The sequence below is a fragment of the Tauraco erythrolophus genome, chromosome 4, assembly GCF_009769465.1.
Source record: "Tauraco erythrolophus isolate bTauEry1 chromosome 4, bTauEry1.pri, whole genome shotgun sequence".
NCBI lineage: Eukaryota > Metazoa > Chordata > Aves > Musophagiformes > Musophagidae > Tauraco > Tauraco erythrolophus.
Genome location: NC_141468.1, coordinates 33661743 through 33805921, shown reverse-complemented (window position 1 = coordinate 33805921; position 144179 = coordinate 33661743). Strand labels below are relative to the sequence as shown.

The 144179-nt window shown below is 38.9% G+C and overlaps 1 protein-coding gene across 35 annotated transcripts; it reads right to left on the bottom strand.

The window, feature by feature from the left end:
- Window positions 1-53627: 53627 nt before the first annotated feature.
- NRCAM (neuronal cell adhesion molecule) lies at window positions 53628-132415 on the bottom strand. 35 transcript variants are annotated; one of them, XM_086609785.1, is made up of 31 exons: window positions 132316-132406; window positions 129968-129985; window positions 128331-128436; window positions 124870-125066; window positions 123837-123959; window positions 123288-123458; window positions 122779-122835; window positions 120573-120684; window positions 118439-118623; window positions 116341-116472; window positions 107219-107362; window positions 106099-106210; window positions 105601-105767; window positions 105370-105517; window positions 103963-104087; window positions 103048-103077; window positions 101596-101697; window positions 98431-98628; window positions 98246-98316; window positions 97172-97397; window positions 96799-96914; window positions 83430-83634; window positions 83107-83229; window positions 82091-82267; window positions 80954-80989; window positions 72837-72902; window positions 72244-72369; window positions 71049-71201; window positions 66638-66769; window positions 63647-63725; window positions 53628-53865 (listed from the first exon to the last, which is right to left on the bottom strand). In XM_086609785.1, exons 1-31 carry the CDS (start codon window positions 132404-132406, stop codon window positions 53628-53630), a joined length of 3966 nt encoding a protein of 1321 aa, XP_086465911.1. The 35 variants fall into 35 exon arrangements, with proteins under 35 accessions (XP_086465911.1, XP_086465913.1, XP_086465914.1 ...); XM_086609784.1 differs by lacking the exon at window positions 53628-53865 and adding an exon at window positions 60010-61852 and having other exon boundaries at window positions 132316-132415; XM_086609787.1 differs by lacking the exon at window positions 72837-72902 and having other exon boundaries at window positions 82082-82267; window positions 132316-132415.
- Window positions 132416-144179: the final 11764 nt, after the last annotated feature.

The following is a 144179-nucleotide window of genomic DNA, read 5'->3' as shown; positions in this document are numbered from 1 at the left end:
ACAGCACCACTGTTAACTCCACTGTTGCTCCATTTAAAAAACAAAACAAAACCCCAAATGTAACTCATATTACATAAGCCTCATTGCTTAATCATCTGTGAAGTCTGAACTGGCAACACTGCCAAAAAAGTATTGTATTGACAAATGCAATTGTTATGTAATTAATAGGCTTCAACTGATATTAAAGTACAACTGTATATTACATAGCCAGCTATTTAAAATATAAACAAAATAAGGTGCATAATTGGTGCATTAACGTTGTATTGCTAAAAGTTAGGGACTTTTTCCTTCTTTCTGATGAGTAAGACCGTGATTTTCTGACCCAAAGTAACAAGAGTAATATAGGCTTAAGAGGAGGGAAGAAATTATTGACACTACAGTTAGAACACAAGACAGATGTCAAGTCAGAGGGCATTACAAAGAGAATTTAGCATTTGCTGATACCACTTTCAAGACAAATTCTTTACAGTCAGCAACACGCGTAATTACAGTGTTCTAAACAAAAAGTAAAGACAGAAGTTGTATTTTATTAGAAATTCCTAAATGGTTTCAAATATAAATATTATACAAAGAACAGTTATTCATCTGTCCTAAGAATCATATATTTCTTGAAAGAAAATTCCTTGTACCATGAATTTAAAGGAGGAGCTGCTGTGTTCAATGAGGAGAGGTGGTTGAGTCCCCATCCCTGGATGTGTTTAAGAATAGGGTGGATGAGCTACTTGAGGATATGGTTTAATGGGGATTTAGGGATGGTTGGACTCGATGATCTCTAAGGTCTTTTCCAACCTAGAAATCTATGAATCTATGAATCTATGAAGACGAGATACTCCTATGCTTTCCACACATGCCTTAATGCTTTTAACTGTATCATTTTGACTTCCCAGTCTTTCATCAGGTTTCTATACCTATTTAATGGACCTTATTATTGCTATTCATACAAAGGGTGTTTGTAGAGCAGCCTGATTCTGAGTGACACACAGAAGTGCTGCTTCAATGCAAATTAATTTACAAGCATATTCCTAACGAATCATCTCAATGATAGAAATAACTTGCCATAGAATCTCAGAATAATATTTTCTCCTCTAATTTGCAGAAAGGGAACTCTTCTTCCCTATGTTCCAGTAAGCGGGAAGAAAAAAGAAGGCACAGAGAATCATATTTTCAGATGCACAGTATGGAAACATTATTTTTAATGGAGGGGAAAAAAAGAGGCATTCTCTGTATAACTGCAAACTGAAAACTTATTTTTCTCCTTGTACCGGACTATCTTGTGCTACTCATTTCACACAGGTATCCCTAAAGTTTTTCCCAACTGTCATTCATTTAACTTTCAAATATTCTTAGACTGGTTTTCAAAAATACTGGTGAGACTGAGCTGTCAACTTTTAGTTGGTTCAGCAAAACGCAAGCCATTCTGAGGACAAGTACTTCTTCCTCATGCTGCCTACATGTATGCATTCTTTCTTTGAGAGAACTGAATAATGGCTGATTTTCTCTGGAAAAGGAAAAGAACTTGTCTTAAAAAGACTATATTGTAGCATAAGAGAAGGAGGCAATTTCCTTACCCAATTTCTGTGCCAATTACCAAGCTGTGCAGCTTACAACTCTCACTTATTGGAAGCTAGCACCTGCCAACTGTCACCAGACCAACAGAGAAAAAAGAGATACAGTTTACGTTTATGTACACTTCTGCAGTCGGAATTAACAAAAAAAAAAAAGAAAACACACACCACTATTTGCAACTGTCTGTAAAACCGTAAGAGAATATTTCTAAAAGTCTGCAACAAATATTTCTGCTTTTATATCACATTGAACTGAGAAAACATTTAAACCCAAAACTCTGGATGAGTAATGAAAGAAACCGATCTGTAAAGGATTCCTTCATGGCTTTCAGCTGTCTTCTAAGCCAGCCTGCTAGGTTTGACTAACTGAAAAACAAGAATGCAGAAGTTTCTACTTATCTACATGCAATAATGCAAAACTTTGCAACTAAAAAGCTCATTCTTATAAATGCCCCTATCTTCCTACAAATTAACTGAAATATCACTTAATTTGCAGACTACGATTCCTCCCCAAAGTGGTCCAATTATACAGTAAGCCAAACTCATCCAAAAATGTGTGTAGTATGCCAAATAAGAAAGATTATCTTCATTTGGAAACATTTATAATGTAGAAGTATAGGAACTAAAATAAAATTGTTTAAAATAATAGCAGCAGCAACTGAACTACGAATACTAAGAACACAGGGCATTTTGTGCATGCAGAAGCGAAAGGATTTAACAAAAACCATAGTCCATAGCTTGAGTATATTCAATCATCGGGCAGCTTCTTGAATTGCTTGGCTTGATTTAAAGTCTCAGATTTTTTTTCTATTAAATCTTCACATAATGATTAAAAGTAATAATCCTGCTATATTAATTTGCATCTTTGATTTGATTATATGCTCCTGTACTTAATACAGGAAAATCTGTCATTATCTGGTATCACAGTCGTCATCATCTTTCTTTCTTTATTTTTTTAGATATTCTGAGAGACGGCAGGCTTACAATTTGAATGATGAATTAGATATTAGGCTATCATAATATGTCCTGGGATCAGCTGAAGCTGATACTCTTGGCTTGGGAAGCCTTCTGAGATGCTGCTGTTCTGAAGTTCCCATTCCATTAGTCAGTGAACATGTTCACCGACTAAGTCAGGACCTCCAATTCTTGGGTGCCTTTCATGAGAGCAAAGTCTGAAAGACAACTGCCTCAGCAGACAGGTAATTTCACAGGAATTATGTTCCAAATTGGAAGAATCTTGAAGGGCCTAACATGACGACTGCAGGAACATACAAATTGGCTGCACTCCTACTACTTGTTGAAATCTGTCTGATGACTCTGTTTTTCAGACACAGTCAGTAATTTATGAGTGGTCCTAATCCAGACTAGGGCAAAATCAAACTATCTTATTTTAAATCATTAATGGGAATCTAAGCTCATGCAGACAATTTTAGACTGAAAAACAGAACACGCTAAGCAAATTAAGAAATGTGTATTAGCACTCATTATCTATTACCTCATCTGACCCAACTCCTCATCACTTCTTATCCCTAGAAGGGAGACCAAGTTTACCCAAGGGGTTCTCCCCGGGCCACCAAGAAAACTTCCAGGGAAGATGAGAGAACCACCCAGGATGAAAGCCAGGTTTACAAGTTTTAATTGGCCATGAATTCAGCGACAAGCATGTGCACAAACAATACTAATATATCCAGCAACAGAAAATTTTGCTATTTTCTATGAAGACTAAATAACATTTTTAAATATTACCCAAACGCACACATTGGCATTTTTTTCACGTGTACTAAACATAGTCTGAGGAAAAGATCCCATAGAAAGGGAATTATGAAGTCAGAATAAAATAAGAAAAAAAGTACATTAACAGACATAAATACACAAACATAAATATGCTTTTTATGTAAGTGTTTATCAACATCCCAAAGGATTTTTTAGAAGAAGCACAAGTGTCTATATGTTCTGCAAAGTTACCCCAAACACCTAAATATTGTTATTCTATACTATGGTAAACTCCTTCAGCCTAAGAGTGCTCAGTCCAGCCCAAAATTTGAGCCTGGATGATAAAAGTTAAAGGCCTAATGTCAACAGCTAATAAAAAGTCCTCTTGTTTAAATCTGCCTATATTTAACTCTGAAAAGCCCTTACTGAATTTTGTGTTCTGACAAAACTTCCAGATGAATAAGACAAAGTGACAAGCAAAAATTACTGGGAATGTGTACTTAATAACTGATTCACCTGGAGCAGGCAAGAATTAGCCCCTGGACTTTCTGGAATGATGACTTCTGTTTTATGAAGCTGAACTGGAATTACCTTGCCAGTAAACCAAAATTTCCAAAGCACAGTTTGATAGCTATACACATAACAAAATAATTCAAAGGGAAATATGGTTATCTTAGATTACAATTTCTCCAAGTCAAACCACCAAATAACTGCTCTTTGGCTGCTTGCACACCCCATTAAATAACACAGTAGCTAGCTAGTACCCACATAATAAATATTTTCCCCTTTTATACAAAGAGATTTGGTATATATAAAAAATATTAATATCTCATTAACCATGAAAATTCTTGCAAAACAGGCCAAGAATATAATAAATGTTTGGAGTGTTTTAGTTTAGACAGTCACAAATATCAAAATGGTTCTACCTAGAAGTGTTCTGACCTGAGCAATGGGCTGCCTAGAGGCAGGTGCCAACATGCTGAAACAAAAATTACTTTTCAAGGTGCTCCATATCCTTTCACTGTACTTACATTAATCCACCAGTTTTTCTTCAAGCTGGCCTGCAAAGAATGCCTGAAAGCTGAGCAGTTGTGTAACATACAATACTGTAGGTGCTTCAATAGCATTAAATAATAACAAAACAGTAAACTGTGACCTGTTCTCATTGGTGTATGTGGTATAGTAGAATTTTTTTGATGGTGGCCAAAAAGGCAAATACATTCCTTCCACACTTTTTCTTCTTGTCTTGTCACACCAGTACCAGTAAACGTGAGCATAGATGCGGAAAAAGTGTTTAATGTTTAAAACCAAAACAAAACAAAACAACAATAAAACACCAAAAACCCCCACACGTAGGAAACCTTGGTGACTACAAGCTTCATCTAATCACTGCCAGTTTAAATATTGTCAGTTAGCAACACTGCCAACGATAAGATCAGCTAAAAAATATTCAGTAGGCCACAAAAGCTTGCTACATAAATGCAAATAAAACCGAGGTAATACACTAAAGTATAGTTCTTTCAGAGTTGTCCTAGCTAAAAAAAAACCAAAAAAACAACAAAAAAAAAAAAACACAAAAAAAAACCCCAAAAAAACCCCACACAACCAAACAAAAAAACCCACATCCTAAACCTCCACACTTCCTTCCAGTATATGCACAGGGAAGGTCTGAACTATATGAAGATTGGAGTGGAGTTCATCACTCTGAAGAAAAAAAAAAAAAAGTCTTTGTATCTTCCGAACGCTTCAAATAAGATCTCACAGAAGTGAGACAAAACAGGTTTTATGGTTCAGCCACATTTAAGACTGGGTCAGCTGGTCTGTGGAGAACCCACAGAATGTATTACAATAAAAGAATGTGAGCGGAAATGGGATCAGCTGTGCTTTATTACAAACCTGCGGCTGTTTTAACTACAAAACTTTCTTTATTCCTTTAAGTTTCTGTAGGACTATCTGTCATTCTGAGCAGCAGATTTAAAACTCCCATTTCCACAAGAACAAAATACTTGGTTTAGTCAGATTTATCTTTTTCTGTATCTCACCTGTACAACTAAGTGCAAATTAATCTTTCTTCTCAGACATACCATTTTCCTCCGCACCCTAAAATTACATTTTGTAATCACACAGCCTAATAATAAATTAACTGATAAATTGCTGGTAATGAAAACGCAATCAATTCTTTTTCATTCAAAACCCTTTAGCCATCTCAAGTATTCTTAGCTAATAAAATGCAGATCACATCACATTAAAAACAAAAAGCTATTTAATATTTTTAAAACAATTATCCACTCCACTATCCCAGAGGGACAGTTTACACTGGTTTTCCTCCTGATTCATATTCAATATAATTTTTCCAAGAAGACACAGAGAGAAATACTTCAGTTCAAGAATATCCCTCGAGTAATGACTCATTTTTGCACATATTGGCAGAAGGTCTCCAGAAGAATAAAAAGCATCCATTACCAAGTCAGTATGCTTCTCTGTTTTGTTTTGTTAGTTTCATTGATACAATGCAAGTACCTTAAAGTACTGTTTACACTGATATTTTAAGAATGCAATTAGTAACTTCTAAACACATTTCTTAAAAATCATCCTACTTGAGATTATCTGCTTCTCCTTCCTTTTGTTATTTTTGGGGCATTTATTAGAGATAATTTTTTCATCAGTCCACTATCTTCAGACAAATAGAAGTGCATTAGGGACGAGGCTGGGGAGAAGACCATGTATATAAAAGTGTTTGTGTATGTATACAAATGTTAATGGAGTGGTGACTGGATGAGGCCAGACCAGTGTGTCAGATGAGACAGTTATATACTTTTTACATTATGCAATTTTTTTATAATTTTAGTTAGGTTTTGTCTATGCTTTCCAGATTCTTATTTTCTAAATACCAGCTAGTTAGAGGGAAATTAACTCTTCCTTTAAGCTGCTAATACTACGCTTACGCAAATAAACTGTTTATAAAAAGACAAGAATTTTTAGATAAATTGGTTGTGATAGGAATTATTCACAATATACTGTAACCTTTCAGTTAATGCATCAAGAAATTTTACAAAAATCTACCTTTTAAGGGGCAGACCAAGATCAAGAAGAGGCAATGAACTACAATGATGAACCACAGAACAAGGGATCTTATTCAGCATTCCCTTCATAACACAGAGGATAAGACTTTTTTCCCCATTCTGACTTAAAAAAAAACCCTAAAAAACAACCCAACCAAAGTATCCATCTGACAAGACCTAAAGCAAAACTGAAATGGAAGATGTTTCAACAACAAAATGTAACGGAGCTATCACCCCAGTTGTTTAGAATAGAAGTCAGCATTGGCACTATTCCACTAGTTATTCTTTAGTGGTTTTTTTTTTCACAAAAGCTGGCACAGTTCTCGTGTTATATAAAGAGTCAAGAAAGAAATGAAAGCAATCAAGAAGAAATCCATACATAATTTTTAAAGCTGAGACAATGCTGAACTTTCACATTAATCAGTCTTTAGTTTGTGACTTCCAAAGACAACCTATTATAGTCAAGTTGTAGACTAATTCTGCCATTGTGATGGCCTGATTATGCCTTTTCCTGGATATCATCGCTGCATCTAGTGTAAGTGGCAGAACTGGATAGTTTTTCAAAACATTAATATGTTAAAAATTTTGAAAAACTACAAGACCAGGAAAAGTCAGAGAGAAAAGGTACAATAAAAATCAAGAGCAAAGAGAACTCAGGAAGCCAAAAGAAGAAGGGGAAAAGGAGCATTTCAGAATGTCTGACTTCCAAAGATCTATTTCAACAGCAGCTGGTGTCCCTTGGAGCTCCTTTATAATGAAAATCTGAATGGAAACGGTTCAATATTCCAAAGTTCATTTTTATAAAAGAACTAAACTGTAGACAGCTGATGAAAGGGGAGCTGGGCTCCTGGCAATAGTACAAAACAGTGATGGCCTTATTCTTCACAAGAATACAGAAAACAAAAATATGTATATTTCTAGCTGCTCTTTCTCATTTATCTTAATCCTTATTATGTTATTTTTGCTTTGCTCAAAAATGTTCACAGTGAAAAAATGCAATACTTGAGCTAAAAGCACTACTAGCAACAGCAGTGAGTCTTCTAACTTCTAGAAACAGTAAGCCTTATCAACAGATAAGTTATCCTAGGCACTTTTAGAAGTTCACTAATAATGGTTCGTAAAGGAAAACACAGGTTTAATTAAATGGAGACATTTAATTTTCTTTCAACCTTATTTTAGGTCTTACCAGTGAGTAGTTGGCAAGACAACTGACTGCCTTTATCAAAACAAAGTCAGCTCTATTTCAAGTTTCAAAGAAAGTACACTGTCAGAAATCTGGTTATCTAGAAGGAAGTCTTCATTAAGAAATATTTAGGGTATAAGGCTGCTTCTCTTTTCTCACACAAGAAATAAAATAAAATATTTTATTTCTCCTAAACTGTGATTAGGCTTGAACATGAAAAACCTGAAGAACAGACATAGTGAAAACCAAAGCTATACGTGAAAGGTGAATTTATGATATTTATAAAATCAAAATACCTTTTAAAAAATGATGTATTCATCACATATTATTTGAATCATAAGCAGGCACTTCAAAAAATGATTGGGTTTACAGAAAACAGAAGTTTAAAATGACATGGATTTCCTTCCCAGTTGTGGTAAATCCAAAATTCTCTATCTCACTAGAGCTGATGTGTTACAACCAGTCACTCTTCTGTTGTCCCATCCTTCTGCTTGAGACAGGGCACCAAGTTATCTCCCTCATTCAGCAAGCCCTGACCATTCCCAGAAAGGTTAGCACCTTAACTAGGTACAACATTGAGACAACATTAACAGTCTGTTCCACTTACCAACATCCAGTGTTTGTTTTATTATCCAGTGTTTGTTTTATATATTTACATTCAGATTAAGCATGTGAGATTTTGTTTGAAAAATATAAGTTTTGTAATATAAACCAGCTGTATTAATAAAAGGGATTCTTTCTTCCAGTTAAACTGAAGAAGTATCATTGCTTAAGTACTACTAGTCATTACAGCAAATAATGTTAACTGACCAAGCTACTGAATCTACTTCTTATCTCCCATAAAACAGACCTATAATAGAGCATCAAGCCTAATGCAAAAAGCAAATCTAGCAGTGCATTTAAGTACAATTACCAATGAAAACTAAAAAGGGGATTCAGTCTGTAACATTAAGTATCTCATTCAGACATTCAACACTTTGCCTGTTGGCACAGCTACTCCTCCCCTTTTAGAAAGTATGGGTTCGGACTGTGTGATTGATGTTTTCCCTTTATAGAGAATAACAGGAAAATGTCTTGGGATAACTCCTGTCGCAAAGAACATCAGAAGGTTTCTAGCACAACCTCCTGACGAAAGCAGGATCAGCTAAGACATCAGATCCGACTGCTGGGGGCTTTATCCACCCAAATTTTGAAAACTTCAAAGGAGGGAAACTGTACAACTTCTCTGAGTAATCTGTTCCAATGCTTGACTGAATATATTAAGAACCTTTTTTGCAAACAAAGGAAATTTGCAAACAAAGCAGTTACTAAGCTCTAGTGCATTACTTGAATGTTATGGATAAGAAAAACAATTTCATGTAGAAACTAACACAGTAGTAAATTCAAGCACCTGCCTAATTGAGTACCGGCCTGACCAGGAATCAACAGCAACTTACAGTTATGCTTGTGTTCAAATATTTTGCTAAACTGGAGAAAATTGAATTGTCTATGGTAAAGAAGGATGTTTCCAATAAAGCTATAAAAAGAACACTCATCTCATGACTAAATCACGATCTCTTCACTACAAGCTAACTCCATTGCATGGGAATAACACATAATCTTGCCACTGTGTCAATTACAAAAGCATTACATAAATACAGGCAAAGAACTTGTTAAATATCTGTATTTCTTAATTTCAACACTGCACTGCTCTATGAGCTTGTAAGAACATTCCACAGATATGAAAATGTTTTTACATATTGTCTCACATTGATTATAATATTCAGTCTGTGACGCAAACCATAACTCATCCGTGCCCCCTATTTCAGACTCGAGAGCTACTGAGTTATTGCAAATAGTATTTTTGTCACATTAAAAGGACTACCTTACGCAAACCAAATACTATGGTGCAGTGGTAACTCCACCAGTCACAGTTTTATTCAGATCTCAATGCAGTCAGAGGCTTACATCTTCTTTTGTAAATATTTCTCTAAAGTAGCAGTTACAAAATGTTAACATAAAATGAAAAAAAACAAGTATATACACAAACCAAGCCCCAATTATCAGTTATTTTCCTTCCCAGCCCAGAAACCTCTAAAACTTAGTAGGGTTAAGCAAAAATACAGCATATGCTTCAGTGAGAATTGCTGATGTCTTTTCATAATTAGGACTATTCAAGATTTTCAGCATTTCTAATGTTTACTACTACTTACAACTTGGGCAAAATAAGTGTTCTGTCTGTCTTTGCTTTCTGTCAATAAACACATAATCTCATACCTCATCGAAAAATTTGTTCAGGAGTCCCATTTTTAAAAGGAACAATGGAGGGAAAACACATCATCAATTTTTTTCTTCTTTCTTTCAGCAAGAGTGTCTTTTGCTTCAAAGAAAGTTAGTGACTACATTTTGAAGCCATCAACATAGCAAGCTTCAAGTTAATGCTACGCTCTTTCCTGTACCTCTAAAAACATACCAAAAATTAACCAACTTCTCAAAAGCTATCCCTGGAGGTGTTCAAGGCCAGGTTGGAGGAGTCTTTAAGCAACCTGGTCTAGTGGAACATGTCCCTGCCTGTGGCAGGGGGGTTGGAACTAGACGATTTTTAAGGTCCCTTCCAACCCAAACCATTCTATGATTCTGTAAGAAAGTACTGTGTTGTTTCAGTGCAGAAGAACAAAAGTCACCTTATGGTCTATGAAGAGGAGTAAAAATTGCGACCAATGTCTGGTACAATCACAGAAAAAGTGACTGGAGACTGAGAAGAGAAGGAGACTAGACTGGACTGATGTAGCAAATCAAGAAGAAGAAGCTTGGGGAATAAAGTAAACTGAAGGAATGCTGACAGACAAAAAGCAAGAAGAGACAGGACTGGCTGAGAAAAGAAACTGAAGACAGATTTGCCACAGTCAAGACCAGCAATACCTAAAAAATGAAGACTGAAACTGACTACAGAAGGATAAGGAGACTGTCATTAGGAGACACGTATAAAGGATGAAGTGAAAAGGGCTGTGCTTGCAGAGGACTGGCCCAAGAGCCCGCATGCACTATGATACGTTCTCTCTAAAGCCTAGAATAGAAAGGATGCCAGTCTTACACCGCTTTTCCACTATTAGAAATACCTGTGCAGATGTACGACAAACTATGCCATTCTGCTTTATCACTGGTGTGTACGAAAGGACCTCCTTTCTCATAGTGCTATCAATGACAATGCCAAAAGTCCAAGAGCTTTTTGCAAAGGATTCAACTTTTCCAATCCTGTCAACAACCATTGTGGGTCCAATAAAGTAACACAAGAGGAAACCTACTTTGAGAGTTGAAAATTTTCTGCATTTTCTTGGTTTGGCTTTGACATTTTTAACTCCCTTAAGTTTAACTTTCTAGGTTTTAAGAAAGTATACGGGACACGTATGCACATTTTACCCCACAGTAACATGAAGGAGTATTATTAAGGCTACTAAATCAACCACACAGAAGTTATAAAATGACAAACACTGTTGTCTGCGCAACCATAATTCACTTCCCTTGAGTGTGTATGTTTTATACAATATTTAAATAAACCTTTACTGCTTCTTCAAAGTTACTTTGCTTCATTCAGTGCACAGGATGAACATGCACAGAAGATGATACAGAACCTAATGCAGGTAGGACTCTTGTCTGACCTACTGAAGAAAAGGAATGCATGTAGTGAACAAGGCAGGGCTTGAAGAAAGAAAAAGGGATAGGGGCTCTGTAATATGCCACGAAGGCTTTAATCATTAAAGTGCTCCCTTTTATAGTTTCCTCCATTCCTCTTACTGCCATGTGCAGCATCTAACCCAAAATTACCAAGTTTGTAATTAACTGTGAATTCCTCTTTTTCCCATCCACTCTGCAGATACATTCACAGATGTGTGGAGCTCTCACGACTGCTACTAGGAAGCAGTGGCAGTTGTAACCTGAGCAAACATATTTTCAGGAATGCTAGAAACTTCAAGTTGGACACCAAAAATTATTGAATACTTTTCATCTAAACCTCTTTGTGCCACTGTTCCCCATTGGTAAAAGTCTTGTCTCATCTTAGGTAGTGTCTGATAACAAGTAATTATTTGTGAGGCATTCTGATCGTGCAACGATAGGCACTTTAGCAAAGCCCACACAGATGTTATCAGTTCTGTCTTCAAAGCAGAGTTGAGTAACACGGAGTAAATAAATCATGGGCTCACATAGTTCTCATAGTGATCAATGAGAACGATAAACAAAAGTAAAATATTGAATTGTGTTAAGTGAGCTCCATCCATCCTGTGCACTGAATGAGTCAGGGTTCCTGTAGAAAAAAAATAGTATGTGATCATGTAGTTAAGACTGTATCAGAAAGACATGCTCAAAAAGGCACTTACAAGCTCTATGTTCCCTAACCTAAATAATATGGGATTTCTTCTACAGATGTTTAAGATACTTGACTTAAGATTCTACAAAATCAAGTAAGCTCTTGCATTATCATGCAGCTGTGTTGAGGTTGCACTACTTTTTGGTGTCTGTCAGAAGTAAAACCGGAAGTCTCTTGGTTTAAACCAGCATTATAGATAATACAAACACGGACAAGGAGAGAAGTGTTTTGCTTAGCTTCTTGTTTTTACTTTTTGTAAAATTTAGGGATGGACAAGGTATATTTTGAAGCAATGCCAACTATAATTATACACAAATACAAAAAACAAGCAACGGATCCTGATAATACACATTCAAATGTAAACAAACAAAGAAAAGCTCTGTACTACCAACAGGCTCCTGACATTAAGGAAAGTTCTTACTAAAGAAATTTTGGTCTATTATTATTATTATTTATACAGTATAGGCCACAGGTCGTCCTTTCACAGGGATTTGTAGAGTATTTGCACTGCAAGAAAGACATTTAAAAGTTACTAATGGTAGAAGAGAAAAATAGGAGAAGGTTTATAACTCCAGGTTATTTCAGAAAGCTCTCCCCTGCTGTTATGCAATTTCAAATCCTGTGTTCATCATCTTTACTAGTTTACAAGTAATTTTATACAGAAGACTGATAGTAAGTAATATGTCTTTGTTAACACTCCCTTTGATACAGTCGCTTCTGCATAGGTGGCTGTATTTTTAGCCAATTCTTCGCCCAAGTTGTACACACCAGTAATTACATAATGGTTTATTTTTAAAACCTTAAAGAATCCTTTAAATATTTTTAATGGGCCTTAATATAACAACCATTGAAAACATTCTTAGCTCACAGGTCATAGTTTACTTTCATTACTAAATGGAGCATAGTTGATTAACCGCATAGATAATCTCCAGTAGGTTTTATAAGCAGAATTAGATAGCGCTTCATAAAGCAGATGTAATTCCTAAAGAGCCCCTCACTCGGTCTGCAGCTCAGGCACTGCATCACGGGCTCGCTCGGCCCCTTCAGGTGACTTTTAGCAGAGCTCAGGAATGGCAATGTCCGCAAGCGGTATTTCTGTTCTCACCAGCAGGTGTTACTACAGCCAGCCTGAATTACTGCCATTTACGGAAAAGTGACACAGAAAAGAAGCACAATTAGCATTTTACAAGGGGAAAATAAAGTGAAACGCTATTATTTTTGCTGCAAGAAGGTGCAATGAAAAATAAAAAATCCCTTTTTAGCTGATCGCCATAAAATATACCCGAAGCGTAGTCAAGTAAACGAGACGGCGCAAGGCTGCCTCTGGGCGTGCAGACCGCTCCGAGCGAGAGACAACCCGCGCAGCAACGGCGCTGCTGGAATGCTGCGCTATACGAGCACAGCAGAGATGCGTTTTTCCACAGGCTGCCAAAATCCATACGTGCGCCAGTAAGAACCGGCGAAGACGAAGCCGAGAATTAGGCTTTCCCTGCGGCAGCCTCCGGCGAGCCGTGCGGCAGAGGCGGCACGGATGCACGGCAGCTCGCGGCTCTCCGCCAAGCCCGCGGTCGCCAGGGGACAGCGTTCGCCAGAGGATTACCCAGGGACGGCGTCCCACTTTCGGCAGCCCGGGGGTCCGGGTAATCCCGTCCCCAGCGTCCCAGCGCCCTGGGAGCGGGCGGCTCCCCCGCCCCCGCCGCTTCCCGCGCCGTGTAACAGCCGCCGCCCCCGGCCGCCTCACGGCAGCGGGCCCCGCCGCTCAGGCCCGGGCTCCAGCGCCGTCCGCGGGGGTGCTCGGGGCTCTGCCGCCGCCCAGCCGCCCGCCACCTCACACCTGCCCCGGCCCCGCCAGCCGCACCGGGAAAGTTGACTCCCCGCCGCGGCAAAGCCTCCGCCCGCGCGAACCCACCCGCGGCGGCGCCTCCTCCCCGGGACCACCCGCTGCCGGGGGCTGCCCTCTCCGCCCGCAGGAGGCAGCGCCGCGGCGGCTCTTGCTCGCGCCTCTAAAGCGGTACCCCGCTGCGCAAAGCGGGCGGGGTGCGCACCGCCGCCGCAGCAGCAGCAGCAGCTCCGAAGCGAGCCGTGCCCTACCTGTGCAGCGCTGCCGCGCAGCCGGGCTGTCACCCCGCGGCGTCCCGCCCCAGCTGCGCACACCGGGCACGGCGCGGCACGGCCCGTCGCCCGCCTGACAGCCGCCCGCGCGCGCCCCCCCCCCTCCAGCCACCGCGCGCGGGGCCGCCGGGGCCGAGCGGAGCGCGGGGAGCGGCGGCGGCTGATTGGACGGGGGTGATGTCACTCGTGCGCGCGCGCGAGCGGGAGCGAGCGCAGCGGTGAGGGGAGAGCGGGGAGCGGTGCAGGAGAGAGGTGAGGGAGGGCAGGGACCGAGAGCAGCGAGAGGCGAGGGAGGGCGAGGAGTGGGAGTGTGAGTGTGAGTGTGTGAGGGCAGAGTGCTGCGGGGAGAGTGAGGAGAGCCGTGGGGAGTGGGAGAGGAGAGGAGGGGAGGGGAGGAGTGTGGTGAGAGCCGAGCGAGGAGAGCTGCGGAGAGGAAGGCGAGCCCGGGGAGGTGAGGGGGCGAAGGCGCGTAGCAGCGGGCAGGCCTGGCTGCGGCGGGGCAGCGGGCTGAGAGGCAGCGGGAGGGTCGCCCCGTCGGACCGGGAGGGGCGAGGGCGAGCAGTGCCGGGGAGGCGAAGGGTTTTCAGCATCCCTCCGTCCACGGCCGTCCCGCTCGCCGTGACACGCGGCTGCAGGTGGATCAGCTCCATGTGCAGCACCCACTGCCTCACACACACACGGTCACGCACTCGCAGGCGCGGCGATGCACTCTGCACATGCCTGAAGGCAGGGTGAAACCCAAATGAAGCTGCTGCCTGCACCCGGGCCGTGCCCCTCCCCTGTGCCTGCCTCCGCTGACAGCGGAAAAAGTGTCGGGAGACGAGGAACTCAAGGGTGCAGTTAGGCAAGGGGCATGATGCTCAGGATCCTCGAGAGATGTGCCCAGTTATCACCAGCCTCAAACTTTCAATTAATAGCCTCCTCCCAAGTTAGGAGAGTAATTTTGAAATGATAGGATTTTTCTTAAGCCTCGATTTATTTTCTGGACTCTGTATCTTCTGTGCAGGATCATATTTCTTAATTTTTCTTCATTACCACAAAGGGTCGACAGTTATTTTTAAAGCCTCTGCCTCTCCCTTCAGCCCAAGTCTTGTGGTATTTTCCACTTTGTAAATTGCTGCAGAAATCAAAACTCCCAGAGGAGAAAAAAAAAAAAAAAGCTGAAAGGGCTGTGTGAATGCACAGGCAGGAAAGTGCCCTGTCCCAAAATAAGCAGGGGCCTTGCTGCATACCTGCTTGGAGGAAAGCAAGCAGGGTCAGAGTGGAGAAGCGATCCACTGAGGAGTCATGAGCTTCCAAATTTTTGATGGCTGCTGCAGGAAGGACTCGTGAGGGTCAAAACATGGAACCTGCAAAACTATGAGACATGAGTTCTCACTGTCTATGAAACGTAGCTTTTGAGGGGAGCAGGGGCTGCAACCATGACACTTTGTATTTACAGATAGTGACAGATAACACACAGTCGCTAGCTGGCAGAGCACAAATAACACTTGACTAGGTTATGCCACCTGTGCAGCAATGAGGACCAGAGAGTGAAAAACTTCAGCTAGTCCAAGGCCCCCAGCCTGACAGCCTGAGGCCTCTTGTTGCTCCATGATCAATCCTTTCTGTTGGGAGTAACAACAAAGCGCATAAATTTCTCCTTATGAGAAATCAGGTCTCTGCAGTAGAGAGGCATCTGGAATAGTTTTTTTTCAGCAACTTGAAGTAAGGAGAGGTAGGAGGAAATAAGTCATGACTCCTTCAGTTGAAGCTGTTGTTTTGAGTGGTTCTTGCATGTCTGAAAGGATTTGAACTTGCTCCTCCAAAACACAAAATACCACTGACCTTACGGCTTTACAGTCTGCAGATTGCAGCAAATACCGTTATGTCAAGTACAGTAGATCATTCTCTCACAACCATATGGGTCAGAAGCTTGTTGTTCAAGGATAAAAAAAGATAGTTCATAAAAAAAACCTAATAGATTCTCATTTAATCATTCCAGAGTTGGAGATTTAGGCTTGGGTCTTTAATTCCTGTGTCTTAATCCAATACTGAGCATTGTATGCTTACACAAACATGCTGAAGAGGAGAAGAGCTGTCACTGTGAGTGTGCTCTCAAGGCAACAGGGACAGAGGCTGGATGCCAGGGAGAAAACTAGGTACCAAAGGTACAGAAAAAGTAGGAAATAATATCCTGAATAGCAGAGGATATTGGGATAAACAGGTTAGATCATGCATATTGGCAAACGGTATATAGTAATGGAACAAAAAAAAACATTTAAAATATTAGTGAGTTTTGACAGTGGCACAGACTTGATCTGAGCTGCAGTTTTTAGATACCTTAACTGCTTTCTTACAGTGATGACCATAAAACCATTTCAGCCTCTGAAATGGTCTTAGAGGACTGGTCTGAATGGCGTTCAGTTCCAAAACTGCCTCAGGCTGCATCTTGCAGCTAGAAGCACTAATGTGCAAAAGTCAACTTTAGGATGATTTGCTGAAGGGAGTGTCAGGCTGGCTGGCACGTCCCCTCAGATGTACAGCACAGGCGGCTATAGACTGACAAAGTGTATTTAACATTTGGGATACTCTCTGAAGGATGTTGTTATCTAATATTCAGCAATTTAATTTTCCGATTTCATTGCCAGAAATTAAGATGGCTGTCATACACATTTTGAGGCAGAGTAATTTTTTGCTTAAATATACCAGTGGGTGTCTCTGCACTGCACAGAACATCCCTGTCTCTCTCTTTGCTTGATTCAAACATCCTTTGCTAGAGCCAGGGAGTCAGCAAAGCAAAACAAGAACAGAAAATGTGCAAAAAGCAGAAACAGAGTGCATTCAGCACCCTGTGCATTTGTAATCATCAGCTGCCCTTTATTCCATAACACACTCTTCCTACAATCAGTTTATATCTGTATATCTCATACACGTACCTATGTCCCTTGATTGCTGCAAGGAATTTGCTCCCTGGAAAGAGGCACAAGTCATTTAGGATCCAACCAGAAGGATGAAAGAGGCAGAGCTGCAGCCTGTAGCACTTGTGGAGGAACAGCAACCACTGACTTCACTTAGTATTTCCTACAACAAACACTCACAGCATCCACCATGGAAGGAAGCAGGGGGTAGGGGAATACAAAGCGGGGACAACAGCTTTCTGTTATTATAATAAAATGGAGACACAGGCCAGCATGAGCTTTATATACCCCTGCCCTGTCTCAGCAATCTTTTAGAGGATTAATAAGATTAGAAGCCCCTATTGTTTTGCTAATGGCTGTTTATTTGAAAAATGGCTTTTCTTGTAAACATACAGAAATGACCATATGTTACTCCATACTCCACTGCTGCCTTGGAATACTACTAGAAGCAAAGGGTGAAAATCATGTTCCAAGTGCAAATTTTACAAAAAAAAACCCAATTAATTTGCCCTTCAACTCTGCTGCTGTGGAGTCTTACCTGGTTGAGGGTAATACATTAAAATAATTTAAGAGTACTCTTTCTTTGAAAAATCTTGCTGCAGCTCATGCTGCTGTAGGAAGGCTAACAGAGCTAACAATCCATTTAAAAATCCATGGTTATTTGAATTCCAGATGTATATTTGCAGAGATAACTTGAACTCTGACTATATCCAAGCCTGTCATCTGTAAAGTTGACTCACACAAGTTCCTTTTCATTGCGCCCAAATGATGCAAAGTATTTCCCATTATATTAAAAATTTTCAAATGAAAGTAAGTTTTAGAGTCAGATGCCACTGAGCTGAACACTACTCTTGTTGAATTCCAAGCTCTCCAAAGTGAATGAAATGTGTCAGAGAGATAATTTTAATTACAGAGCTTAAAATAGAGCATACAGCAAAACTCAAGGTGAAATTAGCTTCTGTATTTTACAAGTCTATTTTCAATAGCTTGTAGTTTAATCACTGAGGCTATTATTTCCTATGCTCAATCTCTTTCATGACTCAAATGTTTCTGAAAAATGATTCAGACATTTTTCAGGATGCAAAAGGACAAAATGAGGTACTTTTAATGGCAAACAACTAACCGTTTTTTAATGAGAATACTGTCCCTATATCCCTCCACAGAAGGGGGTAGGAACTTGAGATCTTGCAAAAAAGGTAGCTTGGAGCTCAGACAGATTTTTCTGTACAAACAAGAATATTCACATCTGACAAAGAACTGGAGTAGGAGAGAAAGTAAGAGAATGGCATGAGAGTATGTTCACACTCTGCTGATCACTGACTGGTACTGTGGGCTGTAGGTACCAGTCCAGAGCTTCTAATATTGGACATTCGGTTACTCTTAAATTAAGCTGGGGTTTGTTTAGGAAGCAGTCACATCAGATCATGGGATGGGATGTTCCTCTCAGTAAGCAGATCTCAACTTTCCCATGGATCTAGTCGCACAAATTAAAATGCTTAACTTTCCCATGAAATTGTTGTCTCTGTAAACTATTACCATGATCAGGTTTGTACCAGAAGACAGATGACTCGAGTGTCGCTTCGGAGAAGCAGAAGTTGCCCAGGTTCTCTCCTGAGTCAAAAATACAATCTCTCAGCAGTCCAGTCCATATCCCGTGTGTGCATATAGCCAGATGCATATGGCTGCTTAAACTCACGTAGCCACAGCCTTCCCATAGCAAAACAAGGGAGAAAATCAACATAAGTACCATTTTCAGAAAGGGAATTGTGTGGTTCTTTATTGGCCATTTCTCCCACATGATAATACTTACTGATGCACACAGGTACTCATTGGGCCCACGTGAGGGACGATCGTGTTGCGAACACAAAATTCCTCAGTTTACTGACAGTTCTGTACATTGGGAAGATGTTTCATTTTTCTTTAAGTATATATGAAAATCTGCATAAACACTGTGCAAAAAGGATACTGGTACTTACTTCAGTTGCAAGTCTTTAAATTTAAGAATTATTGTGTTCTTAGTTTTGTCACCCTACTCTTACGCATTACGTGCGAACGCTTTATAGGAGCTCAGTGTTTTTTTTTCTATGAATTCCTGTCTCATTCAGTATAAAATGTGAATTTATATGATACAGCATGTCTGCAATATTTCTTTATATTCTTAACAATCAGTCAATTCAGGTGTAATTTACAGGTAAATGGTGCTAAATAAAAACTCATGTTTTTTTTTTCATTGTACTGATGAGTGCAGTTCCCGAGGGTTCTCCAAGGTTCCTGGCTTTGAATATTTTCTTCCGAAAACACAGGTAGGAAAAGATTACAGTCTTTTCACTTCAGTGTATTCAATTGAGATGCAAAAAGGCATATCGAAATTCCTAAATAAATTGCAAATATCTCAGCAACTAGATGTCCAACTTGAAATATTAATAACCTATTATTTCGGAAATGTTTAACATTTTCCATATCCTTTACAGGGAAGTGTGAAGATAGAAAAGATGCCCCAAAATCAGGCCTGAGGCTGGTGCTTCAGGCTGATTGAATGGATAAAACAGAACGCTTGTCTTCTGTCTGTGAAAAAAAAAGTGACTGAAGTGACTTGCACAGTAACACATAGATTGTGAAAGATACGGAGCTTAGTTCTTCAATCTTTCTAAATTGTTTTAAGCACTTTCTGCTTAATACTAAAACTATTAAGTTTTAAGCACTTACATGCAGTGTAAGGCTTTCACAAGAAAATGCACAGATTTCAAAGAAAATCACTTTATTCAGACCTTGGTAGTAAGACGCACATAATCTTTGGCCTTTGGCTTTTGCTGTTCTTCAGCACCATTTTTGGAGGGAAACATATAATGCATATTTGTATCTTAGTTTTTATTCGCTTTTTAAAATAAAATATCAATCATATAAAAAAAGAATTTACTTCAAAGGAGAAGAATTGCTGTGCAACAGGGTCCGGAGTATGTGTAGAGGCTACAGTATGCTTCAGATTTCTGAAGGTTATTGAACTATTCTTTGACGATATTTTCAGAAGCTTTTTTAGAAGCAGCGCCTCTGATGGAAGACTCAGTCACAGTAGGTATTAGGTACTTAGCATTAGGTAGTGGATACTTTCCACTAAGGTGCGACAGGTGCCTTAGACTTATTTTTATACTCACTGTCATGAGTATACATGACAGCCTGCTAGTCATCATGTATTAGCAATGTGGGATTTAACCTCTGTTGTTTCCTAAATCTTACCTGAAATCAGCCTGACAGAACAAGGTACAGAAACTGATACAGCCCGTCTCTAATTGTGGGCGGGAATGGGAGAAAGAGATTAGTGCTAAAAATCCTGTGGCTACTGTTATCTATGCTGTTAGTTGCCATCAAGGTCAGTATTGGGTGGTTTCCTTGTTACTGCTGTTGCCTTCAGCTGGGGAATATTGACATGTCCTTGTCGAGGCTGGAATGCTGCAGTGCTTACAAAGTCCCTGTAGAAGACCTCACCATTCACACTTCTTAAACAAAACAACCACAATACCAGCTTAGTGGTAAAGGGGAGGCCAAGTTTACTGCTTACCAGCACAATCCTAAAACATTTGGCTGATGATTATCAGTACAGGAGATAATCAGTACAGGTGTATCAAAGTGACAGGTGTATCAAAGTGACAGGTGTATCAAAGTGACGCACTGATGGTAAGGAATTTGGAACAGCATCAAAATGCATCCCCAAAGACTACCATCATTGTCACTTAGTTTTAATTCTTATTTCATGAGCGGAACTGCTCTGCTTAATCATCACATTCTCTCTGTATCTTTGTTTTCTTAATATCTTGTCTTAGTTGGCCTAACCCCAGCTTTATCAGGTTCATCAGTTGTACTACATCTAGCGCAGTTTTTCTTTCCTTCTGTCCTGATGAGATTGTTCATTGTGTCAATGCTGTGGCAAGCTTTTATGCGAGCAATGTACACTCTCCAAAGTGTGCTCGAGTCCTGCAGCCACAACATCAGTGTCACGGGAATTTGTCACACACGTACTAGTGATAATGACAAGGTTAAAACCCTGAAACCTCCACGTCTGAAATCTGTTTGTTTACCTTGCCTTGACTGCATGTGCATATAGATAGATGTAGATATAGATAGAAATAGATATAGATATAGATGCATACATGTGTGCATACCCCTATGTACAAGTGAATTTCAAATAGCTTTTATCAGGAAGAAAATCATGAAAAGGACTATGTCCTAATTTGAATCTAATACGGTCTTTGCTTTTAGAGCTCTAAAAAGTCTTTAATCTTCTCAGCAATGTATGTCTAAACTTAATGTAAAGAATTCTCATGGGACTGACACAAATTGGTTGCTCAGCAGTCAAGATCATCTAATAAAAGGCTAATCTTTAAACTACAAAGACCAGGAACTTCCACTTCAAAAGATTATACTTTTTTCACTCATACTTTTTCAAGCAAGGTGTTTACCTTCCAAAAGGAAACAAAAGTAAAGAAATGAAGAAAGGGAGATGTAAAAAAATGTAATATTTTAATATGTTTTATAATTAATTTCATCAAATTTGTTTTAATGAATGTTAGCTATGGATTAGAAGAGATTACCAATAAGAAAGATGCTGAAAAAAAAAGTTCTTAAATCTTTGATTATGTGAAAGTTTAATATAAAACATTCATAAAGTTCTTTGCAAAACTACAGTCATAATTACTGTGGTATATTTTACATAATGAGTTCCAAATTTTCAAGTTTCAGATGTTTTAATGTTAGGAAATGTGTTAAAATATTTTCCCATTTCCAGTGGTAGAAGATGGAGCTGTCAGGATTTCCACTAGGAAACCTGACACAGCTGTCAGCAGTCAGCAGCACATCCTTGCAGCAAAGAGTGCCAACAGCATCCAGAGTGCATTAGGAAGAGCATTGCCAGCAAGTTGAGGGAGGTGAGTGATCCTTCCTCTCTCCTTAGCACTGGTACGGTACCTCTGGAGTGCTGGACCCAGTGTGGGGCTCTCCAGTACAAGAGAGACTTGGATATATGGGAGCAAGTCTGGTGAAGGACTGTAAAGATGATTAAGGGACTGAAGTGTCTGACCTAAGAGAGGGCTCACTCTAGCTCCGAGGCCTGGGATGTTTTAGCCTGGAGAAGAGAACGCTCAGGTTAGTCTTATAAATATGTATAAGTATCTGATGGAAGCTGAGTAGCAAAGACAGACCCAGACTCTCTTCAGTGGTGCCCAGTGACAGGATGAGAAGCAATGGGCACACATTAAAATACAAGTAATTCCATTTACACATTTAAAAACCTTTTTTACTGTAGAGGTGGTCAAACACTGGGACAGGTTGTCCAGAAAGGCTGTGGAGGCTCCATCCTTGGAGATACTTAAAAACTACCAGGACATGTCCCTCAGCAACCTTCCCTAGCTGACCATGCTTGAGCATGGCAGTTGGACCAGATGATTTCCAGAAATACTTTCCAACCTTATGGGTTCTGTGATTCTGTGAACAAGATGGTGTCTTGTATGTGTTTTTTGTGCAGAAAAATCCAACTTTTAAAATATAATGAATACAATTTTTCAGTCTTTACGTACTCAGGACATGAGACTTTTCCATATAATTTCAAGACATAGTTCATACAGTACATTCAATGTAGATATACTTAAGTGTTTTTTTTTTTTTAACACAGTGACGTTAGAAAATAACTACATGCTTGTGTACACATCTGTTTATGTATAATATAGTGAAACATCAAAGACAGCCCTTATTTTTCAAAAGGAACAAATATTTGATACAGGTTAAATACATCCATAAGTATTTGCAGAACTGAGGATTTTAATTTCTGTTTAGGTATTATAATGCATTCATTAGAGATACTGTAATATTTCTACAGATTGCATTACTTAATCCTTCTTTGAAATATACCCTCTTTTCTGAGTGGAATGTCATGACAAGCAACTCTAAGCTATAAAAACTGCATAATTAGTTTCAGAAACAAGTAGAAAAATAATATATTTATGCATACAACCACACACACTATTTCAAGTGCCTAGGCATTAGTCATGTTCTTGGTCTTCCCCTTTCTTTTTGCAGAGTACATGATGCTTGAATCTCTCCATCGTTCACTGAATCTATATATTAGGAAGTGTAGACATGAACTTTCTAGTTTTCTACCATTCAGAAGGAATGGAGCTGATCCATTTGCTCTCTTACAGACTCATCTTCCTTCTAGAAGCCTTTACTTTGTGTTAACATGGTATTTGCTAAATGTAAAAACTATCTGAGTGTCATCGTCTGAATAGAAGATCATTAACATGGTTTAAGGATCTCATAAAGTTAGGTAGATTTTCAATGTAGTGGTTTCTTACCTCCACTCTTTAAGATTCAGAGTAAAAGTCAATATTTATCATTTTAAACTGGCAGGATTTCTTTCCTTAAGGTAAATCCTTCCAGGGGTGGTAGGAATGACAATGTCAGCCTTGTTTATCTACCTCTCAGCTTGTTAATAGTTTTTGGTAGAATTGATGTTTTATACTTACACTGTACGTGTTTCCATCACACTGTCCATGTGACCATTTGAAGAGCTCTGAACCTGTTGGCCAAATCTGAAATACTGAAGTGTCAGAGCTAAATTCTTACACTTTTAGAAAAGATAAGGCAGAATAGAAATACTTTGTAAATGGCTTGATTTAAGGAAAAGCTGCATTCTAATGAAGATCATAAAATCTGCATGAGACAGAGCGTCCCTATAGAAGTCCCAAATTCAACATAAACTGCCCCGAGGACAACTGGTAAACTTATCCGCAAGAAGAATCTGTCTCCAGTGCTGTAAGACTAGTGCAGTACTAATTCAAACCTGAGATTTTTCATAGAGTAAAACACAGGGAAACAGCCCAGTTTTAGACAGTGCAGTCTGCTTGGTGCATAAACCATGCTGAATTAGTGCCCAAGATTTCCTCCACCACTACCTGTTTTTGTGCTTACACCTTGGTGCTCGCATGCTTTTCTTCTTGATTAACAGTTAACTGTGACAGACAAAAAGCCAATAAACACAACACAAGTAAAAATTCTAAGATGAATGCAGTATTATCCATATAACATTTCATTTAATGTCAACAAGGCTATAAAAATAAGTGAAATCAAAAATTACAGCCCCAGTGAGGTTAGTATTTGTTTCATGGTGGTTTGTTGCTTTTTGTATTTAGCAGATGCTGCACCTCAGGGGGACAAAAAAAAACAACAAACAATTACAATTTACAATTAATGCCTCTGTAGTTCCTAACATTTTAGTGACTAATCACAACAAGCTGCATCATTAGACTGCAGTACACACAATTCCCCTGTTCAAATGTAGCTTAGAAAGAGAAATTTAAGTTCAGCCTAATATCCATCTGTTTTTTTCATCCAGTGACATTCTAATGGAAAATACAGAAACAGTTCTTAACAGCAACCAGAACTTGAAGGTCTGTGTCCTGGGTGAATGACATAATTGCGTCTTCTTCCTATCTCTCCCATTAAATCTTCATTTTTATTTTCCACACAGCTTCCGTTAGAGACTCTTAATCCTACTGGGATTTAAAAACTAAATGTTACTGGAGTGCAGACTGCATTTGGGAAAATACACACTTCCTAGAAGAAACGTAAAAGCCAGGGAATTTAGATTATTAGAAGCTGTAAGTTTTGAGGATATGGGTCTTAGATACCTGGAATGACAGTTAGGTGTCAAGACCAATTGAATCAGACCAGTCTAACCTCATACAACAGCCTAACCAATCTTGTGGACAGATGAAAAGCAGTAGATGTCAAATACTAGGAATTTTTTAAGGTTTCTCATAGTTGGGGGGAAGATGGTTGAGATAAAAATGCTATTGCCTGGCTACAAAACCAGTTGGAAAAGCGTATTCAGGGTAATTAGCACTAACTCAGAGTCAAAATGGAGAGGTGTACTGAGAGATGTTTGTCAAGGGCCTGTCCTGGCATGGTCTTGCTTAATATTTGCATTGTTGAGAGGAATGACAGAAGGGACTACATGGCTTACTAAATTCAAAGATGGTCTAGACGGAAGGAGCTAGCTTGGAAGAGGACAGGTTTGAGTTCAAAGTGGAGTCTTGACAAGTGGAGATTCAATCTGAAAAATGTAGTGCACTGTAGGAAAGGATCTGTGGATCATCTGAGATGATTCCCCAGCACAGGTGAACATCATATTGCTGCAATAAAATCAAACATCAGACTGGGACTTATAAACAGAAACGAAAAGCTGCAGAACATGTGAATCGGTCCTTCCACCTTACACAGGTCTGGCAAGGCCTTATTACAGTACCATGTTGGGTTTTGGATGCGGCAGCAAATGGATGTAGAGCAGTTAGATAGAACTGAGACATGCTGAGAAGAGTCGCCGTGCTGTATGGAAAAATTGGAAAAAACGAGTTTGTTCAGCCTAGAGAACAGGGGACCAGGTGATGATATGACAGCAGTCTATTAAGTAGAAGGTGGAAGAGAAGAAGGTTTCACCTGTTGTTCATGCCCATAGTAGAGAAGACAAGTAATGACTGTAAATTACAACAAGAAAGCATCAGCTTAGACACTAGTGGTTTGAAGTCTCCAACTTCAGAGCTTTGTTTTTACAAAGCTTTTGCAAGAATAATCTCACTAAAGATGATCTTGCCTCGTGAATTTGGCTGCACTAGGTGATCTCTTTAAAGCTCCTTCAGCCCTGTAATTGATTGTTTTATTGATGTCTAAATCTCAACTGGAATTGATGTCTAAATCTCAACCAGACTTTTCCTGTAGCAAAAGCTTCAAGCAATAGTAAAACTGAGCCCTGCATATCTTCAATACCTTTTTGTAGGTTATCCAGACCTTAGCAATATTGTATTCTGAAGCTGTAAAAGATTATTTTGCCCGTATTACTCTGCATTAACTGAATGATAATGGGAACACCTGCTGCTTTTCATAAGAAGATATTGCAACACAGGCAGTGGCTACTTCATTTATTGCCCTGCCTGAGACCTGCTCAGCCGTAGCATAACCTGTCGATTACAAAACAGAGAGAACTGCTGAAAAGGCCAAGGCAGTGGCTAGATTCAGCTCACCTATCTTCCTGTGTCTACAGTATAAACATCTACAGCTGCATCAGTCATGCTAATCTCCATTCATGGTGAACAGAGAAAACTAGGCAATTTTAGGATGCAATTAATTTGACTTATTTTAGATGTATATATTAGGGTGAGATGAACAGAACTGCTTATTTTTCTCCGTTCACTAGATGCAGACTAGATGAATAGCTCAGATGGGGAAATCTGCATGGCAAATATCCTCATTTTCTAAGATAAATTCTATCTGGTGTGTCAATTTCAGAGTCCAACAGTATCCACGTAACAATATTAGATACGCAACAGTGCTGACTGGCAGCTGTTTCAAAGAGAACATAATAGAGAGAAGACCTCATTCCACCTCTCGGTTAGCTTCTACAGCTGTTAACAGCAGATAAAGCCAGGAGGTAGAGTTTATAAATAAAGTTGAAATGATTGACCCCATAAGAAAAAGAGTATGATCATGCAAATTATGTTAAAACCAGAGAATTAATATGTAAAATCAGGGCCAATATCTTTCAGCTGAAGAGTCTATTGATTAAAACTGCTGTGTACATAACTGCAGTGCACTGGTATTTCTCTCAATTTAAAACTACTGCTTATATTGAAATGCATAGAATGTCTTCCTTTGGGCACTCCAGCTGAAGTGTTAAGATCAGGTTCATGCTGTCTGGAGTTATGTATTTATTATCAGATAATTATATTTTCAATTATTAAAAAAAATATTTTAAAGGGAGGAGCACTTCACCTCAATTCTAGCCCTGAGTTTTGCTGGAAAATGTCAGCCTTTCCTATTTCAATATTTTCAGTAAAACATTATTTTATAATTGAGAAAAGAGCAGAATGCACTCTTTAGCCTGTCTTTGGGTCTTTAATCCTGCTTTCCTCTAGAAGATCAGATAGTTTTGTTTTCCTCTGGACTCAACAACTGTGTTAAATAAAATTGAAATCTTACCAAATATACATGTTGTTACCAGTGCCTCCTTTGAATGGTCAGGCATCCTGACTGGTTCCATAATCCTTGGCTCTTCCACCTCGCCCTTCTCCCCTCTTCTCACTTCTTCCCTCTTCAGTGTTTGCCCCCTGTATATTTATCTCTCTTTGTATTTATCGTAGTGTTCTGCTCTGGGATTGTCTAGGACAGTCAGACCCCATGCTAATGGCCACAGTGTATGCACCCAATTAGCAGAAGCATTTCATTGTCAGGTTCCATTCTGAATGTTGCCTTGCACAATGCTGGAGTCACTCTCAGATAGTCACTTGCAGGAGAAAAATAGAAAAAAAACTCTTAGCTCTGTGACTACTAGAGACAACATTGTCTCAAGTGCATAGAGGATTAATTGTTGTGTGGTTGCTTGAGGATCCAGAATACAGAAACAGATCAAGACGGACAAAGACCATCCTCTAGACATGTTCCCCATGAACCCCTGAAAATATACACAGCATCAGACTGTATTTCTTTAAGCCTCCTAAAAAAAAAAATCTATCAAGTTTTACAGGAAAGATTTTGCATATAAAGCAGAATAAGGACCCTGATGAAGTTACTACGGATTGCAAGAAGATTACTGAGAATTCACTGTATATTAGTCAGAGACATTGGAGCCCTGAAAAAATCAAGCTGTAGAACCTGCCTCCAAACAACAGGGAGTTATGTAGAAGTCCCTAGAGCTTCATTATGAACATGCTTTTTAGATAGCCCCTTGGGACTGGCACTGAGATGGAAAAAGACTATGTGGAGAAAGAATTAGTAGTTAATTCCACTCCTTTGTAACAGCTACAAAACTTTCCTGCTCTTGACCATGAAATTTTGAAGACTCTTAACAAAAGTTTCTGTGGATCTTCCAAGGTGCAACCCCATAATCTCACTTAAGGGGAAAAAAAATCGACCTAGTATGCCTCTTGTATAAAAAAAACCCAAACATTTTTACGCTGTGGAGTGTTTGTAAATATAGCATGCAACACTGTTGCATTTTGACTCAACTCATATGCCTGTGTTCACTAAACATCAACAGCTTATTTTAAACAGCAATACATTGAATGTGGCTTTGCTGAAACGCATCACAAATAAAACTGTTGTTTCCCTAACATAACATTGCTAAGGACTGAAATCCAGACATTCCTAGAGAACTTTATGAATTTCTAAATCATTTTCATGTCACTGTCATACACAAAGATTGAAAAAAACCCTCACACACCAAGGCTGTCATCGCTGATGAGGTCAATGAAACTACCCACACGATGAAGTTAGCTGGATCAAGCTCTTAATTTCCTGCTTAGCATTTTAAATAGGGTAGGAAAAATGATTCATCAATATTTTATGTGCATATTTACTTATTTTGCAGTGACCTCCAGATAACTGGTATGTTCCAGACTGCAGTCACTGAAATTGCATTATAAATAAACAATATAGACAGGAAAAGCCAAATGCACAGGTGGGTAAATAAGCAGATTCCAGAATGCCACACGGTTATTGCTCTCTGGAGTTAACACTGAGAATGAAGCTGCATCCTCTTACTATGATTTAAATTGTCTTCTAAAAAGAAGCAGGTGCTCCAAGCTGGAGAACCCAAATACCTGTGTGATACTCCGTAATGCAGCAGAGATAAAAACCAAGCAAATGAAAGATCAGAGAACAGACTGAGCGCAAATCAGAAAGGAATGGAAAAGGCACTGCTTATCTGCCCAGTGTCTGGTTTAGGTTAGGGAAACCTTCAAATTGTTCATGTATGGGGAAGCAAGCATAGCATGTATGCTATGAAGCAGATGCTGAAGATCTTTTCTCTCTGTGGACCCACTGCTCCTGGTCTCACTTTTAGCAGCAATATGGGTGGTGCATGGAGAGCTCTATGGCACCGTGCAACTGGCCCTAAAGTAACCCTAGATCAGCACCACAGCTGACGAGTAACATCACATGATTTTTCCATCCAGTTTCTGTTCTCAAGCAGAATCTGAAAATCGTGGGTCCAGTAAAGTCCAGCTGCATTAAGAGCTTTTAGAAGCATGAGGGTGGGTTTCAGATGTCAGCGGTGACACCATCATGCCATTGAGTGATACTTCCCGACAGACCCAGTAATCTCGGCAGCTGTACGCCAAAAAGGCTCTTTCCGTGTGCAAACCTGACATCACTAAAGCATAAAAGATAGAATTGCCAGTAATGACTGCATAGCAAATCAGAATTTTAATACCAAATATAAAGAAAGCAAAAAGCCAAGACCAGAAAAAGCCACCATTAGATAATAAAATTTTTTTTTTTTTTTTTAAATCCAACAAGCTAGCAGGCTGGCAGCAGTCTTTCTTGAGCTCTGTACTGATTTTCAGCTCACAGATGCTAAACCCCAGCTGCGCACACCTTATGTGGCAGCCCACATGCTATTCCTGCAGCTTTCCAAAGGCCACACTTGGTAAGCTGGCCTTCAGGAGAGATAATGGGGAAGGGATGCAATGTTTCCTGCTTGAAAAAGAGGAAGGTAAAACTGCTGAAAATTGTTTAAGGCTTTAATGTATCTCAAATAGAAATTACTAGCCAGCAGCCTGCTGGGGAGAACAGGCAGTCTGACCACACCACGGGTTGAGCATCGCTGAAGCTGACGAGCTCTCTACGGCTCTGCTCGTGGAACCCAGAACAGTAAATCTGACCTCTGCAGCTTACACAAAGGAGCTTTTTACAGGTGCTGCTAATGGAGTGACTTTATTACTTACTTATTTATTAGCAGTGTCACCTTATACTTTGCATTAGGAAATTTTATTCAACTTGCATATAGTTTGTCCAAACTAGTTTTCTTCCAGGCGTATGGCTTGACATTTTTCATGTCCAAATACACAGAATATAGCCTTTAATGAATTCCTAAGATGCTGATGTTTCTTTTTAGGAAACCCTAGGACTTTATCCTTTGGACAAGGACTTGTCATTAGACAGAGAAGTAGTTTTGTACTGTTACTTCTGTAATTTTGGCTCAAACTCAGGGAAACTGACTGCCCAAGTGAGTAAAAACTGCTGCTGTTTTACAGGTTAAAGGTGAAATGAGTCAGGATGCACAAAGTATGACTGACACTGTCAGAGTATATTCAGGTGAAAAAAATTAAATGTTCCTGATCTCTGGTACAGAGACCAGCTGACCTGGCATTGCCCGTGGCATCATTATATTCCTGATCTCTGGTACAGAGACCAGCTGACCTGGCATTCCCTGTGGCATCATTATATTCCTGATCTCTGGTACAGAGACCAGCTGACCTGGCATTGCCCGTGGCATCATTATATTCTCTTTCTCCTTACAGCAGGGGGGCCTCATTGCCACAGCCTGCTGGGAAAGGTCCCTGGCTGCGCTGATTTCCGAATGGTGCCGGTGAATTGTTTGTCGACATGCTTGTTGGCCCAGGTCAAAACTGTGCCATCACCTAAGAGTACAGACAGCTGAGTGTCAGTGCCCTGAGACTATTTAGTGTACTAGTACAGCTTTGACCTCAGAGCTCCCGCTCCCGTGTGTCATCCTCGCATGCAAACATGCTTCATACTCCTGCTGGTCCTAAACAAGCTTAAGTTGGCATGAGCAATATGCAGAGCACATATGTGGGCCCAGACTTACAGGTGGCAAACCAAACCTTCCTTGAAACAGCTTCTTCTGCCCAACCTTAGGAAATCCTTCTCCTCACTTTGGGGTCCTGGCATTGTGCTAGAAGGAGCCTGACTCAATACCCACTGGGTATGGTGTGCTGAGCAAGGGGTACTGGACCAGACAGGGCAAAGGAAGACATTGGAGATCTACAACTTAGAGCTGCTGGAGAGGTTGGGTGTGCCTGGGCAAGGGAAACAGCATCAGGTGGACAGTGGGCAGCATTCCTGATTAAATGGTGCCAACCCATACCCGAAGGGGCTCCATGCTGCTACTCTGCGTGCTACTCAGCATATGCTCACTGAGACACCGTCTTGTTGGAGACAATAACCTGTGGTCATATCAAAGATTATTATAATCCTTGCATAAAAAGGGAAAATTAAGCTTGCACAGAGGTTTTTTTTTTATTATTTTTTATTTTACCGCCTTGTAGCTTTCTAGTGCTTGTCTTTCCAACATTAATAATGTACTTTTAAAACAGATTTTCTGACTTATTTTTCATTTAAGATAAAATGCATGAATATATGTGTATCCTTTCTCTGTACAGGGATGCTGTGAGCATCCTGGGTGCTATGGCTAAGCCAAAACACTCTAGGAAATGGAATTTAGAAATCAAAAATTTAGCTAACAATATTTGCAGTTAAGTAGTTCAAGCGTTTTTGCTTGTTTCAGTTAAAATTCCCATAGACCATCCTTCAAGCAGAAGTCTGGGAGGATGGCACAGTCCTGTTACATCACTTTGATTGTACCTGCAAATGTTACCAACTTGTAGCTGTAGTAATGAGCTGCTGAACAGCATATTGCGTTAATGGTGGAAAAATGAGTTTAGAACAAAGACAGGCTGTAGTTAATTACAAACATACTCGGTGCTCACATCAGAGAGCTCTCCAGCAGGAATCAGAGCAGATATTCTATATTTGGTACCAGACATAGTAGAGGAATTTGACAAACTGTCTGATGGTAAAATTAAGGGCTCATTGGTATTATGGGATGCTTAGAGTTGTAATGAATTGCCTTCAGTTAGGTTACTTGAACTCTTGCGTTGGCTTATGTATCAGCATCTGTGCAAATTCAAACCTGAGAAAGTCAGTGTTGATTTTATCCACAAAGGAATATCCACAAATCCACAGCTTTTCTTGCTTTTTTATAGGGAAGCTGTGTTAAGTTAGTTCAAAACTTGACAAAGTTTTAGATATGGAAATACAAGTGATGACCTCTACTGTTTTCACAAAATACAAATGAGATTTGGACCTCTTTTAACTATTAATTAAATCAGATGCACTATAAACTAATTAATATAATCTAGTCATTGCTGTGCAGTAGGCACATAGGACGTAGTCACAGATAATAGGTCAGACGAGGGGACTTAAAAGGAGACAACCTTTTAATACAGAGCTTACATTAAATTTTATTTATTCATCAGATCCCTTATTGCAGTTATGAGTTTGGAGGCACAATATGTACCCATTCTGTCACCATGGTAAAAACCCCCTTATTGTTTGGCATCAATTGTAAGTGTATATTAAATGTAAAGCTAACACAAGATTAAAACGGGGTCAAAATCAGGATGATTACATTTTTTTGTCACATCTGGCATTTAGTAATTATTTCAATGTCTTAAAATGCAACCAGCCAATTCCATAAGAAATGGATTATCCATGCACATATCATGAGGCAAATCCAGACGCTTCCCTCATAATAGAAAACGTTCCCTTATCTCCCAATAACACACTGTAGATTCCCCGCCACTCCACACGCTCCTCGGTGCCTTTTAGAGACAGAAGCAGTGATGAAATCACAGCGCCACTGTGAGGACACTGGTTTGCATCACTAGCAGACGCGACCACCCTCTCCTGACCGTTATTTTCCTTGAACCTTTTGGACATGTTGCAATCAGTTGGTCAGTATGCAATCATGTTGGTCAGTATGCAATCGAAATAGCCAGCAGGCTGAGGTGGGTTTGGCCGGCAGTCGAAGGGCATGTGATGCTTGGATTTCTTACACGGCACGTACTGGGCTTGGGGAAGTATGCTTGATTCAAGGATGGAAAAAAATGGCCACAATTAAGATTAAAATTCAAAATGAACTGTGACCATGTGCTCATTAAGGAAGCAGTTAGACAAACTGTGTGGTTTGCATGGCTGCTTATTTGTGAAAAATGCTCCAGGTAAATATCAAAAGATGAGTAGTAAACTGATAACCATTCAAACAAATTATAGCTACATTAAAAAGATTTTTTTTTTCCCAAAGTGTCTGCCCCACATTAAAAGCAGAGATTTATTTTTTTTTCTCTGAAATGTCTGTCCTTTTTTCAGGAGGTAATTAATTTTTCAACTCCACAAGGCCCTTATCCAGGTGCTGCTCACCACCTTTCTGGCCCAACTCTCCATGTCCTTTTCGCTGTGGCCTGGGCCATACGTAGCTGTTTGTGTGCATTGCTCAGCACTTCAGTGCCTCTTAAAATGTGGGTCCTGACTCTTATGTATCTATTCTTTTTATCAAAATGAATGTGGGAAGTCTCTGCAGGTACAGATTGATGGGAGGTCAGCGGATTAATGTGCATTGCATGTTCTGGGTTCTATGAGGGTGGGGAGACACTGCAGCTCTCATTTCAAGTTGCCTACAAGGACAAGCTGAGTGCGCATGGGAGCATCTTGGAGACGTTCCAGACTCCAGGCTCTCTTGGGTCCAGATTGCTCAGCTAAACATAGACAGGAAGATGGGGTCACAGTGAAGTCACAGCTTTTATGACAGGGAACAGATATTCTCAGCAACAGGCCCTGTCTCTCACTATCTGCACCATTGTACAGTATTGCAATGCTTTTAAGTCCAGAAAAGAGAATAATTTTTGGCTCTAGGGTTTTTTTTTTGTTTCCACACAAAGATACAACAAAGAAATACCTGGAAATAGAGTGGTTCTAAACATTCTCCTTGGTTGCTTCTGAAGCTGTGAAGGAAGGTAAATAGCCATCAAGTATTCATGAACAGCTCTGCAGGTCAGTAAAGGGGAGACAAAACTGTCTCAAAGACAGGTCAAGAAAGGTGTCTGCACATAGAACCGAATCCCATGTATTTGGGGATCTGATGAATGTTTTGTCAGCTTTTCTTACAAGAGAAGCCTTCTATTACAGTAGCATTTTGTCCAGCACAACACATTCCCTTTATCTAGGGAGTTGGCAGGGGGAGAGTACAGAAGCTTTTCAGGCTGTGGAAGTTGAATTTAATAGGATTCACAGAAGAGATTTAAGGAGCTAATCATCCTTATAGCTGCTCAAGTCCAATTTTTATCCCCTGAAGCTACTAAATTTTTTAAGCATGTATTTTTGGCAGCGCTTTCCAGCAAATATCTCCCCTTGGAGCTCTTTGAATTGTGTATGCTGTGTTACATAAATGAGTTTCTTTGTCATCTCTGTAACCCCTAAATGCCAGTGAGACATATAACCAGGTATTCCCTTAGCTCACCAGGCTGACCTAGTCTTAGCCTTCCACTTAATAAAGCCAGAAGAGGACAGACATTCAACACAGGACTTGGGACATGGGGGCATGCAGCACTGCAGTGCTTAAATGCCAGGATCCAGAGTCAGAACGGACTGTATTGGGTGCCCAGAAAATCTTATCCAAATATGAGGAAGGCTCAGGTGGCTACGCCAGGATTAAAAGCAATTGGCTTTTTCACCCTCTGTCAGCCAAAGGAAATAGTGTAGGTGGCAGTATGTTTGATATTCCATACGTGTATCTACATACATATATATTTCCATATAGAAGACAAAGGGTGGGGAAACACAAACCAACCAGCGATTCATTGGTATATGTTTATCGCTCCCTGGGTTGCCCGTATCATGGGTTCAGAGTCATTTAAATGAGTGGAGTAGAAGGAATATTGGCCATGATTTGGAAGGAGATATTTAGGCACTGCTTGAGCGCCCCTTATGTCCCATAGACCCCTCAGTGTCTTTGGCACAATGCATGTCCAGGGGGCTACCAAGTGCTTTTAACATGCAGTAAGCAGGTAGGAAAGTGAAATAACTGAGTTTTGAGGCTTTTATCAGCTCACTTTAGATGGGAGAGATACGCAGCTCTGCTTTCCTCAAGCTCCCCAAATTCCTCTCTTTAAAGAAACACCCATCTCATACAAGTCTACTATGTCCATATTGCATCTTCCTTAAAACATGAGGGCATTATCTTAGCTTGCTGAATGCGAGGACACCTGGTTCAATTACTGTCCTTTCTGAGAAACTGAATGTCTCACTTCATAGCAGTTACCTTCAAAAGAAACGCATCTCTTGCGCCTATATGGCAGAAGAGGTTCGTTCATCAGGGGCTGGGCTCACAGCCCTGCACTGGGAGACAGCCAAGACTCGGCTGAACCCCACAGCCCGGCCGTTCGAGGAAGGCAGGCTCGCCGAGATTTTCTCATCATTTGGTGTTTACTGCAGCGCACTGGAAAAAGAGTAGGGCTGAAATCAGGCAGATCTGGAAGGGCTGAGCTGCCACCACCGTTTTCACCAAGACCAACAAAGCTGAGAGCAGCCCACATGCAGACGTTAGATTCCTTCCATCTGCTCTGCTTCCATCTCCAGGTTTCCCAGAGGTAAAACTCCTTAGTGGTTCCTGGGCACAAGAGGGCACAACACACTCTGAAAACACTCAAGAGACAAGTAAGTCCTTCTACTAACCTCAAGTTCTAGTCTTAGACAGCTGCATGAAAAAGTAAATATCGGGGATTTGTCTACTTCAGTTTTCAGAGTTGGCGCACAACCCATGCAACGAGCCTCCCGAAGAAGTGTCATGTTCCTCAAGCCTTCCTATGGGTCCTTACAGTTTTCCAGCCACCAAGTGCTTGACAACAGTTTGTCAAACATTCTCTATATTCCCTGGCTGGAATCAGTTTGAGTCTTGTAGGGTCAGTACTGGGTCAAGGCTGATAAGGACCATGAAGACACAGTGAAAAAGACCTGGAAGGTATTGAGATGTAATACAAGAATTTGAGGGATTATGGAAAAGTCAACATTAAAGAGACATCTGGAAGAAGAGTTAATGAAGATGAGGAACCACAACTATGTGGGTCTTCCACCTACCCAATACCCTGTATATAGCAACTGTGGCTGTGCTGAGTGAGGCAGCGAGAGCCAGAAATCTCATCAGATGAATAAAGATTGTGAATTGAATACCACAGAGAGTACCTGGATCTTTTCAGATGTACTTTAATCATCTAATTAGTCCCAACACTGAAAAGCACGCAACTGCACTTCAATTATCATCTCTTTTCTGTCTAGGTAGAGCAGTCATCCCTTCACCTTTAGAAAAGCAGGTCAGTGCCACTGTATATCACTCACCCTATCTGAAAATAAGAAATATATTGAATATATTGTTTCTGGGATCTCTCATCCTGAAATCCTTGTCCTTACACTTGAAGAGAAAGACATGTAAATTGAGATCGTCAAGTCCATAGATGGTCTATGGACTTGGATGATAAATTTGCACTCGTTCCTGTAGAATGTAGGAAATGGGATATTTCGTAGCAATTTTGAATGAGATTATTTTAAACGGTTTTGATTTATTTTCTTTGTGGTGCCATGTTGATAACGTGCAAGATATGCAATATCACATACAATAACAACAGAAAAAATAATTACACTGGTGGAGTGCAAAAGGCTTATTTGATCATGTTTTTATAACATTGACATGCTCGATTAGAATATTTGGTTGTGTTTATCAGATGAATGCTAAAACCCAGTAAACACACAGTCACTGAGAGCTACTTCTGCACTCCCACAGAAGCTGCATTCATCTACTTTTGAACTCGTGGCTATAAGCCAGTGTAAATGGGCAGCCTAAAATTATAAAACAAGAAACTGCTTCTTCAGTCGTGAGACTCTCTCTGGCTGTAGACCTTCGGTAGCTCCTTAAATCGAAAGCCTGATCCAGTTCCTAGTTTTGTGAGGGAACTTGCACAGACTGGTTTCATTTCTTCCTTGACCAAGGTTGAGCTTTCAAACCTGGACAACTTCTACAATATTTGTAAACTGCTGGTGGCGCAGAACTGTACCCTTAAACACTGTTCTGTGTTCTGGTGAGAAAATAAATTAGCATAAGCATACTTCTGTAATTGCAGTAAAAAGCATTGCTTTCTCATCACGCTAAAACGTCTTTTTAATTGGATTCACAAACTGAATTCATTTGATATAATCACCTCGGATTCTGTAGTTCAGCTGTTAAAAATCATTACCCCGGCTGGCCCCTAGCAGTCTCTCCCCACATCTGACCAACCAGTCCTGAATACAGACACGCGTGAAAGGCTGCCTCGTGCTCCAGGGGATGATGGAAATACGGGAAGCTATCAATAGGCAGCTCAGGCTAATGAAAGCACATCTCTGCAGGGGCTGAGCAAGCTGATGATTGGTTGTTAATTATATGGGGCAAGTTCAATTGCATTTCCCTGCAATAGGCTATGTCTGGTTGACCATGATATCCACTCAGTGTATGTGCCCATTTAATTACATTGCAACCTTCATATTGGCAAAATGCAGAAACTCTTATTTAGTGAATAATTCAGAAATATATCGGTTATCTTATTTTTGAGTGGTTTTTGCCAGTCTTATCATATAAACTCATAAACAATTTTCGTTGTGTATGTATGCAATAGAAATATCAAGATATAAATACCATTCTGCTATCTAATTTCTCTGTTCCAAAAGGGCAGTTCTCAGCCTGTTCCGTGTATCTCCCCTTTTTATCCTTACCTTTATGTTTACACCAAATGAGCTGTCTTTGCCTCCTGCATAGAGCTCCTCTGCTCAGCTCTGCCCTTGCTTCCATTTGGATTGATTCAGCCTCCCTTTTGAAAGTTCTCTGCACAGAGCTTTTACAACATTTTTGGAGGAAGAAATGTTGTGTCATCCAACTCAATGTCTCTTCTGCTTTCAGCAAAGCAGCCAACATATTTTTACCTGATATCCCATCCTATGTGAGTTTTTGTCTGATCCCTCTTCAAGATCTTCTCCTTTGTGACTCATCTGCCTTTCTCCTGCACTTCAACTCTGTTTTCTTCTTGTGCCTACTTAGTTTATCTAGATAGTTGGAGTCACTCTGAACTTTCAGCCTGACACCTTCCAAATCTAACCCATTGCTTTTTGCCTCTTTCTTTTCAGACTTGTGCCTCAGCCTGTCTCTCTCCCTTCTTTGGGACAGAGTTCCAGCTACAGACCTTCTAGCATCTCTATCATCTTTCCAAACTCCCCCCATACTCTCATTTCCTTGGCACAATTCAAAACTTTACTGTGCTCTCCCTGTCTTTTCCGTTGTTTGGCAGTCATATTTGATTTTCCTCCGTATTTTTCTCTCTGTCCAAATATTAGTAGTTCTTTTGACAAATCTATCTGTCTCTCTCTCTCTGCCTCTTGGGAAAGAAAAGTTACCTTTGTTACAGTAACCAGAGTTCTTTTGAGGTGTTTTGCCCATATATTTTCCACATTTGGTAATGTAGAGCCCATGAAACTGGAAAGGGACTATTTTGGACCAATAAGGGCATTAAGGGTTCCTTTGCCTTGCAGAGTCCAGATTTGTTTAGTTTCCAAAACAGAGGAAAAGAGTGCCAGTCATGGAGTAAAGGATGTCTATGCTAATATGTGTGCTTTGAAGTTAGAGCTACGGGAAGCACTTTTGCCCATGAGACATGATCCGAACACAGCCAGTCCATAAACAGTGATAAATGGTTCAGCTGCAGGTCAGTCTTCCTAGAAATCATTTTATATATTGCTGTGAAAACATTGCAGTTAAGCAGTCAGTCATGTTATCACAGCACCAAGCTCTGACCCTTGGAGTTTTGTAGGATCTGCTCAGAACTAGAGTCTCAATAATGGTTTTTTTTCCTACTCTTCTCAGACCTTTATACAGCTTTCAAATCTGAATCACAGTAGCTGTATTCAGTGCCTGGAAAAACAGTTCCTATTCATTGTCATCCTTCTTCGGTCTCTCCAGTACTCCTTAAGTTGCCAAATTACCATCAGTGCTTTTACTCTTTGTATTTATCTTGGTGTCCCACTGGCTCAGTTTCTTTTTGTGTTCAGTGTTCTTTTAGGAATGACAACTTAAAAATGTATCATGCATTTGTTTGAAATGATATCTTTTCTAAGTGGCATGTCCATCTCCAGGCTAGGGCCATTATTTGCTCATATTCTACAGCCGTTCATCAAAGTGAACATTATGAAATCATATGACTAATAGCTATGGATCCAGTGCGAGAGAGGGCTATGGGACCTCCCCTCTCAGGGGCGTCAATGCACAGCACAACTGGGCTCTGAGGGAGCCAAGGGGTCAGGATTCAGCTTTTTGTTCCACAGTTGTGTGGGCATAACTAGAAGTTTTAGGAAATGTTGTTTTTTGTCCACAATTCATTGATTTTGGATGGGATCTAGAGATTCACACTTGACAACTAAAATACTAGGTGATGGAATATCACTATCAATACAATCTTTAAAATTTTTGTATTATACCCAGGTGTGTTTGTACCCATTTTATCTTCTTGGGCATACTGTCAGGCTATTTTTCAGGTACATATAATGATTTATGCCCTTTCTTTTAGCATGAAACTTATTTCACTGGAGTAATCACAGTTTCCAGTCTATCTTTTATCAATGACATCAACTCACTCACCAGTCTAATGCTCCATTATCCCAGGAACATCACGTTGTTGTGGTATTACCTTTCCCTGGAGGAGGCTGAATTGCTTTTATTACTTCCTGCTTGAACAACCACTAATCTCTTTTCTGGAGTTCTGCCAACAGGATGACTATACTTCTGACAGGACTGATTCAAATTGCCCTTGCCTGGATTTAACAGACCAAAATATCTGTCTCACTTTCTTCAAGGACAGAGATTTGATTTCCTGTAGAATCTGTGATTTAAAAACAGGTGTCGTGTTTTGTGCAGTTTTTCATTTACCCTCCTGTTTTCATGAACTTGCCCCCATTCTGAGTTTCCTGATGCCAAATTGCTAATTATTGGCACCTACAGCCAGACTCTATGAGGGTTTACAACCTGTAAATTGCATTGATTTCTATTCCTATTCAAAATCTAAACTACTCAGAATTTGTTGTTAAATTCCTGTTTTCCTGCATTTCTGCATTGATCGCTAACTTGAGCTGCTAAATCATCTGCTTACTTTTAAATCTATTGTTCAGTATAGAATAAGTTTTGTTAAACCAGTTCCTGACCTTTATTGATGTACAAAGAAATCCTAGATCCTAGATCTTCTAGGGCCAACAGCTTAACAGCAGTCACAGGACAAATACATATTGTCCAGAGCCTTCAGCAAGGTAACATTGTGGCTGTACACTCAAAATATACTGAAGGGACAATTCCATTCCTAAAATAACAAATTAAATTCCCCTGAGATTAAGCAGTAGAATTGCAGCAATGAACTAATACTCAAGAATTATTCAGCTTTACCATTGAATACAATGCCTATGACAGGGCTTGGGACTTCCTGGGCTTGGGAAAGGAGAAGTCTGAGGATGATGGCAAAAGAAGAAAATGAGAACCTTTTCCATGACCGCCAAAAGCCTCCCATGATTTCCCTTCTCCACCACCCTGCTACAGCCCCACAGACAGGTCCTGCGGTGGTAGCTATATTGCTGTGTCAGCTTGTTTGGGGGTCTAGAAACTGTAACTGAAGCAAGTTGTGTGCCTTAACTTCTGATTTTAGCTGGAGGTGAGTATTTTTTATATAGAAGTCTGTCCCTTGAGCAACACCCTTTCAGTTCTTGGGGAAGTATAGGAAAAAAGTAAAGCTGGTTCCTCCTGCTGACAGGGGCTGATCAGAATAAACATCTCAAACAAGTAAGTGAATAGTTGCAAGACATGCAGGTCCTGCTGTCTCTCAGTTTCCTCTCCCTGTCTGTAATGTGCCTTTTTACTCTTGGCAGAAGGATTTAAGAGATGGGCCTGAGCCTAATGGTTGGCTGCCACTCAAGAGAATTGACAAAAGTAAGGGGAAGAGTGTCTCTTGTGAGAGGATAAAGATGAACTTAAAGACAACACCTAAATTGTTTTTTTAAGCAACTCAACTTAGATGAGATGGGCCCTACCTCATTTTTAGTATCGCTTAGCACGTTAGGAGCTCCAAAAGCCTCATTGTGCTGTTACAACATAAATAACGACAACCACAACAACTGATTCCTTCTGGTGATGGATCTCCTCTCACAAAAGAAAATCACAAATGTAAAAGAACAGGAAAAAGAGACCTGTTTGTTTATGTTGAGATCTCTTTTCCAAGTTGCCTGGATTCTGGCAGCCCAGGTTTCTCATTTTAACAGTGTTTAGACCTGTCTATTTCAAACCAGTTTAGTCCTATTCAGCTCAGTGGGAGCAGGTTGATATGGACTAGTAGAAGATCAAGTCTGTTCTCTTTCACTACTGGAAGGGTAGAGGCACCACAATAGAAAGCTGAATCCACTAGAAAAAAGAAGTAGCAAAGTATATGGTAAGAACAGTGAAAATCTGATCCGGTTTCCATTAACTTCTCTGCCACATAAATTTCAACGTACTGCTAAGATTATTAACCACAGGAAGTGACTCATTTTGAAGCAGATTCCATATATGCCTGTAGGCTACCACCCGCGGTTTGACTATCCAAAACATCAACAAAATTTTCGCAAAATTTTCTCGGCTTCTTTGGTGCTCGGGGCTGGTTTCAGAGTGGTGCAGGTCCCCAAAGGGATCATGCTCTTAACTGCGCCCGTGCCTGGATTCAGTGACAAAGCCGTGTGTTCCGATATTAGGTCCATTAGCAACAACCGCGTTTTTAAATGGAGAGCGTGACTTATTTGATTACCCATTTAGCAGAACATGGTTGCCGAATACCCTTTAGAATAAAGTGTTTAAATCAACCCAATTCTCCCCGGATGTCTTATTAACTACTATTCAATAAAAGAGTGGCAATTACTTGGCTCTGAAATTGTTTTTTTCCCTCCAACAAAAACATTTTAAGACATCACACAAGTGTACAGGCGGAATGGGCAGGAAGTCTCCTTTTAGGTTTGGGCAATCAGCCATTCATCTCTGGTTTTTGTTCCATCAAGGTTAATCCTTCTTTCATCATGTTCTAGTGGTAAAAAAGTTTTTGTAGACCAATTTATTCTTGCCTATTCATAGAAACCCAATGAGAAGATCTTACAGATTCATTTCTTTCAAAGATTTAGAAGTAAATATATCTATGGTAGAAAAGTCTTGTCTTGGTCACTTACACTTCCCTTATCTCTGCCTTTTTCCTCTGGCCTGTTGCTTATCTATTTACTAATTGTCCTCCTGTGCCCTCTTCTTTGACACTTACTCCTGAATTCTGCTGAGGCGTTAGTGCTGGAATGAATGTGTATATGAAAGGTACCTCACATCTGCTACACCTACATCATATATACCCGTCACCCTATATGCATATGATACCTTCATGTCCTCTGACTGATGCACTTTTTCCTGTTCATTGCTGCCATTAGCTCATGTCTTTAAAAATTAATATATTTTTTTTTTACCTGGAATATCCATTATCAGCATCATTGCACAGGAGTTCATGATCTCTCTGAAAAACACACTTTAAATATACATACTTAATAGTGGCGATTTCTTGTGCCTCAAGCAAGTAAAGGAATTTAATTGCATATTGTCTTAAGAAATAGATGATGCCACACAAGAGAGAGAGGAGAAGTAAGCAGTCTCTGACAAGCTAACGTGGGGTAAAACTCATTTGTGATCACAAACAGAGCAACAGCTGAGCACAGCAGTAGGACACATCAGCCACTTGAGATCAGTTAATGCCATTCGGACCTCCCTGTATCCTGTCTTTAGCTGGGGAGAAGTTCTACCTCAGAGGAAAGTGGAATATTCTCCCTGGTCACCACTTCTGATTTTATCTCACACTGGAGTGAACTCTGTGAGGTCTCCCATCTCATGTTCTGGTGGGCATGGTCGCCACTTTGCTTGCAGTAAGAAACATGCAGAGATGGGTTTTCTAACCTAACTGTTTTCTCAATGTGACCAGAAAATATGATCGGGTCACTTTGGGCTATTTTATTTTATTTTGTTTATTTATTTATTTATTTATTTATTTATTTATTTATTTTATTGTTTGAGGGGTCCCCGGTCTCTCTTCCACCCTCTTTTTTCAAGGTGGCACAGTTGTCATAGGTGGTCCATGAACAGGACCATGGGAGTGCTGCTGCCTGCACGCCTTCATATAAAAGAGGACGTAGGATGAGTTGTGGCTCCAAGGTCAAGGAGCACAGACCTGTTTGTGACCCACCGAGGCTCAGCCCGACCCTTCTCCCTCCCCAGGTCTAAAGCTGCAGTAGTGGTACGGTAGCCCGCTCTTCCTATGGCGTGGATGTGCTGTGTCTTGGCCATTTACCATATGGAGCGTGCTGAGACGGTGCTGAAGGGAGCCAGAGCTCACACAGTTCTGCCCCTGTGGCCTCTCAGGAGCTCTACAGAGCCCTCACAGAGCCCTTCACAACAGCCTGGTAATGAGCTAACAGGGATGCTGTGGGGCTGGTCGGGGAAATTTCTGGGTCTACGTATATTATAGCAGAAATACATACACACTCCGGATGTGGTTTGAGCACACCTGTTGAACAGGCAGGGGTGCAACTGGTAATTACAATATCACATTACTAACACTTGGTCACATGCAGCCAGGCTATGGTGCCATTTATTTTAATCAGTTTATATTCAGTTTTATCTGTGGTTTTATTCCAGAACACAGCTCCTCAAATATGATTTGGGCTATCACTTCAAGGTTAGGCATGTGTGTGGCTTATTAGGATGTTAGAAGGTGAAAAAATCAGTAGTACATAGATTAATGAAGTTGACAATCCCTCCTGCAAGTATGATGCATGGACCCATACCAAAACTGCGGCAGAATGCCTGAGGCTGTTCAATCTGGACAATAACCTTTCAGTGAATGTATTTATGCAGCCAAACTATACGAAAACCATCTCAGTTTTAGAAAAGATGCACCAATGAGTTTTCAGTTTGTTGCCCGTTTTTGTTACGAGCAATGAAACATGGAGAGATTTACAGATCACTCCTGAGCTGCATCGCGTGGTTCACAGCACATGGCTGTGGCCAACCTGCAGCATCCCAGGAATATATACTCGTTTAGTATGACACCAGCTTTCTCAGGATTTAGCTCTATGAGTATTTTATGCAGTGAGGATTAAATAATCCCATGTGGGTTTTTGGTTCATATAACAATGTGTTCTCATTTCTGAAGGGTATTTTGCAGGTGAAGACACACTATAATGTTAACTTGCTTAAGAAATCCGTGCTGATATCTAAACTTCTGCTCCTTCATATATGTCTCAAGCACCTCTATAAGAATTTAAAAAGTCAATGGACTGGTTCTGTTTAAGCGTGCTGTTGACCAGCATGTGAGGTAACAGCACAACAATGTAACACGCTGTAAAATCATCTGTTTATCATGAGGTCAGTAACGAGTACTGATGGATGGTGGCACAATATATTCAGGGGGTCATTTTCAGTGCTTGCTTTGTCTGTCTGACCAACAGCAACCGTACCAAGCATTTATTACCCACAACAAGACGAATTAATGGAAAAGCACAGTATCTGATGGTGACTTCTACATAAATCGGAGCTTATTTGAGGGGTCTAGCTCTATGGCAATGCAAAAGAGATCCCAAGAATGACACATGGCTCTACCCACCAGAGCATGGCTGTCCCTGTCGCTCTCTTTTGTCACTAGCACAGTTCACTTCTGATCAATCATTCCAGGCAAAAAGTAATCGAGTAGGGGAGGCACACAGCTCCAGGTAAGTCTTGCTTTGGCCATCTCCTTTTTTGGCCTGGACCAGAGTGACTGGACACTTGCTGTGGTGAAAGCTTGATTGCCAGCACCAGCATCTCACCAGCCCAGAAGGACCTGGACACTGGGTGCCGCTGGTCTTTAACCTGCTACCGAGTAACACACTGGTCTATTTGTATTTGCTGGCCTGAGTAAAAAGTGTGTGGAGCCTCTATTCCTTCACCTGTTTGTAGAAATAACTCCGGATGAGTCAGTTCTTTATAAAGATATCCAGTTATTCAAAATGTGCAATGAAATATTTGTGAAGACAAAGTGAAATCAAGTGGCCGCAGCCGCCCTGTTGGTAGGAACTGTTTCTAGTGCGGGTTTTTAGGGAGCGAGAGGTTCACCTATTGCTTTGAAGGGCTGGAAAACCAAATGCACTGTGCGCATTAACCTTCCTTTAGTGACGTTCACTCCCTGTAACTCTTCCTCTTTGGAGCAGTGGTGGGATTTGGCGCTGGGCGAGACCGTGCTGCTGCAGAGAGCCCTGCAGCACCCGGGAACCTCAGAGCCGAGCTGGCTCCTCAAGGCTGAGCACAGGCAAGAGGAAACATAACCCTTGACGTGAGGCCAAGACATAAATTAATGACAAAATTTTTAGCAAGGCTGTCATTTCTGCTCCTATAGGTTTCACTTTGCATTATCTTCAATGGAAACCAACCCCCTAGAATTCACTGTCTTTTCATTTGTCTTAAACTAGAGCAATCCATATGTTTCCTACATTAGCTTTTACTTCGTGAACAGAAGTTGAACTTTTAAAATTCAATATCTTTGTATTTTTGCATCAATGCAAGTGTCACGTAGATAGCTTCTTTGAAATTAAAATCTAAGGTACAGGAAAAGACTGTTGCTAAACACAAGACTAGGCTGCACTGATTGTCACGTCTGATTTTTGACAGACATAGTCTTATGGTATACAGCAATTTTTCTCTGAACATCTTACTGAAAACCTCATCATCCAGTGACGAATGGATGTAAATCACTCTTGAAACCTATCTTACTAGATGTATTAAAAAAAATAATGCCTGACAAATGGCCAAAACCAGAACCAAACCTGCAGAAAATCTTGAGATGAGTGGCAGAGAAATTCATCCTGTTTCTTCTTTATCTTTTACATGGAACATCAAATTCCAGCCATTAAAAATAGAAAATTGTATCTACAATTAAGAAGGATGTTGCAATGATTCTGCCCAAGCTTTTGTGTGTACAATTAAAATGTACACTCTGAAAGCAAGCCTCAAAAACATGGACCATGTCTCTGCAATGGTCCTGTTACATTATTTTTATTATTACAAATCTTTAGTGAACAACCGATGAGCAATAATCTCACCAAAATTAGCTACATAATTAGAGTGTTTTGTCATTTTGGTATTTGCAGTAGAATGTTTTTCAGTTGCAGTCTGAAATACATGATTTAGAAAAGAAAGATCGTGGTTCTGCCACGTGGCTGTCTCCAGCACGTAAATTGGCTGCGGCTGTGATGTCCCCGCTGGAGGCTGCTGTCATAAGCGGAGAAACCCTGACACTCTATTAGACAGTTATTCACTTAAAAAATATTCATTATGCAAACCTCTGCCCGAAGACCTGCCTAAAATGCCACAAGCAGAAGTCTCAGCTGGTGCAAATGAATGCAGCTTCAATGGCTTTGGCAGGGTGGTGACGGCCTGCTCCGTCTGAAACATCTGTCCTGGCTTCCAGTTTCCAGCATCTCTGCTCTCGCTACCAGCAAAAAGAAGCAATTTGCCACATTTTCTTCATTTTCAATCATTAAACCTGTGGTTGAATTCCCATCTCTAATCTCAAAGGTCTCGTACCTATGTATTTTATGTGATGTTGATTGATGCATGATGATTTTTCTGTAGTAGTGTTTTGAAAACTTTTAGTATTTTGTGAACGCCTTAGGCTCTCTCATTTTATTCCACTTCAATCCATGCAACAAGTCACCTGCCACAAAGCCGTGCGCACCCTGCAGAAGTCTTCCTCTTCCACCTCTTTTGCTGCTGCAGAGATGATGTGATGCTAATCCCGAAGGGCAGAGCCTCTGTCCTCCTCACATGAACCGGCCCTGACGTGCTGAGATGGTTCCTGCAGGCAGAGCCCCTCTGAAGATGATGCTCTCTGACAACACGAATCGATTCGGTATTTCTTCGTCTCATTTCAGGCTCAACGGGCCTTCTGGTGGTACGACACTGAAAACGGGCTGTGCCTTGCCTGTCCTGATCAAAAGGGTCAATAGTGGCCACCGTCCTGCACACGTTTTGACAGGAGCGACTTAAAGGGGCGTGGGAGCAGGGGGTCAGCAGAGCCGGCGCAGCGCTGAGCTCCGCTCCCGCTGCTGCAACACCCGCCCCGCCTGAGCACAATCTGCTCCCTGACGAGCTATTCCCATCTTCAAGCGTCAAGACCCTAAGCCTTTCTTCTTTGACACAGAGATTAAGGGCAATCCCGACAAACTCAAAACCAGATCAAGTACAGCATTTCGGCCAGAGGAACTACTGGCCTGCAAATCACCCGGCACAGGCTGGGCTCTTGGGCTTCTCGCAGGAATTCATCCCCTCCAGTTCTGCAGCTTCAGCTGTGGGCTCCACGTTGCCCTTTTCTGAACCCGTTCTGGGCCTTTATGTGAGTCACAAAAGCTGAGCTAATTGGCTGCAAACCAACCAAACTAACACCATTTTTTTTTAATCTTTATTATTACACAGCGGCAAAGCACAGGCACCTACAAACCCCGATCTGGGAACTGACAATGTCGCGAAGCATTCAGCTGCTCTCGGATTTCTGCCTCCCAAAAGCGCTATTTCTGCGCACCTTTAGGACAAGGCTGGCTGCTGAATTACAGACAAGCGACCTTGTCCCACAGTTCTTATCAAGTTACTTTTCAAGCAGCAGCTCTGCCCAAAATGTTCCTGTGATTTAGGATCATGATAACAAATGGGCAAATTAGAATAAGGTCATTATTTCTTACACAAATAGCATTATTGCTTTTTGCTGAACGAGCAAATCATTATGAACTTGCAGTTTATTCTTATTAGCCACTTTTTTATGCAGTATTTTTTATGTATTTATATATATATATGTATTCGCACGTGACGTGAACTTCGATGCATTGCTTTGGGTGGTGGTTTTCCCCAGGCTGCTGCTCACCAAAACGGCGACTTCCCCCCGGTGGGCAGCTGTTACTTTTCAACGCTAATGATCAAAGACGGGGCTGCCTCTTGCATTAAAAAAAGAATCGGGAGGTTTTAGAAAAATACACACGAGTTTCTGTTTTGATAAAAGTTTATGGTCATTGCCTAATTTTAATGGAACAGCAGAGGCTGGTTTCTTACTAAAGCAGAAATTTGGAACCAAGTATCGGTTGGGAAAAAGCCAGGAAGAAAAAAAATAATCTCAGCTAAATAAAAGTTCTTGCTGGCTAATTGGCTGACTAATTGTTCAAGCTATATAATTGCACCTAAAAACTGTGGCTTGTGAGCCACTGCAAAATTAAAGCTATAGCATCCACTTGTAATCAGTTTTCTAGTGCTTTCTCTCGTGGAGTTTGTGTCTAGAGACCATCAGACACAAACTTACTGGAAATCAAACTATTCCAGCCCACGTCAGTTTTCTCCCGTTCATCTGTCCTCTGACTTGGCCAGAATGTTTCCATTATCTGCCTTTCCCTCCCCAGCCCTTTCTGAATTTTTTTTTTCTGAAGAAGTTCTTCAAAAGCATTGGTTTTAGTATTCCAGGTTCAGAGTCCTCATCCTGTAGGTTCTTGATTTACTAAAGAGTTTGTTCAGCTCCCTTGTATCTTCCTTATCTCAACAACTTCGAAAATGCTCACTTTCCTCAAATTATTGGAACAATGCTGGTCAAACTCCCAAGCAAAGGGAAAGGGCCTCTTCAGCTGGCCCTGCCCTGTACTTACAGACAGCAGTTGCTTCCCAGGCGACAGTTTTAGCTTGCTTCAGAAAGTAAGGAAATTAAAGCGATTGCCTCACGTGTTCATTCGTCTGTCTGTCTGAGTACTTCCCCTCCCCTAAACCCGCAAACTTACCATCAATTTTCAATCAAGTTTGACAGAAGCCTCAAAGATTAGCACGTCCCTGTAAGTCTCTTGAAGCAATAGCTGGATAAATAGAAAAACCCCAAAACATGACATTCCCTGGAAGGAGAGCAAAGCACTATTACTCCATTATATCCTGTTTGTCAACAGTGCCTGGTCTACGCTTAGCCGTTGGGCTGCTCTAGATTAGCAAAGGCTCCTGCTGCCGCTCCCACACGGTAACACAGCCTTTGGCTGCTCTCCACCTTTCCCCTTCAGGCCAGCTATCTTAACAGCCATTTCTCAAATCTTTGAAAGAAACCTCAAATATGATACCTTTGTTCTTTCGTTTCTCTGTCCCAAGAGTTTCATTTTTGCTTCCTCTTCTCCTCACCACGCCGGACAGGCTAACTCTTCATGCTGGCACACCCATAAGGTCTCCCTCGCGACAGCACATGTATTACACGCTGTCTACGTGGCATATATTCTGGATGCTGCCATTACAAAACTTCATTTGTCCCCTCAGTCCTATGAAGTCTTCAAGCCCTCCAGACCTTTGAAAATACAAGGTAAAGTGATGTATGGAGCAGGCCGCTATCATCTGCCAGGTAAGATGCTGGGTTTCAAGATCAAAGCATCCCTCTTCAAAGGCCTGTGGGCTGGGAAACAGGGCAGCACCCTCTGGAATATACATATCAAATATACTTTATTATCAGAGGTAAATGTCGTTCACTCCTTAATGCAGCACAAGATGTAGCAATTTTTAAGAAGTTAGGCACCAGAATTAGATTGTCTAAACTTTCTCTATTTCCTGGACATGTGTATTTGTACAACATGGCAGGCTGGGGACTGGAGCATTTTTCCTCCTCTTCACTTATATGAAAATGTAATAGAAAGACAGATGGAATTAAATCCAATTTACAGTAGCTGCTTAGATGATGCCATAGGGTTTTTTTTTCAGCTGACAGGGGAAGTATGCTGCCTTCTAAACTTCTTTATTTTACCTGAGCACCGCAGGTGAAGGGAGAATGGGTCGAAAGGCTGGCCGGGTCCTGCTGACAGGAGCTGTCACGTGCCCTGCCTCACTCTCCCGCTTGTCGCATATGCAAACCCATTAACTGGCTTCAATTGTGCCCTGCGGGGCTTCCCCAGGGGAGAAAGCAAATGCTGCCAAGTTCATGCTTGGGCAAACTTTTCCAACCCCAAATGAAGGATCTGTCTTTCAGTTATTACACATGATCTGAATTTTTTATTTGCTCACCCACAGGTGAGCACAGTAAGGAACTTTTGTATTTTTGTTGCCGAAAGTCGTGAGATCAGAAGGATCACAATGTTCCTCCTAGCTTACAGTCACAAAGGATCACATCTACTGTCTGTCAAAGTCCTGCTGACATACTTTTATCTTGACGGTTTGGTCTAAAGTTTCCACTTCATGTTACAAAGAGCTGCAAGAGATCCCTTCAGAGGTTAAAAAATGATGGCCTGTTGGCTCTATTTGCACCCCAAGGCGTATCATTTGAGGCCAGATTCCTACAAGTGGCACATTCAGTTATTTCCATCTTCCCATGATACCAGTTGCTGCTTCTGCCAGCTCTCTGAAATGTTTTCCTAAGGTAGGAGGAGGAGGAGGGCTGAGAGAGGGAGGGAGGGAGACAGAAACACGCAACAAAAGACAATTACTTTCCAGAAATTACTGAAATCTCATCCTCTTCTTGCTTTTCTCCCTAATCCTTCTTTCAGAGAAAAAATTTCTATACCATAGACAATAATTTCCAGTATTTCTCTAGTTTCTGTCTTAAAATGGGCCAGACAGCATACGAAGAGAATTTGGTTCCCAAATTTTCACCATTGTGCCTCTGCCACGTGGAGCCACAAGGAAACTGTATTTTCCTAGGAACAATGCGAGAATAGAAGATTACAAGAAAAATCACTGTTGGGGTATCCTCTTTAATTCCCTCTGGATTTATACAATCACTTCAGTGAGAATAAAACCAAAAGCAAAGGTATATCACTAAAAGGAAAACGTAGCGACTATGTGTATTAGTACACTTTGGGGAACATGCACAAAGAACGTACGTGCGTCTCCAAAAAGGGTTATGGTATGAAAAGTTTTGTCCCAACAAAGCCTAGGGAACCCAGACAATGGATTTTCAGGAATTATTCTTTAATCAAAACAGAAACAGCTGTATTTCACATCGCCCAGTCAATGTATATTGCTGGAAAAATCAACAGATACCTGTACAGAAAAACTGGCAGCCCAGTATCTGAAGGTGCCAGTACTGAGACTATGCAGATGACAGAAGCTGGAACAGCCAGGGGTTTCCAGTTACACATAGGTGGCTCAGAAGGCTGACAGAACGGCTTCTGATTCAGTGATAAAGTCCCTCTTTCAAGCATCAAAGCCAAACATCAACATTCTGATGTATCTCCTGAAGCACCTGTATCTCTTGGAATCCACAGCTCTCCTGCAGTCCTCTCTGCAGAGCAGCTGCCCTCCTGCCCAGTCTGTTTCCATTCATACAAGGAGTAGACAAGATAGGAAAAGAGCATTGCAATGGATTTTGTGTACGGCAAAAGACGTTACTTAAAATTGCCTCACTTCAGGTACCGTTCAAAACAAGGGCCCAGAATTTTCTGTGTCAGATAATTCCTTTAGGACAAAATCCTGATTTGGGATCCTATCTGAGAGCTCTTAATTTCGAATAAACATTTTTATTTTCTCTTATTCACTCTTGCAGATAAGGAACATGACTGTTTCGAGTTTTTTCATTGCAGAAAGATGACTAAATAAAGCATCCACGGAAGTAAAATGTAAGCAGCAGGAGATTTCAATGGGAAATGGTCAGACAAATGCACATTTTTTCAAATGGCAGCATGTAAAGGTATGCAACTTTCCATAAGCAATTTGGTTGCAGCACATAAAGTCCTGTAACATCATGTGAACAACTTCTGCCAGAGTCATTTCATGCTTTTTTCCACTTTGAATTCTTAATTACATGGTGAATCAGATGTGATTTTTAGTGCTAGTGTAAACAGAACAAACGGTGACATTTTAAAACCACATTTATTTTTAATACAAAATCTGTTGCACTATTACAGAAGTGAGCCTGTATGTTTACCCCCACATGCACAGATAATTCAGCATCTACAATTAAATAAGAGCAAAATTATATTTCTCTTTTACCAAAACCACTGGCAAATCTTATTAAGAAACGTTCTCTTTGTGCTTTGTAATCAATGTTTGTAGAATTCATTTCTTGTTTCGGTTCCCATTAAGAAAACTGATCAACGGAAAGCTCAAAGGTGTGAGAGAGGCTTGTTACAGCTAGCTTACCTTCGTGGTTACTTCAGTTGTGCTTTACCTACAACAAACACATGAAAGCTGCGAGGGGCACTACGGTCTAAGATAATGCATTGGCAAAAGCTCTGAATGGGTCAATTAGGAATCTGCGGTAAATAAGCAGAACAGTTCACTATTTTGTTTTCACAGCAAAAAAAAAAATATATTTAAGTAGATGCTTTAAAATACCATGCACACCGTTGGCTATAGTACTTCTTACACAGTACAACATAAGCTTCCTTGTTGTATTTGTCTGTAACACCTAGAAGCATATAGCGTCTACGCTTTAAAGTGTATTTACAGATTCAACAAAATATCTACATATAAAAAGCTTACTTAAAATTAAACTTGATGCAAGTTATGAAAAACCAATTTATTGGCAAATGAAACTGAGCATTCCTTCAACCATAGGTTGTTATAAAAATTTATACTTGGAGGTAAACATTTGATCGATATAGTATGCAAGAAAATAATTTCGTAACCGCTAACGGTAATCCTTTGCCACTAAACCACATCAGCACTTGCCAGACCGAATCCTGCGATTCCGGGTGGTAACCCCGGCACTGCTCCAGGGGGTAGGTAACTACAAAGCTGCCGTACCCGTCGGGCCAGGACGCAGAGGGAAATGCACTCTCGCTGCTGTAGTCGGCTGGTTTGGTTTTTTAACAATTTATTTCACAAGAGCTTATGCCTTGCTGTGCTAGTAAATAATTTAATTCTCGTTGTGTTTTGGTTTTGTGTCTGGTTTGTTGTTTTTTTTTTCTAATCTTCTAAGGCCATGAAAACATGTTGTGCTTTAACTGTCTAGAAAGCATTTATTCTATTTTCAAGGGAAAAAAAACCACATACTCTTCTTCGTGTAATTTAAAATATTTAAACCCTTCCATTTTTAGCACAACAGTTTCATAACACCTTTTTTTTCTTCACATTTTTACTTTATTTGGCAATGACAGTAGTCCACTAATCACAGTTTACTGCACCAACTGATTTAGTAGTACAGTGCATTATGGAATGCATACTGTATAAAGGCACTGAATGTATTCTGCCCTGTGTTTTCTGGAATATTTCCTCTCACTTTAAAGTTTTTCTTTCAGTGACTGTACAAATTCCAAAATGCATTGCAATGCGTATCTTTTATGCCCTAAAATCAATCCGATGTGTTTTGATGTAAAAATAGAACACTGTGCTGCTGTAATACTTGATAGATTAAAAAGGCTATAAAGTAATAGGAGCAAAGAGCAGATAATAGGGTCTCATTAAGCATCAGCAAATGCAAGTGTCATACTTAAATCATTTAGCAATTATATACTGTACATACTGTTCCTAACTGTCTTGTAAAAAGACATTTGATAGCTAGACATTAAGTCACCAATTTCACAACAATGTCCACAAAGACATTGGAGTTCTATATAATACTACTATAACACTCTGACAATGAAAACGGAATTCATACCCAGGGATTCAGCTGAGGACTGCGTGACAAATTGTCAAACCATGTTTTTAGAGTGTACATGAGATTACCTGTGAATTGTGGAGCATTGTTTTCCATGCATTATACTGTATTTTCAACAGGAAACAAAATTACAAGTCGATGTTATTGTTTGTGTCAGTTCATTCTAAAAAAAGTAAAAATACTCCAGTTTTGAACAAAATCTGAATTTCGTATTTCGATTCATACTAACATACCACTTAATGTGTCGTTAGGCTGCAGAATTGTATTGACCTGCGTATTCCCGTAGCATAAACCTCTTGTGGTGAGGAGCTCCGTTACCTGCATGTTCATAGTACGAGAGGGAGGATGTACAAGTGCTTTAAACAAACCGAAGACACGAGGGGATCAAGTTCTGTGGTTACACAAAGGAATTCATGGCATTTACAGGAGAAGGAGCCTCAGAGCTTTCGTTTCCTTCGGCAGGTTCTTTCTCTTTTTTACCGCTATACTGTCCGATAAAGGAGCCATCCTCATTGAACTGACCGTTTACACCTTCTCCATAGTCAACTAAGCTATCGTCACTGTCCTCTTTTTTCACAGTTCTGTCGGAAGGTGTCCGGCTTCCTTTTTTTAGAGGTTTATGGTCCTCTGCATCACTGGAGACAAAAGCAAACAAACGAAAGGAATTAACTGATGTATTATTATACATGAAGACAAAATTAGCCATGCATGCAGAGTCTCTAAAAAGCACGTGTGCAGCCCTATGATCCTTTAGTAAACCCACATCACATTGTAGAGACGGATCAATATGATGCAGCTGACATGAAGACATGGTGTAGGAATGGTTTAAACAGAGAATGTCTTCAGTGGAGGGAGGGAGGGAGGGGGGTTTGTGGTTTCTTTTCTTCCTCCCCCCCACATCGTGCATGACTCTTCAATGATAAGACTTGTGCCTTTGGCTTGGAAGCAATTTACACGCAACTGTGAGCATTAAAAAGTGGGTTGTAAAGTTATTAAAAAAAATAATTTATTTGTTCTCCAAAGTAACAAGCTTATGATGTGTCGTGAAGTTAGTCTGTTAAACTTCTTAATTTCTTTGACCCCTTGTACATGAATGAAGAATGAATCTGGTTAAATGAAATATACTGATTTTCTTTACTAGTATAAAGAAAATAAAAGTATTGCATTTCAAATATTTTGTTACATAATGCAGGCCAGACTTGCAATTTTCAACCTTACCTTTCAAGAGACCTACATATTCCATTAAAAGGGTGCAGAAGAAACAAATGAAAATAGCCTAAGAAGAAAAGCAAAGTCCATATCCTGATAGTGATCAGTATTTTATCAATAATAATTTGCTCTTAAAATTGCTAAAACATTTACTGTATACAGGTAAAGCAACAATTTAGCTCACAGTAGGTACGCTTGAACAGTTAAGAGCATGCTTAGTTTTTGTCACTACTTATTGGATCAACCTCCTTATCCTTAATCCGTAGCTGATCACGTGTTCTGACAATGATGATGGTCATCTGGAGGAAAGGAAAGAAAGGCAGGGAGGAGAGACTGCTCCAGCAAAGCACTGTGGGCTTTCCCTTGCCAGTGAAAAAGCTGCAGCACCATCAGCATCCCCAAATAAACGTGCAGCTGTGGTAAGCTTGTATTTCATGAAACAGAGGTAGTTGGGCTCTTTTCAGAATCCTTTACGCTGCGCTTCAGTTTCAAGATGAAGATTTAGGTGGCAGCTCTAAAGCATTCCCAATTAGAAACCACTATTGCCAGCCTCGCTTTTGGGTGCAATTATTTACCTTGTCCTAAACAGAACATGGGACTTTATTTGCATGTAGGGTACAAAAAAGTAAGTGGGTTTGGAGTTTGTTTTTTTGTTTATATTTTATTTAAAGACTCCCAGCTTCTGGAAAATATAAACAAACACATCTAGAATATCAAGGAAATAAAAATGTGTTTACAATATCCACAATATTAGGCTGAATACATATCCAGCAAATTATTTTAACTGTGTAATTCCTAAAAACAAATACCTTAGTTCTTCCAATAATTATATTTTCTGGTTTTTTCTAATGAATATCTTTGAACACCCAGAGAAACCATATATATAGCACACAGACGGTCCCACAGATTATACTGGTAGCTAACAAATGTCCCCATTGAGAAACATTTCACTATTGCTAGAAAACTATTACGTCAATTTTCCAGCAAACTGCTTCTCCTCATCTAATTACCTTTTTTTTGAAGACTCCAACTTATCATAGTCTAAAATAAGTACACCTCTAATATGCATATACTTACAGAAAAAGCATACCAGAGATTTTATTCTTCTATGCATACACAAGAAGGAAGTGGTAGGAATATCTCTCTTATGCATATGTAAGAAAACCTTCAAGTTTAAAACACACAAAGGAAAAACTCTAAACTTGACTGTATCAGTCTCGACTTGGTTTTAATTATTGCTGTGTACATGGCATGAGGAGAAACATCATATCCCTGATCTTCTGTGCTCAGTGAAATCGCAAAGTATAGGCTAGTAACATTTAAAAGATTGACTCCGAAATGTCAAGCATCCAGCAGCAAAGTGCAGATGGCTATCATAAACGCTGCACACACAGGGGGATTACCAGGACAGGACTGAAGAGCGTTCATTCTGGAAGGACCCTGTATTTAGAAGGTGGAAGTGAGAATTCGGTATTTGAGAATGACACGCAATGCAGTTCCTCCATTGCCCTCACCAGAGGGCATCAGAGTCACTGTAATAGGTTACACCATCCCAATGAAGATCAGACCCTCACTTTGAAGTAGTACCAGCTTCTGCTGCTCCCCAGGAAGAACGACCTGCAGTGTTTAGTGCTTTCTGGGTAACAGCGTTTACTAAAGGAACACTGCACACGTAGTTTGCTGTTTGATTTTAGATGAGCAGCTTCTTAATTGCTAACACCATAATACGTAGGAATGAAAATAAATTGCCTTTGTACCACATTCCAACTGGTCAAGAAACTCTGTGCAAATATTCTGAAACGTGACTCTATCCAGTGTAATTCACTAGGCTGGAATATACACTAAATAAATAATATACCATCACTGTATGAAAAAAATCCACATTTTTGTGTTTAATCCAATATAAAGCTCGGTTTTCATTTATAATTTAGATAAATCCGGGTACAGGAACTTCTGCTCTTAGGGTTTTTGTGTTTGCATTTTTGAAAACAAAGTTTATTTATAAGGTGAACAATGAAGAAAGACTTGCACAGCTGGTTGCATTGTGTCTGTGATTTTTCTGTATCTTAGGAAGGATGCAGATTCTACTATCTGCATAATTAAAACCAAACAAACCTGCAGGTTTACCCAGGAGTGTACCTACACAGAGGTGGGTGCTGGTGTAAGAGCACCATTACAGCAGATGCAAAAATCAAATCTGAATTGGAGATTCCCTCCCTTTTTGCGCTGTACAAGTCCAGAAAGAAGTTCTGCCAAGACTCTGGCAGTGCAAAAAAGATGTGGGATTATCCAGGGTGCTTTCTACTCCTTGTTCAAGAAAAGGAAATATATGCCATGGTATCATTTATTCTTTATCAAACTTGATTATGACTCTTGTAATAGATAATACAATGTTTGGGGCGGAGGGGAAGGAACTCCGCAATAAAAAGCAAAACAAGCAGGAGAGAGAAAAAAAAATTAAGACATCTGTGTTTTGGACGGCACTTTTGTAATCCTGGGGGGTGCCAAACGGAGGGAAATGAATGTATTTTCTCTTTGCTGCCAAGAAAACTGCAAAAGCTGCTGAATTGCACTACGAATATGGATGCCCAAAGAGCTATAGAACACTTTAGGATATAGAATATATAATATTATATTGCAAAAACATGTTAAGGCCATATATTTTGATACAGTATCGGCAAGATTTGCTCATCTTGCTTACGATTGTTTGTAAAACTATTTCAAAATGCAACAGGATAGATCATAATTTCTTTTAGTTTTTGTTTGCAGTTTTGCTTGCTGACTTTTATACTTACCTGGTGTAGTATCGTGAAATAAAAACACAGAGTGTAAATTGAGTTGACTAAAATCGAGTGGAAAACTGAAGATGTTTTTGAAAAGCGTCATGTGTGCAGTGCATACAATTAACAGGGAGACAAGAAGTACCGGGAAGGGAAGGAACGAAACGAGAAGTAAGAATAGGTATAAATTCTATATGTGGATCAGACAGGTAGGAAAGCTAAGTGTAGTGACACTTTTGCTATTTGTTGTCTTACAAATAAAGACCATTCTAGTCGCTTTTTAAGAACAAAACTTTCTCAATGAAGACTGACATGTACCAGTCATTTTGATAAGTACTGATTACAGAGTAATCACACGTATTTCTTGCCCTTTTAGTAAGAAAGTTTTTAATATTAAAGCATGATTTAAATATTTTCCATGAATGATTGCTAATATATGAATACATGTTTCTTTTTCTTCTTAGTTTAATGAAATACCTATCAAACTTGCAGCTAATAATTAAGAGACACAAGAAGTACGGAGGTGACAATAACATGTGTAAGTGCAAAGTACAAACTTCTTTTTTTTAAAAAAGTACTTCCATTTCACAAGCTCATCAGTTATTGTAAGAAATATGTACCTTGAAATCTCCTTTCTTCTTTCAGCTTTTCAATTTTTCTTCCTTAGATATGGGCACATGCAGCAACCAGTCAGAATGGGGAGGACAGTTTTACGATGCCTCTGCAGTCCAGCAGGCAACTAGTTCTCGCTAAACTTTGCCACATTCATGCACATGCGGAAAGACTCAATATATGGTTAGCAAGATACTCCTTTTCCTCGTAACACAACTTCCAGACGAAAGGCAACATAAAACAAACAACATGGGTTAAGTGTTCTGGGCTATTGGACGCAGAAAGAGGATGCAGAAGATGAAAACTGTTGGCAGTAAATTTCTTTTTCTGTGCCCTCAGGTCAACAGCCCAGAGATGTTTGAGTATAAGCAGTCGTGTGAAGCCACAGATGTGCTTTAAGCTATGGATTCCCTGCACGCTCCAGGAGAACCTCTGCCCCAATACCTAACAGGTTTCTGCTCACGCTCCTAAATTGACAGGACTGTGCCGATGAAGAATGCTTTCCCTATAAACCTTGGCACCTGTATCAATCCAGACTTCAAAATATTTTACCATTTCTAATCTAGCTAAGACGTAAGCACACCTGTATTAGTTTTCCCAGGTAGTTTTTCTTTAGTATCTCTGTAACACTCAATCTTCAATCCTGGCAGAAGCTGGAAAAACTGGGAGATTAAGCCCTGTCTTTAAATGGCAATGCGTTGAAAAAATTGTTGTTAGCCAAAGAACCTGACTTGCTCCTAGTGGAAATTTTAAAGAAAAATCTCCTTGAGAGAAATTCAATCAAACTTTCCACCTTTGCTATTTCTAGTGGAAAATTTAAAAGCACTGATTTAAAAAGTAGTGACACAGATGTTCAAGAATTAAAATAAGAACCGTCAAAGAAAGCATGTGTGCTTAAATGAGGACACGATAAGACGACTGCCAAATCCAGTCAGACTATTCAGAGACAAGAATTCTTCAGGCAGTTCATTGACATCATCTCTTGTGCTAGAAGAGACCAAGCTTAGAATTACAGTGCTGAGGCACAAATCATTGCTAGGTCCCCCTGGAAACACACCTAAGCTGCAATAAAACTTGAATAACTACAAGAGAAAAAAATACTACTGTAGTTACAAACTATACTCTCACTGTTAATCAATCCAGAACGAGAAGGAAGAGTAATAGATTCCCCAGCAATATCAGAACTCTCCACCAAGCATTTCCAGAAAGTCTCACGTTATATCCAAGAATTTCTAGTAAAAAGTGTCAAAATGTTGAAGAAGGGAGGCAGAATAATTCAATAAAATGTGCAAACATCCTGTGTTACCACACTAACAGTCCTACTACTACAGTTGCGTTGTCCTGTTCGATCTTCCTAAGAAGATTTTGCAAACTGCAGTGAGATGCCAGATGTCCATACTTCCTGTGAAGTTCAGTAAGAAATGCATGCTTGCAGTCTCTCCCTACCCATGAACCCACAGGTCTGTAGATGCCATAGCTTCTTCATTTCTCTTGATTTAGGGCCCAGGATGGAAATTTAGGCTGATTTATACACCTACACTGACCTGAACAGGAGCTCTAGATAGTCTTTAAATAAACGTACATCTGTGGTACTGCTTGTATTTCTTGCAGTTTCTTGGTGTAAGCATTAACTGTCCACAGTTTACTATCTCAGTCTTCTACAACTCAGGAAACCACCAGCCTGTAGTGCAGTTTGCTAGAGGCACTGTTTTCCCTTATTATGTAAAAGCGCGGGTACGCCTCCCGTCACAGGAACAGAGTGCAGCCAGCCGTTCTGTGGTTCCCGAAACACCCGCGTTTCCTAGAGCATTATTTCCTTCGTTAGATCGATACGGCGGGGAAATCCGATGTTGGCTGGTTCTGCAGAAAGTGTGCTCTTAGATGAAGTTAAAGCGTGCAAAACTTACAACGAGTCCGAGCCTTCTCAGGAATGCTGCGGAGCCTAGAAATCGAATGCAACAAAAACCTCCCCTACGATTGAGAGCTATGACTTCTCCAGAATATCTTAATTAGTCATTAAGATTTAAGTAATTTAATAATTTAAATCTTATTTTGAAACAACTAATTTTCTAAGCATTGGGCTTTACTTGTCCAGAAATACTGAAGTCTATTCAGTATACATTTCCAAGTCTTTCACTCTGCCCAGTTCCTGAGCGAGGAGGAAGTGAGTCTATGTTCTTAGAAAGTTCCTCTTGATGGCCAGGTGTCTCCCTGAAAGTGAGATGTCCTTTCATACTTGGCATGAAATGACTGTGAAACCTTATACTTTCCCTTCCCTCCTTTAAACTTCGGAGGAGAACGAAAGGAGCTCAGACACTTGTGAGGATAACAAAACGAAGAGCTTCCAACAGAACTCTTTTTTTTCAGCTGACGTAAGGAGTGTTTCTGTTCTGGGAAATCCTTCAGGATCTGAACCAAGGATTCACCAAATAGATTGCCACCTGTGTAGGGTAAAGACAGCAGTTTGCATTTTAGATCTAGCGACGAGGTCCAAGGACGTAGCCATATAGCTCTCCAGGCTACCGTGAGGCATGCCATATTTTTAACGGTGAGTCTGAGAGAATCCTCAGCTGCGTCATGGATAAAATCAGCTGCAATTTTACACAGCCTGTGTTTCTTCTGCCAGGCACCAGATGGGACCCATTTCTTTTTGAATCGGGCTCGTTCTTCCTCCAACCATATTAGTAACGCTCTAGAAGCATAAGTGCAGTAGATAGATACTCCAAGCTGGGCTGCAACAAGCTTGAAAGACTTTTTAATTGCTTCCTCAACCTTTCTATCAGTAGAATCTTTAGGGAGAGCATCCACATTAGCAGGCACTGATGGTACAGAATTACCAGTAACCAATGCCCTGTCTACCTGAGGCAAGGTCCCCCACAAAGCAGCTTTATCCACTGGAAGAGGATAGAGCTTATGTAGGACTGCCGGGGCTTCATGCTTTGCCTCAGGATTACCCCAAATCCTACAGACAAGATCCTCCACTGCTGAATGGATAGGAAGTGCATTATCTGCCTTGCCTTCTTCAGAGGGGATAAGCAGTTCTTCTGAAGCACATTCAGATTTGGAATATTTTAGCATTAACACTCTCTTTATGTGCTTGAACAGATAATTCTGATTCTTCATGTCAAACTTACGCAGAGGATCTGGTCCATCTTGCTCTTCTGTAGGGGATTCAGATGAAACCTCCCCATCTTCAGGTGATGACTCAACCTCCAATGCCTTGTCAGCCTCAGACTTCTCCTTCCCAGAAGCTGTTTGATCTTTTAAACTGTCCGTATGGTCAGACTCAAAAGTTTGGGAACTGCTCCCGCTTGCTTCTAGAGGAACCACCCGAACTTCTGTAACTGGTACCCTGGGATGTTTTACTGAATGGGACCTAGCTTGTGCCACAGAAGTTATACTTTGTTTGGCTGCTGTCAAAGCGTCCTTTAAGACAGTAGCTAGCTCAGGCAAAATGACAGATTTCATTAATGAATTCTTTTCAGATTCAGAGAAGTGAGTAGTAGTAGAAGGTCTTACCTTCCTGCGGTAGGAGCTCTGAGTGTCTTCTGAATCTGAGCTGTAGTCTGGGGTCTGGCTGAACCAGTGCTGGAGAGAAGAATGCTGCCTTGCCAGTGATCCATGAATTGAGTTGCAGCTGAGGGGTTGCTGGAAAGGGGATGGCTGTCCTGCCTGAGAATCTGAGCCCTCCTCCGACTCCATTACCTGTTGCTCAGAAGCATGATGTCTAGAGCCATGCCTGTACTTCCATTCATCTGACCGCTTTTCCTCTTGGCAGAGGGAAGCAGAGACAGAACTAACCCTTGTAAGCTCTGAAGACTGCCTAGCTCTCCTCCTGGTGTAGGAGGTCTCTGATCTGGTGCTGGCGTATTGATCCCCTGACCTTCTGAAGAAGCTGGATCTGTCAGATCTCACAGATTTTGCTTTGGTAAAGACAGGGTCTGCTTCAGGAGAATTGGCACAGCTACCTTTTCTTTTCTTTTCCTTGTCCAGTTTCTTTCCTGTCCAAGCAGACATGGACCTGAAGTGAAAAAAGTTCAAAATACTCGAATTCCTAGATCTTTCAAAAATTACTTCTTTTTTTTTTTTTTTCCAAGGGAAACCCTCTATACCCTTTTTCCTCAAAGAAGCACTGCATCATGACAGACAAAATGGGAACTGAGTGACTGGAGTGATGCTGGGCTGCAGAGAGAGTACCAGGATATCTTCTGTAATCTGACTGGTTGCTGCTGCTGCCCTGTCTCTAAGGAAAGAACGGAGGAAAGCCCAATATAGACTAATTACACAAAAACATGTTTTAGAAAGGAGTTTTTGCATTGTAAATAGGATGAGCTCTTTCAGGTGAACAAGTCTCAAAGCTTGGTATGCACCAGTCCACAACCAGCAGACATGAGGTGGATAATTGCATTATAAAATAATTTAATAAAGCACTAGATGCTTCCACAGATTAACTCAAGCCGCTTAAGTATCGAAACATAAATTCAAATCTTGCTGCAGGTCCCACATGAAAGCGGACTCGAATAGTCTTATTCTAGCCTGAGAAAATGTGTTGAGGTCGCATCGTTTGCACAATTCTGTACGAAGGTCATTTTCTGCTGCTGAAAGATCCAAGTATCGAAACACTGAGGAGCAATAAAGGAGAATGCAAACTGGACTCCCTAGGAAAACTTACACAGTACTTATTTACCTCTGCTTCCAAACATTGCTTCACACTTGTCTTTTTATCAGCTGCATTTAATTAATCCATATGCATTTAATGCTGTAATAAAATACTGTTCTGAACTCATGAACCTAAAAACAGAGTATCGTATTCTTTAAAAATCAAGGAATAATAAACAAACTGCTCTCTGGCATTCGGAACTGTAACTCTAGTCCAGTTAGATCAAGATGCACATTTCCTTTATGTGAAGAAGCTATGGCAAGAGAGTAGATCCTTTTTTAAAAAACTGATTTTCCTACTAACAGTTGTAAATGTCACATCTTCAAGACAATAAAGGGCTTTTACAATGCTTTTGACACAGGAATGCATTATAAAATCTATTATAACACCCATGTAAAATAGAATGGTATTGGCATATTAGAAAATAATATTATTTCCTGTACCAATGAAAAAAAAAACAAATAAAAGGCAGCATATTTAATAAGTTATACTCATAATTGTTATATGAACAGACTTGCCAAGGCATGCTTTTTGCAATGCCAGGAGATTCAGCTAGCCTACATCTACGATAAACGAAGCGAGTCAGGAATAAGAGGTGTTACATGTTTCGAAGCTGTTTGCTATGGATCTTGTGCTGAAATACATGAAGGGGAGATTTGTTTTTTCTTGTAGGACATTCCTTCACCTCTGCGTATAACATCACTTCCGTGTTATGGGATTAGGTGTTAGTACTGGCAGCCATTTCAAATGCATTTGTTTCCCAGTCAATGTAACCCAACATTGTCTTTACTAGGCTTTAGTTAGAAATGTATTTTCCAAAACCATAATGCTAAATGTGCTCTGACTGAAAGGACACTGTATCTGGTATTTTAACTACCTGAAAGATCTGTTTGTAAATAAAGATTCCTCACTTTGAGACATTTGTGTTTGAATCTGGATTCCACCTTGCATTAGTGAATGACTTATTCTAAGCTTGGATGTTTAATTTCTTTTCTGATGGTGTGGTTGAACTGCTATCTATACCTCTATACAACACAGGATACAGAATCTTTGTCAACATGGAAAAAATGTTAGTTTGAATTAATAAATGTGGTATTATATACAGAACATGTGTGATATGAACAGCAAACATGGCAAACCACATCAGTTGCTCACCTGTATTCACCAAATGTTCCATCATCTTCCTTCATAGGTTGAATTTCTGGATCAGCATGTGCATCCTCCTTTTCCTTCACTAAAATATTTGAAATAGTAATTTTTATCATGAAACTGCAAGACAAGAAAACTTAAGACATTATTTTCTCAAACTCATCTCATTTGGCAGGAATTTGGTTTGAATAAGAATAATTTTTTGAACTGGGGCCTTAGGCTGTTACATTTCTTCTTTTGAAGGAAAAGATCTGCTAATTAGTTACAGAATTTTATTTTCATTCAAGTACAAAATACTGTATGTTATTCTGTATTAGTAAAATTTTTCTTTCTTTCATCTCTAGCACTAAAGTTTTGTTTAAAATCCTACTAAAATACTTCCTTTACTTACGTTATTAATAGAACCATTGTTTGTTGAAATCTGAATAATTTACTTTTACTTATCCATGCTCTGTATTTTGTCTTGATATTCCTCTTATACTGACTGATAAAACTGAATCAGATTCACTTCTGTTCACTGTCAGTTTGTACACTTTCTGCTTTCTTTTCATGCACTAAGACTCCAGGAAATTTTAAATAGTACTTTAAGAATTATTAATATTGGAAAAAATGGTCTGTCCGTTTCTTATTTTCCATAACACGATCAAAAGCAAAGCAAAACCACCTACACTGGAAGCTAAATTTAACACAACTGTATCTCTTGCACATCTTTATTCACTGGTGGGAATAAAAAATCTACGTGTGTAACTTGTCCCCATAAAAAAAATTATGTAGCACTATATCCTTCGACAGAGAAACCTGCTAGCACCTGAGAAGACAGATGTTTATGGAAGACATATATTTCTATAAGTTAAGGCTGTTGACAGAGTAAAATAATATACTGACTTCTAGAATTATCTTTATGGTTCTTCCCTTTGCCTTTTCATTTCTGTTTTTCTGGCTGCTACTCAAATCTTTCCCTTGTTTGGCAGATGCAGTTATATAAGTCGATATAGAATCTCTTATCTTTTACTCTAGTAATTTCCACACCCGATTTGTACATTATTAGTTTATATGCTGATATTTAAGATGATATGAATCATTCCTGACAATATTTTTTAAGTCTATAATTACCATACTGCATAACACCTTGAAATGTTTTCTGGCTGCTATAATTTCATACTGAAATAATTTATTACTTTTTTCAAACCATAGGCAGTCTCAAGATGACATGCTAAAATTACAACAAAAAAGAGTTAATAGCTTTGTGCTTGGCATTTGTTACTATCTATGGAACAGAATATCTGTAAAAACAGAACTTGCAACGACACAAGAAATACAATTAGCTCTAGAGTCACCTCTATAAGCAAGAGTTCATACTGAATCGGGAAATCTTACATATATTCAAGGACTACTTTTATGTATGTGTCTATATACGCACATGTGTGTGTGCGTAAAAAAATTAATACCTTACATGTAGTAATTCTGTAGAAGCAGAGAAAAGAAGGGCATAGCAAGGATCTCCACAACGTAATGACAACCTTAGCATCCAACTGCCTTCTACGCTTTTACTCAAACTATATTTTACCCTCCTTCTATGTGGTGGCTCATTCCAAGTCCTCCGTACTCTTTTCAGTTTCATCACTTCACTTGTTTCATTCTCCTGATTTCCCTTCTCTTTTCCTAATTCTCTCCTCTAAGAGTCACTTTTCCTATATCCTCTGTAATCTCATTTTCACTTAAAAAAATCCAAATATTAGCAAAAAACCTAAGATGACCAGTCTGTCATTCAACTCTACATCACACTGTGTTCCTTAATCGTCTCTCTTTTCTTGATGGGCATAGGCAGTTGAGACAGAAGTTTCTCTGACATAATTGTTGCTGTCACTACAAATCTTTGCTCCCTCCATAAAGCAATTAAACAGTTAGACTGGACAAATTCTTGTACTTAATAAGGTGATTTCATCTTTTTGTAAAAATAACCTGCTATGCTGAGTTCAGCTATAAAAGATTTGCCTAAGAAGAGGAAAAGTTTTTAGTGTTCACTGACACTAGTTTGCAGAAGTGCACTGGCCAAAACAAGCGGGAGAAATGAAAACACAGTATGGATTTTTTTTTTTTTTGTGCTTTTGTAAGTGCAGCCATCTTTTTTCATGTCCAAATTAACAATATGAACTTCAAGAAATTTGAGCTGACTTTAAATAAGCATTCTAGAGTCTGGATATTTATAGAATTTCCAAACCTTTAGAGTCTGTAATATAGAACAGAATTTTTTCATTAAATCAAAATTTCACATGAAACTTAGCAATTGTACCTTCTACTGTAGCTGGGAGAGGAAAAAGAAAAATCAAATTATCCTTTGATGCCCACTTGAAGTTCATTCATATCCACTCACACCTCAACAGCTGCTCTGAGATCCTGTCAGGCAGTACCATGCAAACTGGTTGTCACTATCCTTTTCAAGAGAGCTTTAGGCTATGGAACTACTACATAAACATAACTATAAGACTGGGAAAGATATATGTAAGATACATATATGCCTTTTATAATATGTACACCCAGAGCAATAAGAGTTTTTATAGAAGACGCACATAGTTGCAATTTTTAATTACAAATTATAAAATATACTTGGCCACTCCTGGGCCTAATAATAACAATAATAATAATAAAAACCTAAAAAGAAAAAATGTTATAAAGAAAAAACTTATAGAAGAAAAAATGAAGACTAAATGAAGGAGGATCAAGTATGTCAAACAAAGCTCAAATCTCTCTAGAGAGGTAATGTAGCAATATGACCCTCCAGGAATGAAGCAGATACTTTTCCTATGCTTAAATGAATTGAGGTTTTCTACCAAGAGGCAGATTGCTCCTGACAAGCCTACCAAATGGTAAGACTGATTTACCATACACATAACATAAATGTAAACCAGCAGCAAATGTAATTTCTCCAGTAAACCTGAGATCTGTCTTAATGGATTACCAGTAGATGATTTTTATTCTCATTGTTATATGTCATACCTGGATATTTGCCACCCTTATTCCTCCTTATGAAGCAAACAATCAGTAAAATCAAGATCAGAAGAGCAACAGCACACATAAGACCAATGAACCATCCTTGAGTAGCGATGTCTACCTGCCGACTTGCCATTGCTGGAGAATAAAGAAGAAAAATTAGATGTTTTGCTGCATTTAAATGCTATGCTATTTCAGATAAGTAATAGCCAGTATACATTGTTCGTTAATTAAGGAATAACATTTGCTGTGAAAGTTACTATTAAGAAAAACAGTGACACTGTATTTTGTGAATATTGTCATTATTCGAAATGTTTCCAAGTGCATGTGCATAGAACTTACTTTTGAGTATATAAGAATTCTGCCAACATTTCAGCTTAGCAACTATTTTGCAAAATCTGTGCACATACTACATTGCTTTCCACAAACCTCAAAACTATTCTCAACCATTCTACATTAATTAAACTACTGAAATGAAATTGCAAATTATAACTCACATAAACACGTCGATTGCGTACTCAAAATTAATAAAAAGCCAATAGTCATTAGCTAATGCACTCCCATCAGTCTGAAATGGGGAAACAAATTGGACATTCAAGGCCCTAACATTCAATTTCAACTAAAGATCAACAATGAAGCATCCTTTAAAGCCTTATTAAGCATCATGTTTTCTTCCTCTCCTCAAACCCGTACCTCATCCTACAACTTATCACGATTGCCGTGATTTAGCATTAGTGAGGACTTAACACAATGCGATTGGGAAGCCTTTCCTTGGCGCTGTTTCTCTCCAAATGCTGACTCTAGCTGGAAGATAATGTAAACGATAAGTAAACTATACAGGAAGCACTACAGTCACTAATAAGGACAGGAATTATCTGTGCGGGCTGGGGGCTGGGTCCCTCCTACTGGTCTCCAATATAGTAGGAGGATTTTCCTGGTGAAGCTTATTTTCTACTCCCCTGTTTGGAAACACACTACAAGCAACTGGCCTTAGGATTTGCTGTTGGGAGAAAGTGGGAAGTATGAGAGGAGTTAGGGATGTGTGCTACAGACAGGAGAAGACATGAAGTGGAGAAAGATGTAGATCCATCCAAACCTATCTCATTCATTCTTCACCTTCTCCTCCAGCCCCTAAACCCAAGAGTTTGAAACTCTATGAAGAGTTGCCCAATAGACCTCTCTCTATTTGGGAAACAGAGACAAAGATCATCCTCCCACACCAGTAAGGAAAGTGTCATGCAAAACACTTCCTATGCATAACTCAGTTCAGCAGTTGTTGTTTCTTCATAAGATAAGGTATCAGATTATTCACAGCCAGTACATTACCCAGGATTTTAGTAAGGATCAATAGGACTTCAGATTTCAGGTCAGTAGACACTTTGCACTAGGAACAGATTATATTTGAGACCTTCAGTCAGTCTCTGATGCTGTGAGTAGATGTGTGATGGACGGATGCTGTGAGTAGGGAAGGACCTAGACTTGCTTCCCCTGAAGTAGAGGACACAACGCATGAATAGCTTTACACACAGAAATGTGAAAGTCCCAGAGCCCCGTAAAGATTTCCATGTCTCCAGAGAAGATATGCTTTTAAGGGAAGGCTCATAAAGACACATCGGACAGACCGTATTTTCAATGGAGCATTATGGACTGTTTTCTAGCCACAATTCCAAGTGATATAGCATAAACTCTCCTCCTTACAAAACATGTTGGATGACATCTGGGAACAATCCTGTGCTGGTGCTGTCCCTTGAAGAATACCTGAGCCTTGCTTGGCAGAGAGCCAGCTGACAAGAGACTGCAGTGGGCTGGCAAGCCTGCTAACAACAAAATGTAACAATATTCCATTACAGCTCAGGATTCAAGCCCCTGTCTCAATGTTATTTACTAGTCAAGACAGAGGCTGAGACAGCTCGCTTGGAAACATCAGCTCTTAATGGTCCCAGATTCCTGTGGGTTTTCCATGGACTGTATGAAAACTCAAAGTATCTCTGATGTCTAGAGACAGTATCTACCCTCCATTCCACACAGAAGACCAATGTGTATTCCATTTTAGAAGTATTAGGCTAAAATTAACTTTTCTTTTTTTGCTGCCTCTTTTTGGTCTTAATGGGAAAAGTTATGTCTTGATTTTCATTTAAATAGATCAATGAATTAATGTGCCTGGTTATTGTAGAGTTACGATTTGGAGATCTCCCAGCCTTTGTTAAAGAATATGCTTCCTGCTATTTTAGAAATTTACTCTTTCTTATATGCACAATACTTTAAACTATTTTTGCATAGAAATGTCTACATCTTATATAAATATATAGCTTATATACATATCTTTATACTTTATATACCATATATAAATATATATATGTAAGTGGCAGTCTTAAAAAAAAAATCACAAAGGCAATCTTATTCTGAATTAAAAATCAAATTAAAATAAAATTTTGTTTCCATGTTAAGGTTAAAATTGAGTTTTCCACATATGCATTCATAATAAGGCATTAAAGGTTGTATAATACATACTGTGACAAAATGCAAAAGCACATTTAACATTCAAATGTAGTAAGAAACGGCATCAAGCAAAACAACTCATGCATAAAAATATGCAAGATAGATGGGAAAAAGTAAAGATGAAAACTTACTTATGCAGCTTCCTGTATTCTTTAACTTATTGCATATCCAGTAGGAAAGGGTTTCTAGATCTCAGTGCAACTTTTCAAATGGCACATTTCCTGCTCACACTAAGCAAATTATCTGCTCCAGGCAGAACGACATTTACTCTTGGTGAGCTGCTAATGCAGGAGCCAAAGCGATGCACTGTACTGGTATGCGCAAAAAGATAAACCCCACGCTATGAAGGGGCTCGACAGGAACGCTTGTCGAAGGAAAAAAATGTGGCAAAAGCCTCATGTATGAAATAATGCCATTTCACTCCTAATTAAGGACATATTCCCTATTCCAATATTTTCCTCTTTGTCCACTTCATTTTTTGCAGTGTTTAAAAGCTGTGATCTAGGCTGAAAGACAGCGTGACACAACGCTTTTCTGGAAGAAATACGCTATGTATATAATTTAATGCTGGACACTGAACCTTTCCATTATCAAGAAGCAGAAAAGAGTGCCTTTAAATTCCCCTCTTCCTTAACCACACAAGGACATGAGACAAGGTGACTTGGTACATATGGGATTCCTTATCTGCGCGCTCAGTTTTTTTTTGTGCAGAAAAACGCTTTTGGGAAGGTTTCCATTCAGCTTGTTTTGAATTGTACTATAGTCTTGATCCTTGCTTTAGGCTTTGCATGTGTGTTTGCATAAAATTTTACAGATCTGCTTTTATACCACTAGCTGTTTCTGGCATAAATAACCTCTGTGCTTAGCCTGTACGTATTTGCTTGGCACTGTTACTCAGCACCATGTTTTCAAAGCTTTCCTGCAACATGATAAACAGTGAGCAGAAATGGAACAAAACAAAGCAAAAAATTATGATTTTAGAAAGTGTTCACTTTCAAACTGGCATATTCATTATTTTCCTTGTTGTCTGATAATTATTACACATTGTCCAAGCGTATTTTCATATTTAAACTACTTTCTTAAATCATGACATTCTGGAGTTGGTGAGGCTACTGCTAAATAACTGTGGACTGACCAAAAAGCTTGGAATGAGCAGAAGTGGCTAGTAAATAGACAACAAATAGTAACAGCTGACCAAGAACATGCTGTGATGGCAACGACATACTCAGCGTAACGTCAAAAAACTTCCAATAAAGCCCTTTCTCTGAGTTAAAGGAAAAAGCATTACTGATTTGCTTATGAAGAAATATGACTGAAACATCAACATAAGGAACTTGAACAGCCTTACTGATTTGAAGGATATAGTTATGACATCAAAATCTATATAAAACCAGTATATGACAGGAAAAAAAGCACAAGTAGGAATCTCGTAACAGTGGTATATATAGATTACATGAGACATTGAATTGAATCTGCATTTCTGATGATGCAAACATTTTAGCTCAGATTTTTTGTATTAAAACTGATAATATCTAGATTATTAGCTTTAAAAATGTATACTTGGCTCTATTACAGTACACATTATTTAATATAGCCACCTAGTTACATTTATTGGAAATAAATGAAATAGGTAATCTTCAGTGCACAGCACACAGATGGAGTGTGAGCAGTGAGTATCTTGCCCCTAATACAAACAACAGACAAGTAGAGTGAACTGAAAGGATGAAAACATTCATAATATGCATAGCAAATGTGCTGGCATTACTTAGAGGTTCATAAAAGATTTCAACATTGCTCTAAAAAAAGAACATGCAAAGATGCTAGCTACAACATCTCTTAGCTAGAAGCAGTTCAACGTTTCAGCACTTGGTCTACCACCGTTCTGACTACGACACAGAATTGGTACAGTGTGCCTCACCTGGACCTGTCTCAAACACATCCTCTGAACTCCTAAAACCAGACAGGCCCTCAGCACCAACCCGGACTTTATATGCTGTTCCTGGTGTTAAACCCTTTAACACAAAGAAGCTTCGAGAACCATTTACAATTTCTTTTTTCCAATCTTCTTTGCCTACAAAAATTTTAGGAAAACAACATATTTGAATTTTAATTTTCTCTATATTACTGAAAGTTTCTAGACAGAGTACTATCAACAGTTAGTTGACTAAACTATGGATTGGCTGAAAAAAATAACTATTCCCTCAACAAATAATAAAATCATGACTTCAAATAATATATTGCATGCAATATATTGAAGAGGACATTGTACATGAATTATGAAACTATTTTAAACATTTGTTCCATTGTACTAGAGAAATAATATTTTCATTTATTTTTTTAAAAGGCTTCTTGAACTTGCAATTACAAAATACATTAAAATAGATTTTAATCATTTAATTAAATTCAAATTTTGTAGTCTATCAATATTTACTTTAGTCATGAAGTTTTACAACCTATTATATTTCCTGATCATTCTCTCATATCTTTTTCTAGTACAGTCTTAGCTGCTTCTTTGACCAAAACCCAGAAAAATCCATTTATATTCCAATTTTCAAATTGGTCATCTTTAGTCATAACTTTAGAAGAACAGAGTACTTGAATAGAAACAGCTTGGTTTTATTAGCTAACTGTTTTAATTATTAGTGGTATTATCAAAGATCAAAACCTGGGTTTACGTCAATAAAAATTTTAAGGTTTAATTGAACAAAGAATATTGTTTTGATTGTATCTTTTTTTTTTTCCCTGAAATGGGCATAACTTAGGAAAACTGTTATATCCTATTTTAATGCAAGCGGTCATATTTTTACACATGTAATCACTGCATGATAAACAACTTCATCCAAACTACATTTTTGGAAGTTCACATTCAAAAGAATTTATAAAATACAAAGGAACAAAGGCTGATATTCTAGCTAAGCATCAAATACCTGCTACACATTGAAATTTATTAAAATGAAAATTATTTGATCTTCCCAATCAAATTAAAAAAATATTTCTTCTAGATATTTAAGAGCTATCATTAACACTGGGTAAATTTAGGATGACATTTACTATAAAAATATTTGAAAATATATCTGAACACTTTAGCAAAATTTAATGAAATGACTTCTTACTGCCTGCTACACCATATTCAACATAAAAGTTCGCATGATCTGGTCCCTCATACTCCCAACTGATATTGGCATAGGTCTCAGCAGCAGCTGTTGTAATATTTCTGATCCTTGGATAAAGTGGTTGCACTGAATACACAATAGAAAAACAAAGCAGAATACAAAATTGTGACTTCATATATTTTAAAAAAAAATATTTTAAGAAGTTACTCTGTCAATTTAGGCCATATATAAGGAAAGTATAGTACATTTGTCATTGTTTCCATTACTGGAAATTAGTGACTAGAGTAGTGTATTTGGTAATTGAATCCTAGGTAGTTACTACGCTATGAAATTCTAAAATAAAAATCTATGCACTCTAATGAGCATGCCCTGTATCAAAAAACCTGACAAATACGTAAAAATACCTAATTGCCAAAATTCTGGAAAACATTATTTCTATTCATCTAGACGTAAAATGCAGACAGCTGGAAAGCAAGAACATTGTCAGGGTAACGGTAAATGGTTGGAGACACCACGTGTCACTGAACGGACTGCAAGCCCTTATAGGATTTTGTCTCTATTGCATGGATAACGATAAAAAAGGAAGACAATACCCTTATAGAATGTTGGACGGACAGTGTGCATGACTGGGGAGGTTGCAAAAAGGGTTTCTGAATATCCTTCACCATCAGAGATAGTAGGAAAGAAAAAATAAAAGAGTAAAAACACTTTTCATCAAGAAGTAACATTCAAATAATACAGTAAAACCTTACCTGTTAAATGAATAACACATGCACACTCTAAGTTCATGCAGGACTCAATCAGTTTTACTTGTTAAAATATGAAACAGTGAAGTGAGACACATGTATTTGAAAACAAGCTGGAGTATGTGTGTACTGTCACCTTTACTCTCACAGAACCTTTCTGAAATCCGGTTCATTAACGTTATGGATTCACAGCACCTTTAGACATTGGAACATTAGACGTCAAATATCGGAAAGCCAATATCAAAATACTCTGGCGAGAAGGACACAGATCACTCGAATGCAAGAAGCTGTTCATTTTAAGGTACTGTGTCTTACTGTGGACATTTTCATTAGACAACAGCACTTTTCACAGATTAGCATCATGCCCACATCTATGAAAAGAAGTGCTTCTCTCTTCAGCATCCTGTAATTAGCCACTTCTTTGCTCATACCTTTATTCTTTATTCTTCAATTACACTTGTTACAAATCAACAGACATTTCAGTATTTTTGTTTACCTAATATTAACAAAAAATAGATTTTAATAGTTTTAATAGTGTAATAGTGCAGATACAAAGCGGATGCTCCTCACAGGCATGAAATTAGTTTTTAATGAAAATGCCTCACTCGGTTTGCCACTGACTTTTCTATCCCGCTAAAAATATCTTTTCTGTTAGGAGCAACATCAAAAATACTTCCCAAAAGACCATGAAACATCAGAGGTAAAAACCTAGTCTCATTAAAGACAAATGGCAGAATTCTAATGGCTTCACCCATACCAGGGAATAAAATGGGCAAAAGCCCGTTCTCAAGGCAAGAGGTACTACACAGATTTTATCTCTGTACCTAAATTATTTTCCCCTCAAAACAGGATGGATTTATCCATGTGGCTGACTGGAAGAAGTTCCAAATTAGATTCAAAGAGAAAATGGCTTACTTTGGCATAGTGAAATAAGTAAATCTACACACAAGCCCCCAGCACAGACAAAATAATATGAGTACCATATCTAGACAACTATAGTTTCTGAGTCTTTTTTAAAAAAAACCCTAAATTATGCAAATTCCATCAATTCTCCTGAAAATGTATTCTCATGATTACAAATTTTCACAGTATCAAACTTTTTATCCCCATACTTGCAGGAAATTTTTCTTAACTCTCTTCCAGTAGCACTCATTCAACTCTCCAATCTGTATTAAACCAATTACTCCCTCCTTTGATGTCTTTGAAGGTAAGTTGTGCTTAAATATTTTATATATAATTTCTTTCACCAATCAAAAATAATAAGGAATATATTATTTAAATAATAAATAATATCTTCATTTCTTGGCTAAAATGACCTGAACAAAATCAAATAGAAAGCATTAGATTTAAAAAAAGAGCCATCTAGGTTACCAAGTCAACACAAAAACTCCTAAGAAATATCAGAGCCAGAGCTGACTATGGGAAATATAGCATGTAATCATATACATTATGGTAATGCAAGGGGATTAGATTCTGCTTCTTTGTGCCACTTGAAGGTAGCAAGAGGAAAGAATAGCAGGCTCTAAATTTAGAGAGGTGTGGAGTCTGAGATTGCAGATAGGATATATAAACTTCCTTCCTCATTTGCACATAGGAACAGGTGTTTGTTCCAATCAGCATCTAAGCATTTGTTCTGTGCCAAGAAAACAACTGGTTTGTATTCTAAATACGACTTTGCTTTGTTTCATTAAATTGTATTTTCTCAAACCCATATTTTCCCGGATTTTGCTCTAATTAGCAGTGTAACTGTATGACTGATATTTGTCACCTATGTTAAAGAAAGAAGAAATCATTAGCAATAACTTGTTTCAAACACTTGCAAGGAGATGCCACAGAATTACACCTACTTCTCCCTCCTCATGTCTGAGTGCTTGGGGATGAAGGAAACTGTCTCATTTTGTGTGAAAGACTCCAGATGACTGACAGCTTCTGTACCACTAAGCAAATTTGATAATCACCTTCCCTGTAAAACCTCCATCTTATCCTGTGGTTTGTTTTTTGGTTTGGTTTGGTTTTTTTCCATCTCCAAATTTCAGTTTCTGCTCTGATTAAAGAGTTGTCTGCTAGATTAAAGACCTGGTATCTGGAAAATGTCTTTCTGTGCATATGACTGTACATAACAATTAAGTTGTCTCTGAAAATTACCTTCATTCTCTTAGTGTCTTAGTTTCTAAATCTTCTCAAGTGAACAATTTATGCTTACACTTATCAGATGTACTCTTATCTGATATTTACCAATAGCTGTTTATAGAGATTTATCCATGTGTAATATTTGGTCGGTTCTGTTTTTTTCCTATTGAATAGAGTTCACCAAGAAATTTGTTGAGTAGCACATTCATTTTGAAAATCGTTATACTTGTAATTCTTCCTCTTTTTCCCTACTGATTGATCTAATTTTCCAGCAGGCCTGGAAAGTTTTAGTGAAGTTTGTTAAATGTGCCACGTAAGAAGATAAAAGACAGCTGGCTGATAGATCCTGAGGTGACGAAAGCCTGGAGTCGAAGTAGTTACACTGTTCAAAGCTTGTCTCCGACCACCCAAACTCTTGCCTTTTCAATCAGCACACCTCTAATTATAATTAACCTCTTAGTTCTTCCATATGTTTCTCAGCACTGTTCACAACTGCAAAATGTGTGATTGTCAGCGTGTGCAAGTGCCAGTTGTGAAGAGGGGACAGAAAGCTCCGTCTCGGGGAGCAGGGCTTTCTCAGTAGCAGAGCACTGGGCTCTCTTGATCGGTAACGGCGCACGATGGTGTGCGGCACCGCTGGCAAAGGCGTCGCTCTAAAACTGATGGGAACGGGTTGTTAATAAGCGACAGTTTTTTATACAGACCGACTCTCATTCAGCTACCTCCAGTAAATTAAGCTCTTTTATTCATGCTACAATACAATGCAAAATTTAGCTGGCACTTCTGGGTATGGTTTCATTCCTGTAGTGAAATAAGGTATAAAAAAAGCATTTGTCAATTGTTGAGTAAGAGGCCTAGGCTCAAAGTAAATTTTTTCTTTCTTTTCAAATGAATTCCAGTGCTTTTTTAGTGGAGTTTTTTGTAGAATTGTATTTCATCTTCCAACCTTTTAGGAACACAGTTCCTCCAAACAACACAATTACACTTGGGCTGCAGATTCAACAGAATTTAATGAGACATGACATGAGATATGAAAGGATTTTAACAACAGAATAGGTACTCTCCCTCAAGATTTAGTCCACCTGAACAATAAATAGGAATTTTCATGGGATTCACCTGATCTTCAGGAAAAAATGGCAGGTAAGTGACAAGCACACATCTGAAGATTGGTGTCAAATGGAAAAAAAAAAACCAAACCCACAGAGCAATATATCATAGACAATTAATTAATATACATATATAAAGAGAAAAATAAATTCAAAGGAAAAAACCCACACCCTCAAACAAGAAAAGATGAAGGAAAAAGGTAATAGATTCTGGCAGAGCTTGTAAAACACAGAGAAGGGGTTTGCTTTTGTTTGCCTGTTAACCTACAACTCTTACAGCAGGAAATTCAAGCCTCAGTAAAACAGTAGGAGTGAATTCCATTTCTAACAGTGAGAGACGGGCATTTAGTCACTTCTAAGATTATTTAGGCCATTGAAAGAGCATTCCTGTAGTGCAAGAAATACAGAAGACGAAGAAATTGTTTCACTGATAAGCACTTAGCATGGCATGGATTTTGTGTGACATTTACGAAGCAAAAGGTATTTGCAGAAATTTTTGCATTGCAATAATCATCATTTTCTCTTGTCCAGCATGCAAAGCATTACCATTGTTCCCAGTAGACTTAAAAGAGGAGAAAACAGTGGTTCTGCATAGCAGGCTGTACTGAAAGAATCACATGGATATATGATGGAGAAGTCCACAGGGAGAGAGTAGCTGAAGGAGCAGTACAAAAATACTATAATCAACTTGAAAAGAAACAGCAGCTTGAACTTGTTAGCAAAAAACGTGGAGACGTTATGTGAAATGATTCAAACAGGGAGGGAAAACAGATGGTAGGCAGGGAAAATGATTTAAAGAACAGCATTTTGTACGGACAAAGTAAATTGAAATGATCCTATCTTCTATGAAGAGATCAGAGATATGAACTCAGCTGAGAATGGTTCCTAGTCTACAGTGAAGAGCTACATACTGGAGATTCAGCCACAAAAAAAAAGTCTAGTTTCAAACCCAGAGGCTCGACTACTTCTTTTCCTCTCTTGCAACAGAAGTATTTCTGTCAATAATACTTGAGACGCAAAGTTCACATGAAGAAGGCAGATCAGACTGAGTACTGCATTGACAGGAAGCATTAGCTTCAATTAAAGGTAACTGTGATGTCACAACCTTATTTTACTTGCAGTTCAGGACTGCCAGTTACCAGTGTCTGTGTGCACGCAGACTACAAGACCTTGCTTTCAAATAAAAATGTTGACTACATCAAAAAGAATCTGAAAAGTGAAAGAAGAAGGCTTGTGACATGGGACTGACACGTCATGTCATGACTCTCTACACTTCAGCTTACAACAGACACAACAACAAGCCCCTGCTACTGTTTATTTTAATCAGCAACTTTAATTTCTACCACTGGTAAAATTTGTATTCTCTTTCTTCCTCTATATATCAGTTATTTAAAACCTCTAATGGAAAAGAGTAGGAAAGACTTGACTCCAGAGATCACCTACAGCTGCTACTGTAATTATTTAATATGTAATCAGGTTCTTATTCCCTAATTTTTCTCACATCTCTGTTACCTCATGCCTGTCAGTAGATGTCAATACATAAATGCCAATATCACTGCACACTGCTTATCTAGTACTGAGTATAACACACTATGTTTTACATATGCAGTTTTCAGACACATTTAGAATACAGGTTGCTAAGAAGAAAAATAATTATTTTTTCTTTGTAGTGCCATAATTGGATTAAATTTAAGTCATTCATAACATCACAGTATTAGAAAGGAAAAAAGACAGTGCAAGTCAAACAGGAGTATCACCTATAACAGGATAGCTTGCCCATCTAGTAAAATAATGTGCATCATGATTTACTTAGGTGGGCTTGTGAGAGAATGACATGGATCTCCTCTGTTAAGCTCCCTTTAGAGAAGGAAAAAATCTCAATTATTGTAATTTGCCATGATCCATTGCATTTCTGCTACTTGATGTAATGGTACCGTTTGTCTAAAGAATTTTTTATTAGGATGGTTCCCTTATAACAGGGAGACAATAATTTCCTCCTTATATTGCCCCCCATTTGAATAGAGCTTCTAAGTTCCATCAAGCTAAAAAAAAAAAAAAATTACTCCTTTATCTAAATTCCTTAGCCTTGACCTCATATTTCATGTTTTCATCTAAAATTGTTCTTTTCCCTTATGGGAAAAAATGCACAAAACTTGCTTCTCTACTTAGCGGAATTAGAATTATTAGAATATACTGGATATCTTTACTTAACAGCAGTACAGTTATTAAAATCAGATAAACTCGGTTGGGCCAAATATTAGAAGTGTCAAGTGCAGCAGTAAGCAGACTGGTTACTTTTGTTTTAAAGTAATAAAAAACAATGAAGGGTCCATGCCTGTCTAAAAAGATGGCAAAAGACACATAGTGCCAAGAGACAGGGAATGTATTTCAGAACTACAATAAAAACATCAAGGCACACTAGGATCCTTAGATTTACTGTAGCAATATTTCCCTCTGCGCTTCAATATACAGTCCTACACTGAGAAGTGAAATATGTCCCAAGTGGCACAGCTTGCCTAGGTTTAAATGATTTGAACTTCTCCAGGACCTTGTGTCCAACATTTCTGACTGGCCAAGCTAAAGGTTTTCAGAGGCACCTAGCCAGTAGAAAACATCAAGTACAGAAATTTCAGTGCAATTTAGTCTGGCTGAATCAGGGACCTATTTTCTTAACTTCCAAGATAAATGTGCTCAAATTGAAAGAGAAAGGATAATTACATTTTTCTGGTAAGTTCTGACCTTCGAAACTGAAAAATGAGCTGCTTTTGATAGATCACAAAACGGTTGGGAATATCTAAATTTCACCTTCTCCTTGGTTTGGCTTTGAGTCAGCATTAGTAAAAACTTTATATACATATAGGCCCCTCCTGCACTTAACGGAGGACTAAAACTGCACTGCTGGGTACGGCTTCTTCTTGAGTGGGCTGAGTATTTCTATCTTCCAAATCCACCCACTCATGAGATCAAATAATTTGGCGCTTGATCTTGATAATACGATCCTCCTTGTCCTTCCTTATAGCCTCTGATTAGCAGTGAAACAGTTAACACGTTAATGTAAGTAACCACTGAGAACATTCATCTCAGACCTGCAGCAACTCAGATGTCCTAACAGATGTCATGGCTTTAGTTCCATCCTGTTTGCAGTTCCAAAGTTTTCCTTGCCATTGTAAGAGCTAGATGCTACAGGAATATGTGAAAACTTTGAAACCATAATCAGCATGGAACCAAACGGAGACATCTGCTTAGTTTTCAGAGAATCTGAGATGACAGCTCTGAAATGTGAGCTGCTCCAGCTGATGTTACAAATAAGACACTTTCTGCTAGCCACAGACTGTGACGCGGCTATAATTAGACCTCAGTTTCACACAGAGAATCCACTTTTCCTTGCATGGGTTTTTATAGTCGGCCATCAATAATGAAAATTTAATTTACATTTCTGCTGTTAATGGCCAGGACTACAAGCCAGTTTGATTGTGCCAATCTGTGCTGACTTTTCAGCTACAACTAGATTAAAAAACAGTAAGACAATTTGTAATTAAAATAAATCCACAACTCCATACACTTACCAGAAATGGAACTGGTTTTAGAATATACTTATATATCAGAGAATCACAGAATCATATATATACTATATTATATTATATATGCACAAATGCATGCTTACATACATATATATACAGCCTGATTATTCCAGACTGAGTGAATGAAGTTCTTTTCTATGGCTACTATCATTTCAAACACTTGATCATGAAGTGGAAAGCAAATATATGTAAAATAATTTATGCTATCTCTTACAAGTTTGTAAAAAATGTTGGGTATTTCATGTACAGAGTTTGATTTGGGATGTTTCTGGTCTGAGAATCTGAAGCACAGATGTTCATTAGTGTTAATGACACCTCTGTGATAAAACGACACATATGTACAGAGACACCTTTCTGACTTAAAGCTACCTAACAGTCCCCAGGACCACCTTTATCTCTGACAGTAAAGGTATCAAAATCCATAAAAACTGTGTGCAAAAATGTGAAGAACACCTTGTTTGACAGAAGAACTGCATCATAAAGAACTAAATACTACTGAATTCAAGAACAAGGAAGATAACACGTTCCCCTCACCAAAATATCCCCTCAAGCGCTCACTCACAAGATCTGTGAACCTAAGGCAGCAGGAAGCCATTTGTCTGATACTTGAACTGAGAACTACACAGAGGGTATTGTCAGTCATCTGTCTCCTATGCACAGTTGGCTTGCAAATGAAATAAATGTGATCAAATGGGTAGCACTAATCAGCAGTGAGAACAAGAACACACCTACTTTCTTAAAACAAAAAATGCACATGGCACAGGCAATAAAAAAAATCTGCTTTGCGAAAGTGCTGTTTTTTCTACTCTGGCTAATCAGTGCTAGTGCACCTGGATCCTGAATATTTATGACAGTGACATACATCTGTTAAATGTTCAGAAATAATTAGACTTTGCTGAAGCAAAGCTAATGAATTCCCTTGGAACTCTGTGGCAAAATAAACAGATGAAAGGTATTAATAAGCATTCTAGATTCCTTTTTTAAAGAAACCCAACAAAACAACAAAACCCACATGTTTTCTTCCAGCACTGATTATTATTTCATATAGCAATGTATAGTCCAAGATTTTCTGTCCTTACCACTGCAATTTCCCCATTTGCAACACTGCAAAATCCACATATTAACAAATCATGCAGTTTCATTTTACCTTTGCCTGCACCTACAGCAGGACGGAGAATACCAGCTTTAATGGAGGAAAACAAGAATAGGAACACTATATAATTAGATACAACACCAAAGGGAACATACACATATAACTTCATTATAAACCATGAAAGCATGCAGACTAGATAAAATGTATTAATTCAAATAAATTAGAAACAATCCACTTAAGCTGAACACTGACAGACTAGTACAAGACAAAAATTAAAATACATGCATTTACAAAATTTTATTGCTCATGCTTGTTAAGATTCACGATGTAAAATAAATGTAGTTCATATGCAACCTTAATACACTATTAGAGAAATTGCATTGCATACCAACTCATCTATGGCGATTCCAATAAACTATAATTTTACTAAGCATAGAAATACGTGAAAAGATGGTATCAAAATAGACTTTTCATATTAAGATGTGCAAAATTCCAACAGGCATTCCCCCCAAATTTCCCCTTTGCTTTAAATTACTCTGATTTTACTAAGCTTTCATATTTAATTAAATAACATCTTCAACAAAAGAACTGCCAATATCAGAGATCTAGAATGGCTACAAATGCAAAAATCAGTAGTGACAGGATTGAACAATATACTTAAGAGTATTTAAATACTATATAATGACACCAGCTAGTTGGAGCCATAGATGACAAATTTATTTCTGCACCTTTTTTGAAGTTAGTTTCTGCAAGCTCTGTGAAAAAAGTTTAGACCTCACAGAAGCTGTTGCATATTTCAAGGGAGACATCATTTCCTCTAACCTTAAAAGCCGCATCTCTGTGACCAGAGGTCAATTAAATAGAATAGGTGAACGGAGGAAGATCAGTTAAAATGTAAAGTTTCATGCAACTTTGAAGCCCAGAAAAGCCGAAGTCTTAGATCTTTAAGTTTATATGAAAAAGAGAGGTTTTACACCTCTTTTGGGCTTCCACTACAGTAGAAAACCTTTGCACATCTTTTCTTAAAAACTATTTAAAATCTTTTATTAGTGTATAATACAGTTAAGAAAGCTCTAGAGAAAATTTACTAGGAGCTATTTCCTTAATGGAAGGAAGAAGTAGTAATATTTTTAATAAAATTTGCAGTGGTTTTTAAACTCAATGGGTTTTCTTTATACATACCCATCTTACCTTCATCCATAATTGTTACTGCTTCCTCAGTTATCTGATTTCCTGATCCAACTGAAGTTTGTGCGTTAAAGTAAAACTTATACCGTGTGCTGTAATTTAAATTTTTTAATATCAAGGTGCTCTCGTTGGCAGGAATTCTTATCTCTACCAAGGGACCTAATTCATGTGTGTTGTTAACTGTTGTTACAAGAAAAAAAAAAGAGAAAACGGTTAGTTAGGAAAATTGCCTACATTTTAATTGTGTTAAAACAGATCTTTTTTGTTTGTATTTATTTGTTTTGTCTGCTGCACTGTTCATTTCAGGTTATATGAACGATAATCTACAGTTTCAAAAGAAAGTCACCTATGTGTAAAAAGGATCTATATGAGCAGCTAAAATTCAATAGGGAGATAGGAAACAATAGGGAGATAGGAAAATACTGAAGTGACTTGTATGTAATCCCAAGGAACAGTGGAAGTTGGTAAGTCGAATTAAACAAACTTCCTTAACCTGTTCTGTGCACACACATCTGTCACTGCTGACCAACTTCTGGGCAAGTAAGCAGTGGCATGTGGATCCTAAGGATTTGACTGATAGCTCTGATATGAGTAAACAGCACATTTATGAATTCTTCATTTTAAAATTAAAATACCATGATAATTGAACGAGCAGACAACAATATAATTGCAATATATTTTGGTATACTCCTAACGGTATTTTCTCTGCAGTTAGAATACAGGATTTGTAAGACTAACTAGGCTGTCAATTTATGTAGGACTTCATCTCCATTTTTCTGTGAAGCATGGTTTGAAGAAATAAAAGTAATGGAAAAATGCTAACTTTGTACTTGAGCAAGTGAAGTTTTCCAAAGTCATCTATATTGTCAAAATACAGTAATCTTTTTCAAATTTGACATCTACCATGTAATCATATCTTTCGTACATTATAAATGTAACATAATTATTTCTTAATAAAATGATTGCTATTTGAAAGACATATTGTCTAAGTTAGGGTTATATATTCATAATTAACTTACTTGGCTGAAACTTCAGTATATATGATGTCAAAATACCATTTGGATGGGTAGGTGAACCCCACTCCAGAGTCAGAGAGTCCAATGTTGGGTTAGTAATCTTCAAAAAGGAGGGCGAGCTAGGAACTTTTAAGAAGAATATACAGTAAATACAAAGTAGATTAAATTAAACCAGCTCATGAATTATTAATTCTTAAGAATATTACTGTATCTAACAAGATTATTATTTTATGATGTCCAAGATGCAAATTCAATTATTACACCCTTAATGTTCTATTTCTGAATATATCACATTTAGTTTATTGTCTAGCTTTCTCATTTCATACCTCCTTCCGGGGTCTTAAATACTTTGTCTGGGCTTGCTGGTCCTTCTCCTTTACCATTAACAACTCTAACATTCAGCTTGTAAGAACTATAGGGCTCCAGCCCTGGCAACATTCCAAAAGTCTTGTTTCCCCTGAAAGTCAAGATCTTTTTTTCTACATGTCGTCTACTCCTTCTGGAGAGACTCTGTACTTTCCAGTAGTAAACCTAAAGACAAAAGAAAATCTACAGTGAGTGTTAAGATGTTCTGATTTTACAAACTCTAAGCTTTTCCATGAATTATAGGTAGGGAGAACTGCGATTTTAATAAGCTCAGATGAGACACAGCATAGAGCTTTCCTGCTCCAGAAACAGATCTTGTCCAGAAAGAGTCATGTCTACACAGCGGGATGAAGACTATATCACCTGCCAGTTCTGCTAATTCTCTGCTAATGCCCAAAGCCAGTTTGACACAAGTTCTAGCTTGGAACTGCATTAGTATGCAGTGGTTCTCATGTTAGCAAGTCCATCTGAGAGGCAGGACTCATTTACACCATTCATTCTTACAGTAAGATCCCAAACACAGCTTCCAAAGCAGACTTGCACTTTGCCACCTTGTTATGTCATGCACCCGACCATGCTATTCCCTGGGATGTGGAAGCCAAATAGATATTTTTAAATCGGAAAGAAACCAAAAGATTTGTCTGGGCTGGAAAAACACACAAGTTCTGAAAGGACTCTGAGGTTACAATCATAGAACGATCTCAACCTAGGGACAGGAAGACCGTTCCTCCATTTATGTGACAATTACATCAGACCACAAAGCTGTTTCTGGTGCCCGTTTTGCTGATTGAGTTTCTAAGAAACTACAGATGAGCAATTGCTAACTACCTCAGAGGTAATTACCTTGACTGCACTCTCTTTACTACAGTCTCTCTGCCATGACATTTGGAAAGATAACACTTGCCCCTACAAAGACCTGTGTCACTCCCAGGACTGTCACATTAAAATCCACCAATGTTCATTATTCTCAGCACAATTTTCATGCATGTATGATCACACGCTAAAATTGATAAAGCAATGTGAACAGGTAAAATTCTGGTTCCATTTAGGCCAACTGCAAAACACCTCTTCAATTAAGGAAGCTGGGATTTCACACATGGATTCATAACAGGGAACTGTAGAGAGTTACAAGCTTATAAAAGCTTATAAAGCAACATTACACTAAGGTCAGCTTCCTATTGCTAACATCATCTCATTTAACTCTAATCACTGTTAAGTACCACTGTGTTTTACATGGCCTGAGTTAATGTTTTTCAGCATCACCAGCTGTCATCCTGTAGCTCACATCCTAACTAGTGTAGAAAGCCATTTACAAGCTAACAAAACCTTGAAGTGTTGGTACTATTAGCATTGAAACTCATCGGGTATAGTTCATGATATTTTAAGAATTGTTAGCCAGTAACTTTTCATAAAGCACATTATAGTTGGGTGATCACTGGTCACTAGCCAGGCTGGAATTAAGAGAGCTTTAATAAGCTGGGTTTGATAAGTAGTGATTTGGAAGAAGAATATGACAATAAAAGAGACATTTTTCACATACTGTATTGAATACCCACTGAATTCATAAGAATAACAGGAAAAAATGGCAGCAGTAAGAGTGAAAAGAATTCTTTTTAAAATTTCATCTCAGGTTTGAAATGCTTTATAGTACCACGGTTTATTGAGTCATAGCTAGATTAATACAAAAGCAAAACATGAGTGATGTGCAGTAGACTGCTGCTAGTTAGATGTCTTCTGGCTTTGTTCATATATTTGTTACCCAACAATAAAGGGGTTAAAGTTTTGTGTAGCAGTTTCATGAAGGGTTCAGTCGGCAGTAGGTAATTTACACATACCTAAAGAAACTAACAAGACGTTCATCCTTGAAGCTGCCAGCAGTGATTAAAACAGAGACTCTTTATCAAGAACTGTCTGCCCTTGGAGGGAACATCCCAGAAACTGCAGAAACTGCATAAACTTTGTTATCATGTTTTTCTAAACTGTGAACATGCAGTGACTTGGGGGAAAAGGTAATTCCGGCAGGGGGAGATCGCGACCACCGACTCACGGACCACCTACCCTAATTACACCCCAGACCCAAAAGAAAGGGGCGGAGGAGGAAAACTGAGCATGCGAAGTGATTTACATGAAAAGCGAGAGAAAATTAACCAATTGTTTAAGAATATGTAAATATGTTATGAATTATGCATGATTGTAGTGTATAACTAATTTTCTGTCCAGAAGCCGGTGTGCACGCTAGGAGGAGAAATCCCCCGTGCACCCAGCGCTGCAATAAAGAATACCTGCTTTCTAAACTTTAAAACAAGTCTTGGAAAGTTCAGTTTCCTTTTCAGGTATCAGATTTGGCGACCCAGATGGGACTCTCTCTGTTCGGCTGCAGGACCCGCTGAGAACAGGACTCCCTCGGGCGCCCCCGGGGATTTCCCCGGAGGGACTCCTCGCCTCAATCGGATCGCTGCGGGAACAGACAAGGACCACCTTCCATCTTAGAGAAGGTATTAAGGTATTCTTTTGATTCTTTTGGTTTGGGGACCGGTCCATTAAGGTAGCTCTCTGTAAGCCGTACGCAAGATAGCGTATACCGGGCAGCTAGCGCCTCAAAGGTATACTTTGGTTATAGTTGTGGGAGCAATTACAGTTGTGGGTTCCAGTCCCACTCGGGGTAGCTTTCCGTAAGCCGTAAGCTGAGACTTGCGCAGGACAGCGTATACCGGGCAGCCAGTGCCTTAAAGGTATACTTTGGTTACGATTGTGGGTTCCAGTCCCACCAAAGGCGCCTTAAGAACAACAAAAAAAACACACTTAAGTGACTACAATTGTGGGTTCCAGTCCCACCGGAAACCATCTGGAAGCTGAAATATTAATCCTGTATTGAATTCTATGTGTTTGTTTGTGTGATTCTAAGAGTTGTATTAATTGTATGGTTGGATTTTTTGTGGTTGCAATTGTAAGACTTGTTTTTGTTCTGTGTGTGTGTGACTGAAATGTACTTTTAGTACAAAGCGAGTGCGGAGTCTTGATCCGTGGTTCTGTCCTCCCGCAGGGGAAACAGCCGGAGATAGACGAAGCAATAGAAAATAAGAGTGAACGTGTTATTTTAATTTTAATTCCAGTTGTTTGTTTGGTAACAACAGGATTGGGATAATAATAACCAACAAATAATGGGTAACCAACAGAGCGGGGAAATTTTAAAAAAGAGTCCGTTAGGATGCGTCTTAGCACATTGGAAAGATATTGAGGGTCCCCCAGGAGGAAATGTAAATAAGAAAACTTTAGTTAAATACTGTAACCAGTGGTGGCCGTTATATAAATTGGAAGAAGGGGAAAAAATGGCCAAATAATGGAACTTTGAATTATAATACTCTATTGCAATTGATGCTGTTTCTCAGAAGAAATGAAAAATGGGATGAGGTGTTATATGCTGATATGTTTTTCACTTTAAGAGATCATCCTGAGTGGCAAAAGGAATGTGGTATAAATTTAGTTCCTAAAGACCCCTTTGTTTTGGCACTAGAGAAAGATAAAAGAAGGAACAAGGAAAGCTGAAACGATGTTGTTCAGCATGTAGTATTGGAGAAAGGTGTTTGAAAGCAAAAGATCGGGAAAGTGAGGAAAGGATTGAAGATTATATATCACCACCTCCTGCATTACCCATGGGGTTTCCTGATGGGAACAATGGGAACAGTAACTCAGGAGGGGGAGCAGTGGGGGGATCACCACCAACATCACCCCCTGCATCAACACCAACATCACCCCCTGCAGCAGAGGGGGAATCAACTCCGATTACTGCCCGAACACGTAGTAAAACAGGACCAATTCTCCAGGCACCACTTAGAGAAGCTATGGGGCCAGCAGGACCGATGACAATTAAGGTCCCTTTTTATATGGGAGATTTGGACACCTGGAGGGAAGAGGTTAAAAATTACAGAGATGATCCATTAAGAGTCATAGTTAAAAATCAAAACCCAAACTGGAAAGATATAGACATACTGTTAGATGCAATGACTGAAACTGAGAAACAGTTAATTCTAAAAACAGCCCGAACTCAAGGGCAGGCTCAAATTACAGCCGGAACGCTGGCAGGGGAGTCGATCAGTATGTTCCCCTGATTGACCCACACTGGGATCCGAATGATAATACAGACCAGCGCACATTAAGGCAATATCAAAATTGGATAAAATTTGAAAAATTAATTGAAGAGGCATGGAGGGTGTACAAGAACAGAGAAAGCAATGAAAGGAGAAAATTAAGTAGAGCATTAGCCACAGCAACAATCTCGGCATTACAACAACAAAGTGCAGGACCCCAAGGATCCCCTGGAGGCAGAGGCAGAGGCAGAGGAGGGCCTCGCCGGGGATCTCGAGGGAGTTTCCAAACAACGTTACGATCAAATTTCAGATTGGAAAACAAGTAGGGATTCACCAATTCCTTTATTTACCAGAATCTCCGAAACCTTTACTTGGATGGGACTTATTAGAGCAATTGGAAGCACAAATCATTTTGAAAAGGGTAAGGTAGAATTCAAAGTAAAAGATGATCGATTAATTGAAGTTTTAAGTTTGGCTATGATCCAAATTGAAAAACCAACTGAAGGTACCTCAGAGATTGAAGAAATCCTAGATCAAGTGTATCCAGGGGTATGGGCTTCTGAGATTCCAGGTAAAGCAAAGAATGCTGCACCGATAAAGGTGGAAGTAAAACCTGGTTCTGGTGCAGTTAGAATAAAACAATATCCTTTAAGGTTGGAAGACCGAAGGGGCATAAAGAAACAATTGAAAAATTCCAAAATTTGGGTTACTGATTGAATGTGAGTCAGAATATAATACCCCAATTTTACCAGTAAAGAAACCAGATGGGAAATACAGAATAGTACAAGATTTAAGAGCAATAAACAGAATTGTGGAGGATCTGTATCCAGTAGTAGCAAACCCGTACACTTTGTTAACCAGTCTGAAGGAAACGTATGAATGGTTCACAGTTCTGGATTTAAAGGATGCATTCTTTTGCCTCACCTTGGCCCCTGAAAGCCGTAATTTATTTGCTTTTGAATGGGAAAACCCCGATTCGGGACGTAAACTCAACTCGCCTTGGACAGTGTTACCTCAAGGATTTAAAAACAGCCCTACAATTTTTGGGAACCAATTAGCAAGGGAATTGGAACTTTGGGAAAGGCCTCCAGGTAATGGCATTCTTTTACAATATGTGGATGATATTTTGATAGCTACAGAAAAGAGAGAAGAGTGTAAAGAATGGACTGTGAACTTACTGAACTTTCTTGGATTAAGTGGTTATCGAGTGTCATTACAGAAAGCCCAAGTCCTGCAGAGGGAAGTGATCTATTTGGGATACCTGATTTCCAAAGGACAACGACAGCTCGGAAATGAAAGGAAGGAGGCCATCTGCAAGACTCCAGAACCAACTACGGTAAAGGAACTTCGAACTTTTCTGGGAATGACAGGTTGGTGTCGTTTATGGATTCATAATTATGGACTGTTAGTTAAACCTTTATATGAACTACTGAAAGACAATCAGAAACAATTAATTTGGACTGATGAGGCCAAAAGAGCCTTCAAAGAATTAAAATTAGAACTGATGAGAGCCCCTGCTTTGGGCTTACCAGACGTGACAAAACTTTTTTGGCTGTTTGAATATGAAAAACGAGGAGTGGCCCTGGGAATTTTAGCCCAAAAGCTGGGACCCTACAAGCGAGCAGTAGCATATTTTTCCAAACAATTGGACGAAGTCAGCAAAGGATGGCCAGGATGCCTCCGGGCAGTGGCGGCTGTCGTCGTAATCATTCAAGAGGCTCGCAAGTTTACCCTAGGGCAGAAAATGATCGTTTATACTTCCCACGCAGTAATTTCTGTCTTAGAACAGAAAGGTGGACATTGGTTATCACCGTCAAGATTCTTAAAATATCAGGCGATCCTGATGGAGCAGGATGATGTGGAAATCGTTACATCTACAATAGTTAACCCTGCGTCTTTCCTGAGTGATAACCAGGAAACTGACCCCATCGTACATGACTGCATAGAGACAATTGAAACTGTCTATGCAAGTAGACCGGACTTGAAAGAAGAACCACTGGAAGAGGGCCGATCATACCTGGTACACAGACGGGAGCAGCTTTGTGAAGAATGGAGTCCGAATGGCCGGGTATGCGGGTAACAACAACTGAGCAGGTAATAGAAGCAAGATCTCTCCCAAAGGTACGTCTGCACAGAGGGCAGAAATAATTGCCTTGGTGAGAGCGCTGGAGCTCGCTGAAGGGCTGCGAGTAAATATATGGACAGATTCAAGGTATGCCTTTGGTGTAGTACATGCTCATGGAGCGATCTGGAAAGAACGAGGACTTTTAACCACACAAGGAAAAGGTATTAAACATGCCGATATGATACTGCGACTTTTAGAAGCAGTTCAGCTTCCAGCAGCTGTGGCCATCATGCATTGTAAAGGTCATCAAAAGGTAACACTGACAAGGAGGTGGGTAACGAATTGGCTGATCGTAAAGCGAGGCAAGCAGCGGAACAAGGTGAGGTATTAAGTTTGATCCCAGAAAAATCCTTATCACTACCTGAAAAGGTTAGAATATGATGAAAAAGATAAAAGCTTATCAAAGATTTAAAAGCTAAGGTTAATCCATCAGGATGGGCAACAGTAGAGGACAATCGAATAATAGTTCCCTTAGAATCCTATGGATGTTGATAAAAAACTGAACATGGCAAAACTCATTGGGGAACAGAAGCTTTATACAATCTCTCTCTAAGCAAATAATAGCACGAAGTTTATTTCAAACTGTAAAAATGTGGTTAGTAGATGTGAAACCTGTTTAAAGAATAACTCAAAGGCAGACAACCGGGTAAAGTTTGGAAACATTGACAAAGGATGTGTTCCAGGTCAGAATTGGCAAATAGACTTCTCGGAATTGCCTAGAAAAGGCGGGTATAGATATCTGTTAGTATTAACAGATACCTATTCCGGATGGCCTGAAGCATTTCCCTGTCGAACTAACAAGCTCGAGAAGTGACTAAAGTTTTGCTAAGGGAAATCATCCCTCGGTTTGGAGTCCCTGAAGTAATTTCTTCAGACAGGGGGCCGCATTTTGTATCACAAGTAGTGCAATCTGTTAGTAAATTTTTAGAAATTGACTGGAAATTGCATACACCTTATCGACCCCAAGCAAGCGGGCAGGTGGAGGAGAACTGAATCACTTAATAAAAACACAATTAAGCAAGATTTGTCAAGAAACCAACTTGAGATGGGATCAGGCCCTTCCAATTGCCTATTAAGGCTTCGAACTAAACCAAGAACTAAGGAAAAATTGAGTCCCTTCGAAATCTTATATGGGAAACCATTTCAAACTAGGTCTCAAGGGCAAGATCTCAGTCAAGTTGGAGAAATGGGCTTACAACAATATCTGATAGCATTAGGAAAAACAATTGGAAGAAGTAAACAAAGTAGTAATGTCCACCAGGGCACAGGGATTAGATTCTCCAGTGCATACATTCAAACCTGGAGATTGGGTTTATGTTAAAACTATTTCAGGTCACCCCCTTGAGGAGAAGTGGAATGGACCGTTCCAGATATTGCTGACAACCTACACGGCGATCAAGATCAGAGAACGACCTGCTTGGATTCATTACTCCCGGGTGAAGAAAGCACCTGAGGAACAATGGACAGCAGAAGCCACAGGACCAACAACAATAAGACTGACCCGATGTTAATTGTCACCATTCTGATAAGTATGATTGAAATGGTAAACACTTCCACTCCAAGTTGGCCATGGTCTCACGCCTACCTTAAGTCCACAGGAAGTATGGGACCATCTTTGAACTTAAATTTAGCTACTGTGGTTATGCATGGAATGCAAATTACTCAGAACATGAGTGGGGCTGGGACAAGGACAGTGAGGCTCCCCTCTTGATGGGAACAATTGGAGAAGGGATCCAAAATAGGTTGCCAAATGACCAATGGAACCATCCATGAGGAAAGCAACTCAAATACTGTAGAAGGAACTAATAATTCTGTGCTCACAAAGAATCTTTGTGCCCTCGAAAATGAAAAACTAGAATGCTGGAGCAATTTTACATTAACCCAGCCTGTCTTATAATTTTGCCTCTGGAATACTCAGAAAGGTGACATGGCACTCACATTTAAATTCAAAATGGGCATTATTGAACCAGTGACAACAATCACTCCCCAGCCCTAACATGATGACAAGTCCATCTAGCACAACGCCACCTATGCCAAATACTCTATTTTTTGAAATTGGACCTTACGTAATTCAGAATACAGGACAACAGCAGATATTGTTTAACCCGTCACGATCCCTCAGACGAGTTGAATTGTCAATGCAAAGTAACATCTCCCAGTATCCAGCCAGCCTGTTCACCATTTCTGAAAACCTCTTACATGGGGTGGAAAATGTGGTTACATAGACGAAATATCTTCTCCGAAAAACGAATGAGAGGGATGTTACTGGTATCCTGGGAACAGGAATGGGAATTCTAAATAATATAGACTCTGAGGTCCTAATGAATAATTAGTTTACAATAACTAGTGACCTAAACAAGTTGGAACATCCTTTACGATCTTCCCTTTTGGCTCTGGGAAGTGAACAGTGGCTTTTATCACGTACATTACCTCAGTGGGAGAACATAAATGAAAAAGACCATCAGTCCATTATAGATGCATTTGGTGCAGCCCAAAACATATCTCTTTAGCTCTCAGCTGCATCCAAGCTCAATCGTGGATTCAATCCACCAACAGCTATGATTATAAAGGAAGGTGAAGAAGGCACTTACCCAATGAGATTCGGAAAGTGATATGGGATAAGGCAAATAATTTTGAAAAAAGATTCCAATCTTGGTGGCAGTTAGTTAATTTTACTTATGATCCCAAAAATGATATGGTCACAGCCTTTGTGTTAACTATACACAATGCTTCGGTATACACAATATATCCAATCATTGCATTAGGATTAAATCACAATGGGACTACACTGTATCCCTTGGAACACAGAGTGTGGGCACGAAAGAGTGAGAATAAATGGCAAACAATTGACATTAGCACATGCATTGTGCAAGGGCAACAAGGATTCATTTGTGAAAGCAATACCATCAGAGCTCAAGACATCTGTCTTGACACTGAACAGAATGTTTGTCACTTTGAGATACATCCTGACGAAAAACCTAAAACTGTACTTGTATATATAGGTAATGGCTGTGTTTGCCTAAGAACTTCCTGTAATTCCATTTTGGTAGATAACATTACTAGAAATATGAATGATCACTCTAACCTTTGTATCTGTAATTTTGTAACTATCACAGGATGCGATTTTACTTATTTAGCTCCCATCACATCTTATCAATTACTAAAATCTAACTATACATTGTATCATGACCTGCGGCCTACCCCTATTGGAATGAACTCAGCGTTGCTGAAAAGACTGGTGCAACATGAAGACTTAAGACGACTGCTGAAGCAAGTCCGAGAAGATGGACAAAAACTCTGATAACTGTCCATCACGACGCTGAAGAAATACACCACGTCCTGGAACGAGTGAAGAAAGATGGAGAACATCATTGGTGGAATATTTTTATAGGGTATTCACCATCAGCAACTAGAGTGCTGCACTTATTAATACATCCTTTGCTTGTAGTATTAGTAGCAGTAACAATACTAACAATTGTAAACTTTATGTTCTGGTACCAATTAACCAAGTTGACTAGGAGAGTTTGGGTACTACTCACAATTCTTAAACATGAACAATATGAAATTTGCGAAAGAATTCGCAAGGATAAAGAAAAGGGGGGAATTGTTACCCAACAATAAAGGGGTTAAAGTTTTGTGTAGCAGTTTCATGAAGGGTTCAGTCGGCAGTAGGTAATTTACACATACCTAAAGAAACTAACAAGACGTCATCCTTGAAGCTGCCAGCAGTGATTAAAACAGAGACTCTTTATCAAGAACTGTCTGCCCTTGGAGGGAACATCCCAGAAACTGCAGAAACTGCATAAACTTGTTATCATGTTTTTCTAAACTGTGAACATGCAGTGACTTGGGGGAAAAGGTTAATTCCGGCAGGGGGAGATCGCGACCACCGACTCACGGACCACCTACCCTAATACACCCCAGACCCAAAAGAAAGGGGCGGAGGAGGAAAACTGAGCATGCGAAGTGATTTACATTGAAAAGCGAGAGAAAATTAACCAATTGTTTAAGAATATGTAAATATGTTATGAATTATGCATGATTGTAGTGTATAACTAATTTTCTGTCCAGAAGCCGGTGTGCACGCTAGGAGGAGAAATCCCCCGTGCACCCAGCGCTGCAATAAAGAATACCTGCTTTCTAAAACTTTAAAACAAGTCTTGGAAAGTTCAGTTTCCTTTTCAGGTATCATATTTGTCTTCACAACGTGACTCTTTGGAGAAATACCTGTCTCTATTTGGAAATGTGTCCCTAGTGCAACACTACATATTGGGCTACTGTCTGAAATTACTTTGGTAATTAGGGAAGCCTGAGTTTCCTAGTAGGATTTTGCTGATGTGCTTAAAGAGAGACAGTCATGTGCTTTGTAAGCTGTGTCAATTACTAAGACACTTAAAGCGTACTTGGCGTCCATGAGAAGTTTTCAGCTTGAATTCAGAGAAAGCTTTATAACAATAATTAACCACTAGGTCTTAGGACTTCTCATGCCTTGCCTAGCTTTTAACCTATTTTAGCTTGATTTAGCTGTATCTGCAAACACTACTTAAGAAACTCTTGCTGCATCTGCAATTTATTCAAGGATTGAATTGTCTCGTTTGTCCGAGCCATAACGGTAAACTACTCAGTGGTCAGGTCTGTTGCCACTTCCGTGATTTTTGAGCTTGTTTTCTTGATGATGATTGACTAACTTATTCTAGCTTCAATTTTGCTTAGCTTTGTGTAATTGCATGGTTCTTCTCCCCACAGAAAAAAATCATACTGTGTACAGAGAAGGACTAACACACTAAGCAGAAGTAACCGTGGCATGACTAACCCCTTACATCAAGTGGAGAGGAAAGCGTGCAACCCATTAGCAACCCATAACAAGACAAAAAACCACCCTCAGAGACTCCAAGTCTGAGGAAAAAGAAATCTCCACCTAAACTTGGGATGATGACAACTCACTGTTACCGTGCTTCTGACAGGTGATGTATGGGCAGATGTTTGCGTCTATGGATTTTTTTTGGTATTCTTAACGATCTTTAACAGAAATTTGGTGATTTGGATTATAAGCATTAGCATTGCTCTAACTGGATTAATAATAAGCATTAACTTCACTAAATTCTATTTTTTTAATCCTCACATAATGGACATTTTCTTTTGGTTGCCCATTTGTGTGTGAAATACCAGGTTGATACGAGATGTCATCTAACAGATAAACATCTAACGGACTAGTAAGTCCTGTTGCTCAGTTGAGTTTATGTCCTAGTTTTAGCTGGGACAGAGTTTTTAACAGCCAGAAGAGCTCCGTGTTTTGGTTTTACTCAGAGGCTCACTCTGAGAAGAATGTGATAGCAAGCTGATGTTTGTGGTTGGAAGTGAAACTCCAAGGACTTTTCAGTGTGCCGGAGTGCAGGAACATGGTGGGACAAGGGGGACACGATTCCCCTTGTGATTTGTGGTGGAACTTAAGACTGAGGGCCAAACTGGCCAATTAGCATTCCATATCATGCAGCGTCATGCCCAGTATAAAAGTGAGGGTCAGCCGGGAAGAAGGGCTTTTGCGCTTTGGCTCTTTTGCACTTTTGCTCTTTTGCGCTTGCTGCGCTGTTGCTCTGCTGTTTTTCTTTCTTTTCTCTCTCTCTCTCTCCGTCTCTCTGCCCCTCTCTATTTCGGGGCCTCGTGTTCGTCCGGGATTGCAGCTTCGGGACGAGACGGGCTTCGCATACGAGGGGGTGGTGAGCACCTACACTGTATTAAATCATCTGTATTAAATTGTTCTTATCTCAACCCACGTGTTTCCCGTTTATCCTTTAATTCTCTCCCTCATTCCTGGGGGTGGGGAGGGGAAGTGATCGGCTGGGGGGGGGGGGGGGGGCGGTTCAACCTAACCCATGACAGTTTATTATCTAGGGCAAAGCATCGCACTAACTACGGATGCTTATGCCAGCTCATCCGGATCTAGCCTAAGTCTCTCTGGATGGTAGTATTTTGTGCCAGGTAAGTGACATCCACCAGGAGCTCACATATCATGTGGTAGCCAAGCTGTAACACACTGAAGTTTGGTTTCAACGCTCTTGAATGGTAGTCTTCCATTTTCTAAGTATGATGCACACTTATAATCCCCCAAATATTCTTTACTCTTTTCATTTTTCAAATATTTCCTCCTTTCATTTAAACAGAAGTAGTCTAAATTAGTCAGTCTTACAAAGTAACCTAGTTCAGGCTGTGTAACTAGTCTGTTTTGCTAGAACATATTTATTAGTACACTTACAGAAAAGCAAAGTAGTAACTATTTTTTATTTTCTTCTATTGTTGCACAGGAAGCCAGTATATCCTCTCATTCCACTCTTCCCTCCACAACCAGTCTACCATGCTTCTGCAGTTTCCACTCTTGAGTTTATTCTGATTGGCTTCTAGTGCAAGCTCTGAAGCAACTTTCACCATCAGATTTTCCCTGTCCTCCAGGGACATCAGTTCCCTATTTCCAACCTTGAAGTTTTTCTGTCTTCCGTTCTCTACTGATTGCAGCCTTCTGTCTCCAACACAGCCTTCTCAGTTATCGCCAAAGCCAGCAAACTATCTTATGCTAAGCTTCCTTCAATTTTATGTACACTCCAAATCTTCTGCCATTTCCTATCTCCTTAAATTGAGTTTTTAAACTGAGCTTTTTCCTGGCTCCCAAAACCACATAGCAACTAGCATAAGCTAACAAGTGGTCAGTTACTCAGAATTAAGGATGTGATTAATCACATTATGCCAGAAGATGAGTAATCTTAGCATCAGACCTAGAAGAGACTCCTACAGAAACTATTTCTCTTCATCTTCTAAACATCCTTTTGGAGTAAGACCTGTAAAATTACTATTTTTTTTTCATCTATATAATGTGTGTAAACTTGTTGCAAACATATGCCATTTTTCTTCAAGGACACAGGAGGCCAGTGCTACAAGGCTGGAACATTGCTGAATTTTAAATTAATCATATCGATGCTGTTGCTCTTGTCAGCAAAAACTTGCGAGCTCACTGAAAAGCAAGAGTCCTCTTACAGGTCAGTTACTTCAATCTGGATACAGCCTCCTATAGGACGAGTGATCTATTTTAATAAACGAGGAACAGAAAGCTTTGACTGTACTTACTTTGTACCCTTGAAGGTGTCCTCGGACAGTTTTTATTGGAACTGGGTCCCAATTCACCTTTGCTAATGTGCTGTTAATAACATGAACCTGCACATTGCCTGGAGCCACCATTGGCACTGTGTGGAAAGGATGCGACAAGCACCGAGTTAGAATGAGACAGCACACGAACATTGCATTCAAGGAGCAGGTTAAAAAGCTGACCTCTGGATTAATACTACAGAGTATTATGAAGCCTTATTATCTTCAAATTGCTTCATTTTAATTAAAAAATAACTATCCTCCTTTTTCAGTACTTTAGTGTTTTAAATACCCATTTAGGTTACAAATTTAGTTGCTTTTAATTAGTACAATTGAGTCAAACTACAGAACTTACAGTCTTCCCCTGAATGTCCAATCACCTCTGTTGGCTCTGGTGCATATCCCAGGTCATTTAAAGCTTGTACTTTTATTTCATAGGGAACAAAAGTTGGTGTGCCAGACACAATATATTTAGATACATTTGCAACTATGACAGATGTCCATTCATCATCAACATCTTTCTGACGCCAGCTGACTTTGTACTGAAGCCCTGGTCCATTAGACTGAAAACCTTTTAAGGACTGAAACGAAAAGAGTAAATGAAATTGTTTAAAAAACATTCTGAAGCATCTGAAAAATCCAAAGTCACAAAGGAAACATACTGATTCTTCTTTAGAATTTTACTCCAAATTTACCACTGTGTTCTGTGACACAGAAGCACTGCTGAAATTTCCAAGCTATTCAATTTGGCTTTTAAAGGAGGTAATTTCAGTTGCTTTTCGTTCATTAGGAAAATCACACTGAATGGTGATTCTGGCTAATACTCATGCAATCATACCTTGTGATTTCTGTATATATATTTTGTTTTCAAGTATTTCTTAAAAGTGGAAGAAGGAAAAACAGACTCATACCACCTCCCTAGAAACAGAGTTCCTTAGACAATGAGTCTCAAGCTCCGGTCATGATGGTCAGGGCATGATAGAAAAAACTTTTTCCACAAAGTTTTTTAGTGGAAGAGTGCACAATAATTTAGTTTATCACAAAAGTTGAAGGTAGAATTAGGATTCACATTAGCATGCATTCTAAAACTAAGACTCTACTTGAGATAAACCACAATTTACATACTTAAGTTCTCCTAAATTGGCAGCAAAACATCCTGTATTACTAAATTAATGACTTATCTTCAGAAATCACTCAAGGAAAGTACAGCACCTTAAAATTATTATTATTTTTTCATAATGCATGCAGCTTTTCCCTGAAAATGAAGACAGGGTAATGTCTGGATTTTACTCTTTTTCAAGAATGTTTTAAGCAAGTAACACATAGGGTACTCCCATGGCATGTTCACAGTTAGATATCATTTCTCTAAAAAAACGCTACTCACAGATCTTAAAACAAACAGATGAAACCTCAAAAAACCTAAACTTACCTCCCATGTTATTACCAAATTATCCGGTTCCGAGCCTATTCCTTGCACATTAGAAGGATTTTCATCGGGGTCTAAAAATAAAGTATTTACACATGAACAAGAATGACTGCTGTGTGCATTCCAAGCAAATTCAACACCATTCATAGCATAAATTAATCACTGGTAAAGCAGGAATAGTTATTTACTTGCAGATTTTGTCAGGTACTGCTCAGATGGTTCACTTGGCTGACTTCTGCCAATCTCATTGACAGCTATCACACGGAATGAGTAGTTGACGTACGGAGACAACTTCAACTGTACTGTTGTCTGAGTTCCAGGAACTTCCGTCTGGTAGTGCCATACCCCTGGTTCATGCAGCCCATCTTCATATTCAATCACAAAGCCTGTAAACGGGAATTGAATCCAACTTTATGCCAAAACTTGCAACACCTTCCTAGATCAGTGTAGACATTTCTGAATGAGCTGATCAGAAAGTAGTGATCCAATCAATGTTCTAAGAATTGAAATATAAGTACATAAACCAGAACACAAATCTATAATGCTGATCTCAAAAGTACTGACTTAGTAGAAATATAATGGAAAAACTCCTACTTTTATTATTTGGTATTCTCACTGATGGAGCTACCTGTCAGGTAATACGTTATTACAAGAGCTCTCTCTCAGGTACTGGATTTTAACGTAACAGGAACCCTTGAACTATCACAGCAAGAAATTGGGACAAGATTGGAATATTGATGTAAAAGTAATATTCGGCTGACAAATACATTAGTTTTAGTTGTATAAAGCCGACAGTAAGTAGTATCTGAACACTACTAAAACTCTCTGAGTTTTCCGTTTTTCCCCAATTTGACTGGCTTATTGAAGAAGTATTTAAAGTCAAGAATCAATACTTGAGGAAGGTTTCGAGAGCACTTTTCAGTATCTTCAAATTAAGTCAAGAAATGCATGTTCAGAAGCTAAATTTCTTGAGAGTTCTCTGTGTGAACATTACAATGATTACTGTTAAGACTTTAAAGAGTATATAACCTTAGGGATAAATAGGTTTGTAGAACTCCAAATAGAAAATCAAACTCATTATCAAAGACAAAAGGACTATTTTTTTTTTGGCTGTGAAACAGTCAAAAAATCTTCCTGCTCTCAGGTGTGAGATGTAAATTTTGAAACACTTATGAGGAATTGTTAGGATACAGTAAATAAATGGGCGAAAAATACGTAGTCTGAGTATATTCCATGGAACCTTAAGTTTAGATACACAAAATTTACATGAGCATCAAATGTTCGTGTGTTGTATAACAATAATTTTGCTCTATCTCATGTGTAGCTGGGGACAAGAAGCCAGAATATGACTCAGAACACATCCTGTTTGCAATACTAAAGATATTCTGAGGGATAAATAGAAGTTGTTTTTAGAAGAATACTTACAGTATCACATACAAATAATGCTTAACAATTTGAGGAGCCAAGATATTCAAGAAGTAAAACCGGTAATAGTACTAATCACAGCCTTCCGGCCTAAAGGTTTGTAGATTTCATCCTGACCCGAGCAGTAAGAAAGAGGGAGAACTGGCCCCAAATGACTGTCTGTCTTACAGCTGGTGGTGTGTGCTCAGAGATAAAGGTGATGTTTTCTGGACCAAAGTCTTTGTTGCAAAGGTGAGAATATTACATGCTAAAAAAAAAGCACCAACAAAGTTTTCAGTACTGCTTTTTGCTTCCCTAGTAACTAGCATTCTACCTACAACTCTAGTAGAACAATTTATAGGAGACATAAGGAAAAAAAAAAATCTATTTGAGCTTTCAGAGAGATTCTAGCATGTCAATCACGTTACTTATGTAAAGGAATCACTCATAATGAATTGCTATCTTGAGTTCTGATCAAGTTCTGATATGCTGCACTTTGAAGTGATAACAGTAGCAGCAGCAACAATAGGCTTACTTATGAAGCAAATGCCTTATTTTGCAGGCTCTCAGAAGATCACACAGCAATATAAATTGTATCATAATTAAAACCAGCAATATTTATTCAGAAGAGTTTAATTTCCAATATCAGAGTGCACACAATATTTCGCTTCTAAAAAAATTCTGACCTGAGCTAACTAGTATCATCTCTTTTGAAAGAGTGCGATCTCATTCCTATAGAAAGGCAAGGCTTTTTTCTTCTGGTCTGGGAAAAAAATGAAAATACTGATACAAGTATATGAATAAGCCATAAATTAAATACAATTCAACTATTTACAAAGAATTCTATTTATTATATTTTCAAAAGTATATTTCTAGTTGGTATACACTAGACAAGTCTGAAAGTGTGAAACTTCAGCAAAATCCTTTGGTGTTTCACTAAAATGCCACCAAAATTTTGATGTATTCTGAAATTTCTGAAGTTCTGTTTTCACAAAACTTCCTTTCCAGATGCCTGATCCCTATGGTTTGTGTTCAGTATCGATACTGACCAGCATCAGATCCTGGAGAGCAACACTCAGTAAGTCAGCTGAACTCATTCATTACAAATATAATGTGTACACTGGTCTTAGTAACTTGTGGCAGTTATTAACTGAAAATGCACTGCATAAATAATTAAATAATTGCATTAAATTGCTCATCATGAAAAAGTTGCCCAATAAATCTTTCTGATCATATTCTTTTTTGGGAAACAAACAGTAACATCCTTCCTCCTAACTTCCCCCTCAATCCTCTCTGTTCAACATAAGCAAGAGTATCTTTCATCATGTTCTACTGGGAGGAATAATAGTATCTAAGAAAAATTTCCTGTCTCAAAAGTTTATAGATGTTTATTTTCTCTGTCTTATAGATATGCTTTATTCCTTGAACTGCCTGGATGAGAAAAAAAAACAGAAAAACTATCTTTTTAATATTTTCATTAAGAACAAGCCTCTATCAGTAGTGATGGATAATCCCTGAAGATATTGGTACTAATGTTATTTTAATTTCATGGGAATTACAAAAGAGTTAATGCAAGATGTTAGTAGCTCTCACCTTCAGAAGCATGTACGAGTAACTTTTTACTCAACTAATGAACTAATCTACTCTCTACACATTCATAAGACTGGCCCTTGTCATACAGAGCTCACATCAGTACCAACTTCTATGCTAACTAGCACAGGTTTCTGAATCAAAATCCCAGCTTTTTAAGGCAGTAAATAAGTATTTCTGCTTGGCTGTACAGTAGAGGACACTCAGTGAATTTTTGTTATATAAATAAATGGCAACTGTAGCAAATAAATTTACCTTTCTCCCATGATGCACACAAAATTTATCAGAGAACTCTTTGGAATCTGAGAACAGTTAATGTAATGCTGTTAATGTAATGCAACAGATACAAACAAACATACTTGTAATGGGGCTGTTATTTTCATCTCCTGGTATCCATGAGAGTTCAATGCTCCTTTCTAGCTGACCTGTCAATTCCAAGTCAAAGGGTGGATTTGGCCGAGCTGTAAATCAAATGAACACAAAGTGAAAAATCACACCAGAATACGTAGTTTCATCTTTTAAAAAATCCCTACATTCCAATTAAAAGAATTCCATGAATACACCAGGGCAGATCTACTCACTGACATAAGCATGACTTAATGACCATCAGCATGCAATTGTTACAAAACAGAGATAAAATGGAGAACTGATGCACCTAGAAACTTCTATACATTCACAAGAAGCCAAATTTTATTTTATCTAAGTCTGATTGCAATGTGGTATAAAAAATGTAATGAGATACATGTTTAGTTTACCTTTGAATGATTACGGGTGGTTATCTATTGTAACTAGAAATATTTAATAAAACATGGAAAATAAAGAAGCATTCACATCAAAGAAGCTTTTCTAGGATCACTAACAATATTTTACATGTGAATTCAAAACAAGTATAGTTCAAATAGAAACTAATTGCAAGTTACTAAGTCCTTTGGTTTTTGCTGTAGTTTTAAAAAATCCTGAAATACCAAACAAGCTGTTAATATACATCCTTATACTGCATAAAGATGTAATTGTCTATTCCAAATTGCTGAAAAGAATTCATTATATGATTTCTTACACAAAAATCAAGGCTAATGAGTAAGTTCACTCAAGAATACATGAGCATTTTCACTGAATGTGATACAATTTACATAAAAGTGCTTAAGTCGCTCACACTTAAAAGTGTTTTAGGCGTATTATATTGCATTTTAAAATCTAAATTCAGAAAAAATGCTTCTGAATTAAAAGCTGTATGCTGTCAAGTTTAAGACTGCACCTGACTGGTAGATTTTTGGAGGAATTTCGGCTTTAATTTTAAAATCCTTATTAGCAATTTCATCAGTCATAAACCAAACTGGTCAATATGGATCTATCCATTTTATGAATGAAGTAAAATGAAGACAAACTATGTACACCAGGCCTACAAAGCTGTCATCAAAAGCAACATAAAAACACACCATAATTTGGTTGGTGCAAGTTCTTTGACTAGCTTTCAAGGAACAGGTGGGTTTACTTTTTAAATCTTTCATTTATTATGTAACTAATTTGCATAACAGTGTCCTCTATAAGAAAAGCATTATCACACTGTAATCAACTTTAACTAAAAATAATTTCTCTCTGAAAATTATTTATTCCCTAAACCACAAAGCAGCCTGCACTGTAAAATTCCAAAGTCCAGTACTCCAGTAATGAAGCAGTTGGTAAAATAGGATGACATCACACACACACAGAGGAAAAAGGGGAAAAAAAAGAAAAGACGTTGCACTTGGCAATAGGCAAATGAGAAAAATATCTGGCAGATGATGTAGAAAGACAACTTCGTATTAGTTTACCGTAAATGACAGCTGGAGTTGGGGGAGCAGCTGAAAAGAATATTAATATAAAGGATTTAATCAGTTAGTAGCCAAAGAAACAGAATATTGTAGGTCGTTAAAGACTATAATTATTAGACAAAGAAAAGTTAACTTATTCAGAGCAAATGGTTGATTTTAAGTAATATATTGATAATTTTTCATTGAAAAGTTATAAAAGTATTCTCTAATATTTATCCTTTTTTTAAAATATAGATAGATCAAGAAAATAAATAAAGTAAGCAATCTTACATAAAAAACCTTTAAATAAGTACTCGATGTTTGGTATATGTAATTCTAGACAGGCATACAATCACAACACAATTTTAAAACACAAGCACACTCGACTTTGAATCTCAGCTTGAACTCACGTAAGAATCATTCAGGACATTACTTAAAACTTTCTCACAAATTGGGAGATGGGGCAAAGTAACATATTTACAACAATGTGCAATCATAGAAACTTAACAGAGAGAACTAATTCAAATAAAAAAAAATCCTTGAGAAGTCATACAACCAAGCATGCTCAGTCTTTCTGAAGCATAACTTCGCTGCAAAGAGATTCCTGAGATAACGTGTTTATGTTCAAATACTCTGTAATATGCAATCAACTGTTTTAGCTCAGATATGATCTAAATAATAACCTATACGGCATGAAACCAAATGTGTCCTGTAGCTACTGGACCCTTTTGTACGTAGCAGATTCAAAGGCAAACTTTAGGGTAAGTCTGTATTTTTAAAAAACTGAAACACATTTACAAATAGGTGACATTGCCTTTGTTCTGTCCTAGAAACCAAAACTATGTTTGTGCTCTTCACTTTAAGTCTAATGCTGTTTTCATACTTAACAGTAATTAAATACAGTTCTGCTATCATAAAGTTTGAGAGTAATCTTACCAACAACAGTAAGCACAGCACTTGCTGAAACACTGTCCAGAGTAGTATTAACTATACAAGTGTATGTTCCATCATCTTTATCAGTTACATTCATAATGGTCAAGTTGTCTTTACCGACTAGAAACCTGTAAATACAATAGATTCAGCCACTGATTTCTCAATAACTGGTACTGTTATAAGAAACTTGCATAAGACATTATCAAACCCCATACACTCATGTATTCCAGCAAATACCTAGTATCCTGGTTTCAGCTGGGACACAGTCAGCTCTTCTTTTTTAGCAGCTAGAAGAGCTCCGTGTTTTGGTTTTAGTCTGAGACTTGCTCTGAGAAGAACGTTGATAGCGCACTGATGTTTACAGTTGGCACTGAGGTCTCAAGGACTTTCCAGCTGCCATGTTCTTGCCAGTGTGCAGGAGCACAACAGGACAGGGGGGAGCAGAGCCAGGACAGAGGGTCCACGACTGTCCTTATGATTTGTACTTAAACTTAGGATTGAGGGTCGAACTATGATTCTATGAACTGGCCAATTAGTATTCCATATCATGCAGTGTCATGTCCAGTACAAAAGTAAGGGTCAGCCGGAAAGAAGGGCCTTTGCCCTTCCAGGACTCTCACTCTCGGACTCTCAGAGTGCTCTCTCTGTCTCGGTCTCTATTTTCAGGCCTCTGGCTCGTCCGGGATTGCGGTATTGGGATTTATCTGTTTCGGGATCATTAGTTCGGGATGAGACAGGCCTCGGTCAAGGGGTGGTGAGCAATTACACCGTACATCACTCGTTCCTATATATTTATCCTTGTACATATCTGTACATATAGATATTGGTAGCGGTAGTATTAAACTGTTCCTATCTCAACCCACGGGTCTCTCTTCGTTTTCTCCTATAACTCCCTTCCTCATCCCCGGGGGGTGAGGGGAAGGTGAGTGAGCCTCTGTGTGGAGTTTAGTTGCCAGAGCCGCCTAAACCACGACACCTAGACAGCGATGTGAGCTGAGGGAGCGTGTCAGCTTTTTCTACATTGCTCTTGACCATCTTTCCACAGTAACTGTCTATCCTAATGTGCTTTTATTTCCAAATATAATAAAATAACTTTTAATTACTTGTGATTTAGAGTAAAATAGCCTTCCATTATCCCTTTGGCTTCTATGCCAATTATCTTCTCCTTACAATTGATATACACGGTCCATGTGCACAATTAAAATTTTTACATCTCATTTTATTTTGAATCTTAGTATTTTCACCATATTAGGTAAGTCCTTTAGTCACCAAATATGACACAGGGATGATATTTATCAGTCTTCTTTTGAAAATGTCAATAGGTCAATATGTCCCTTTCAAAGATCAGGAAAAGGAGCAGACAAAAGAAACCAGAAAATTAAAAATAAAGGAAAATAATTTTGTCCATACCTTTCATCATCTGGCAGCTCATCGTTATCCTTCAACCATATAACTGTTGGCAATAAGGTAGAATCATATTTTATTATACACTCAAATGAAACTTGGCCATATCTCTGAATCACTTTGTATTCTGGCTGTTTAATTATCATTGTTGGATCTGAAATTTAAAATTACTATTAGATATTTAGAAAGTCAGAAATTCTATACTAACCTGTGATGAAAGAGGGATTCATTTCTTACCTTTAACTTCCAACTGCACCTCATTTTGTATCTTTCCTAATTCATTCCTTGCTACACATGTGTATGTACCAGCACTATCCTTTTGAGCCACCGGAATTTCCAAGGTTCCGTTATCATGGAAAACGTATTCATTTCCACGCAAGATGCTACCTTTTACTCCCTTAAACCTTTACATAAAAAGCAGTATCATTATCCAACATCACAGTTAAATTCTGTTGTATTTTATTATAGGAAAATGCAAACTTGGGACTGCCACATGAGAAAACATAGACAAAATCACATAATGAAATTTAAACTTGACTCTGCAGGGATAACTTCATTGTGGTTACGTTAAGCATATGTAATATTGTATTAGCCTATTGTAATCAGCAGATATTTAAAAGTACACCATTTTAAAATTTTAAATAGAGCAAAAATAGTTTTAAAGCTTTAAATTTTTGTTTCCATAGATATAATTGGCTCTTATTAGGTAACTTAAGCACAATAACTAGAGCTTACCATTCAATTTCAGGCTTAGGTGAACCAAAATATGCACAGTCTAGCAACGCGGGACTATCTGCGATGACTTGATACAGCTTATTAGCAAGAGTTAGAATTCTTGGTGGTTCAGCTGAAAAGATAAAGATATCTGGATATAGATACAAAGATGCAAACATAAAATACTAAGACATCAAGAATGGCCTAAAGAATTATATGTTAACATTCTTCTCTGAAGTGATTTCTCGTCTCAGTCTAGATCCAAATACGTTCTACTGCCAGTAGCCTGAGGAAACGTTAATGTAGGAGAATTATCTTATGAAAAACAAATGCTTCTTTCCTGTTTACAAGTAATAGGGATGGGCACCAAAGGCAATGATTTCATTTGGAAAATTCAAATCAGAATATACTTCAAGAAGAGAAACTCCTGGGAACAGACTGAACTACATAATTCTGAACAAACCTGCAGGCAGAAAGAAGCTAAGATGTATTTTTGGTGAAGCACCTACATTTTTTTAAAGGAACCATGGAACTAAAGTGAGTTCTTTCATTTACAAGATAGTGTCTCTCAATCAAAAGATCTGCCAATTCCTGCAGGACAATCTTCAGAGGCATTCTGCCCAGGATTTTGCTGCTAGCTTTGTTAAATTCAGCGAGAAGAATAAGAGAGGTCATGATATCTTGTAAATAGAAACACAGTCTTAGGAGGCCTTTAAGACAAATGCATAATCATGTTACCTTGCAACAGCAATTTAGAGATCATCTATTTAACGGATCCAAAACACTCACAATCAATGAAAGTGTACTGAAACATACTTACATAGGGAATATTAATTCCTGCTTTATTTGTTATGCTTCCATTTGTTTGATTTACAAAAATAAACAACAAAAATACAAATAAAATTTCTTCCAAGTTTTCCCCAGCTTTCACAACTATCTGTCTTACTTAGGAATAATGAAAGAGAAATTCAGGAATATCCTACAAAAACCAAGGTATGTATACTCTTGCCTTTTACAGGGCTCAGGAAATATGTCCATTCCCACTGAAGACCTGAAGCAAGGCTTGAGCATGCTATTCATGTAGTAGTAGGAGACAACTGAACACACAAGAGAACTGAAAAATATAAAATCTGTTTCTTACCCAAAACATTCACAAACGCGTTTGCTAGCAAGTATCCGTATTCATTAGAAGCATTGCACTGATAGACAGCACTTGACCTTTCTTGCACATGTGAGAAAATAATGGTATCACCATCTACCTTTCTGCTAGGATCTTCTGGGGCAACTGTTGGTGTAAAGAAAAAGAAATTTGTTTTTCCTAAACTGCTATTGGACGGTATGTTTCATACTCCGGAAAGGAAGAAATAATTTGAAAGACTTATATGTCCTTTCTTCTGTTTTCCAGGGTGACTGTTCACTGGTTAAGATGTGAATTTCAATATGATAAAGGTAATTCTCCCAATTCTATAAATATTTAACTCAGGAAAGTAGAGTTCCCGTTTTTGAGGGTTTTTCACTAAGTGAAGCCGAGATAATATTTTGCATACATTACAGAGGAAAAATACTGATAAGACAAGATGCAGGTAAATACAGAAAATACCTAGAAAAAAATAAGGAAATATTTCTGATCATCAAAAGAAAATTATGTTAGAATGACATTGGAACTTTACAATTCTCTGTGAAGGTTTCAGCTTTTCAAATCAGTTGTTATACCATAAATAATTACCCAACTATAAAACCAGCCTCACTCAGTTGAAAACTATTTCAGAGTAATGCTTTCACACAAAATCAACATTCTTCAGAAAAGCAGTGATAGTAATTCAGTAGGTGGCACTCTTTCCCTAAGAATTATACAGCGCCATTTCTTCAACTGTTCTCTAGTAGCCTGAGCTGTCAAACAGCTCTTCCATCCCAGAAGAATCGAGAATACCACTGCAAATAAAATTCTGAGATATTACTGAAGAATAACAGCTGTCAATTACAACACAACTGGATGCAGTTAGAGAAGTACATCAGAGAAAAAAACTTAGCTTGTAACATCACCCTATATAAAAATGCACAAACTATAGTTTAATATTTTAAGTAAATGTTATCTCAAACCACATCAATTATTTCACTATTATTAATAGTAAAACTTAATGGTAGCATTATTTATATATTAATATTAAAAATAAATGCATATATGCATAAACAAATGCATCATAGTTTGGTTGCATCATCAAAATTGATACCCATGTATATTACTGGAACTCGAGAAAATAAGCGTATTTGTGAAAGACATTTTCATATAAAATCATTTCTCATTTCTCTGGATTCATAGAAAAGATCAATTAACTAAATTAACATCAAATTTTTTAAGTGACAAAGCCTTTTGATTCAGAATATATCTCAGTACTCATCTGTAAAGGCGAAATTTCTCCTACATTTTCTCAAATCTACTGAAGTATTTGTTACTGAATTCTCTAAGAGAGAAGAATGAAAGGGGGCAGATGAAGGGGACCACACTTCTGTGCTCCTGCCTAAGGGTATTTCCATCTCGGGTGAACTCTAAGGCCATTTTGCAGGTAAAGTATTTACATCAATTTCCAAACAGATGCCTCAAGAACAGTTTTTTTACTCCATTTTAACTCTATCTGCCGTCATTCTGAGTTCAAATCAATATCACAAATTCAAAAATTTGTGAAAGGAAGAAAAAGGTATCACTGGAATTTTAAGTGCTTATTCTCGGGGCTTCTGGATTGCTGGCACTTCTTTTTCTCCTCTTTTGCTTTACAACTATTGTGTTCCATGTTCCACATTGCTTCCTATTCTATGTAAATGTCATTTTCATTAAAAGATTCGTAGGCCGAAAATAGACAGAGCAGGTGAGTAGCCCAGCAGGCAGGCCAGTCAGCTGTGAGAAGTGGTCTGCTTCTGCATACAAATCACCCTTAAATGGAAAATATGCACGACCGCCCTCCCAGGAGGTAGGAGATCTGCCCATGGCGATTCCAATCACCGCTATGTCCTGCCCCGGGCTCTGCGCTTCCCTCCACTCATGCTCTCTGAATCCTGCAGCATTTTCTGCACATAGACAGAGCTTTAATGGGTGCACAGATTCCACACCCCCCCCCCCCAAACACACTCCCATACATAATACCTTACAGGCTGTTAGTAGGGACCCTTCAGAGAGATGGAAGCCATTAGTTCAACTCTCTATGACTGAAGAAGGAACTGGATCTTGAAAGGATGATGTAACCATTAAATCACCATATTAAAAGAAGGGTAGCATCTTCCCTTCCCACTGCTGTATTTAAGGAAAAGAGGGATCTCTCTTCAGTTATTGGAAGGAAAGGAGGTAGGTGCCTCTTCTCAGAACACAGTTTCACGCTGTGGGTCCCAAGAGTGAAAAAAAAAAAAAACCCAAACCAAAAATCCAAACCAGAGGAAAGTGTCATGTTAGTCAGTGATTCCTTTTGACTGGTCTAGCCACTTGCATGCTGAAGGGCACCAATTTTAGCAATCTTCCTGTTGAGACTGGCGTCCATTCAACAGTCTGTCTTCTGACACACCTCATCCTCCCACGCAACACAAACAGAACCTACACTTTTTTGCCCATGTACTATGCTGTGTTTTGCAGGCCCACCTAAAAGTTAGATGCTGTATCATCCAGCTGCTTTAATGATTCTAAGCACGCACTGCTGCACTCACACACACAGAATGGTTGAAGTTGGAAAGGACCTCTGCAGGTCATCTGGTCCAACTGCTTGCTCAGGCAGGGTGACCTAGAGCCAGTTGTCCAGGACTGTGTCCAGACAGGGAACAGATCACTTGCCTCGGCCTGCTGGCAACACTTTTGTCTAATGCACCCCAGGGTAACATTAGCCTCTTTGCCACAAGGGCACACTGCTGGCTCATGGTCAACTTGGTGTCCACCAGGATGCCCAAGTCCTTTTCTGCAAAGCTACTTTCCATCTGGGTGGCCCCCAGCATGTACTGGTGCTGGGGGTTGTTCCTCCCCAGGTGCAGGACTTTACACTTCTCCCTGTTGAACTTCATGAAGTTCTTGTCAGCCTATTTCTCCAGGCTGTTGAGATCCCTCTGGATGGTAGCATGACCCTCTAGTGTATCAGCCACTCCTCCTACTTTTGTGTCATCAGCAAACTTGCTGAGGGTACGCTCTGCTTCGTCATCCAGGTCATTAATGAAGATGTTAAACAGAACTGACCCCTGGGGTACACTGCTAGTTGTTGGCCTCCAACTAGACTTTGTGCCATTGATCACCACTCTCTGGGCCTGGCCGTTCTGTCATTTTTCTATCCAACTCACTGTCTCTTATCCAGTCCATACATCATCAGCTTGTCTATGAGTAACTTATGGGAGATAGCAGCAAAGTTGTTCCTGAAGTCCAGGTGGCAAAACAAAAAGGAGCATGAGATCAGTACTGGCTCTTAAGCCATAATTTTCAATAACTCTAACTTCAGAGACAACTTTGAAGACTGTTATTGTGGAAAAATATGAAGAAAGCAAAGACAGAAGGTTAGGTGTTTTTTTCTGATATGAATGTGCAAAACATATGGTCCTTGTATAGTGATGCTGTTTTGGGTTTGCGTGGCAAGGTTTTGGTAGTGAGTGGGCTACAGGGGTGGCTTCTGTCAGGAGCTGCGAGAAGCTTCCCCTGTGTCCAACAGAGCCAATGCCAGCCGGCTCCAAGACGGACCCACCACTGGCCAAGGCCGAGCCCATCAGCAACGCTGGTAGTGCCACTGCGATAACATATTTAAGAAGGAGAGAAAAAAAAAAAAACACCACAGCAATTGCAGCTGAAGAGAGGAGTGAGAATATGTCAGAAGAACAACTCTGCAGACACCAAGGTCAGTGAAGAAGGAGGGGGAGTAGGTACTTCAGGTGTCAGAGCAGCGATTCTCCTGCAGGACATGGTGAAGACCATGGAGAGGCAGGCTGTCCACCTGCAGCCCATGGAGGTTAATGGTGGAGCAGTGATCCACCTGTAGCCTGTGGAAGACCCCATGCTGGAGCAGGCAGATGCACTCGAAGGAGGCTGTGACCCTGTGGGAAGCCTGTGCTGGAGCATTCTGTTCCTGAAGGACTGCACCCTGTGGGAGGGACTTCACACTGGAGCAGTCTGTGAAGAACTGCAGCCTGTGGATAGGACTCATGTTGGAGAAGTTCATGGAGGATGGTCTCCCATGGGAGGGACCCCACACTGGAGCAGAGTAAGAGTGTGAGGAGTTGTCACCCTGAGGAGGAAGGAGTGGCAGAAACAACATGTGATGAACTGACCGCATCCCCCATTTCCCGTTTCCCTGTGCTGCTGGAGGGAAAGAGGTAGAGAAAATTTGGAGTAAAGTGAAGTCCAGGAGGAAGGGAGGGGTGAAGAGAAGGTGTTTTTAAGATTTGGTTTTATTTCTGATTATCCTACTCTGATTTGATTGTCAATAAATTAAACTACTTTCCCCAAGTCAAGTCTGTTTTGCCTGTGACAGTAATTAGTGAGCAATCTGTCCCTGTCCTTATGTCAACCTATGAGCCTCTTGTTGTATTTTCTCTCCCCTGTCCATCTGGGTTGGGGCAGTGATAGAGCGGCTTTGGTGGGAACCTGGCGTCCAGCCAGGGTCAACCCACCAGAGATGCTCATGTATGCCTTTCAAGTTCTGACAGGATCACAGGATCACTGGTACTATAGTAACTTGCGCTAGAAGTATCCTATCATGCTTCCTGACCTGCTTCTTCCTCCAGAAACTCACGTTCATGAGTATTTTATGTATACAGTAACCATTTTCAAAACTAGCAAAGTCTTTCTGTGGTCAAAACCAACTACAACTGAATGACTGAAATGGGATTTTTTAAGAATTATTTGTATAATTTTGGACATTTGTTTTCAGATGGATTAGCTACAACAACAGGAGAATATGACAGAAGCAGGACTTAACATTATCAAACAGCCAGCCAAGGAAACTGGGAGGAACATCTGGTGTGTAGTCATCGAGGTGCCTTGATAAGAAGACAAGTCCCTTATGGAACGACCTCCTGGTTTTCTGTAGATCTTGAACCATGTGGTCTATGAACAAGCTCCAGTGAACATCCTTCTGGCCGTAGCTGACTTGCATCATAACATTTGAGAGCGCAAATCAGGGACCATTACGCAAGACAGACCTCTTTTCTCAGATCTCTGATCATATTGCCTAAGTACCACACTATGTATTTAGAGAATGTTAAGTGACTAAAATCCTCTTTTCTTTGGGGTCGAGGGGTGGCGGGTGGGCTGGAAGCTATGCTTTCGGAGTTGAACACAAAACTGGTAGTGAAATAGCAACAGTGGGTAGTATAGTGCACGAGACACTTGAGAACCTTCAGTCAAACCAAGACTGACCCTAAGCAAGAAAAATAAGAAATGTGAGTAATCCAATTTTGCCTTACTCTATCCCTTACAGTGAACTGACAGACTTAATTATGGAAGAGGCAGACATGGAAGAAGATGCCCTTTTCCTTTTCTTACCAATCTCTCTTGCTCCTCAGCAAAATATTTTCCTGTTATGACTGAAATTCTTGTTTCCGAGTTTCTGATTCTGACAGTACTATTCCCTTCAAAGGGACAGCAGGTTATTACCTGCACTAGCCATGACCGTCCTTATACAGAATAAAAAAACCCTGATTATCAAAGGTTTTCATATCTGCTTCAGTTCCTAGGCCAGATGCACAGTTCCAGCATGATGACAGCAGAGCCAGTGGATAAATGCCTGCCCTGGCAGTCCTCTCCTCTCTGAGACTGGACTCCTCGGGGCATCACAGTCCAGCAGATTTCTTCTCACTCTCCCATGGCTGTGGTGAACAGCTTGTGTGTGTACTCACAGACAGCACGATGGATGACAAATCTCTGAGCCAGGGATTATCAAGGCCTTTCACGAAGGAAATCTAAGGGCTAATGTTTCTCCCTTGAATTCAATGTGATTACTAATGGAGACTAAAACCTAAGATTCAATGTGAAATGTGATATAAACAAGAGAAGAACATGTTAAAAGAAGATAAACAGTGCCTTTCAGTGTACTACTTTGTATAAATCTAAGTGTGTGTATTTAATATTTAATAGCTCATCATGAACTGCAAACCACTGAACCAATAAATTAGGCTTTTGTGCTGTATTTGCAATGCCTTTCTGAAGTCCAATTATGAAAGTGCTTCCCCTTCCCAATTAATCTGGGTTGTTACTTTCTTAAAAGTTGAGATACTTTATGCATGGTTTCCCTTTCGTAAAACCACGCTGAATATCTAAGCAGCAAAACACAATGGATTATGCAGCGGTATAAATAATGCAGATCTGGAGTGTTAATTGAAGCACAAGGCAAGGCAGAGTCATGGCCTGAACTTTCAATTGCTACTTGCCAAAGTAATTCTAATTGACCTCAACGGGACTGTGCATGCGAGTTCAAATTACTCCTGTGAGTAAACATTAGGAGGTTAGGTCCTTATCACTCCAGCATGTCTGAAGCAGCTTGCTTTTCGGACACGCTGGAGTTTTTCTGTGAAGCATTATTGTTGATGAGAATTAATTAAAATATTTCAAAGAAACCTAAAATATGCCTTTAAAATTATCTTTTTACTCTGACTAATATAATCTGGAACAAAATTTACACCATTACAATCTTTCTTCGTAGGTGCTTAAGACACACTAAATTTTTCTTTATTCTTCCCTTTTCCCTTTCGGTATTTAAGCCTCACCCTTTGACTGAGATATGAACGAATGGTTCTTTCTTCAACAGTCCTCCTTCCTTGTCTGACTCTATTATGGAAAAACAAAACCGGAAGAATTAAACATCTCCCAGTTGTGCTTTCCAATAGAAAATTAAAGTATTGCAAACAGATTACTGGGCCACAGGAGGCACATTGTGGCATATAGGACAGCAGGGCTTTGAAATTCAAATGTAGCTCTTTTTCTTTGAAATCCTGCCATGGGTGTAGCTCTCTCAGCACTGCCCTGAAGCTGAAACAGCTGCTTTAGTTTCCTTTTACAGTGATTTACTAATCACTCAGTTGGAAGAAGAGGGGCTCAATTCTATAATTTAGTAACAAGTGAACAAAAAGGCACACTGTACTTGGTAGTTTCCAGACCAGCTTTTGGTAACTCAGAATAATACAAAATCACCAGAATCTTAAGAACTGCACTTCCCTTTCTTAGATGCCCTTACAGACTCAGCGTACGGGAGCATCCAGTAACCTTATACTTAAATACTTAAGGTGAATAAAACATCGGCTTTTCTCAGCAGTGAAAATGACTTTTAACGTAAGGCTGAGCTACCCAGTTATTTACTTCCTGTGTTCTTTTCTCTTCTTTTTTTTTTTTTCCTGCTGAAGTTGAGCGGGTAATTTAATTAGTCTCTTAATTTTTACTGAGTCTCTTTCAATAAGACTCTGTGTACTGATTCCTCAAGGCCAGCCAGCCAATATATGTTGCCCTCATATTTGAGAAATTGGGTGGCATCCTGCAGCTGCTTCTGAAAACTTTCTGTTTCTTAATGTTGTCCTGATATCCTGCAAGAATGCAGAACACATCATTGCTTTTCTGGAAAATGTACTCGTCTGACATTTGAACAGCATGTCCTACAGCTTTGACAAAGGAGCAGTGTGAGGTGAATCACATAGCCAGGTGAAAAAGATTTCACTAGCCAGGAGGCCTGAAAAGAAGAGTTACACTGTCAGGACAGCAGGATAAAAATCTCCTCAAACCAAACAAACAAAAAGTTAATAGTAACTATATAGAAAATAGTAAGGAAGGTGAGACAAAAACCTAGAATGGAAAGCACGAAAAAAATCCAAAATCCAGAATGGAAAGAGCAGAACAGGTACCAAACTTTGATTGTAAGGCATGCATTATGATATATTTACGTACAATATATGCTTTATAAAACTACATCAAAATTTTCTTGTTTTCCTGTAATACTATTGTTTGATAAGGTGGTTAATGTCAGTTTGCATAACTTATTTAACCAATGGAAATTTCTAATTTTAAATCTCAGGCTAGAGATCTCAACTCACACTTAATTAGGACTCCTGAAATAGGTTCTTTGATAAATATTTCTATCTGTTTCAATATATACCCTACTCTTCCCCCAAAGTTGCATATTTTTCCCTCCATTTTAGTTTAATCTCTCTCATATTCCAAATATTTTGGACATATCTAATGAGCGTCCTTGTTTACCTGTTGCTATTTCATAGATTCCTACTGTAGAGAATCTTCCTCCATGTCCCAAACTCCATGACACTTACTTCATCGACAGACTTAAACATTTCAAACTGCTGAAAGTTCATTGTCATACTTTCAATAGGTCAGCATAGACCAATATTTTAGAGCACATGATCTCTCATGAGTCAACAGAGTAGACTGTCTGTTTTTATAATATGGTTTTGTGAAAGAGGAACAATAAAGGTAGAAGAACCAAGTGTGATGTTACAGCGCAGGCTACACCGAGTGCAAACTCAACTGACAACACCACACTGCAGTGTCCTCCAGCAAGTTCTTCCTATATATAGCAGTGATCTTGTGTCTGTCACACAGCATCGCCAGCCTACGTAACACTGTAACAATTAAGTGACTCAATCACCAATTCAGGGTTGCTTCTCTTACCCATGCACACAGAAACAGCTGTTCCACTGCCTCAGGGGTTCCTTTTCTTTGACACCTACTTGGCACGGGCTGTTTGCCAGGCACTTGCTGACGCATCCAGACAGTTTTGCTGCTGCTGCTTTTTAGTGCCGAAGCCTGGAAGACTCAAACATGCTCTAAGCTGCAAATATAGCAAAAGTGCTCTGTACGTCCACAGAGGTGCAGACTTGACTTTTTACGTCACCTCTACAACTCCTAGAAAAAATGAGCGTTGCAGTGGGGCGACAAAGGAGAGATCTAACAAATGCAACCAACACAGCAGCGCAATGGTAAAAATTACACTCCAGTAACATCCCTGTCAAAGGGGTACAGCGCAGCTTTGTTACGATGGCCCCATCTCCGCAAGGATACCACCAGCGGAACACTAAACAGGATAACCAGGAGCATGGTCACAAATTTTAGGGCTCTCAAGCACATTAGAGGCACACTTTGTTGTTCTTCTTTTACGAATCACAGAATTTTTATCACCTCATTTATAATTTAGTATTACCTGTCAGGAAAAACCTACTCTAATACACACTCCTCATTTATATTTGAAAAAACACCCTGATATTCCTCGTATTCTCTTACTCATCCTCCCATAAGGTAATTAAGAATCTTACTTGCTATGGGAACACCATTTGCCAACCAGCTTATATTAGGCTTTGGATTGCCGTTAGCTCTGCAGATCAATGTCCCATCTTCTCCAGGAGACAAGACCAAGTTTCTGGGTGCTGTTATCCAGTATGGGGCAGCTGGGGTTAGGAAGAGAAACACAGAATCATTTTCCAGAATCATTTACAGAAAATCATAAGGCACAGTCATGGTAACCAGAACAGAATTCAAACAAGGTGTGTATAGATATAGACTTACACTTACATTGTTATTTTTTTTAAATATATATATATATATGTGATACTCAATGATTAACTGGTAGATTATACTTTGGCTAAACTGAGCTATTGGCTACCTGCTGCATTAAAAAGGAGGCAGCTATTCGCTTCAAAATTCTGAGATAAGCAACAAGAGGTTGTTTGTTTCATTTAGGGTTGCTTGCTTTGAATCTAATTTGCCTTTCCTAAAGAAAGCAAAATTTATCTGAGTATGGTATCTGCAGAGACTAGAGTAGTCTTTTGGTTAATTTCGGAAATATCCATGCTTGCAGTAGTTAGGCTGTTAGAAATTAGTTTAGGTTCAATTACACAAAAAGATTTCACGTGAAGGGTGAAATTTAGAAATGACAAAATCCTCGGTCTCACTGAATTCAATGGATGATTGCAGTGGGACCAGATGTTTACCTGAGACAGCTGAAAACACACAGAGATCAAAATGGATGGATCAACACTGTCCTTACCAAAAGATGTTCATCTATGTCTCCATCTCTTTTACAATAAATAGCCACAAATAGCATATGCTATCACATCTTGCAATTGAATTTCAGATTTTAGATTGACAGACAGATGCAAACAGAAGATTAAACTCCTGCTCTTAGAAAGGAGGTTGAATGTGATAAATCATAAAATGATGCTGGTCTACAATAAAACAAATGGCTATTTAGCATGCGAAGTAAGCACTATAGCTGATTATTTCAATGACTAATTAGCTGTCATTCCAGCTTTTTTTCTTTCATGGTATTCAAAACATACTTAAAATTCCTATTTGGACAAACATACTGTAAGTGTTTTTAGAACTAGTAAGACATCATCTTGGATAAAAAACATGAAGAAGATGGAAAACTAGAAATGTCAATTAAGAAAAACGAAGAAGAATATAAGACCATAAGACGAGGAGAGGAGAGGAGAGGAGAGGAGAGGAGAGGAGAGGAGAGGAGAGGAGAGGAGAGGAGAGGAGAGGAGAGGAGAGGAGAGGAGAGGAGAGGGAGAGGAGAGGGAGAGGAGAGGGAGAGGAGAGGGAGAGGAGAGGGAGAGGAGAGGGAGAGGAGAAGAAGAGAGGAGGAGAGGAGAAGAAGAGAGGAGGAGAGGAGAGGAGAGGAGAGGAGAGGAGAGGAGAGGAGAGGAGAGGAGAGGAGAGGAGAGGAGAGGAGAGGAGAGGAGAGGAGAGGAGGAGGAGAGGAGAGGAGAGGAGAGGAGAGGAGAGGAGAGGAGAGGAGAGGAGAGGAGAGGAGAGGAGAGGAGAGGAGAGGAGAGGAGAGGAGAGGAGAGGAGAGGAGAGGAGAGGAGAGGAGAGGAGAGGAGAGGAGAGGAGAGGAGAGGAGAGGAGAGGAGAGGAGAGGAGAGGAGAGGAGAGGAGAGGAGAGGAGAGGAGAGGAGAGGAGAGGAGAGGAGAGGAGAGAGGATCTGGGCTATACGAATGGAGAGCAGAAAGACAGAGAAAATAAGGTGATGAAGAAGAGAGAGAGGGAGTAAGATACAAAAATAAGGGAAAAAATAAGTCTAATGACAGCTAACCAAAGGATCTAAAATAAATGTAGCATTGGTACAAGCTAAGAAATTATTTACTACTGCTGCAATTGAGACTACTGTCTCTATCTTGTTACTTCACAAAATAATATATTTTAAAAACGAAGAGATATTAGAGATGGGAAAGTCCTTCCAGTGGTAGTATTCAGTCAGTTTCATGATAATTTCCTCAAGATTTTTTTTTTTTACCATTATCATTCATATCATTCACTCTTTCAGCTATATTTTATCCTAGAAAGTTTACTTCAATTTTGCATTCTGGACACCAACAATATTACATTAAGGATTATTTTAGTATTACCTTTCACAGTTACTGAAATGACATGATGAGCAGAACCTAATATATTTCTTGCTATACATTTGTAGTTCCCAGAGTCAGCTTCAGAAACATCTATAATCTTGAGAGTTTTCTTAAAGTTTTCAAAAAACGTTCTGTTGGCTGGCAGTTCCCCACCCTCTTTAATCCAGCGGATTACCGGTGTGGGTCTGGAGAAACAAAAGCACAGATCAAATTTAGGGACTGGAGAAAAGTAACACGAGAGTTCAATGCATTATTTTTTTTAGCATATATTTTACAAATAATTATCTTAAGAGCCTTTACCCAGACTTTGGGGCATGTCCAGCAAATGTGCATAATATGCCAGCAGTTTTCTCTAGGAAATGGCAAGCCTCACTAACACTGTCAATGGCCATCTGTTCGTAGGCTTGATAATTATAGAATACATTTGTCTGCTGATTAATTGAAAAACCCTGATGGTTAAGAAATGAATGCAAGTGTATTTGAAATCTTACTGCACTTATACTATTAAATTGATACTCATGGTGCTTTAAAAGGTATTTTCTAGATGGTGACAAGTTTATAATTGCCTTTTATTTGAGCAATATCCTAACGCTTCAAGAACATCATAAATTTTACAGCAGAGCTGTAAGGAGACAGAAATATTTTCTATGAGAAATCAAGAAAAAAAGTCAGTGCTGAGTCAAATACAGCTACTTGTCACTGCACCATGTCTAAATCTTGGCTATGCCCCTTGTTGTCCACTGAAGTCAAAAGTTGTCCAAACACATGGAAATATAATTTTAATGTTACAAGAAATTATAAGGTGTTGCTTACTGAGTAGAACGTCCTCTCTCAAATAGCAATGATTCAAGGCAAATATTCCCTTAGCAGACTAATATCACATATTTTATAACAGAGACACCTAGCAAAGTTGACTTTCAATTATAATATCAGTAATTAGGAATACCTGTCTTAAAATCTGAATCTGGCCCTTTGTGGACAACTACATAAGCTTCCCTCATTGAACTAGTTTTTTAAAAAATTACATGATGGATAGACAAAAAGACATATAATATTCTGGTTTTTTCCCCCGTTTTTGTGCAGTCATTTTACTGGAGTTTGGATCACTGAATATTTTTATTGCAGAGCTGTCAAAAAGCATGTAACTATATTGCAGATGATGATTACCTGAGCTGATGCTACCCCCACTCACAGGTGCTAGTGGTGCTGATGCAAAAACACCTGAGCAGATCACAGCTGAGACAGACACTGATGCCTGTGTCAAGCTGTGCATGAGTGTGCGCGATGGAACTTAAGCAAGTGAATACATCTGCACACTGCTGTGCTGTACCCATTGCAATTATTGGCTTTCCTCATGGCTACCTCGGAGCACTCTGCATTATATGCTTTTGTGCACTGTAAACATGTTTATAATAAGTTCCTGAAATAAGTACTAAAGATTTTCCATTTCTTCACTAACCAATCTATTTTCAGATTTCCTCCTGAAAATGAAACTGATTTAAGATCAAACTAGTTCATGAAGTTAAATTGCTCTTTAGCCCTTTTCTACTCACACAACCAGCAGAACCAAACTCGCATTACTTCAAAGAAATAAGTACCAATTAAACTCAATTACAATGAGAAATTAGATGCAAGGAGCTGAAGGTATGTTGTAACAACTCCCACCTAGCTGATCTACTAATTAATTATTAGTATATATGAGCAGCTTTTTCAGATTAGACCAGCAGATTCTTATCTATTTTTATATAATTTGAAAGCCTGATTGTAAATTTAGGAAAAAAAACAGAGGCTTGGTTCCTGAGTGCCATCCTGCAGATGTGTATCCAAGGCTACCCTACGGCGTTTCTTGCTTTGTGTCCTTAAAAAAAACAATTCAGGTACAATCTGAATCCTGTGTGTAGGGTTTGGGGATATGAGAAAGCAAAGGCCATAAAATTTATGTTCATAGTTAGTTTTAAAATCCGCTGATGCCCCAGTAAATGGTGGACTTCCTTAAAAGAGCTCTTTCCATTTTACATTTCTGTTTCTTTGAAATATCTAGCTTATACAGTCGTAACATTTTAAGCATCTCTGAAATACTTCCCTCTGTTTCTGTATTTTTATTTAGAAAAGCACTGTCTAAAAAGTAACTCACAATCCTGCTGCAATGCACTCCAACAAAAGCACATTTCCTCTGAGTTCCACTTTGGTACTTGTGCTACCTGTTGGTGTTAGAAGAACTGGCTGCCTCTCTGTAACTGGCTTCGCTGGAAGAAGAGAAACATAAAATAATTAATTTCTGAATTTTAATACTGATGAAACGCATACAGCCATTCTCACATTTCGGACAGAGTTTTGCTCCACATTGGCCATTTAATTAAAAAACATTGGGCTACACAACTACACAGCTCCACAAATTAGGGTTTTGACAGACATAACATACCTTCAGCTGTTAAATGCTATAATTTTGAACACATACATGAAAAATGTTATTATTAAAGATGGGAGCAATTGATACATAGTTTTTACACAGACAACTATGCAGCCTGATGAATGGATGCCGAGCCTCAAGCCTAAGCAGCCCCTATTCACTTCAACAGAACTATTACAGGGCGTAAGAGGTCACTGATGTGAGTCATAGTGCAAAACTGAAAGTTACCAAAAATTTCCAAGCTTCCATCAAAACACAAATAAAGCAAAGTTATTGTATTTAGAAATATAAACCAAGGAGATGAAAGATACATTCCACTTTGCAATATGCTTTGTTCAACATTTTCTAGACAACATGAGGCTTCTTTTCAGAAGCTAAGGCTTGTATCCTCCTCTTACTGTATATTTAACTTGAATTCCAGCTGTTCCTCAGTCTGGTAATAAAGAACCATTGATTAACCCACAAGAAATAACCACAGTAAACAGACAACTATAAATATAAGACCCATTTCTGACATTATACTCTGTTGGCTTTTGAAGTATTATGGTATTTCATATGTCTTCATGGAAGTCTTAATAAGAGTGCTTTCTGTAATCATAGAGTGCTTTCTGTAAATACTCCAATATTCTTTTATAGCAATTTTAAAATATAGGATTAAATTGCTCTGAAGTGCAGCAGCAGTCTGAATCATTACAGTAAATTATTGATTTTTTTTTAAATGTGAGCAGAAACTCTTTTATTAGGGTACTGGATTTACTGATAGATTAACATAAATAGAATACTTAATTTTAATACAGTATATGCTATGAATTCTTTAAAAACTAGTACGTCAACAACATAAAATTGGGAGAAAAGGGAGGTCTAGAGTGAAAAATGCAGTCGATGGTCATGGGCAATAACTAGTCTACCCAGTTTTGGCACTGCTAAGGACTGCTGACTCATTTTGCAAGACTACGAAAATTCAGAATTACCTCTGGTACTTCTGAGTTGAGAACCAGCTGAAAGGTGTTTTCCTCACTAATTGCAGTTAACATACCATTCTGTATTCAGATATAAATTTCTTGTTTGTTCCTGAATGATACTTTACTTTTATGCAGAGAATTAAAATATTCTGTGCCCTTGTTTTATTTTAGATTCCCATAAATTATGGTTTAATATGCACAAAGCCTCACTTGACAAGGAAAAAGACAAAAATAGAAAAAATATAATGTATTTTCTATCTTACACAATATCAAGTGGAGAATCTAGAACCTCAAGTGCTACGGTATCGGTGTTGCTCCAAAGTCAGCCTCGCTAAACACACATATATCTGTTCCGGAGGATTTAATTCACGATATACAAAACACCATTCAACACAGATTAATGTAAAGATCAGCTTAAACACCAGACAAACAAAACTCATCTTTCCCCTACAAAGTAATCTATACAGATAGTATTAAAGTGTTTAGATTTTACACTTAGGAAATATATTAAAAATGAATGGTATATTTAATAAACTATTAAATGCGAAGTGCATCTGTTAAATGCCTAGTTATTGTTATTTATTATGCAGCATGTGATATTGAATAGTCCTAGTGATAATGAACATATCAAACTACTAGTTAAATTGGAGGAAAAATATAAAAAAGTAACACAGAATAGAAGCGATCAAATGGACAATTTTAAAAATCTGCCCTAGTGTGAAAGGGCTCATTTATTATAAGAGTTTATTTTTTATGAGCTATATGTTACAATAACATTGAAATATTAAATATTTGAAAGGATCACACTGTGCAGTCGCTTTCTAAAGCACGTATTATCACCAGCACTAATAGATACCTTTATTAGAAACTGAAAAGGGAGCAAAAGGTTAAGTAGCCATGGAGGTGAAGTTAGTTAACTAAATGCTACTGTCAAACAGGGAGTATCAGTGGGGACCAGTGTAACTCACCACCATAAATATCAGTGTCACTCAAATTAGCAGCTATAGTGTCATTCAATGAATCCACTGAAATAAACAGAATATCATGAAGAATGCATACAAGAGGGATAAATCAAAGTACTGGGAATCAAAAGATGATGATATGGCTGCAGTGAGTTAATCAAATGATTGATTAATTTGTTTCAATAGTTACAATAATAATAATAAATTTATATTCTTGGACATGTAAACCATTTGAAGACTACTATTTTTTACACTTTTTTCAGTATTTCAAGTTTTACAAAACATTTTTAAAAGACAAAGCCTGATAAAGGAAAAAAATAACAGCTTTTAAAATGAATTCTATGTCAGGAATACTGGAGATTACATTTTAAGTTTATACAGCAACGTAATTTCTTACTGAGAAATAAAATGACAAAATTCCCTAGTGTAACACTACTTAACTTAACTTCGGCAAAAAACTTGAGACTTCTGGATAAATACTCTGGAAGTACGTAATCAGGTATTGCAATACCTACTTGAAAAGACTTTTACAGAAATGGGTTGTTTCTGCTGTATAGTTTGCGTATGATTAAATCTCGCATAGCAGATATAGTCCTCTCGGGTATCTTCTGGTTGTACATTAGAAAAATAAAGGTCTCCATTTAGACCCTGGGAAACTCTTTCACTTTGAGGCAGCCTTTGGAAAGCTAAAGGAAAACAAGAAAACATTTATCTCAATTATAATACACACTCTATTATTCTGATCTGCAGACTCCACATTCATTTGATCGTGCCGTTTGTGGGTTTATAAATATATAGACCTGTCTAAGTTTCCTCTCGAGCTCCCTCATCTTCCCATTCTTCCCCAGTGTGTTAAATCTACAACTTACATTAAGATCTCCAGCTGCTTTTGGCTTCGTGCTTTTGGGCTGTATGTCTGCTTTTTCTTCGTTTCTACAGAAATGGAAATTCTTTCAATTTTAACTGAGAGGGAAACTCCACCATCTGTGGTCTTGGTAAACAAGGATCAACTATGTAGAAAAATTGCAAAAAATAAACTAATTCTGCATAAAAACTAAACTCACCATTATCCATCCAAAATATTATAGGTGGTGGTAAGCCAACAGGAGGTCTGCAGTGTAGTACTAATGAATCACCTTCTCGAACCTGATTTGGTTCTAGTTTTTCTTTCGTCCACAAAGGGGATCCTATAGAAAGTAATTTTAACACACATACAAACTATGGATTGACAAAAACTCTAGAATTTAAGGAAGAAATGCACATAATATTCCAGAAAAACAGAAGAACTACATGAATCAATGTTAAGTCCTATCAGGTTTACTAAACATTTTTCTCCTTTATGTTTTCTTGGGAGAAAAGCAGGTTTTCTTTAAAACATCTTTTACAGCAATGATTTGCTGAAAGTAAAATCAACTGATTCAAATTACTTTGGCTACTCACTAAAGGTTCTATATAATAGTGTCTTGCAAAGTTTTAACTACAATAATGCAAAAAAAAAAAAAGTGATGCACTAAATTAGGAAAAAAGGTAGACCTTCCTGAAACAGTATTATACACACATAGTTTTATTAAAATATGTGAGAACAGCACATTTTAAGCTCAGAAGCTTGAAAAACTCATCTGAGAAAAAAAAACACATAAAATGCTGTAGAAACAGTCTACCATTAATCAAAATTTTTTAGCTTTATCTTGGTTTTGATCCCGATCTGTTTTGTATTAAAGCTATTACAAAAACTATGGAATACATGCATCAGAAACAGAATAAAAATTGCCCTTATCAATGATGTGTAGTAACAATTTAAACATTTTATTCTAATTGTATTGTCATATATACAACCCAATTTTAAACAAGATAAGTCATCCACATGTACCAAAAAAAACAAAATCAGGAAAGCATTCGGTTATTAAATTTTCTAAGGAATATTGGAGAGAACATGCAATATCTTATTAAATCTGAATATCAGACTATATAATACCTTCCAACATGACCACTTTGAGGATTAAATTTTTAAGATGGGGAAAAAAAAGGAAAACGTTCATAAGAAAATATGCAAACTGAAGTGTTTCACATTTTACAAACATTAAAAGCTTCACTTACTAGAAGGCCTTATAACAATATTGTTGGAAATGGCCGCTCCTCGTTCATTCCTTGCTGTACACTGGTACACTCCTTCATATGCTTCTGCCTTCCCACCATTCATAATATTTATGACAAGGGTGCCTGAATTTGGTTTCATTGTTACCTGTGCATCTTTATCTATATCAAAATGAGTTCCATTGCGTGTCCAGGAGAAGCTAAAATAATAAAATAAAAAGAAAAGTTTCTTCTTCAGTGCTTTTGTAGATTGTATGGAAAGAAAGAGGAAAAAAGCAATTTTCAATAACATATGGTATTTTTTCTTTAGCAGGTAAGTAAGACTTGTTCCCAAACTAAATTAACTAATAAAGTAATAGAGTACTTTTAAATATAAGAAATCTGGCAATACTTTAAGATGAAAGGCTTGACTAAACTTGTTAACAGGAGCCATTTCAAAGTCAATATTTAAAAAAAAAACAAACAACCAAACCTCCATTATAAGATTCTGAAGTCAATTGTAAATGGAAAAGAACTGATTTTCTTTGTACTAAAGATGATACAGTAACATCTGCAAGAGCTGATATTGCTAAAGCTGCATTAGCATTTCCATTATAAACCTATTGTTGAAAGGGTTTATAAACCTGCCTTTAAAAACTTGCTGTGGGCTGAAATGTGTCATCTCAGGTCCCAGCAGGAGACCATTTCTTTTAATTGGTTTGGCCATTTTAAAGTTATGCAAGTGAATCAAAGACTGTGTGGTGAGTTCGATTTCTTTTCACTCCTCTAATGCAAACAGCCATGATTGTTTAAATGAAATTTTGCAGTCTGATAGCCCATGATTAATCTAGTAAATTTATACTGGTGTTACTCAAAGCAAGAGATGTTTCGAAAAGTAGTCACTAAAAATGAAGACTATGAGAACTCATTAAAAAAAAGTAAAAAGCAGAGATTCACAGCCAGCAACTTATACTACTGTAAAGACCAATTTCTTCCTTATGCTTTGTTAATGACCAAAAGTACAGTTACGGAGAGCTGGTCCAACGCCTGTGAAGTGCTGAGCACTCACGGGTCCAAATGTTGTAAACAGTAGTTTTCCTAGTCGTTACATTTCAGCTTCATAATCTTAAACACCAACACTATATGCACTTATATAGTTCAGAACGTTTCCTAAAAGCATAAACATATACGGTAGTAGAAAAGCTCAAATTTTACGTGACTCAAATTGGGTGCTGGCCTTCTGCAGTAGGAGGGCAAGACTGGACACACTATTTGCACTTTGTGGTGGGGGAGAGCAGAAGAACTGGACCTGACCAGCAGCACTGCACCACGCCGCTGTGGTTTTGGGAGGACTAGTGTGCATAGCGAATCAACGGTGAACCTGTTTCTTAAAACCTTGCAAGCGAAGCTGCGGAACGTGAGGGTCATGAAATCCTCTGCTACCAATGACACCGCAGGATACAGGGAACTGTACTGTAGCTTCAAATGAGAGGTGACAAATGTGGTACTAAGCCCTGAATTTGAGATACATGAAAGTCAGACCCTTTGCTGCTCAAGGTATATGTAGCAGCACATCCATAAACCTTTAGACCAGCTGCTCTCACCAATAAGAAGTTACCCTATTTTAACAAATAATTCACACTCTGGGCTGAGAAAGTTTATCTTCGACTTCAGAGCTTTGAAACAGCTCAAGTTGCAATACGCATTTGCAGGTCATCCAAGACTGATGGACTAGGCTAATTATTGAAATAAATTATTTGGATGTCATGTCTTTAAAAATAAGCAAAATTAAGCATAAGTTTGTAAAAGTCATTTGAAAATTCTGCATTTAAATCCTGTGACTTCCTCTGAAGCAGAGGAACAAAGCAAGACACAGGCTTGATGGGAAAGATGAGGTTGTACAGCGGAGAGCCCTGGCACATGACTCAGATATGTCAGTGTCACAGACAGTGCTCTTAGTCTCTCAGGTAAATCTGACTGAAAAAAGGTCTTCAAGAGAAACGTTAGAAGAAGCAGTACACTTGTCCCAAAGCGCACAATAATCATCTGATCCTCCAGGTCAACACCCAGGCTCTTAAGAACAGCACGGTGCCTGCTAAATTAAAATGCTGGTAAACACAACAGCTTTATGGCACTCCTGCCATTAAGAGAACACTAGAAAGGGTGACACAATCACAGATAATCTCCATCTTCTCCATTCTGCTGCTCAGCATGATAATGACCATGATCCCAAGGCAACCAGAAGCAACAAGGTAGAAAAAACCCTGTTTATTCAGAAGAAGTATGTTTAATGAGCTCTGCGTGTGTCTGAGTGAGCAATTATAGACTGACCTTGCTGAAGTTGTAGCACAACACCACTGAGAACAGAGATGCACGTTTCTCTTTACAGTCTCTGAAATCAGAAGCAGAGACTAGCAATGCCAGAATGCATCACGGCTACTGCTATTTTCAGTGCAGGTACTCAGTATCTTGAAATGAGTAGTTTTTTAATATTTCAAGACACTGAAATAGGGCCTTAAAATGGAAGACGAGCAGGAATCTGATCTATACACAGGGTCACCACTTCCACTAAAATCAAATATTAAGGCTATTAAATACACTTGGTAAATCAAGGCTACTATCATTAAAACTGATACACATTACATAACTTCCAACAAAATGCTAACGTATTTCCAGATTAGCCTCATAAAACAGAATGATTTACAAAACATTAACAGGAGTTAACATTAACAAGAGTTTACAAAACATTAACAAGAGTCTTTTTACAACAGTGTCCACTGATAGGACAAGGGGAAATGGGTTTAAGTTGAAGGAGAACAGATTTAGATTAGATCTTAGGAAGAAATTCTTCAGTACGAGAGTGGTAAGACTTTGGAATAAATTGCCCAGAGAAGCTGTGGATGCCCCCTCCCTGGAGGTGTTCAAGGCCAGGTTGGACGGAGCCTTGAGTAGCCTGGTCTAGTTGAGAGGCGTCCCTGCCCATGACAGGGAGGTTGGATTAGATGATCTCTGAGGTCCCTTCCAGCCTATGCCATGACTTCTATGATTCTACGATTAAAATTTGAATTTATTAGAGTAACTCTAAATTTATTCAATATCTGGTCTTCTTAGACACTATGCCTAAATCTGGAATGTGATTCAGTTCATAGTATGGCTTGGCTCTCAGGTACGTGCCGATAGAAAGCACTATCTGCTCCTGTGACAATCAAGTATTATTTTATTGTTAGAGCTTTGAGAAGAAAAAAAAATACTACAGTTACTTGATGACCATAGAAAAGTTTAAGCATCAAGGATGAGAAGAGTCAGATTTACGCCACTCTCTCGTAGCTGCTTAAATTACAAAGGTAATGTAACACGTGCACGCACGTTTCCGCGTGTGTAAGTACACACATACGCATATACATGTTAGTGTACAAAATTACATTATTTTCTCCGAGTTTTCCTACGCTGTTAGGCCAGCAAAAGCAAAACAAAATGCTACTAACCTAGGAGGTGGCTTTCCTTTTGCTTCACATTGTATTACAATATTCTCTCGAGGGTCAACAATGTAATCTTTTGGAGACTGCTGAGTTATCGTAGGCGGTTGCGACACTTCATTATGGAATAGAGAAATAGAGAGGAATTTAACAATATTTTCAAAGTATCAGCAAGACAGTTTTGTAAGCAGAGAAGGCAGAATTGCAACTAGCACCCAAATCATCAACAGAAGAGTGGGATTAAAGTATCCTTTGTATTACAAGGCTGAAGCCCTCTACTCTTGTAAATAAGTGTAGTTACACTAACTTTCGACTGAGCTATGCTGATTTACAGTGGATGACGATCTTGGCCAAAAAGTTTAATGGATATAATATACATCAGATTTCAACAGATTTTCACAAAATCAAAGCATACTGGAATTCTAAGTCGAACATATCCTGAAGGAACAGTTGTGAGACATGTAGCCACACAAAATGTTTTTTATCACACAGAAGGAAAAGGAAAAATCGCTTTGTATTTCTAAATGTTTAACGTATTTCCGAATTCTCTATGGGAGTAAACTTTTCACATATTTATTGTACTCAATGTATTGAACTAATCTACAAAGCATGCTTTTAGGAGCTACTTTTCAGGAGTAAAAAATGTGTTAGGAGTAAAAGACTCTGTAAAAAATTACAAAAATAGTAACTAGTTTCCAAATACAGTAAACACATAGGAAAAGTCTAGCACTGATGCTCCTTAAAAAACTCAACAAAAACATAGTCAATCTTGTGAATTGCCTCAGGAAAAACAAACATTTAACATTTATGATCTATCAAGTACCCTAGAATGGGTAGCACAAACCGGAATTTATCTACCTGACAAAGTAATTGGTGCCTACCTTTTTAAAGTAATTTACAATCTGTTACCATTTTCTACAACCATTTTTGCATTTAAAAGATCCTGTTTATGATATTAAGATTCTTATGTATGTCTTTGAAGAGACAATTTGAAGACAATCCTGTTCCCTCTCAGAGGCAGTTCTAGGAGTCAGTACATGTCAGGTGCTTACTTGGGAAAATCAAGCGCACTCTAAAAAGGGACGTGACATGAACACTACCCAACATACAGGATATTCCAGCCGATGCACATCAAAGAACTCAAGTCTCCACTCCTGTGCTATGCACTGCACTTAAAACTTATTAAATTAATCATGACACTAGAACTGAGTTAGGAGATCCTGTAAAAACTGAGGTCTACTTAAACAACTGTATCCACTGTTTTTTAAGGATATAAAAATATTTCCAACTCGGACATGTAAAGTAGTATGTAAGTACATATATGGCAATGAATTTATTTTTTATCAAACATATTTACTCCTGAAAGTAGCAGTAAAACATTGCTCATGCTGATATTAAGTAAGGATTTTAATGTTCGGATAGTACACAATCAAAAATCACACAATTAATTTGTTTAAAAATATCAGAACACTGATTTATGCACAGTAGTATTTTCTGAACACTGCATGCACAAAACATCTAGCTACAGCAAACCAAATTATCAAAATGTCAGAATCACACATTTTTGGACTGCAAATTCAATTTGCAACACAATCAGTATTAATTTTTAGCAGCACACAGCCTAGTTTTTGTGGACAGGAACTTACATTCTTCTAGAAGTTTTGCTTTTATTCCCCCATCAGAATCAGCAGTTGAACGGACAAATGGAGATTAAAGAGAAACATTTGTTAGTTAAAAGAAAATTAGCCGTCTTGAGAGGGAAGATAAGTATCTGTGAGAAGTACATTGGTCACCATTAAAAAGAAAACATTTAAAACACTTAACACTGGAAGCCATGCAGTGAAGCCTAAAATTCCAGCCACGATTTCCATTTTATCAGATATTACTCCATTTATCTCAAAGTTCATAGTATGAGTAACTTTTCTGAAGTGTTGACTTTTTAAGGGCAACCATCGTACGTGATTTTGGCCTTGCAAGGACACAAAACACTGACACTGAGGAGACAGCAAATCAGAATTAATGGAGTGCAGTGCCCTCATGCTGCAGTCAAAATCAATCCACCCATATGATCACATGGAAGAACAAAGAGAATGCTTCAGGCTAAAGTTACTCTTAAAAAGACGAAAGCACCTAATTCTACTCATCAGACATGCAATGTCTTTGGTTTGAATAATAACAACAAAAAATCATCTTAGTTGTCACATCTTTATTGCTTACTTCAAATGTTTTTCATCCACGTCTCCTCATTCATAATGTTTTAGAGCAAATCAAACTGCTTTGGGTCAACTACCTTGTCAGTCATCCCTTACCTACTTTGAGATACGGGTGCGCACAGGAACTTCTAACATGGATAAAACCTAAAGGTTCAACTAATCAAGTATGTTCTCAACACCAGGTCTCTGTGGTGGGTATGTAGGGAAGACTCAGAAAATATAAGTCCTTCCCTCGTGATGCTCTCCCAGAGCTCATTCTAACTATTACTTATGAAAGCAATAACATCATTACAGATGTAACTCTGGTTAATATGATTTTTGGCTAAAAATTCAAGTACGTAACTTTATCAGACCTAATAAAGTTATTAAATATTATGTAGTAGGTAACATGTTAATTAAGAGTTAACGTGACACATCTAAAAGGGCTACTCATTTTTTCTATTGATGCATTTCTTGTTAATTTAAACTTAAGTGTTGCTCTATACAAGATATTAGAGCGGTGCACAATTCACATTAGTTTCTAAATTACAAGATGGGTATAAAATGCTATTTCAAGTCTGCAAAAATATTTAGGGAGAAAAATTAAGTTTAAAAAATGAACATTAATTCATCAAACTTCTAAAGCCCTCTTTAAGCCACAGTTTATTGCTCTAAAGGCATTCACAGCACAAATCTGATGTGATTCAGATATATTGATCTTCTAATACAAATACAGGTCATTGGTTTGAAAAGCTGCTAAATACGTATGGAGAAAAAAACACCAAAGCAGTTGCAATTTATGTCAATGATTATTGAAGAAAAACATGCATTTATGGAAGGTAGGAAGGTATCAAAAACATGGGGGTAAAGAAAGCCATGAGGATCAGAATCATAGGCAAATTTACTGATGTATTAATCCATCAATCTAACACCAGCCCTAATTACTTCTCTGGTAATTAGCTTAACAAATGAATAGTCACTGTGAAGAGCAACATGGTCCAATGAATTCTGAAAATGTGATCATGCTTATCTTAAGAAGAAAATAACAACCGGAAGCACAAATAATTTCATAAAATTACCTATTAAGGCTATAAAACGCAGTCGCTGTCATTGCTTCCTTTCCATCACAGAGTGCTACCTTCAAGGTTTCCCACTAACACAGTCTTTTATCAGACAAGAATTTCAGATCTTGAGATTTCCCCTCTTCTAGATGCTTCTTCACTGCTTAATGCTAGAGCTCCCTGCTCAGCACACATGCTTTTAACTTAAAGTTAGGTTCTTAACTGTTTTCAGGCACTGCTTAGGAAATCTAAGAGCCTAACTTACTCTTCTGGATCAAAAAGTAAGATGCTTCTTGAATTTTAGGTATTTGAATCTCTTACTATATCTCATATCAGCTCCTGGAAACCTCTCATATGAAGAAAAGGGTGATTGTTTCCAGCAACTAGGAATTGTCCTGGGGTTTTCAGCAAATTGTGAATATGATCTTGATTTCACAAATAATTAGCATTTAACTGGGTTTCTTTGTCTTTCTTCATTTTCATCAAATAAAGTATTCAGTAAAGGCACACTGAAGTGTGAGTATTCATGAGAATCCTATGTTAATCCTTCTCAAGTGAACAAGTCATTTTATACACACAGTTTTTGAAAATCTTCAGTAAATTAGTGTAAGTATTCATAATCACAATGTCCTGACTGAAGTGAGAACACACTCCATGTTGGAGTTATCTTCATCTTCCTATACAGAAATTACTTAACTAAACTTCCATTATTCTGCACTCATCTAGCAGGTTAATACTTACAGTCAAGAGGTACATCCAATGCAGAAATCATTTGGCACAGAAAGAGGACCAAGGAAGCTTTGCTTGCAGATATGCTCTTCTTTTTCATCATGATTTTAGGCTGTATTCAGTAAATCACACTTGAAGAATGGAGTTCAACTTCATCAGTCTAGGTAGCTTGGCATAGTTATGTAAATACAGACAAGAAACCTGATAAAAATAAGATAATAATATGTAGACACTATGGAGAGCTGAATGATCACATCTTAATAGTATTATGAAATACCATCAATCTAAACATTATACCCAGGGATAATAGTTACACCATGTGCTCTAGTGAAATCCAAGCAGAGATTCAGAAGTTCTTCGGACACCTAGATCAGAACACTTCCCTAAGGAAGCTAGTGAACAACTCCTATAACCTTGTTGAATGGAAATACAAATGCCTCTCCTACAAAGGATAAAGCATCAGTCCAGCTAGTTAAAAACCAGCATGTACTAAAGATAATAGATCTCTGAAGTAAAGTTCTAACTCAGAAGACTGTTGAAGGAGTCTGAGGAGTCTTGAGAACTGCCTGCAAGTCCCATCATCATCGTCACCAGTGACCTACAAAGAGCTGTAAGAATACAGCCTTAGAAATCCCAATGGGGCTTACACAGTGCATTCTCAGTAAATGGACATCAGCTGACCAAGTACTTCCCAGATGCCAGACTGATCAGAAAGTTCAGTGATCAGCATTAATTTACCTTGAAGAGAGCACTTCCTACCCCTAAAGATATGAAACACAATGTTATCAAGTCCACAAGGAGTTAAAGTTGCAAAGAAGCAGTTGCCTTACAGATGTTAAAAGAGATATTTGCGATTCCAGAAGTTACTTAAACCAGTGTATGCTAAGAATTTCCCTCAATCTTCAGGTTACAAAAGAACTGATGACTCTTAACTGGTGCTGTAAACAGTCTTTCTCTTTTTACAGTCTTCTGAGCACAGACTAGAATTGGAAAGGAGAACTGAGGTGTAGAGCTCAACATCTCATCCTAACCCAGCACATCAAACTCCCTGAGTCTTCCTGTCACTATGTGTAACAGAAATGTTTGTTTCAAAATATCCCAGTGGGTTAAAATCCTAGAGACATATAGCTCCTTGGAGCTCTTGGGAACTGCTGACTGGGACACCACGTGAGAGGGCAAATTGCTTATTGACATTTCAAAACTATCTACACTACTGCACACCATAACGAAACAACTAAGTATTTGTCACGGCAGATTAGACAGATTAGAAAGACTACAGAAATCATCAGAAGAGAGAACACCTAAGTTCTAGCCTTTGCATAATTATTTCTATTTATGTAGATGCCCCATCCCTGGAAGTGTTCAAGGCCAGGTTGGATGAGGCTTTGAGCAACCTGGTGTAGTGGAGGGTGTCCCTGCCCATGGCAGCGGGGTTGGAACTAGATGATCTTCGAGGTCCCTTCCAACCCAAACCATTCTATGATTCTATGAACAGCAAAAGCAGACAAGGTGGCAAGCCTAACTCCAAAGTATCAGGAAGTGATTAAGGCATTCGGCAGAGAAGCATGATGAGTACTCAGACTTTCTTAGAAAAATAAACTGAACTTTCCTACGTTTTCAATGAGCACCTTCAGTGCTGGGAGTTTAGTTGGAGGAGGTGTTTCCTCCATCCCACTTTTAGCACATAAAGGTTCCTACGGTCCCTCTGTAGTAAGGAGAAAGAGAAGGGCTTCTCTTGAGAGTGCCTGAGAGCACTCCAGCGTGTTTCCTGCGATGAAGTGCTCTCCAGAAGAGCTGACTCTCTTCCATCGACAACAGCTGTCTACTCTTCTCCAGTTAAACTAGGTTCTCACATGCTACTCTAATCCTTCTGTCATCTCCTCATTCCAGCATCACTGCAATTAACAAGGTGCCCTCTCTGTAAAACGTGTTTGACCCGCGATTTGTCCTGTAGGACACTCTTGGAAGCATTCTACAGGTGAACCTTGACTTTCATTGTTCTCCAAGCAACATTTCACTTTTCCTTAAGAAATTGTGAGAGCCGGATTACCCACTTTATTGTCGTGTTCTTTCACTATGTAAAATGAGTATTGCAGTAATTTGAGAGTATTTTAAAACCGAATTTCATTCCCTTTGAACAAGTACAAATGAATACACAAGCAGTGGTGAATCAGGCATGTGGAACTGAAATGATTGCGAAAGTAATATCCTTGAGAAAATGCCTCACATCGTCTACCTCTGCTACTGCAACATTCCAGAAGGATACCAATTGAGTCTACTGCTGGGATGTTTGCATATAATACAGGAATTCAACAGGCAGCAGGAATTATAAAGCTGAGTTGCACACTGACTTTGTCATTCTTCAGAGAGGCAATGTGATTTCTGATGCAGATGATTTCTGATAGAACATATTTAACTGAAAATGATTTTAGGCTTCTCAGCACAACTGGGTGCTGTTGTTCAATATATTCAAGATTGAATATGACATAATTTAGTATGAATACAACAGCTGCTGAGTAGAACTAAACATTGCTTTGACATAATATTAACTGCTACAAAACAAGGCCAGGCCTCTAAGTGCAGATGAGTAAAGGCTTCAATTTCAAAACTTGAAATATTTATACAGCAGATTGCCTTTTCCTCCAGGTAATTATTTAAGATCTCTCATAACTTAGACATTTTGTCCTACACTTTTCATAGAAAAGCATATATATTTTGACAGCTCATTCAGGAATCTGTTAACTGTTTTGTACAAAATAAGATTCTCTACACTCACATACCTCTTATGTACATAACAAAATATCACTTGTATCACCTGTGCTTCTTGCTGAAATGCCAGTTGTGAGTAAAAACACGGAGTAAAGGTTGAAGCTATGGTGTAGCAAACAGGAGTCCAGGTAAGTATGAATGCATAAGCAAAGTATAATAATATTTACCACAAAGTATAGTATCAGATTTCAAAGGAATGGCTTTTATGTATGACAAAAGAACAAAGATCAAGTGAAAGACACCTACTTTTTTTTTTTATTTTTTCTTTAAAAAAAAAAGATACTACTTCTTACAGATGACCTACAGAAAGACACGATTGGAAGAATGAAAGCACCAGTGAGCCTGAGGTAGAACATCTGGCAGCAGTTTGGTGCCAGTGATCTCTTCATTGTGACTCACAAATCTGGACACTATTGCCCATAAACAACAAAAACAGATACTTCGAAAACACTGAAGGAGCTAGGAAAAACAGCATGCATATGGATGGGAGCAGCTGAGAGTCAGAATCCAAGACACCTTTTCATACTATAAATCAAACAGGACAAGGACCTTCTTGATTTTAAGAGCTTAAGAGCAAATGCATCATACAATCATTTAGGTTGGAAAAGACCATTAAGATCAAGTCCAACCGTAAACCTAACACTGTCAAGTCCACTAAACCATGTCCCTAAGCACCACATCTACATCTCTTTTAAATATCTCCAGGGATGGTGACTCAATCACTTCCCTGGGCAGCCTGTTCCAGTGATTGATAACTCTTTTACTAAAGAAATTTTTCCTAATATTCAGTTGAAAACTCCAGTGGCACAACTTGAGGCTGGTTCCTCTTGCCCTTGGCTTGTTACTTGGGAGAAGAAACCAACACATCATGGCTTACATCCTTTCCCTCTGAAGAAAATCTCCATATTACCTATGAACTGTGCTATTCCTTGAATCACGTCCAGGCATCATCTGGGAGGATTATGGTTGGCTCAGGTCAAAATCTGCCAGGGAGAGCGTTAACAATTCAATAGGATACATGACTGCGGAACACACACAGTGTCGAATACTTTACTATACTAATACTAATACTATACTAATACTGAGTGTTACTGATTCCTAATTAGGATATTAATATAGACAGACACATTCTTAATGGACGTTTCAAAGTTTAATCAATTTAAGGCTCCAGTTAACAGAGGGAACACACTTTTTCCTCTAGCTATCTTCACAATAAGCTCACAGCATCTTTAATTTCCTTTTAAGTGCAGCTGCAATATTTCTTTAATACGATGTAAGAGGTGTAAGGGAGAGTATTTACTGAAATCCAGCCTAGTGCAAAGTATTTTCTCAATGTAATAATGTTCCATACAGTTTTGATGCATCAATTGATTATGCATTTCTACTCAATTACACTATTTTAGGACAAAAAGTCTCTATGAATGTGAAATTAAATCAAGGTCAATGCTAGAAACGTGAAAGAGTTATAAAACTGCAAGAAAGTGTAACAGGAATATTTCATGCACATTAGGAAAAAAAACGAATTCTCTTCTATATGGTCATGATTAAGTTAATCCGGAACAAGTTAGACATTGCAAATAAGAGGAAAATTACTACTGAGCAAAAAATTTCCTCTGCTTCATTTGTTGAATACCTGTATTTTTTCTCACAGCAAAAGACAGACGTAATTAGAATATAGGAAAAATGAACAGTTTTCAACATGCTGAAAAATAAACATTATTCAACATGAATAATCACATAGTCAATTCAGCCCCCACTGGTTTGCTTTCCCCATCCATCTCTCACCTATTAGATGTAAATTGTCCAAGGTATGGTTTATTTACAGGTAGGTGATCTTAATCTATTTAGCATAGGACACACAGCTCTGAGGTGGGCGAATACAGGTGTACATAAAAGAAATTATTTTTTAAAACTTTCCAAAATACACCAACTTAGAACTATTTCTAATCCTCTAGAACTCTGGAAAACACTGCTCTCCTCCAAATTAACCAGTTGTCACAGTCTACTATAGATACATCATTCAGAGTCATCAAGGAATACAATATCATGTTCCTTGATCCCCCGTTTATGAAGCTTAAACCCATTGCTTTGTTTTTGGCTACATCGTGTGTGCTATGGGGACATCCACGTAAAGACAACCGGTCAAGAATAAACTATGGAGACACAACTCCTGAATTCAACAAAGAACTCCTCAGCACTAATTCAGATGCTGCAGGTATTTATTAGTGCTAGAAGGTTACATGTACTTCAGGCATTTTTAAGATTTTTGGACAAAGGCAGACGGCAAAGCTGTGTGCCATGCTCTAAAAATTCTTTGCAGTTCTACATACAGTTTAAAACCATCAGCCTGGTCACGCTCCTGGACTTCCCTACACACAGCATTACTCTTTTGGCTTCGACACCTGTCGTGGTTTAGGCTGATCCAGCAACTATACTCCACACAGCCACTCTCTCACTCCTTCTCCAATAAAGTGGAGAGGAGAAAAAATGTAATAAAGGGACTGAAGGTTGAGACAAGAACAGAGGGAGCACCCACCAACCATGGTCCCGGGCTTTCTCAAAACAAAACAATTTACTAGCGGTTACTTAAAAGGACAGAGGGAAACAAAACCGGTTACTTGGGAGGATAAAAAGAAACAAAGCCAGATCTTAAAACCCACACCTCCCCCCGGCCCTTCCTTTCTTCTTCCCGGCTCTACCTCCTCGCTGCAGCAGCACAGGGGGACAGGGAATGGGAGAGTGCAGGTCAGTTCATCCCATGTTGTTACTGCCGCTCCTTTCTCAAAGGAGAAGGAGTCCTTACACCCTTTTCCCTTGCTCCAGTGGATTTCCTACTCACGAGGAAAATCTACAAACTTCTCCAGCGTGACTCCTGCCCGCAGGATGCAATCCTTCCCCATCGGATTGCTCCAGTGTGGGCTTTACCACAGTCTCGGATTCTTAGGGAGTTGTTGCCACTCGCTCCAGGCATGGGTCATCACACAGACTCTAGACGTCTCTCTGCCTTGTCGTGCGTCCCAACAGGACAGTCCTCAGGCTCAGGCATCTCCTCTCCACAGGCTGCAAGCAGGTCTCTGCTCCACCGAGTCCATTCCTGGCTGCAGGGGGCCGCGTGCCGTCTTGCCACTGGCTGCAGGGGAAACTCAGCTCCGGCACACCTCATCTTGTTCCATCTTCACTGACCTGGTGTCAGTGTGGCCATTTCTCTCAGATCTCAGTCCTCTCCAAGTGAACTCGGCCCAGCGGGCACCCCGGGAGCGGGGCTCTCCCCGAGTTCCCCAAGTGGCTCTGCCGCCACCATCCTCAGCGGCTGGCACCGGCCCAGCGCGGGCAGCCACCTGGCCAGGAGCCAGGGAACGGGGGCAGCGCCCTCCTCCCCTCTCTCATCCTGGGCAATGCACACCTTTCCGGTTCCTTTGTCCTAACTTGAATAGGGCAATTCGCAGAGGTGCTGATTGGCTCAAGCCCCGAGGGGGATGGGAGTCAGATCTGGTGGCCAGCTCCTGCCACCAGAACCTCCCCCCCCCCCATCAAACCATCACGGACACCGTAATTCTGCACTCACACTGATCACCTTCCTTCCCACCACCCAGACACAATTTCCAGTCTCTCTACTCCCATCCTCTATTTTCCAAGCATGGCCTTCTAGCTTCCTTCTTCCTAGGTGGATTATTTGCATCTTTCTATATTAAAAACCAAAAAATTTGGGTCACTCTCTTAACGATTGCCTTGTCTTCAGGGTTATTGCTGTCCTGCCAATCTTCAAAGCACCTGTTAACTTCAAAGTGTAAAATTACAGCTGATAAATTCAGCAAGGAAAATGTTAAATATCATCGGCCTTTACACTGCTCAAACCACTTAGTCCTTGAAGCTCTTTCATTGACAATCCTATATTAAAACCTGTTAGCTGGTTTGTTATTCATTCAAGTCTGGTCTGTTTCATTATATAGTTCAATTTATGTTTTTGTTAATTTGTTTCGCATGGCAATAAGTCAAATGCTTTTCAAAGTCTATTAAATCAACAGCATCATCTTATCAAACTTGTAACTTCATCAAATATTAAAAGATTAAAATCAAGTTTTTGTCAATCATTTGTTTTACAAGTCCTACTTTCCATAAACCTATGTTGAGTAGAATTAATTTTACTCATGGCCTTTAATTCCCTATCAGCTGAATCCTCAATCAGCTTTTTCCATATGTTCACTGTGATTTATATCAGGCTATATTTACCCTGCTCAATCTGCTTGTCTACTCTGAATCTGGGCAGAACACCAGCTTTCTTCCAGTCCTAAGGAACTTATTAAAAATGAAAACCTGTGAACCAGAAATCTCCCCCACCGGCTCCTCTAGAACTCACAGGTGGACCCATTGCACCTAGACCTGCTAATTAAAAATAAGTATCTTCAACGTGTATTATTTAATACATATTAATGGTTACAATGACTAACAAAAGCTCTCCATCCTAATACGCATCATACTTTTTCTTCAAATTCATCATGTTACTTGCTATAATAAATGAACAGCGAGAGAAGAAAATGATTGTGAAGTAGCTCACAAAACAGTGCTGATCCTGTTTCTGTTCTTAAGACTTGGTCCTATAAACATAAACCAAATATTTGTCTGCTTGTCTCCTCCACGGCAATGGCCAACACATCTGCCAGGAGAACAGAAGCTCTTTCACACAAGTGACGGCACTGACTGCGCATCTGCCCAGCCCCAGCACAATGAGATCCAATCGCTTCCAGCGCAACTTCAGTATCCACTGCTGAACCAGCAATAAACCAGCTGCATTATCCACCCATTTTGCACCGCTACTGAACTGCGCTTGTACCAGGACATCTGACGCCCACTCAGCTGATGCAGCCTCGCACGAGGTTGACTCCCCTGGCCCAGTCAGGCCTCAGCAGGGTCTTACAATGGCATGAGCACTCAGGGTCTACCTAAGCACAGCCAACACCAGATCAGTCCTTTAGCAGTGTTTTATTAGGGCAGGTGGGGGTACAAATGACGACGTGTCTTGTTGGGTCATTCTGTAAAACATCCTACCTCCAGCAGCCACTTGCCCATTGAATGGGGCACAGGAGGAAGCCCCTAGATTTCAGGTTAGCTTTGATATTTTCCATGTTGATAAGGCATAGGCAGTCTGGATCTTGTCGTGTTTACTTGTTTAGGGTTTTTTTGTAGTGTTGGGTTTTTTTTTAAGTTTCTTCTCTCCAAATTCTTTTCCCTTTTTCTTTTGGGAGTCTTTAGTGTTGTTCTTCCCTGAACCCTACACAATTTTATAGCTGCTAAATGCAGCTCATTGGTAAATCACTCCAAGCACTGGGATACAGCTAAAAAAGCAAGGATATAGGTCCTTAAAAATTCCACTCATCAAAGTCTTATTTCAACTGTCTGCTCTAGAAGTACATGTGCCACATCCTAGGAGCACCCAAAAATGTAGGGTAAAGCACAGAGTTCAAATGTCCAATGAAGGGCTGAAGGTAAGCCCGTAAGCGCAGTCATTATTCACAGACTCAAATCTTCTCCTGAGAGCAGCCACTTAGAGTTGATTTTTGAAAGATTGGAGCAGGGCTGATCTGCACTTTTACAGTTGTCTTACATATTCTCTGAGGACCTATACTGGATTTGGCCCTTATAAGGATTTAAATAGAGGAGCACTTACTTTCTAGATCCTGCTCAGATTAAATTATAAGCTGCTTTGGCTGGGGTGATTATGTACATGGCAGAGCAAAGCTGTGGATAGCCCTCAAACAGGGAGGTAAGCCTAGTAAGCCTGGCAAATTTAGGTGCCTTCAGAGTTAAATCGGCAGCTGGAAAGCATTTTTGGATTGCAATTTCAAACTCAGATGACTCAATCTTGCTTGGGTGCTTTCTGGTGTCCTGAATTCTTGACTGGATTCAGTCTTTTTCACCTTTTTTACCTCCTCACTTACAACAGAAGATGGAATGGAGCATAAAAATAATAGTTTAGTGCCATTTATGTCAGTAGCCCTTTAGAGTCATTACAGCCTGAGCAAATACGCTTCGTCTCTTCCACACGTATGCAAACTTTGCCGCCTTTCAAAGACTTGGTTGAAGTGCTTGAATTGAGTGCAACTTCACAAATCTCCTGAAGACTATAGGTTTACACAGGAGGGAGTAAAAACATAATTTGCACAGGTTTAGAGACATACAGTTTGGCTTGAAGTGCATCACTAAACATGGTGATCAAGGAAAGTAAAGAATTTCGCTTGATTACTAAATTTCTCAGTGAGTTAGAAATCATTCAGAGTGAGTGAGAGAAAACAAATTAAGAAAACACATTTTTACAGCACTTGGATGTTAAAAGCAGGTATCCACATACGGTATTGTCAGGATAGCTCTTCAGGCTATGCTTTGACATTTTTAGAAGCATGCAAATGACCTAGTCGCTCATTAAATCCACTTTCAGAAGATCTAATTCAGATTGAACTTCAACGAGACAAAGGTTTTGCAATAGAGCAAAAAAGTGCTTATGTGAAAAGTATCTATGAATCATCAGATTGCTATTACAGCCATACCATACTGTGCAAACAGAACCAGAAGAAAAACCGCAGAGTGCGCAGAAGGAAAATGCACCATCATCCTGAGAGAAGACTCCCAATTCAATGACTACAGTTAGTTCCTTGTAAATATGCAAAAGGGATGCTCAGCTGAAATGCTCCCTGAAATGTTAATTTCTTTACCCAAGAGATACGATGAAAGGGATATTTTTCTTTTTTTTTTTTCTTATTTTTATTTTTTTAGCCCACTAGAATTCAAAGCAGAGGTTTCAGAGAGCTCACTTAAGAGAAGGTAATGCATTTTGTATCACGCTGGTTAATTACCTTCTTTACATCCCTACAGCTAAGCCCAAAAGCACTATCTGTCCAGAAATATTCCTGCAATCCTGGAGTTATTCTTGCGAAAAGCATACTGTGCAAAAGAGCAGAATCTGATTCAAAGACAGGGAAACTCCTCCCTTTGGGAAGTAGAGCAGAAACCACTAATATTAGCATGAAATGCCAGAATAGTTATGCTAGGGAGGAGGTCACTCAGAATAGGGACAGTGCCAGAAACTGAGGACTAAGGCATTCTGTCAGATATAAAACCCTAACAAGTACATGAACAAAGGAGGGTAAACAGTGTAGAGGGAACAAACTGTACAAACTCCAGCTAGCTGCCTTGGGTAGATTTTTTGGAGATGGGGGTTGGGGACTAGCCACTTACGTGTAACATCTATTTAACAAGCAAAAGTTAGCACATTTGCTGGTTTAATCTTAATTAATTCTGTTAAAGGAGTTACAATTGCATCTGCTAGCTGGGAATCTCTGCCTATCATTAAAAACAAAGGAACCAAGAGCTCAGATCGAACGCTTCTATGCTTTAGAAACATCCCTGCCTTTCTATCGGAAAGTGCTGATAATGTTAACGATGATTCTAGCTGGTGCAAATCAGGTCTGTCCCTGCTTTAAACAACAAGTAATTCATGCTGCCACTGTTCCCAACAGAATGATGTGAGACTTAAGCAAACAAATCAACCCCTTAGAATTTGTTTGCAGATCTCACCAGTGTTGTGCCACATTTCATAACCAGGTCACCACGCTCGGGTATGCTCCTAAGGCTTACACGTGCAAGGTAAGAAGAGTGCCTTAAAAACAGTCAGAAAGAACTTGCCAATTTAAAGATTTTCTGAATTTATCACTTCTCTGTATGAGCATCTCTAGTTCTCCCTTACTCTCAGTAATTCGTAACAGCATGCAAAGTGCTAACTAGCTTCATCACCTTCATAAAACCCCCCTGTTGCAGCTGGCCACCTCAACTCTAGAGATAAAGCCAGGAAGGCTGACAGTCAAGTTCTCTTTCTTCCCTGCTGCCTTTTCTTTTTGGTTTTTCTTTTTTTTTTTTTTTTTGTTTGGTTTGGGTTGTTTTTTTTTTTGTCGTTAATATTAACTCAAATTGCTTCCAGCTCCCTGAATATATAGGCTCTTGCAGACATTGTGGAAGCTTTAAGTGGGAGTACGCAACAGGGCAAGGCCCAACAGGGCACACACTGTGTCTGCGCGACAGCGCGCGACGAGCAGTGACACAACCTGACTGCCCGTCGCCATCCCAGAGAGCCGACTTCCTCGGCTGGCGCTGGAGAAAGCAAAGGAGACCCGGTGTCTGCCTCAGGAGCTCACCACCACAGCACGGGGAAATTCTGCCAGGGTTTCCCCGGCTGTGGATGAGGTCAGGATGCACGGTCTTCTGCCTACAGACGTTAACAACAGTGTCAGTCCTCCATTAGGTGGCAGATTGACGCAGGGAGAGGACGGGGCAGGCGTTTCCCGGAGCTCGGCATGAAGAGGAGACCAGGGCGAAGGAGCGGGGCAGGCAACTGCTGGAGCAAAACACCGCGACGCGATTGAGACAGTCTCAGATAAATAGCACTTTTGGGGATTTGTTAGATGGCGGGGAAAGGCAAGAAGGGCAGAAAGTGCGCACATATTAAAGGCACTAAGGTTGGAATTACATGTTAAAATTTTATATATGTAAAGTCAGATGGAGAGAAAATGAAAACATTCAACATCATATTAACATGGAAATAGAAAAATAATTTTCCAGCAGTGTTGAAAGCCATAATCTGGAAGATGATGAGGAAAAAAACAGACCCTGTAACAGCCTCGTGGTTTGCAGATGACTATTTGCTACAGCTCTGCCCACTTCTACAGTGAATACAGCGATGGATTATTTCAGCATAGATTTCACCTTTCGACAAGGGCTGCAAGAGCTTTACAGATATTTCACTGGAAGAAACAAGGGAAAAGTGAGAAAAACAATATTGCTGTAATTAGGGAAGATTTTAAAGGACTAAGACCTGAAGAAGAGTGGTTTTCGTTCAGAGCGGGAAAAGCACCTCGGATGAAACCACCGGAAGCAACAAAGACATTTTGGATGAACCAGCATTTCACCTGTTACTACTCCCCTCTGGAGTCTACTGTTATCCACAACTATCACATTCACTCAGTTTATTACTAGATTTTCCTTCTTATTTGAAGCAAACTATGTGATTTTAGCCACTTTTGCTGCCATTGACTGTTAAACCTCATCTGTCTAAATACACA

Bases quoted from the DNA above. Each gene is read 5' to 3' on its own strand.
- NRCAM (XM_086609784.1), bottom strand. From the start codon at position 132,406: ATGATGAAAAAGAAGAGCATATCTGCAAGCAAAGCTTCCTTGGTCCTC. The intron at 116,473-118,438 runs GTAATACTAAAA...TCCTAACCCCAG, and splicing joins CATTTCAGTAACTGTGAAAG to CTGCCCCATACTGGATAACA. The intron at 105,518-105,600 runs GTAAGAAATGAA...TTTAAATTTCAG, and splicing joins GGTGCAGTTGGAAGTTAAAG to ATCCAACAATGATAATTAAA.